This window comes from Miscanthus floridulus, chromosome 8 (genome assembly GCF_019320115.1).
Source record: "Miscanthus floridulus cultivar M001 chromosome 8, ASM1932011v1, whole genome shotgun sequence".
Lineage (NCBI taxonomy): Eukaryota > Viridiplantae > Streptophyta > Magnoliopsida > Poales > Poaceae > Miscanthus > Miscanthus floridulus.
The window spans coordinates 83,500,856-83,645,034 of record NC_089587.1 but is presented as its reverse complement, the minus strand read 5'-3'; the positions used below and the strand labels follow the sequence as shown (position 1 = coordinate 83,645,034).

Here is a 144,179-nt window from a genome sequence, read left to right as displayed (position 1 = left end):
CAGGCCCAACGTAATGTGGTGCCGCTTGTCCTTCTTTGAGAGTTCGAACCACAGCATTATGAACAGTATTGGACAGCACATTGGAATGATTAATCAAAGCATGATTTACTGCAGAATTAACCATCTCTTGAAGTTTACCAGGATTGGAGTCAAAGGTAACCTGCCGAGGCAACAGCAAATCTTGCTTCTGGATGACTTGTCCACTCTTGTTCAAGCTAAACGATCTCAGACAAAGCTGCTTGTATTCTTCTACAGCCTTTTCCATAGCCTGCCTCTGTTCTTCCTTGAGATCTTCTTCTGATACTGCGATAATGTTCCCTGAATCGATCTCGGAATTGAACATATTGATTGATTGGTCCCACTGGGCGTGCCAAAAGATGTGTTGATGCAAAAGTGATCTGCAAACACAAAGGGCTAATACCCGAATCGATATCCAAAGCGTGCCAGTCGATTTGACCTGCTAATCGACAAGGATGAAGATACGAACACTTTGGTCCTGACAACAGCGATACGCCCGGAAGTCACGGCCAAGAGGTGCTCACGCGGAACTCGAGAATCGCCGAAGGTCGCACTGAAGCGATGCAGCTCGCCGAATCAATGAGAACTCGTAAAAAAGGAAAAATATGCAAATTGACGAAGTCGCCGAAAAGTAAGTAGATGCAAATAGGAGTAAAAGTTGGTTTTGATATTGATTGATATATATTTCTATTACATTGCCCCTTACTCCATATTTATACCCTGATCTAAAGAGACACAACCAAACACAACTAGGACACCAATCCCATATCTAAGGAAACACGTGACTCTTACATGAATCATAACCTAACAAATACAGAAAAGGAAATCAACTCCTATCTATTTCCCTGTCCGCCTCAATTACGATGGAAATCTCACCGTCCTCCTTCCCATCGGCATACTCCCTATTTCATCGGTAGTAGTCTTCAAGTCTTCCTTCATCGGCATACTCCCTGTTTCATCGGCAGTAGTCTTCAAGTCTTCCTTCATCGGCATATTCCCTGTTTCATCGGCAGTAGTCTTCAAGCCTCCCTTCATCGGCATCGACAATAACACCTCCAACCTCATCGGCAACGCCCGAGTCCAAATCAACCTTTACATCGACCATCACCAGCTATCGGCAACCATCTTTACAAACTGGCTTTCATTGGCTATCAAAGTATTCAATAACTTTCTCCTTGCCGATTAGTCCACTCCGATTATTTTGACACGTGCAAAAAATGGTGTCAACAAGTCTGACGAGATCCTAACATACAGGTATGTTAAGCCTTGGGTCCAATAGTTCTCGAACAAAGAAGACCCCCCGACCGACCCCTTTAGGATCGCCCAGGGCCTCGGGAGCTATGCCCATTGGGCACGCTCATGCGCACCCTTTGGCAAAGAGATTCGGTCAAGCCTGACTTGACTGTAGCTTCTGCCTAGGGCTCGGGGGCTTCCTCGAGCCTTGGGCTCCCGATCTACCTCACCTTCGGGGCCAGCCCTTGGCTCCCACTTGGCTAACATTGCCAGCCATGGTCTAGGCACAAAGAAGACAAGCCCTGGGCTATCAATGTCTGGGGGCTCCCTTGTGCCGTTCCCTAGGCGTGCCCCTGCCAACTGCTCCTCCGACAGGATCATGTCTAGGGCATGACACAAGAAGACAAAGCTTCCCATGGCCTCTAAGGGCTCGAGGGCTTCTGGGCCCACATGTTAGCCCCTAGAGCCAACCTCCTTTGTCACCAAGAAGACTCCAGAAGGTCTCACCCAGGGAGGCCAATCTAAGCCAACACCATCTAACACGCAGAGTGTCAGAACAGAGTAGCCGAACGATGCCCAGGCTTCTTCAGCTCCAAGACACCTCAATGGTCCATGGCGCGCCGCTGTAAGACCCTCCTAGACTCTGACGCACATAGACCATAGACTAGAACCCCCAAACCACCATGTACCTGACCTATCTCATTATATATGGGATAAGATCGGATCTAGGAGGGGAAGGATCCCAATTCGATCACCAGACACTCCATTCCATTCTATCCACCTCCGCTTTGCAATAAGAGCAAGGCAACCTAGAGAGGGGCACTGAGATCCCCTCCTCCACCACATCTTGTCGTCTCCTTCCTCTTCGATGAGGGGGAGACCCCACTAGTTGTGAGGCAACCTTACGATTAGCACCGAGCTAACCCCCTACCAAATCTTCCTCCTTTACACTCTGTTGTAACCCCCTAGATTTTGGGCGCTCTTGAGTATAAGGATCATCAGTTGTTGGACGTAGGGACCGAATTGGCCTGAACCAGGATAAACCAATGCATCTTCTCTGCATGATTCTTGTGTTCCTGAGTCTACCCGAGCCATAGGAGACCCCGTACTCTGACACTAACTTGAACAACATGCTTGTCGTGGTTTCAACCCTACGATAGCTAGCGCGCCAAGGAGGGGGCAGCGTCAAGTGTGATTCTGGCCTACAGTGGCTGGAGCCACCTGCCTCATCGCCGAAGCAAGCGGTGCCACCCCAGACGGTGGTGTCCACTTCCCCGACGAGTTCTCCGTCGTGACCAGCGCCTTCGCTCTAGACTAGGTCCTCAACTTTGGGAGCCTAGCCTACATTGCTGCCTGCTATGGTGAGCTTTGTCCACTCCACGAGGCTACATTGGTGGCCATCGAGCCCCTGGCACTGCCTCCTTCGCTAGGACTCTTGAGAATGGATCTTGAGGTTCTAGTCCATCAGATCCGGCACAGTCTGGGCCCAAACCCCACCATGTCAGACCACCACTAGATGTTCTACATGCTAGCCAATGTCCACCACCAAATCTCCACTAGTGATGTGCTCCCACCACCTAATCGCTTCCGGTACTACCTCCTAGACCTACCTTTCGAGATACAGAATGCGGCGGCATCCTTTCAGTTGGAGCTAGAGCACCTCATCAGTTGCGAGGAGCCATGGAGGACCATCCTCTCTGGTGCAGTGGGGACCGATGTCCCCTCGCTCTACGCCTTGCTTAAGATTCTCTCGAGGAATGGCCTAGAGTACGAGTCTGAAAACATTAACAATAATGACCCTCCATGCATGTGTTGCCACATCGATGGCAAGGTTCAGCCTAAGGAGGCACCCGGGCTCATGCCGCTAGACCAGAGTCCCCACAGCCATGCGGCCTACCTTCAGGAGAAGGCAGACCGCTTGACCGCTTGGTAGGTGGACTTGGAGGCCACCAAGGCAGAGCTCGAGCATCAAAGGCAGGACTTTGCATGATAGGAAACTGCACACCCTCTCGATGATGATGATGCGCCCACATGGGGGTTCCTAGTGGCCTCTGCTTTCACCACATGGCGTACAACATGGTGGCCACCTCTTGCCACCGCTTGCCACCTAGAAGACATCTCCGACATGCCAAACTCAAAGACCAACGAGCTACTAAACGAGGCCAAGCAATGGACACTGCCTCTTGGCGCCATGCCATGCTCTCCCAGTCATCCCAAACAATGGACACTACTAATGGGGAGCGCTTTGACTCACACCCCATAGGCGGCGACACCTCTGGCAATAGCTCTGACCAAACATGGACCTAGGGTGCCAAGCCTCGGCAGGAGCAGAGGCATGAACTTTCTCCTCGGTGTCCCCCAGCGCGCCACTGGATCGGCGATGACCATGACGTCTGCAACACCATCGAGGCCAGGTGCCATGCTTAGGTGTAGTCCTGTACACCTGAGCGACTGACGGGGGACCCACCCTTGATCACTTTGGCCCCTTGGTGTTTGGGGCAGGGATCTAGGTGGCCCCTTACCCTAGGTGCTTCTGGCCACTGACACACATCTCCAAGTACGATGACGAGACCAACCTAGACCATTGTCTTGAGGACTACCGCCTTGCCATGAAGGCCGAGGGGTTAGACGACAACTTTGCCATCTAGTACTTTCCTTTGCTTCTATCAAGCTCAACCAAAGCTTGGCTCGAGTAGCTCGAGCCCAACATCATCCACGGCTAGGGCGATCTATGTTCAGTCTTCATCGGCCACTTCTAGGGTACCTACACCCACCCTGGGAACTCCTAGGATCTCTGCGACTGTAGGTAGAGGGCTGACGAGTCTCTCTGAGAGTACATTCAATGCTTGTCCAAGAAGCACAATGAGCTCCCAAACATCACCAACACCGACATGATCAACGCCTTTGTCTGTGGCATGACCTGTGAGGTGCTCGTCCATGCGCTCGGCCGCAAGACCCCATGCATGACATGGGAGCTCCTAGACATTACCAGCTAGTATGCCACCAGTGAGGAGGCCATCCAGGCCAACTTCAGTGGGAAAGTGTAACACCCTAGGTGTTTGGCTTCCACAAAATTGCATTTCATTTCATAAACATATGCATCATCCATGTCACCATGCCATTGTCACTGAAACATACATATGCAACATTCGCAAATTCTGTTTGTTTCATACTTGATTGCTTATGAATGGTAGTAGTGCAACATGTGAATGCAACATGGGTTTCTCATACCTTGAAACATGGCAACATGGTAGGAATGTGGCAAGTTAAGCTTGCAACAAAAGTAATGAAACATGTGAAACATGGAATTGCAACAATTGAGTGAATTGATTGTTTTATGCTTCATCACATGTGATCATTAGAAATTGGTATAACAATTGTGTAAAGTGGTTGATCATGGTCTAATACACCTTAACTACACTTAGGGTAATTGTTTGGACATTGTTCATGTAGATCAAAATGACAAAAATGCCCTCAAGTGGAGGTTTGACTTGAATTGACCCTTAGAGTGCCACTGTTTTACTGATTCAAAAGACCAACTTAGAGACTTTGCATGGCTGTGCACTCTTTACCAAAGTTGTAGCTAATTTACCAAAGAACAAAAGTTGTTTTATGACCAACTCATGAAAATGTGTGGAACATGGTCAAACAAGGCCCACAAGTCAAATTTCCCTGCTGATTTCATACTTAGAATTTTTCTTAGTCCTTAAGCTGAGTTACAGTTTCGTGTACCAATGTTTGGGGGCCTGTATCTCCCTAACCAGGCCGAACCAACTCGAGCTCCAATTGAAGAAGTTGTAGAACTCACTTAGGTCTTCGATTTTGTTAACTATACCTTGAACCAGATCACCACCGTTTGGGAGCTACGGATCGTTGGAGTCGCGCTGTCAGTCATCGTCGTTGATCTCTGAATCGGAAATTTCAGAGAACGGTCAGAGTTCGCCGTGGCCGACCGGCGCAGGAGCTGCTCGCCGCGTAGTGCGCATGCTCTGTCAACGCCTCCATGTTGGGCATCCACACTCTAGAAGAAGGCCAGTGCTTGCCCGACGCACTCGCCTGCTCCATTTGCTTCTCTTTCGCCTTCACCGCACGCAGCGCCGAGCCGTAGCCGCTCCTCCATTTCCGACCGAGCATCGCCATTGTCATGCGCGCTTGCCACTGTAAAAACACACCGGCCATCTTGCTCCTAGCCTCACCGTGATCCCCTCTACCTCCTCCACCATTCAGTCGGTCCATTTGAGCCTTGGTAAGGGCGTAATCGCCTTAACTTCCACCGCCGCCATGGCGGGACCTCATCGGAGTTGGCACTCCATGCGGCCAACTGCCACCACAACCTTTCCATCCCTTCTCTCCCTTGCGCTAGCTACTATGTGTGACGCTAAAGCTCATCGAGTAGACCACTAGGGCCGAGACGCCGTCGTCTCGCCGGAGCCGGCCATGCCGTGGCCGTGCGCTGCCATGGTCATCACCACCCCCTTTAACCGTACAATAGCTTCAATTCAGGGCACTGCTAGATGCGCACAGGCGAGGAGAACATCGTAGTACCACTGGACTCGCCGGAGAGGCCACCGGCGACGAGCTACGCCGCCATCCGTTCCTTCTCCCCTGCCTGTCTCTCTGTCGCGTGGGACCCGCGCGTCAGCCGTCGTTCTCAGGCGGGAGTCAACGTGGGCTGCGTCATGTTTGGGCCACGCTTGCGCGTGTTGCATGGGCCGCCGAGTCTGACCAGGCCGGCCCAGCAGTAGAGGAGGGTTTCAAAATTGTTTTGGTTTTATTCTTTTCACAGATTTGTATATATATTCAAAAATATGTATCTCCTAGTTGATAGATTCAAATGATGTGGTTCCAATTTTGTTGAGTTCATGATAATGCCTAGTTTTTATTAAAAATATAACTTATGCCATGTTCTGTTATGAAAAATGGAGTTACTAATTATCTCTTTTAATCATGAAGGAAATAGAAGTAATTATATCTTTTTCTATGTAGCTCCAAATGGCATGAAATTTTTATGGTGTACTACTCATATCATGAATAGCTTGTAGTTAAATTTTCATATATTTTGGACACTGTATGTAGAAGATAGAAAATTCTCTTGTTTGCATGGATGGATCTTGTGTGAATTTTCATAATTTTTCTATAGATCCAGTAAGGGTAAAATTTGGTGTGCTGTTCTTATGCTAGAATGATGCTAGGAAAAATGAGAAATCTATTGCTTGACACTTTTCAATAGGGTTTCCTAATTATGCTAAAAATAGACATGCCACTTGTTATTTTGGATACAGCAAGTTTTGCTTGCCCAATGGCTTTGAAATTTTTATGGTAGCCTATGTGAAGCATGAGATAGCTACTATAATTTTTGTAGATTTTTCTGAATAGTTTTACTATATATTGCTTTAATCACCTAATTAACTAAATAAATTTGAAAAGGATATTAAATAATTTATTTAGAAGTTGGCACTATACTTTCTAATGTTTCTCTGGTATGCAAAACATGTTGGTAAACTTGGTTTGGTCCAATTATGCTTTTGCATCGTCATTAAATAATTAATTTAGTAACCCTATCATTTCTGGACAGATTCTATGTTTGCCTTAATTCGATATGGTTAACGTAAGAATCATGCTTTGATGTTTACAAATGAGTTGTAGAGAATTTCATAAGCTTTCCAGAATGTCCTCATGCAAGTCATTCGAATTTATAGAACTCTGGTTATGATTGAATTAAGGAACTACTTGTTGCATGTAAAACCTTAACTTTGATTTAAGTATGCCTTTACTATTTCTAAGTTTGTGGTAATGTTCCTAGGTGTTAGGCCTTTAACCAAAGATGAGCACCTTTATCTTAGGTTATGCAAGTTAGGTAAGTAGATCTCGTTCTTCAAGTTAAGTGAGATACATGTTTTAAAGTGATTTGAATAGAGCTATTTTAAATCGGTAAACGAGTGTCCAGTGATGTTTCCGTTAAACATTTACTGTGATTCATTCATCATGAACATCATGTCATTCCTTATGCACCCATGATATTTATCTTGTGCATCGACATGCAATAGGTGTACCAGAGGGAGTGACACTGCTGGAATTTGAGGAATTGAGCGAGCAGCAGCAGCCGACACCGAAGGTTCAGGAGGTGCAGCCTTCCGGAGAAGTGCCAGACGAGGTCGCCATTGATTGCCCAGATCACCGTCCGTGCAACTTTGTGAAAGGCAAGCCTCGGAGCATATTAAGCCTCCTAATTTCCGAAATGCAGTTAAAGTATTATTGTTACATATATATATTGTTGCATTAAGTTTAGGTGTTGGATGCAAACACTTGCTGCATTGATTATCCAATCCTTGTCCAGATATTGATACCCTGAATCCTATGTAGCTCAGGTTCGTGTAGTGCTTAGTCCTGCTTAAAAATGGTAGAAGTTAGGTGATTTCCTATCACCTGCGAGATATAGGAATATACACATGGCACGGTTGGCTATATTTGCTATTGTGGAAAAGAACCTATCTTAATCTGAAATGAAGACCGGGCAGAGGCTTGCCGGTTTGTAGTGACTCCGTCTGTGTCGCTTAAGGACTGAATCTTGGAGCCTTTCCTGTTCATGTTGAACACATGCCTCTCTCTTAGTTGGCCATGTCTAAAGACCGACCGCGAAGCCGAGTAGCTCACCTCAGGCTGGGAGTCGATAAGTATAAAGTGCGCCTCGGAAGGGAGCCATAGGCATGAGTCCAAGGGTAGGTAATTTAAAAGTCCTGATCGTCCTGGCAGAAGGATAATCCCTGAGAGTGCTGGCGCTGATCGAACCAGCGAATTTGGTTCCTGAGTTGTTCCAAAGGTGACCCATGGCTACCCTTGCTAAGTATGCTAGGGTGAGAGTTAGGAATACCCCCTCAGCTGAGTTGTAATTCGATTCGAGTCGCCGTCTCTCCCGGTTAGTGAGAACTTGACGGGCTTATCTCCAAAGTAGATACACTAATAACCTAATGGTTTGGAAATGATGATATGATGATGACATCATTATTATACTTGCTATGGTTAATATTGATTGCTCCTAATAAGTGAGTGCTCTAGTACTGGTGCTAATCTAGTGGACCGGTAAATGATGATAAGCTTGATGCTAAGTTTAAATTGGGCACTATATTCATAAGCTCTTTTATGCAACTGAGTCAAGCAAGCCCACCTCATAAGCCTTGCATGACCCTTGGTGTCTTTTATTTCTGGTTTTGCTGGGTAAGTCTAGCTGAGTACCTTCTTGTACTCAGGGTTTATCTCCCACCTGTTGTAGATGACCAGTTCTACTTTGGTTGCTGCAAGTATTGCCTTCTCCCAGCTGGGGATGAAGACTAGACCATTGGGCGTGGTCTCTACTAGTTCTCGTACCTAATGATGCTTTTGTGGGACATGACTGACGTCTAGCAATGTATTTGAAACTATGAAGTTATGTACTAAACTATGTTGCTTCCGCGAATTTGAACTTGGTTTATAATATTTTTATTTGAACTCTGATGGATGTAATCCGAATGCTACTTGTGAAATGTTGTAACAAATGATGTGTTGTGTTGAATCACTATGGTCTTGGTTTGTATGTCGAGAGTTGGTTGAAATCCTTCATGATTTCCGGACTACCGGGATTATGGGAGCTTAAGTACAGGAATTTGATCACTTCGGTGATTGTTTTTGTACTTACGTTCTTATGATTTGGTCGGTTCTGTTACAGAGAGCCATGGCCATCGGCCACCTTAGTGGAGGTAATGGCACCGACGATCCCGCATCATCCTAGCGATGCCATGATAGGTGGAACAAGGGCCGAAAGCTCCACGGGGAGGAGATGATTGCCGTGGCTGACCACACCACCAGACCTTAGCCTCGAGGGCGCGCTGCATGTTCGGAACACTTCGAGAAGGCGCTCGAGTCCCCTTGCCCATTCCACAAGGGGCAAGAGAAGCATCTCCTCAAGGACTCGCTACCATGAAAGGCTACATTCGTAGCACCCTCGGCCAATAGGACAAGGCCTAGAAGCCTACCCTAAAGGCCGGTGACCCAATAGACAGCACCTAGTAGGAAGACAATGAGTTCCTCATGGCCGAGCGCTGCCTCATGATCTTTGGGGGCTCCTAGGCATATGAATCTTGCCGGCAGCGCTACATCATCGAGCAGGAGGTGAACTCTGTCCACACCCTCGCCGCCTCAACGTGGCTCTGGTGGTCCTAGACAGCCATCACCTTCATGACCAACAAGATCATCTCAATCACTTCCTGCATCCAGGGCGCTACCCGCTCATGGTTAGCCCAATCGTGGGCACCACGTGCCTCACCAAGGTGCTGATGGATGGGGGCAGCGGCCTCAACATACTCTACGCTACCACCCTCAACAAGTTGGGCATCCGTTGGAGCAGCCTGCTCCCTAAAAAGGCACTGTTCTATGGGATTATGCTAGGATGGAAGCCATGCCCCTCAGGCGAATCTGGCTCAACGTCACCTTCGGCCAGCCGGACAACTTCCTCAAGGAACCGCTCACCTTCAAGGTCATCGACTTCCTCGACATCTACCATGCCCTCCTCGGTCGACTGTGCTTTGTTAAGTTCATGGTCGTCTCCAACTACACCTACCTAAAGCTCAAGATGCCCGGCCCGAAAGGGGTCATCACCATCGAGGGTAGCTTCAAGCAAGCCTACTGCTACAAGCAAGACTGCTTCGCCCAAGCAACCAAACCCCTTGCCCCCTGCGCTCCTGATGGCTTTGGCCACGATGTAGAAGGGGCACCAGCGGAGGAAGCAACCAAGGCAGCGATAGTGCTCGACTGACCAAGCATTGGCGTGGTGCCCAAGGCTTTTGGTGGCAGCGTTGGCTTGGCTAGCCTGACCATCTTGGCGCTCAGCCCCCTAGAAGGGGCTGACCCGATCGAGGTGAGTTTTGACCTTTCCCGATGAGGGAAGGCAATCACCGAGACATCTGCCTATAAGTGACGCCTCCTGAGCCAAGGCCCACCTACCGACCTCCTTCACCATTCTACTAATATAACAACAAAAACCAAGATAAGTCCCATCCTCCTAACCCTCTTGCTTCACTTGCTTCAGCCATTGTCTCCTTTAACCCGAGCGATCCCACTGGAAGCTCGGTGGCATCACAGGATTGACTACGCTAACCGCCTACTGACCTTTTATGAAAGAGGACTGCTACAGAAGGCCCCCGAGTGAGGCGACGGTAGGATGGACAAAGTGGGAGGAGCAGCGAGAGATCGGAAAGGCACTAACAAAGTGGCCCTGGCCATCGTGTTACCAGCTATGTCCTCTTTCCCCTCTCTTGTGTCCATTCTGTTTTCTTTGTAGCTATCTGCCTATCTCCCGATCCTTCATCATATTGTTCCACCCCACCACATGCCAGTCCAGGGGCCCCTAGAAGGGGCATCACTGAGGGTTCAAGGCTGGCCCACCGGGCTTCAAGGTCGCTCAAAGCAACTAAAAGTGTGAGGGACGTTCGTGAGATGTGCCAACGTGTCTATAGCCGGGGCGCCCAGGAGCGCCCCAAGCGTTTGGATGAATGATGTCCAAGTACTAACTTGAGCCACTCGTGGTGATCCAATGAGGGAGGTAGTGAGCCCTTGAGTGACGATAGATGGGCTCAGGAACTATACGAGTGGTTCGGTCAGGAAGCCAAGGATCTCCCCTCTAGGGGACATGACCAGGGCACAGAACGACTATAAACCTAGGGTTCTCATGGGCTTACCCGCTAGCATCACCGGTGTGGCGATCTTGGCCAACAAGGCCATCATTGTAATAGCCTAGCCCAACAAGGGATCAAGTCTATGAGCACAACTCAAGAGCAAAATGGGATTACACACGAAAGTAATTTCATTTCATTGATTAGGAATGACCTGATTACAATATACAGCGGCAGAGACTGTGATCTAGTGCCGCCTATACAGTGGCAAAGACCGCAGGGTGCACCCGACCTCTAGGTCGAGGCCCTACGACGTGTGTGGCTCAGGTGGAAGGGCCACCCTCGAGGCTCCTCCCCGAGGCCTGAGGTTGGCCCTCCTTCGCCGTCGCTAGGACATTGGGGCAGCGACTGACGTGCCACGATCCCCTCCCCCATTAGAGGGTACAAGGACTCCAGCAACATCGCTAGAGCCCTTACATCTTCTAGGGAAGGGGGACGTGACAGACGCCTCTAGCGTCGCATCATCGCCCATCCTTCGCCGGAGTCATTCCACCCTTGAAGAAGCAATCACCCGATGGATGACACAAAGCTTACTCGGAGGGAAGCATCACACTTCATCGCCACCGCCATTTCCATCAAAGAAGATGGATCTGAGAAGAAGAAGAGAGGGAGGCGGAGGAAGGGATTGAAGATGCCACATCCCCTAGGAGCCTCCCTTTATAGCTAAAGGCGGTGTGCTATGAGCGGCTCTAGGCCCTCCGATCAGCCATCAGCAGCTAGAAAGGACCCTAGGAACTGGCTAGGCATCCCTTCAATCCCTGCAGCATGCCTTATGGTGGTTGCATGATGATGGCCGCACAGTAAAGGCGAAGTCAGGGATGCACTAACAATGAGTCAAGTCCCCGCTCCACTTTCCACCATGCTCACCGCCCACTCCACGCATGCCTCCTCGCAGGACTTGGGGGGATCTGCATACCCTCAGGCCCACCTTCTGCCATCGACGGCCCAGATCCATGTGTGCCAAGCGCCGTGGCTTCTTCTCCACCAGATCTGCTCCACGCAGCCTCGACGTCCCATCTCCCAGACAAGACGGGACAACGCGAGGGTGCACGTCTTAACTCCTCCACCAGACATGATGACCTAGATGCCATCAACCGCCTACACAAGACGTCAGTGGATGGAATGTGCCGAGAAGCCGCTCCTTCTACTGGCAAGGAGGCCCCACAATGTCCTCGGGGGCTGTGTTGGCTCCCCAGACAGAGTAGCCTGACCCCCTGATCGACGAGCGCTCCGGTGGCACATCCTCCAAAAAACCAACCAACCCCTCGAGTTGGGTCAGGAGCAGCTTAGTGGTGGGCCCAACAAGGGCCTATGTCCGAGCCTTAGCGTGCTCCCAGTTCATCGATCTTTGGCTATAGAGGGTTGGCCCTAGAATGCTGGCTTGAGAGGATTGGGACCTATTATCATAGCCCTTAGAAGGGTCTAGAGCTCCAGATGATCAGATGGCCCTAAGGCAGAGCCCAGCGCTCTTGATCACCCAGCCAATGGTAGGCTTTAATTAGAAAGGAGGGTGCCTTGGGGCCTACAGTCGGTGAGTCCTAGACGAGTCCGCTAAGCTCTCACTCAAGTCAAAGACCCATGCAACAAGGACTCATGAAGGGATTAGCACCACCTTTGCTCAGCCTCGACAACCGACCACCATCCATCGCACTAGAGAAGAAGGCCCCAAGCAGGGCACAACACTCTTGCCAGCAGAAGCCATCCCTACCAAGGAGGGTTCGGTCACCAGAAGATCGAATTTAGCCCTCCATCGCCATCATGCCAGGTGAGGTCATGAAGGGCTCCTAGGCTCCTAACGAGATCCTAACTTATAGGTATGTTAAGCCTCGGGTCTAATGGTTCTCGAATGAAGAAGACCCCTCGACCGACCCCTTCAGGATCGCCAGGGGCTCGATGGCTATGACCATCGAGCACGCTCACGTAAACCCTCTGTCAAAGACATTCGACCGAGACTGGCTCAACCGCAGCTTTCACCTAGGGCTCGAGGGCTTCCCCAAGCCTTAGGTTCCTGGTCTACGACACCTCCGGGCCTGGCCCTTGGCTCCTGCCTAGCTAACAATGCCATACAAGGTCTGAGCATAAGAAGACAACCCCTAGTCTACCAATGCCTGGGGGCTCCTTGGCGCCACTCCCTAGGCATGCCCCTGCCAACTGCTCCTCCAATAGGGTCACATCCGGGGTGTGACACAAGAAGACAAAGCTTCCCACGTCCTTTGGGGTCTTAGGGGCTTCTAGGCCCACTTGTCAGCCCCTAGAGCCAACCTCCTTTGCCACCAAGAAGACTCTAGAAGGTCTCACCCAGGGGAAGCTGGTCCAAGCCAACACCGCCTGACATGCAGAGTGTCCCAACAGAGCAGTCGAATGACGCCTAGGCATCTTCAGCTCAAAGACACCTCGACGGTCCATGGCGTGCCGCTACGAAACCCTCCTAGACTCCGGTGCACGTAGACCATAGACTATAACCCCCAAACCGCCATGCCTGACCTATATCATTATATAAGGGATAAGGTTGGACCTAGGAGGGGGAGGTTCCCAATTCGATCACCAGACACTCCATTCCATTCCATCCACCTCCACTCTACACCGAGAGCATGGCAACTCAGGAGAGAGGCACCGAGAGCCCCTCCTCCACCACATCCCATCGTCTCCTTCCTCTCTAAAGAGGGGGAGACTCCATTGGTGGCAAGGCAACCTTAGGATTAGCACCGAGCTAACCTCCTACCAAATCTTCTTCCTTTACACTATATTGTAACCCCCTAGATTTTGAGTGCATTTGAGTATAAGGATCATCAGCTGCTGGACATGGGGACCAAATTGGCCTGAACCAGGATAAACCGTTGCATCTTCTCTACGTGATTCTTGTGTTCCTGAGTCCACCTAGGCCACCGGACACCCCGTACTCTAACACCGACTCGAACAACATGCTTGCCACGGTTTTGACCCCATGACAGAGTCATTAAAATAAACTCTTAGAGCCAATTTCTTGGATCGGCTGTTGACGTTGATCATTGATCCTAATGACACCTTCTTCCCAGATTCTTCTAGAGTAGCATTCACAATCTTCAAACTCCCAATACGCTAGATCAGTAGTTGCCACGCTCACAGAAGTGTCAGCTTAAACAATTTCAATATTATCTCCCTACCATAGGATAAGGCATTAGTGCATTATCGAAGGAATGCAACAATTAGCATGGATATAGTCATGTCCAAAGAGTAGACTATATGTTCCTTTACCATCGATGGTGAAGAAAGTGTTCGGTAGGGTCTTACTCCTGATCATCAATTCAACGTTAAATACCCCATGGTCTTGGATGCGTTACCCTTGAAGTACTTCAACATCATATCAGTTTCTAGCAAATCTCCAGGACCCTTTCCAAGCTTACGAAACTTGGTATAAGGCATCAGATTGACAACAACACCTCCATCGACTAACATCTTAGTCATCGGCTTTTCGTCAATAAACCCTTTCATGTATAAAGCCTTCAAGTGCCGATGCTGAGATGGTTTGTCAAATATAGCTCGTTGGGACTAGAGGGTTAGCTGAGCCACTGCTTCTCCTAAATCTTCTTCATAGGATTCTTCTTGCTCATACTTGGAAGGAGCTCTGAATTCTATAGGTAGGATGAAGACCATATCAATATTAGCCGATGGCTTACCCTTGTCGGTTGTTTGCGTGACACGCCATGTCCGAGGCCTATTGTACTTCTAAGCTTCTAATTTGAACCCTTCTTTTTAGGCTCCTTGTTAGACCTCCTAGACACTATTGGCCCTCTTACCAAACATACTCTTTCTCTTCATCATGACTGGCCCAACTCTGATCATATGCATGCTTGCCTAGCCAATCATGAACTCCTTTATTTTTAATGCGCCGATCTATGTTGTTAGATTGAAAACTCAGATGCTCATGGATGGACCGGTGGTTAGCTTGAGACTGCCTAAATTTTGAATATTGATTACTGCATTCTGAGCAGTTACGTCTCGTAGGCAATTTCAAACCTTCGTTCCAGCGGTGTCGGAATAAAGGAAAATTCTAATGTAACTCTGCTTGTTCTCTTTCATACCTTTCTTCCTCGCAATGACACTCATATTCTTCTTCTTTAAGCCGGCGCTGGAAGTCCTTGTCCTTCTAGCGTTGCCACTTGTTCAATAAGATTCTAGAAGTCACACAAGGACACATAGCACTAGCTCTAGATGTCTCACCTAGCTCATATCAACTATTTCGCTGATCGCGCTGTTTCTTAGTTTCTTCATACTCATTAGCCAATATTTGAACCTTGGGGTCGACTGACCCATCTTTTTTGGCCTTAGCTGACGTCAATACCCTCGTCTTCCATTTAGCTAACTGGAACTCTATCATATGCACCCCTGGGAAAGGATGATTATCTATGTCCATTATCGGTTTCTTAGCTGGCTCAAACTTGATCTTTTATTGCTCGATAGCCTTCTGAATGTGAAAGTAGAAGATTCTACATTCATTGGTCCTGTGGTTGGTAACATTGTGGAACTTGCAGTATTTCTTCCTTTTAAGTTCTTCAGCCAAAGGGATCACATGATTCATAGGCAATCTTAGCTGCTTCTTCTCTAGCAGCAAGTCGAAGATCCTATCGGCTTTATTGACATCAAAGTCATGGGTGTTCTCTATTTTCTTTACCCATGGACAAGATATAGGAGCCTTGCCCCATGTCCATTCAGCGATCATGACTTCTGGTTCATCTCTATCAGATTTTGCATCATAGGGATCAGTCATAGCAGTAGTACCCTTCAAATACTTCTCTTTGTGTAGGGCCCGATGCTGACTCTCAAAGGCAGACACTCTCTGAACTAAATGGGCCAAGCTTTCAAACTCCTAGCCATCAAATTTCTCTCTGATTAATAGAGACATCCCTTGAAGGGCCAATTCAACCAATTGGCCATCAGACAGATTCAACGAGTAGCAACGACTCCTTACTTTTCTAAATCTTTGAATGAACTCAGAGCCTAACTCACTGTTCCTCTACCTCATGCTTGTCAAGTCCGTAATCTTCTTCTCACCTGTCCCACTCTAGAAATATGCATGGAACTTGTTCTCTAGATCGGCCCATCTAGTGATTGAGTTTGGTTCTAGTGACAAAAACCAACTGAAGGCAAGTCTAGACAGGGACAAGGGGAAGAATCTAACTTTATGTGCCTCCTCAATAGATGCTTCTCCAAGCTGAACGCAATAGTGGCTGATATGTTTCATGGTTGTCATCTCATCTACCCCAGTAAATTTGGAGAAATCTGGGACTCTATAGCGTGGTGGGAGTTGCACAATATCATACCAGGCTGGGTATGGGCGCTGGTAAGAGACAACATGTCCTTTAGGCTTCAAACCAAACTAGCTCTGCATTATAGCGGTTATTCTATTGACGAACTCTCCAGCATCCATGCCAGCAACTTCCTGTCTCGGCTGCCCTTGAGCTTGAGCCTGAGAATCTTGTACTTGAGCTTGTTGACTTTGAGCCAGGGGCTGCTGGAGTTGTTGAGCATTATAACTATAATGATTCTGATATCTAGGATGTAGCATGAGGTCGTATGTGCTAGCATCAGAAACTAGATGATACCCTTCTGGATAGTCGATCTGAGCATTGTGAGTCACGTATCCTTGCAACCAACTATTGAAGAAGTTAGGATCAACATTCTTGATGATCCTCTGCATGAATCGAACAATTTTATGGGCCGACTGAGGTGTTTGATAGGAAGTACTTAATTTTCCCTGAGCCAGCCATTGCACAACCTGCTGAGTAGCTGGGGAGGTTGGCTGCTAGACTGAATAAACTTGATTTTGTCAAGTAGGCTACTAATTTGTCTATGTGATAGGGGCACCTGGTGACTACTATGTTGGTGGTTGCCCCTCTATCATCTGAGCTTGCCCCCTTGCCATTGGTAGGGCTTGACCTTGCCCCCCTATTGTTTGTAGGGTTTGATCTTGAGCCTATCCTCCTGGAAGCTGCTATATTGGTGGCTGCTGGAACTGCCCACCATTCGTCTGCTGACTAGAACTAGGTATGTTGCTTCCCACAACCAAAGGATTAAGGCCATTAGAGTATGTTGGCCTAACTTGATCAACTAGCGCTCCAAAGAAGATTTCTTTTAAAACATTACCAATCATGTTGGCCAACACCTTATTGTGGTTTATAAAGGCTTCATGAATAGTCTTGTGGACCAAATGAGCAGTAGTCCTTGCTTCAACATCTTCACTTTGACCATACAGGAGGACGCTTGGCAGGGGAGTCTTCTCGATGACTGAATCGTGCATCCTATTGTGGGACAGCAGGCACTTCTCTCTGAATTCTTCCGCTACCTGCTCAATGAGCGCCTTCTGGTCATCAGGCAGGTCTTCAAGGTTGACCTTGAGGATCGTCTGATTATCCATACCGACGATTGTGGTCCCATCGGGCGTGCCAAGGATGTGTCGACGGTGAAAAGAGATAGGGCCACTAACACACGTAGCAAGCCAAGAGAAATCATGTGGAGTAAATCCCAAGCTCTCTCCGAACTTAAGGTGGAAACCAGACCGGATGGTCGTGACCGAGGGCGTGCTAGTCAATTTGACCCTGTAATTGACTAGGAAAAAATTGATCAGTAATTTAAGGTGGAGCATGCCAGTATTTGTCTAGACAGTTTCAAATATGCGGCTAAGTAGCTGATGAAATAAGGCTATCGACTAGAGAGTCGATATCTAGCATGTTCATGATGTAATGTAAGTAAAATGAGCATATCAACAATTATTATTCACTTAGTTACATGGATCTAACTTAGCTGATGATCATGAAAACATGCGAAAGATGTAAGGATAGGTGTGTAAACATACATGTGAGAGACATACTAGCTTGTAACCATGACAAAAAATAAGTAAAAGCATATAAACAACCAGTACATCCTCAACAAAATAGGTTATCAGCCAAAATAGCTGATTTCAGTGATCTTGTCGTATAGCATACGATCACTCATCCGTTGAATACAAATAAATCTATAAACCACTAGACTCAATCTATTGTACTGTTAACAGGTCGAGTCGTCTAATGCAGCATTGATAGTAGGACCCTAGATCGGAGGCCAGCGGTCGATATATCTACTTATATCGCAAAGGAATCACAAAGGCATGTCATATGCATGGAAGCTCAAGCATCGGCTAAATAGCCGATGGGGACATAGCGGGTGGCTGACGCCATGTTCTTAACAGATAGATCTATTAACCAACAATGTCCGATGAGACACGCTATCAACAGGTCAAGTCAGCTGATGCCGCATTAATAGCGGAGTCATATCGAACACTAGCGATCAATGAATCTATCTCTTAATGGAACACGACTTCAAACACCCGCCATGTATGATCAAGACTGAGATAGATTAGTCATCAAACAGGATCTAACATCAAGAATCAAATTTAATGGTGACGATAACCAGTAGACGATAGATTAAAATAGTAAGATCAATAAATCTCAATCTAGATCGGGCAATTGGTGATATTATGTTAAACAGTAAACTATTTAGCACAATATCAATAACTTTGATTAGTACCAACGTCTACAAGAGATCAGTCATCTATTGCAGCCTTGTAAAGGTTGATACAAATTGATAACTAATCTATACCATGATTTATAAGAGATTAGTCGTCTATTGCAGCCTTACAAATAACAATATAGATTGATAACTAACTTATACCGCGACTAACAAGAGAACAATCGTCTGTTGTAGCCTTGCAAGTAACATTATATGTCTTGAAGGATACTCACAAACAAGCCAGAGGCCAGGTCGTCCGATGCAGCCCTGCTTGCCCAAAGAACTTGTCAAAATTTACTCTACTCCTAGTTCTAAGGGTGACGTGAGCAAAAAAGTAAAGATACTTGTTTGGTTGATCGATGAGAGATGTCTATTACAATAGCCGGGGTCTAATATTTATACCCAAGGCTAGACTGCGAGTCCTAGTCGAACAAGACCGGTTACAAACTTGGAAAAGAAGAAAAAACTTCCTAATTTAAGATAACTTGGACTCCAATCTTTCTCTTCTATGGAACCCGGCGCGTCTTCTTGCTTCATGTCTTGTTAACTCTGCCGATAGGGCCCATTCCCTTGAAATGATGATGTCATCTTATTAGTCACTCTTGCTGGCAATTTGGTTAGCCGATTTGGTTGAATATTTTAGCTTTCCTCGATAATTTTTGTCCTCGGGGTCCCTTTTCCCTTGAACCAAATTTTGGTGTTAACAGTATGGATGTTGCAAAAGTAGGTTAGGATGTTGCATATGTTGCAAGTGTTTCAGACGTATGTTGCTAGCATTCTGTTCCCAGTGTTTTATCTGTTTTTTCAGACGTATATTGCAAGTGTGTTTATTTGAATATTGCATATGTTTCACACATATGTTGCAAGTGTTTTATCTGGATGTTGTGTATGTTTTACAAAGTTTTCAAGTGTTTTTGAGGTATTTCTGCAAGTGTTTAAGACTCATGTTTCAAGTGTTTCATCTGTCTTCAGACATATGTTGCAAGTATTGTATCTAGATGTTTCAAAATTAGATAGGGTGTTGCACCTCCCTCCTCGCCTTATGCTGCCTCGTCTCGGTGTCTCCTCCCTCCTCCGGGTGTCGGCCGGGCATTCGAACCAGAGGCGCAGGTGGCGTTCGGGGCTGGTGACATTCGGGGCATTCGGAGCGGCGCGACCCCCACATGGGGAGCACGAAACGGAGTGTAGGCGCGGGCGTCACTACTGCCATTATTTTTACTAACACTACTATGTTTTTTTTAAATGAAACACCACTAGTAACAATAAGTCATCTGGGCCGCCGGATACCATCCCAACGCGTGCCCTGATAAACAACAAATTTTTATTACACTTCCTGACTTCCATAGTTCCATGTTGCGTGATCCCTTTCCATTTCCGCCACCTGGGCCGAAGGATGAAAACGGTCGAACTTGGTCGAAAAACTCTTCAACCGTTTTCTACTTTTACATTTGAAATACGAAAGCGAAAGCGAAAGCGGACACGAAAACGAACACGAACTTACAGAATATCTAGAATTTCGGAAACGAACCAATTCGAGCGGAATTATGTCGAACACGGTCGGTATACGAAAATTCAATACGAAATACCGACCCACAGTGCATAGCATTAAACAAGTGCACGACCAAATACATAACAAGTTCACAACTAACATGTGCATGATCTAAACATCGATTAAACAGTTTATAACTCTATGAAAAATGGATGTACGACAAAAATGTGTAGAAATGTGAAAATGAAGTGTAAAAATGTGAGCTTCTCGGGTGCTCTCAAGCAACACAAATACTGAGACTTGATTGGGCTAAACATGTAGGGCCCGCTAGCAAATAAAAGATCGACACTGCCTAAAAGATCCATCAGAGCCCAGCCATCCAGCACCATCCCCTCGGTGCTTCCACTTTCTCTGCCGACTCTACTTCTGCCTCGCGTTCGCACACGCTGACCTTCCTCGGACCGACCTCCGCACGGATCGAGTTTCCTCCATCGAGATCAGGTCGTAGGCGACTTCTCCCCCAGCGGCAAACATGGACGCCGGGGTGCGGGCGCGGTTGAGCTCTGCCGGGGCGTGAGCGGGCACCGCCACCGCGGCTGCCGAGGCTACTCGCGATTGCCGGAGCGCCAGTTGGCACGGCTGCCAGGTCACGGGGCCGGATGCGGGGGCACGCGTGAGCATGGCTGCTGGGCTTCGGGCGGGACGGGGGCGAAGGCGAGACCGTGGCGACCAGGGCTCGGCTAGAGGGGGGCAGAGGCACCGACGAGGCTGTCAGCAAGGGCGGGGCGGAGGCGTGGGTGAGGCCACCGGCGAGCTCGCGGCCGCCAGGGCTCGGCTCGTGGCGGGGCCGCTGCCGTCGAGCCAGGCGCTGGCACCGTAGCAGCCGCGAGGGCGCGACTGGCCGAGCAAATGTGCCACGGGGCGCGGGGCACTGGTAGGGCGCCGCCGCCTGGGCATGAGCCACCAGGATAGCGCCGCCGCAGGGGCTCCAGACGCAAGGTCGCAGTCGAAGCCGACGAGGGAAGGAAGAGAGTTGCTGGACCAAATTCGGTTCGAACCGAATTTAGAATACGGAAGACTCTGAATAAAATGTAGAAAAGTAGAAATCGGTCGAACAAAGCCTAAACCGAATTCGATCCGATTTCGAATTTAGTATTCCGTATTTCGAATTCGAATTTAGTATTCCGTATTTTGTCCGAAAATACGAATTCGCTCGGGACAAATGTAGAAAACGATGCGATTCGGTTCGAGATATTTCCTTTCCGTTTTCATCCTTACCTGCGGCCAGCTTGCCTGCCTCGAGCCTCCTCTGCTCTGATCAGGTCAGGCTCCCCAGTCCCCAACCCGTTCCTCAATCTACAATCTCATGTCGTGAAGCATTGCTCGGCTGCTCGCTCAGAGTTTCTGACTTTCTTGGCCTCCCAAGCCACGCGTGTTGCAGGCTTGCATTGCGAGCTAGATTAGAGCAGCTTAATTCTTGTTTTGCTGCATTGGGACATAGATCCAGAGTTCTTGTTGGAGCCGTAGGAATCATAAATCTCCTTAATGTTCTGCTATGTAGCTTTTCCGATTAAAGGCTCAGATAAGGAAGCATTGCGTGTGATTGTGATCTTGCTGTGAACTCTTAGAATGTTTAATTCTTTCTCCTACGTTTGAATTAATGTCTAGTTTCATGCTGAGATTCACGTAGCTGTATTACTGATCCATTCATGTGCTACTCTATACTTCTATAATCTTGGTCAATTTGGTGAGATTTGGTCAGAGATATCCTTTGACTTTTTGCACTTATATATTTGTCTCATGGGTGCTAGGGAAAATCATCACATTAAGTATATTTTGATCCTGTGCTTACACCTACTGATCCAAAATATATACCGCAACAATCCAAGCACCAATGTGCATTCCAAATCATGGAGCAGCTTTATTTCTTGATTCCTGATTAATTCTACTGCTAAATCAAGGTTTCCCATAGCTGAGGTTTTGCATAAAGACTTAAAGTACATATTCTTAATACGTATTGAAATTATCAATATTTTTTGTAATTCTGAAGAACAAAAACCATACTGTCATTTAGGACCAGTAATCACAACTTAGATCTCTCGTAGTTTAACTGGCAACTTCAGTACTTCGTGCCTGATCAGTCCTGACATGTTTTGCTTATGTTGGTGGCAACTAGAAAACTCAAACTGGTATAATTCAGCTTTTCATATTTACAAACAAAAAAAAAATCATGAATTGTCTAATAATGCTCTTCACTGTTATTGCAAGAACACAGAAAGTGGGATCAGAGTCTCAAAGAACAAGTGTAGTGGATATTCCAAGTTTCCAACATGGCTGCCAGTGACCGATTCTACAGGCGTCAGTCAGATAGCAGTAGGATCAGCTCCTTCAGTTAGTTAGTTGTAAGTCAAACTGCTAGTGCTTGCGCCCTATTATCCAGCTGACCCTGGCTTGTAGGCTGGCTTGCAGGAAGTAGTTAGCATCGCTTGGCTAGCAGTGACCAGATCATGTATATGTACCTGTACACTGTCAATGAATGAACTCGAGCATTCTCCTCTCTTACATGGTATCTTCAGTCTAGTCTTGATCCAAATCTCCACCTTCTGCTGCTCCTGGCCATGGCAGTGTCCTCCCGGCTCCAACTCTTCCGCCGGCACCAATCCCTTCGCTGTGGCCAACGACCCTGCTCCTCCCTCAACCTCCACCCTCATGCTGCTCAACATCCGCAGCCACATTCCCGTCACCCTCTCCTCCGACAACAGCAACTTCCGGCAGTGGCGTTCCTTCCTCAAGCTCACGTTCAAGAAATTTGGCCTCGTCAACCACATCGACGGCACGGTTGACGCCACCGCCATGAACAACGATTTGGAGTGGCTCCAGGTCGACGCCAGCATCGTCTCCTGGCTCTACTCCACCGTGTCCAAGGAGATCTGGAACGACGTCAACATGCCGGGCTCCACCGCCTACTCCGTGTGGACGGCAATCACAGGGCAATTCCTCGACAACAGTCTCCAACGCGCCGTCTATGCTCAGCAGGAGTTCCACAGCCTGTTTCAGGGCGACATGAACATCAACGAGTATTGTGGCCATCTCAAACGCCTCACCGACACTCTTTACGACTGCGGCGCCGCCGTCTCTGACCCGGCACTCGTCATCAACACCTTGTGTCGACAGAATATCGTCGACAGTCCTCCGAGGGGTATCCCACGAAGATAGATTGATCGGCAAAGAAGCGTGAGATCAAGAACAAGAAGGCAACAGAGACACACGAGTTAGACAGGTTCAGGCCGTCAGTATGACGTAATACCCTACTCCTGTGGTCTGTTGGTTTGTATTAGCTATCGTATGATATCGCGTGTATGTAGATGTATGTATCATGTCAGCTAGGGGACCCCTACCTCTCCTTATATAGTCTGGAGGGGTAGGGTTACAAGGAAAGTATCATATTTGGTACTATACAATATCTTGTGGTGCACGCCGAGCAGCGCTGTGCACGCCTTGATCTTGTGAGCTGGGCCACCTCTGATGGTGCGGCCCATGTCTTGTCTTGTGAATACCGGGGGCCATACCCCCACAGCTAGTCCCCGAGCCTGACAGTAGGTGATGTAGTCACGTGGTGCCAGGGTCAAAAATAGAAGAACAGCTGAGCAGGCAGCCAGTCCCCAGGCGTAGCCTCGAGATGAGAAAAGCGCACATTCACCGTAAGGTGAAGTGTGCCCACTTAGTCCCCGAGCCTGCTGGAAGATGAAGAATGAATCTTATAGCAGGGTCAAAGAAAAGAAGTCTGAAAGCTTTGCCGATGTGATCCGACATGTGCGTATCAAGACCCCAGATGTGCTGCCCAAGATCAGCACCCTGATCCGAATAGCATGGAGCAGCTTGATAGCACACCAATGGGGCATAGCAACATCCGACCATCAAGGGAGTCCCCAGCATAGCTGGCGACATCCGAGCACCGAGGAGTCCCCGGACGTCCGAGCACCGAGGAGTCCCTGGATGTCCGAGCACCGAGGAGTCCTCGGCGTAGCTAGCGATGTCCGAGCATCGAGGTGTTCCCGGCGTGGCTGACGATTTCACCGAGGAGTCCCTGGCATAGCTTGCGATGTCCGAGCACCGAGGAGTCGCTGGCGGCATTCGAGCACCGAGGAGTCCCCGGCGTCGCTGCCAATGTCCGAGCACCGAGGAGTCCCCGGCGTAGGTGGCGATGTCCGAGCACCGAGGAGTTCCCGGCGTAGCTGGCGATGTCCGAGCACCAAGGAGTCCTCGGCGCCACTGGTGACGTCCGAGCACCGAGGAGTCCCCGGCGTAGCTAGCGATGTCCGCAAGGTGAAGTGGGGTGAAGTATGCCCACTTAGTCCTCTAGCACGAAGAATCTGAGGGCCGAGGAGTAACTGACGTAGCTGGCGATGATGCACGAGCGACGAACAGTCTGGTCAACTGGTCGGCGACAAAGTGAACATTGAGTAGAAGCGATCGGCGAACAGTCTGACCAACTGGTCGGCGACGAAGTCTATGGACCTAGCGTTCCGACCAGTTGATCGGTGGTGAAGTCCAAGCACCAGGTGATCTGATCACCTGGACGATGATCCTACGACACAAATATGTAGAATGGGTAGTACATGATGTAAAAATATATGAACTCTAGAGAAAAATCAACAATGGCGATGAAATAGCGTAAGTAGCTCGGCAAATAGTTGGTGTGAAGATGTATTTAATATAAACCGCCTGAACAGTTAGTGTATAGCTGAGTCTCTAGCCCTAGCTAGCCTGTTAACCATAACATGGAGCGCGGAGCCCATGCACGTGTAGGAGGAACAAGCGTCGCTAAGGAGCCGCTACCGACCACCCATAACGCAGAGGGTAGACGCTCGTGCACGTGTAGGGAGGAGACAGAGACAAGGCCGTCTCTAGAGGTGTTCGAGCATCAACAGGACTGTTTGGGCGTTCGGAAAATCGTTTAGAGAGCAAACATGGAGAAAATAGCTCGGAGAAACATTATGGCGATTAACGAAGATTGGAGAATCTTTAGAAAAATATTAAAGCATGACTTAGCTTTAGACATAACGTCTGGTCGGCGGCGTATGACGCTATCTGGCCGGTGAGAGGATGGATGTCTCCAACCTGGTCGGCGAATCTACCCCTTAGGGCATCTTGGTAAGCGGCAGCGATGTTGGTGAACCCAAATGGTAGGGCCGTAGCCCCTAGAGTTTTTCGAGCAGCCTTCGATAGATCTGGATCAAAGGGTGGTTGGCGCTGAACCAGAATGTCCAGAGCCGATTCGGTGATGGAGAGGCAATAGGCGAGCTTCAGAACAACCTAATCGATCGATGCGATCAGATCATTGTTGTTGATCTGCCTCCTCTGGTAGCGAGGAAGCAGGCGGCGAGTTGTTGATGAAGGCGACCTCAGAGGTGGTTCCGAGATCAGATCTGTAGTCACAGGTGTGGGGGTGATCGGCGTAGAATCGATCTGCACCAGCTCGAGGAGCTCTCTGGCTCCATCAGCATTGACGATACACGAGATCGATCCGACCATGAAGATCTGGCCAGGCTATGGGAGGAATGAAGAGCCTACGGAAAAAGCCATCTTGTTCGACTAGGAAACAACACGCAAGCCCCTACCTAGCGTGCCAACTGTTGACAAAATATCGTCGGTAGTCCTCCGAGGGGTATCCCATGAAGGTAGATTGATCGATAGAGAAGCGTGAGATCAAGAACAAGAAGGCAACAGAGACACACGAGTTAGACAAGTTTAGGCCATCAGTATGACGTAATACCCTACTCCTATGGTCTGTTGGTTTGTATTAGCTATCGTATGATATCACGTGTATGTAGATGTATATATCTTGTCTGCTAGGGGACCCCTACCTCTCCTTATATAGTCTGGAGGGGTAGGGTTACAAGGAAAGTATCCTATTTGGTACTATACAATATCTTGCGGTGCACGCGTTGATCTTGTGGGCTGGGCCACCTCTGATGGTGTGGCCCATGTCTTGTCTTGTGGATACCGAGGGCTATACCCCCACACCTTGCGTGGCTTGAACAACAAGTCCAACCAAGCCATTGCTATTTTGTCCACCATGTCACTACCGCCCACCTTCCTCTACACCAAATCCTATTTGCTACAGGAGGAACATCTCATCCGGCACTCTCTCTAGATGGAGGCACAGATGGCGCTCCTTGCGGCTGCCACCACATCCACTGTGACTAGGCCTATCGCGCCGTCCCCACCTCCACCTCAGGCACACAACACCATTGCCAATGATCGTAGCAAGAAGCGCAAGGCTTCTAATGGTCGCAATCACTAGAACAACTCTAGTGGCCAGAGCGCACCAGTCGGTGGCCACCCTGCGCCACACGCTGACGCGCCGCTGCCACCATGGGCCACGGCCTACAACCCATGGCAAGGCGTTGTTCAGGCAAGGCCCATGAACGCCTGGCTGCCCAGTGTCCTCGGATCACAACCCGGCGTCAACCCTATGCAAACCATGGCGGCACTCTTGACCCCGCCGCCTCCTCACGATCCTGCCCTCTGCACCAGCACCCAGGGTCCCTACCGGCCGGCCTCTACTCTGCACTCAATGGCATGTCCATCAACAACCCCGACGGCAGCGGTGGCAACTAGTTCCTCGACACGGGAGCCACGACACATGTGGTGTCCAATTCCAGTATTCTTAGTTCAGCTCCCAAGCCTACTCACTACTACAGATTGACTTATCACTATCGACACTTTTCACTATCATAGCGATAAAAGTGTTAGTGTGATACTTCCACCGTCAGTTGGACCGATAGGGAGGCCTCCTAAGGAATGAAACCAATAGTGAAACCATCAATGCGGTGATGGTAGTGGGGTTGAATTCCACCGTCATTTGGAACACCGAGCTGACTAGGATAGGCGTTATGGCTGCCGACTCTACATGACCATTTGGTGTACCGGCAGTAGTAAATTTAGCGTATGTTATTTCCCCATTTCCCAACTACCAACAACATAGTTGCATCACCATTACTTTCCTATGGAGTATGCCTCGTCTTCCCTGATGCTTATATTAACTGCCCCTGTCTGCTTCTCCATCTTCAAGGTTGGCCTATTTAAGCCAGGGTTGGATGCGCTTCATGGCAATCCACACACTCCTTCCTTCTTAGATACAGACAAAGCTCTTGAGCCAACCATCTATATTTTTTTCATCGCCATGGCACTCCTTCTCCAACTCCTCCTGCGGCAGCAGCCGTGTTGGGAGAAGGCCTTTAAGATTGGGTACTACCGGCATCAAAGCACAGCGGGGGCTGCTCGATCTAGGTGCTAGTAGAAGTTTTGTGATTAAGGGGGTTCGCTTAGAGACCGGCTGTAAGGATCTTTGCAGCCTTCTCTCAATCTACCCATATAGTAGTTAGCTCTTCACTGTTCAGTGATGACTACCGAAGATTAGCAATTGACGTCTACAACTGATGCTCTAAATGGGCTTAAAGTGATTTGATCTTCACCTCTTCTTCAATACTCATGTAAGAAAAATAAGCGCTCCAGGGTTGTTGATGGTGCAGAAGCTGATTCTAGTTCCAAAAATTCAAGTTCTATACAAACAGAAGCAGAATGTCCTCCAAAGAAGTTACATGCTTCCAAAGCGCAAGTTGAGGTAAATATAAAACTATTGTTTGTAATTTACTATATATTTTAGATTGTGTTTTTATTTTTGGTATGTTTCATAATTTCATATACTTTAGTTATTATTTATGGTCACTATGATAGACCTCATTTTTGCTACCTAGGTTTCACCACTGCTTATTTATAACTATGTCTCTCTCTTTGTAAACTTTTGCAGCTGTGATCAACCAAAATGAAAAGGAGGACCCCCTCGAAGGGACAAGAAACTCAAAGGAAAGGCCATAGTGGTTGAAAAGAGCAAGAAGTCCCAATTGTCAAGGACAACAAGAACGACACTAAGAACAGCACAAGTGGCCAAACATCGTGAGCATGAGGGAGATAGAGGCATTGAGTTTTTTTATTTGCAGGCAGAGGTAGAGAATGAGCAGTACCCCATGGTGACTCCAACCGATGGCATACGACACTCTAGTCGTCGTCGGGCTATTCATATGAATATGAAAGTCATTGGTCCTGAAGGAACTTCCTTGGTTCAGGAGACAGAGAGGCAAAGGCCTAAAGAGTTCCTTGCATCACTTTATTATTGTGTCATGTTCATCTTTTTAGTTGTAGCGTTTTCTTGTCCTCATGATATTAATTGTGTTTATTAGTGGAGATCACTTAACTTGTATTAAGAAATTGGAAACATGACATGTGCGCAATTAGATCAGTGGTACTTGGATGCCCTATGGCTGGCGCTCCACCGTATCCGCCATGTTGGTGACCATACGCCTTCTATGTTTCTTATATTGATATTAATTGTGTTTATTAGTGGAGATGACTTAACTTGTATTAAGAAATTGGAAACATGTGCAAGGGAATCTGAACCGCATCATATTAGAAAGAAGGCAACTTTAATGAGTTTAGAAACGAATAATCATACTTGGCGTATCATTGCATTAAGGAGAATGAAGAGTTTATCATACAAAAAAAGTTTATCATACAAATCCCCGTCATCCAGATATAGTACATATCAACATTGATCTGCATAGAATCTACCACATTGATATGAAGAACCTATCACACTCATAGCAGATCCTACACTCCTCGCTGCAGAACATAGCTCACTCCTCCTAACCTTCCCATCTTGTGCGGATGCTGTAGCCTCCGCCTTCGCACTAATCTCCATCCTGGTGATGCACCGGCATTGCCAGAGGAGGTAGAGGACTAGACTGACCCGACACCAGCCACCCAGTAAAGTCCTCCAACTTGAACATCGCATGTTGGAGGTGCCATGTACATATCTCATTCTTCCATGTCACATTTGCCGCAGGGCCTGCTTCATCACCTTCGACCTTCCTCAACCACCGCCGAACAATGTTGTCGTTGCCAGCACCGCTATTGGACCTGTGGAGCACAAGGGAGAGAACAAATGTAGCAACATCATGGCCTGCTACGGTGGAGCGCTCAAGCATGTTGAGCCGTGGCATGAGCGTAGTGCGGTCTTCCACGAAGACGGTGCGCATCCTAGAGTAGAAGCAGGCCTCCGGGTTGCCAACGCTAGAAAGCATGGCGATGAGCATCTACGAACAGGTTGCCCATAGGCTACCAAGATCTTCCATGGGATCCGCTGTAGCCATAGTGATGCGGCTATCAATCTCAATAGCCATATCCTTCAGGAGCTTCTCCATGGAACGAGGACACACGCGGTGGCTGCAAAAGATGGATCCTCGGGTCAAGGAGCGACGTCATGGTAGAACGGAACACCGGGGACCAGGATCGGAGTAGAGCAAGGTGAGTTCCAAAAAACCCTCTTAGGATTTTATGATCGCTCCATTCTTGAAGGTTCCGCGGCATGGGGATGTCGAACATCTCGGGGAAGTCAATCGTCATCCTCCGTGTGAATCACGTAAACCGTGTATGAAAATACAAAAAAAATTCAGAATGAAACAATCTTTTATCGTACTATCTACAATTACTAGTTAGAGGCACCAACGATGTAAATCGTGTGAACCGCGTAAACCATGTATGTAAACCGTGTGAACCCTCTAATTTTGCGTGTAAATTACCCACCTCTTCCATTACAAAAGATAATTCAAAGCAGTCGATAAGAATAAAATAGTCTAGCTGTTCATCACTTCGTCTCCCCTAAGATCGTGGTTAGCGCTAGAGAGGCCGAGCCGTGTGGTTGAGTCAATTTTCTCCATCCAACTTCCAACACCGTTCCATCACCATTACTTCCGCTGAGAGAAGCGTGCTCCACTAAGATCGTGCGAGACATGGCCTCACCTTAACTCCTGCTCTCGCTCAGTGCAATTGAAGGGAACTCCAATAGGCGCCTATCATGCCCATCCTTCTATAAAAGCAGAGGCTAAGGCAAGGAAGCAAGTACATGATTCCTTTTCGCTCAAACTTCTATCTTCTTCGTCCGATGCTCAGCCTCGACACCCTATCTTTCATATCTCATCTAATGGCGGATTGAGCAACGAAGCGCCCAATGGAAAGGTCATCGGAGGTTGTCCTTGCTCGTCCCTGCTTTTGTGTGATGTTGCGACGAGATGGGGAGGGTAGCTCAGCGGCGCCGCCACCGGAGAGCCAATCCCCGCTTCTGGCTATCTCCAATGACAACGATAGGGGGTGGATGATGTCCTCACATCGGTGGAGCAACTAGACGTGGCCACCTCCGCCCTTCGCGAGGAGAGCCATGAGGCGGACCGGCTGCACCTCTCTGTTGCCGCCACAAAGCGGGAAACAACCACGGTGGAGCTTGCCACCGCCGAGGCCTAGGCGTGCCTCGCTAGTAAGGCATTCGGCTTGATATGATCTTGCTCTTTCACTATGTGTGACATCGTGTCTTCAATTATAGCATTTTCTTGTCTGCTTTTTAGCCGTCCAGGAGCAACCGATCACCACGTAGGGCGACACAGCGGAGGCGATCCGCCTTCGCTAGGTAGCCAAGGACAATGCCTGTGTCTCCTCCTGGATGGTGGCCAAGAGCAACAGGTGCTAGCAGGACCTCCACGTGGCAGTAGGCAACACCATCCGCGTGCTTTCGCCTCCTGCGCCTATGGGGACGACCCTGGTGGACCACCTCCACACCGTGCCACCATGGGTCATGGAGGTGGCCACATACTACATTTGCCTAGGGGCCACTTCAGCCATGGCCCCCACCCAGCTTCGGCTGGGTGAGGACCTGACTGTGGTGGAGCCGGGGTTCCCGGGAGAGACGAGCTATCGATAGTGCCAGAACCTGATCGGTGAGTTCTCCGCCATGGGCGATGGCGTCCTGGCCACGGTGAATGTTGAGGGCATCGTTCGTAACACTCCTCATGAGTAGTTCAATTGTAACATGCCTCTGCATTCTGAATAAAAATGTTCATACTATTAGTAGTTATTACTTTGAGTTCATCTTTGTTGGCTGTGACTTAAACGTTCCATTTGCGCACCTTAGAGTTCATAGACCATTTGACATGTCTGTCATTAGTAGGTGCTAACATCTCCCAATCATCATCACCGGTAGCCTTCACCGCTGCTTTCGTCAATTTCCAAGCTCACGTGTGAGTCCTACGCGTCACTCCCACGCATATTTACAAAGTTTTTCAGAAATTTGCATTCCCACGTCTGATATCATTGCTTACAAAGAATGCTCCCCACCATATCTTTCTCCTTAGTGCTATTGTTCCTCATCACTGCCCCTGCTCCCTAGTGCCAAACTGTGCGATAGCCCCTACTCAGTGGCGTGCAAGCCGCCAATCACCGTCGACAAGCTAGTGCTTCACGCCGATACGCCTCACCAGCAAGTAGACATCACATATCCACCGATGACCAGGGTGGTAGTCATCACCGCCGTCGCCGCTCGAGCTCAATGCCATAACATCCAAAGGCAATGATAATGCTTTAGCACTTCCCTTATGCATTGTTCTTGGATTTTTATTCCCTTCTTCACTCATCTGAGTATGAATGAAGTTTCCATCTGATTATTAATGAGCTCACGAACACATCTCCGCAATCGCTCCTTCTCTGATTTAGGCCACAGCGCCATCGCTTCCATCGTCATCCCCGCTCCACCAGATCCTCGTCAAGATGGAGGAGGAGGCCCCCAACAAGAAGAACAAAGTGCCCATCCTCTCAGACCATGTCTTGGTCCTCATCCTCAGCCGCCTCATCGCTCGCTCCTTGTGTAGCTGCAAGTCTATCTGTCGCTCTTGGAATAGCCTCATCTCAGGATCCGAGTATCGTAAGCAGCTGCCCTAGATTCTCGCCGGATTATTCTACCACAGCTAGAAATGCAAATGCAACTTCACCAGCATCAACGGTGAATACCCCTCCTTGTCCTTCTTGACCTTCCCCATTCAGGATGTCATGATCTCAGATTGCTCCCAGGGCCTCATCCTCTTCTGGTACTCTAGGTTTCGCTATTTTGTCTGCAATCCGGTGACTAAGAAATGGTTACTACTATCGAGTAGCGACCATTCTTGTGGTTCAGCTCGCTTGAGGTTTGATCCGACAGTGTTCTCGCACTTCCATGTGTTTGAATATGGGATCAACGATGATGACTCCTTAGGTGTAAACATCTACTCATTTAAAACTGGAGCATGGATCTTTAAAGAATTTGAATGGGGCGAGGGTATTGTAGTATCCACACATGGGAAATGTGTGTTTGTTAATGGTTTTATGCACATGCTGGAGTTCACCCAGATAGTTGCTATTGATATGGAGGGAAAGACATGGAGAAAAATTTGTAGGCCAACTGGTGATGCAATCTCCATCTATGAAGCTTAGGGTCAGTTGTGTTTATGTACTGCTGATACTTTGAAGAGGTATGAGCCTTCAATCTGGATCCTTAAAGACTGTGGTACTAGTAAATGGACATTGAAGTATAAGGTGACCACACTAGAGCTAATTGGAAAGAAGAATATTGAAATTGGTACCGAGGTTTGTGATGCGGTCTACTGAGTGATTGCAGTTCACCTAGAATGAAATTTGATTTTCCTTTTTGAGGAGGATAAATCACTGCTTGCATATGACATAAACCGCAGTAAAGTTCATGCCCTCCCTACCCGGGTCATTGGCTATCCTATAAGTACCTAGAAACTATTATGTATGAGCAGCGGACCTCACTATCTTCCTTATGTTTCTTTGTTCATGGAGTCATTAGCAGAGCAGTAAAGGTGCATAAGCTGTATTTTATTGTAATTACGTCATACCTTTGTTCAGGTAGGTAATTGTTTTGATTCTATATATAGGCCAATTTGGGCTTCGTAACTAAAGGAATGGTGTGTTGAATATTATTAATTTTGCTACTTTGTGGAGGTGGAGTCTGAGTGTTTTTTAACAATTTTCCTGCATTGGCTAGGAGGACGAAGAGGGGTTCCATGGTACATTGCCTACCAATTCGAAGGATACACTAATTATATTTATTTTTGTCTAGCAAGCAGGAGTGCCACACAGGAGGAGCACAACTAAGTCATTTCATTATGTAAGCCTATAGAGATCAGTACCTTTAGTTTGTAATCTATGTACCGCTTGTGTTAGGACATCAGTTGAGGAAGATATTATGGTAAGCGTCTATTGTTATTGTAAGAACCTGGTTTATGGATGCAATGATTATATCTGTATGCTTTGTGTTCAGTAAGCTATTAAGGGTCGTTTAATGTTTTGTTATCACCACCGCCATTGGTGGTGCACACGTTCAACATCGTCGCTATACGTATTATGCGGCAGGGCTGAAAGTGTATCACCGCCAAATCATTTAGTAACCTGACACCAACTAAACGATCATCAAAGGCGGATCATGGTGCAAGGCGACGATGACCATGACCTTTGTACTAGCGGATCATACGCTGAAGCGACGGTGGTGCTAACCTCTACACAGGCGTCTCGGCCGTCGAACCGACAGCGAACCCGCACCGCTGACAATCGAGTTGAACTACAAGGTGACGGTGTTGGTGGCCACTACACATGCGGTTGATGTGCCCACACGACGATTTTGATATCCTCAACACAGTTGGAGCATTTACCAATGCGACGGTGTTAGTGTACATCTATAGCCGGGTCGTGCTCCAATGCGACTGAAGCAAGGACCTAATCATGGACGGATCATAAGCCAATCGGCGGTGTTAGTGTACATCGCAGTCGGTCCCAGATAGCGATGGTGAAGGCTAAGACCATCACTGTCGACAGCTTACTGCCAAGGCCGAAATTGGACTGCGATATGGGTTACGATGCGGCTGTGAAAGGTACGAGTGTAGTAGTGACTGTTCATTGTCACATTATTGTCGGCAATGGCTAGTTTCTCCGTGTGCACTGCACTGGCACTACCTCCATCCCTACCTCTTCTTCTCACTTGCAACTTCACAATGTTTTAATTGCTCCTCAGCGTGTTAAAAATCTTATTTTAGTGCGTGCTCTAACCCGTGACAATTCTGTTTCTGTTGAATTTGATCCATGGGGCTTCTCAATCAAGGATCTCTGCACTAGGATGTCTCTGCTCCAATGTGATTCATTAGGCCAACTCTACCCACTTTGCCATCACTCCAGTACATTGGCGCACCCTCTGACTGCTGTCCTTGCATAGCACGACAGCTCGCTCTGGTATGCGCGCCTCGCCCATCCTGGTCATGCCACGCTCCAACGTCTGTCGCACTCCATAGGTTTTTCCTGTTCCAAGTCTAGCCGGCATTCATGTGAAGCCTGTCGCCTTGGCAAGCATGTCCGGTTGCCCTTTAGTGAGTCCAATAATATTTCGCAATTTCCCTTTCAGCTACTACATTGTGATGTATGGACTTCACCTATAATGACCAATTCGGGTTTCAAATTCTATCTTGTCATTTTGGATGATTTCTCACATTACGTTTGGACCTTTCCCTTGCGCCACAAATCCGATGTTCTTCCAACTCGCATCGTCTTCCATGCCTTTGTACGCACTCAGTTTTAGGTCCCCATTATGTGTCTCCAAACCGACAATGGCAAAGAGTTCGATAATTCGGCGTCGCGTGCATTCTTCGCCACGCACGGCATTGTTCTTCGCCTCACTTGCCCATACACGTCCCAGCAGAATGGGCGTGCGGAACGCGTTCTCCGCACCCTCAATGATGGCATTCTCTCATTGCTATTTTAGGCATCCATCCCGCCTAGCTTCTGGTCGGACGCGCTTGCAGCATCGACCTATCTGCTCAATCGGCGGCCGTGTCGCCCTCGTAACAACTCGACCCGTTTGAGCTGCTCTTTGGAGCGCCGCCAGGTTACAACCACTTCTGGGTTTTTGGATGCCTTTGTTACCCAAACACTGCCTGTACCGCCCCGCACAAGCTGACCCCGAGATTCACCCGTTGTATCTTCCTTGGCTATCCGCTCGACCAAAAGGGATACAGTGCCACAATCCCGTTACCAAGCGTGTGCTCATCTCACGTCACGTCTATTTCGACGAGACAAGTTTTTTGTTTGCTTAGGTTGACACATCGCCACCGCCTGTGGCTCCTCCATGCTTGTCATGCCTGCCTAACATGGTCCCGCTCCCAGCCGAACCGCGTCAGCCTCAACGTCACGCGCCAGCGGTGCAACTCGGCATACCAGCAACAGACCCTCATTCACCTGAGGTCCCGTTGCCCACTGCTTCAGCTGACGTGACGTCCCCGTAGCTAGCCATGCAGCCTATGGCACCATCATCATCGCCAACCGCGGCCTCGAGCCCCGCGACATCGTCACCAGTGCGCACCTCTGTGATGTCGAGCACTTCATCCTCATCACCTGACCCTCCAGGGACGTCACCCGTGCAACCGCAACGACACCCGATGGTCACGCATGCGCAAGTTGGGATCCGCATGCCCAATCCCAAGTATGCGCACGTCGCCACCACGTCTGCGCCATCGCCACCGCCGACATCTGTTCGCGCCGCTCTTCGTGATCCGGAGTGGCTGGCCGCGATGCAGGCCGAATTCGACGCCTGAAGAGCAACGGCACGTGGACGCTCGTGCCCCGACCCGCACAAGCCAATGTCATCATCGGCAAATGGCTCTTCGAGAACAAGCTCCATCCCGATGGAACACTGGAGCGCCGGAAAGCCAGATGGGTTGTCCGTGGGTTCTCTCAACTCCCCGTCGTCGACTTCCATCAGACGTTTTCACCGGTGGTAAAACCGACGACCATCCGCACAGTACTGCACCTCGCGGCGACAAGACGATGGGGGTGCATCAGCTTGGCGTGAAGAACGTGTTCCTCCATGGCGATCCTGCCGAACGTGTTTATTGTCATCAACCTGCAGGTTTCGTCGACCCAGACTGTCCCGATCATGTCTGCTTGCTCGTCAAGTCCCTCTATGGACTCAAGCAGGCGCCGCGGGCGTGGTTCCAGCGCCTTGGGAACCACCTTCGCAGCATGGGCTTCACCGCGTCCGGCTCCGACAGCTCCTTGTTCATCTACAAGCATGGCGAACAAGCGGCGTATCTCCTTGTGTAAGTTGACGACATTATTCTCACAGCCTTGACGAACACCATTCTGCGCCATGTCATCGACCAACTTCGACAAGCTTTTGCGATCAAGGATCTCGGTGAGCTCCATTTCTTCCTCAGCGTCCAGGTGCGTCACGATGTGACTGGGTTCTTCCTCAACCAGGCCCAGTACACCGAGGACATACTGGAATGCGCAGGAATGGCGAACTGCAAACCTGCATCGACTCCTGTGGAGGCCAAGCCGAAGCTGTCCGCCAACGACGGCAAGCCCATGTCCGACAGCACGTTCTACCTCAGCATCACCGGCGCGCTCCAGTACCTCACCCTCACGCGTCCGGACATCGCCTATGGCATGAACCAGGCGTGCCTCCACATGCACGCCCCGCGCGATGTGCTCTGGAACCTAGTCAAGCGCATCCTCAGATGCCTCCGCGGCTCCATCAACCACGGCATCAAGATCTCGGCTGCTCCATCGACTGCCCTCAAGGTCTACTCCGACGCCGACTGGGCCGGTTGCCCAGACACTCGGCGATCGACGTCCGGCTACTATGTCTTCCTTGGTGACTCCCTCGTGTCATGGTCCTCCAAGCGACAGACTACTGTGTCGCGGTCGAGCGCCGAGGCCGAGTAACGAGCGGTAGCCAACGCCGCCGCGGAGAGCTGCTGGCTCCGAAATCTTCTTCGAGAGCTTCATGTCGTCGTCGACAAAGCAACGGTGATTTACTGTGACAATGTATCTGCGGTATACCTATCTGAAAATCCGGTGCATCATCGACGGACAAAGCATGTGGAGCTTCACATACATTTTGTGTGGGAGAAGGTCGCCCTAGGCCAATTCAAGGTGCTGCAAATACCTGCAAGGCATCAATTTGCAGACATAATGACCAAGGGGCTACCGACGCCATTGTTCAATGAATTCAGAGACAGTTTATGCATTCGATCAACCGAAGCTGCAACTGCGGGGGTGGGGGGGGGGGTCAGCGACCGATTATACAGGCAATCAGGCCCGTCCCATGGGGGAGGGCAGGCAGTGCGACGCCCGGGGGCCCATGGCACTAGGGGCCCATGAGTATACGTATATGTAGTACATGTATTTGGCTCCATACGGTCACGTCCAGTTCAGTCTGTGGCTCTGCGCAGCAACCCTTTCCTATTCGCGACTCCGCGTCAAAGCATGCGTGCTGTTGCGCCGCGGCGGCTGTTCCGGCGTTCCCAAATCCTGAAATCCCGATTTCCGTAATCTGGAATCCCGTGATCCCAGCAGGCGCCCACTAACCCAGCTGCGCTGCAGTCCCTTCATCCCTGTCCCCGACTCTCTGCGGTAAGTGATTTTGATTTCAGTTCATCAGTATTTATTGTTTGTTCGATCTGAAAACTTCAGTTTCTTTTTTACCTTGCAATCCAATACATACAGGCATCAAGCTATAGTGCAGCGAATTGTTGATCTATTAGTTTAATTATTTAATTCATCAAGGAACTTATGGACATGCCACAGGCAACAGACTGCCCATAATTTGTTTTAAATTTTAAGTCATTTCATGGATTTCACCGTTCTTTAAGCTTCCTTGATGTATTGTCGTTTTTTAACAAACTATATTTTACGAGTTAACTCTTATTACCAGTAGTACTATATAGTTCAATCTCGTGATATTAAAATATTAGATTGTCGGGACTTCATTGTCTTGTTTGCCCAAGGGCCCTAGAAATTGTTGGGACGGCCCTGCAGGCAATAGTTAGATAGCAGTAGGATCAGCTCCTTCAGTTAGTTAGTTGTAAGTCAAACTGCTAGTGCTTGCGCCCTATTATCTAGCTGATCCTGGCTTGTAGGCTGGCTTGCAGGAAGTAGTAAGCATCGCTTGGCTAGCAGTGATCGGATCATGTATATGTACCTGTACACTGTCAATGAATGAACTCGAGCATTCTCCTCTCTTACAATGGCGTTCTTCAAACAATCAAACAAGTCATCTTTACAATGGCCGTTCTTGCCATTGTGCTCTCCTCACCAACAATTGCTCATAAGGCCACGAGCCCTGCTCCGCCAGTGCACCATGTTGACCTCGCCAACCTCCTCACTGCATACAGCACATTCCGCACCTTTCAGTTACCTGAGAAAGACCAACGTCATCCAAACCTTCCAGCAGCAGGCGAACAACACTCCCCAAGGACTCGGCCTTCGCCGCACTGAAGAACATGACGCTGGCCATGCTCACCAAGGACCAGCTCAGGTCCCTGCTCCTGTACCACGCACTCCCCAAGTTCTACGACCTGCATGGGCTCGCCATGCTGGGCAAGCGCAACCCGGTGGCCACCTTTGCTGGCTCCCGGTACATGGTCAACCTCACCGAACACTACGGCAACATCCTGGTGAGGTCGGCGTGGACCGATGCCAAGATCGGCAGAGCGTGGTAGCGACGCCCCGGTGGTCGTGTATGAGGTCAAGGTTCTCCTGCCAAAGCAAATCTTTAAGAGCCAACCCAAGTGAAGAGTTCATCGCACCAAAGTCGGTCTTGGAATTGAAAGCAGTGAATCTCTGAAGTAATTTTAGTATATATATAGCCACTGTAAACAGCATATCATTTGCTATCATAAATCAGCTATATGCACATGTGTGAATTTTCAAACAAATTACTCATCTTGAATGTTGAATTACACAATGATGTCTTAGAAGTTAGAACAAGGCATCAAGCAGCGCACGTGATCTTTGTGCTGGTGGTAGCACTGTAATGAAAACGGCAGTTGTGATTGTGACCTGTGACACTTCAAAATTCAGTGCTCCAAGTAGTATCCGCGCGCGTGAGCTTTTTTTTTTTTTACTGAATCGAATCTCAAACTGGAGGAGCTATCCCAAACAGGCCCCTATGCAGCTTTGGCGAGCTGGCCGCAGACTCATGAGCTCTCCGGCCATCTCAATGTAACTCAATGTAAAAATGGTGGTAATGAATTGCACGAAACACTTCAAAATAGTTCCGGTGCAGAACTTCAGGCAGCTATAGCGAGCTGGCCGAGTTCGTGTTTGTGGAAACGTGCGAGAGTTTGGTCTGACCTGTGCTCTGGTGAGATTTTTTTTTATTGAGAATCTGTGACTGGTGAGATGGTAAGCGCGATCAGTCGTCCTTGGTTTTTTATAGGTCGCGCGCTCGTGAGCGGGTCAAACGATTGGCCGTACCTGGAAGGCGCGTTTGGTCCGACGGTTTTTGCAGACGGGTTGCGCTGGGCCGGTGGGTTTTGACGCCTGTAAGATGCCGTGGGCGCGAGTTTGTCCCCTCGCTGGTTGTGTGGCGGTGCTTGGGAACGACGCGAACTTTCATTTGTTTCGGCCCGTTCAGTCGTTGTTTAATCGGTGATGGTTGTCGGTTGCCACTCTAACACCGAAGACTTTTAATAGGTGAGGCCGTTTTCAGTCCTCCACTTATCGGACCTCAGATTCCAAATATAACGAGCTGCAGTACCAAAATGGTATGGAACTACACCAACTTGCGCTGTGATATTGTGCTTCAGAGTTAGCATGGAATTTTTTTTTGAAAGTTCACATATATATATATATATTAAAACATTAGAACCAGAGCACATAGATTTAGGAAATAAATTCCCAATTACATGGTGAAAACCACTGAGCGGCACAAAAGAGAGCTATGCCTACTTTAAGAGACTGCATTCCAAGAGCAGAAGCTAAGCAAGTAAATTTGAATATGTTCTCCAAATTCGAATCTTCCAAAGGTGTCGGAAGGTCTGTTGAATGCCCCATTGGAAAAACGGTGAACACTATCACCGGGCAATGGCGACAAAGACCACCGAGGGCCTCCCTTGTGCATTGTAGCTCTAGAGGTTGGAAGCTGAGTCGAAGATACGAAGTTAGCAACACCGGACTCAGACAAGCACCTCTGCAAAGACGACGAAGCAGAGATTGCATCCAAGGATCGAACATGGAATCCACACTAACAAGGACGACGAGCCTCGAAGAAGCAGCACAACAGATAAGCGCTTTGTATCGCACTGGAGGACATGGTCGACGAAGGGCCAGCGACACTCGGCGTAGGGCTGCACAGGGGTGTCAGGTGGTTGAGGCATATTGACAAACACCTGGTGGGCGCAGACTAGGTAGGCAAGTGCAGTGCCCAGGGATCTGAACCCTAGCCGAGATAAACCACCCACCACACGACAACAACGACCCCGGCACAGCAGAAGGACACGGAAGAGCAGCAGGCCACCAATCCGTAGAGGAAGTGACGTGCTGGCGACAGCTCGCCAGCGGCAGCACCACCCACGTCTGTGATAGAACCGTCCAATTTATACAAGATCAAGTATGGTTGTCCCTGTTTAACACGTTGACGCGCACGTACTTTCACCTATATAAACCCGGTAATCTGTCGAGTGTCACGAAGGACCTCGGTAAATCAACATCATAACCAAGATCACATGATTAAGCAAATACACATCACATAAACAGAGTTGCAGCGAAAATAATATTACAAATGGGTTCATAAATAATAGTACAAGTATGGGTTTCAAAATAAATTAGGGAAACAGCATACCTTTCAAATGTTACATTAATATAAGTTACAAATACATTGCTAGCATAAGTGACATCCTCTGATAAAAGCATATAGATGAGAAATAAATATAGAGTCACCGAACCCACCGGCGGTTAGCTACCCAGCGGAGAACTTCACCTGCAACATGGTGGGATAAACCCTAAGTACTCAAATGTACTCAGCTAGACTTACCCGTCATAAACCAGAAATAAAGTGACACCAAGGAGTATACAAAGCTTCATAGGTGTAGCTAGCTTGACAAAATTTTGTATAAAAGCCACTAGTTGAGCTATACATTTTATAATTCGATAACCAAGTTAATTATAGCTATTCATCTCTAGATTAGCACCTGTACTAGAGCAATCATGTGATTAAGCTCACAAACATTAGTAACCATATCCGGTGTAACATTTTCATATTCATCATAACCATCAAATTCTATCAATTAATGCTACGTTGCCGCTACTCAGTCAAGTTCTCACTATCCGGGAGAGACGGCGACTCGAATCGATTCCAACCAGCTGGGGAGTTATTCCTAACATAAACCCAGACATACATGCGCCAAGATAGTCTTAGGTCACCTTTGGTATAATTCAAGTACAGTCATGGATCCGAGCAACGCCGCACCCTCAGGGATACTACCAGTCTGCCAGGAAGTTCAGGCCCGGCTTATCCTTGGACTCACGCCACTGGCTCCCCGCACATCCTTACTGCCTTCAGTGTGCGCACTTTCACTTACCGGGTCCCGGCCTGAGTTGAGCTATTCGGCTTCGCGGTCGGAACAAGTTATCCGGCCAACTAAGTGATAGGCATGCGTTCAACATGACATGAGGACGTACAGCGAATCGGTCCTTAACCGACACAGACGAGGATAAAAAGGCACCAAGACCTCCATGCCTTGTCGCTTCTCTATCACAATCCCATCTGGTCTCCTTTTATTTATCAGCATATGGTTATTTTCACGATAGCAAATATAGCCAACTGTGCTTTGATATCCACCTATATCTCACGGGTGACAGGAAATTACCCGACTTCTACTGGTCTAAGCATTGCTAAGCATACATTCGATCCTGGACCTACATAGGGTTCAAGTTATATTTCTAGACAAGATAGTTCTATGCATCAAGTGGTTCCAATCAACTCTTATAACCTAATGCATCAAACATAAAGGACTCAAGTGATATTTATAAAAACATAGGAGGCTTAGAATGCTCCGGGGCTTGCCTAGGATCCGACACAAGTCAGTTCAGCTAGCTTGCACCATCTTGGTGACATCTCTGGTCCTAGCACTTGCTTAGTCCTTCCGTCTTCTGGATGGATTCACCAAACTCCGTCTTCGGGTTTGGCTTCATCATCACGTCCTTCACGTGGTGCATCTAGCGTACCTAGATGAGATCCAACAATGCAAGTGCATGAATGCAAATAATGGCAATATGAGATATCTCACATAAAAGTATTCAAGATGAGCACAAGGTTACACCGAACATATATAAGCACTTCACGTTACTTAGTTAAACATCCCATAACCTATCATGCTAGGATAGCAACGAAGGTAGCACCAAGCATGACACAAGTTTCACAAGGTTTTAGGTATATGAACTTAACACCATCAAAGGCATGAGCCACACTTAGCAACATACAAAGCAAAGCAAGGTAAAGCAAACAATTTTTGGTACAAACATAGATTCTGAACAACAGCACCACAGTCACTTGTTTTAATCATACCCAGAGTTCTATGCATGTAAAAAGTGTGATTCAAGACTTTATAAAAAGCTAATGAAATTATCTAAGACTTTGTTATTAACACCAAAAGCTGATTCAACAAATAACAAGGTCAAAATACATCATGAAGCAGAGCTTATACAACTAAGGACAGAAAGCTGATATTAACTTCAGAAATGCATAACTGGAGTTCTAGACATTCAGCAAACATGATTCTTAACTTTATGAAAATCTTATTAAGTTATCTATAACTTTCTCATTATCATTTTAAGATGATTCTACAGATAACAAGGTCAAACAACACCAAGAAGACATCTCCATCTAGATTTGGACAGAAATCTGCCATTCCACTTTGAACAGCTATAACTGGAGTTTTAGACCACAAAAAAGGGTGTTCTGTAACATTTTGGAAAGGCAATACAACTCTCCTATTATCACAAATACATGATTCTATGTTTAATTGAGCCAAACAATACAATCATTCAAATCTGTCCAGAGGACATTCAAAACCTGAAAGCAAGCTTCTAAAATCTATAACTCCTAAACCATCAGGCCTAAAATCATGACATTTTAGAATAAGAAATATAAGGAAATTATCTACAACTTTGGTATTCACCCCATTTATAGAAAACATCATTTGATCCACGAAGTTATCATCACAACAGAAAATGCACATGCAACCATTTCAGAATGTAACAATTTGATGTTTCACTTGTTTTGCTAACAAAGAGCATGCACACATGAGCCATTCAAGAACTTCAACCACCACTAACATACTTAGCAACACTTTATTGAACACCAATCACTCAAAGCATCACCAAATACAATTACAAGCTTTATCTACCATTATACTTTTAGTAATCCTTTCTCCTAATAAACATATATATAATTTTAGTGATATATGAGAACAACTAGTTTGGGGCTGAGATTTTTATGAGTGGTAGATGTTATCAAAACATGGCTACTGTATAAATTTCACATGCTCAGATTTTATAATTTAATTACTATGAAAAAGACAAATTGCTATTGTAAGAAAACATGTAAAAGCAAGATAAATCTAAAAATCATCATTTTCTATAAACATATAGCCATATTATGGTTTCTCAGGTCACAATATCTCCATGCAAGGGCAAGGGAACCACATTTCATATTTTTGCAAATATAAATTATTTATAAACCATTTATCAAGCATTAATCAAGTTAAATCAATAACTCAACCATACTACATCTAATGAACATGAAATTTTTACCATAACACACATATAGCATCAGTAGCCTACCATAAAAAGTTCAGAGCAATTGGAGTACCACAACTTTAGATATGAGAATAACAAGCAAAAGAAGCTAAAATTGCCTATTTACAAGATTAAATCAAAATATTATAAAAATAGTACACAACTAGCATGTTTAACATTTTTATTAGCTATATCATGTCATCACAAGATTAACACAACTAGAACTACCATTTTTGGACTTCTATAACTCAAGATATGCATACGACAACTTAAAAGGATTTTTAAAAGCACTTTGCAAGAATAAATAAAAACAGCAGAAACTTTCCACTAATACATATCATATTATGACTCTACTATATAGATCTACTCTCAAGGATTCCAAAAAGACCTCATTTGCTATTTTACAATTTTTCTACGATTTATTATGATTTTCCAAAGTTTCAGCCATAAAAGAAAAACAAACTTGCACCGAGGACCCCGAACTTCCACAAAAATAAATTCCAGCAAAATAGTCCTTCTAGGCACTATTTAACTGAGCCATAGACTTTGCAGTTAGGCCCTTCCCTTTCATCAAATTCTTGCGCGAGATCCTTGCCGTGAATCAGAGCAGAGGAGGCGCGGGAGCTCGCCAATGCCGGCCGGAGGAGGCTCGTTGGTGGTGATGGAGTGGTAGCGGTGCACCAAGGACTCCACGCACATCCATGGGATAGCTTGGCTTGGCCTGAGGCGGCCCTAGGTGGTGCATCCACAACAGCAATGGCCCGACGGCCGGTGAGGATGGCTCGGGGTCGACCGGCCTTGGCCAGCAGGGATCGATAGTGGCGGGGAGCATTAGGGCGTGCTCACACACCTGAGGTGGGGCGTAGCCCAATCCGAGGCGAGCCAAGGTGGCCGGGTCACATGCACATGTAGTGTGCAGAGGCGCTACTCCGGCGGTAGCAGGCTACAGGTAGCGGCGCTACTGGGAAGGCGACACGGGAGAGGCGGTGCGAGGTGTTGGTGGAGGATTGGCATGTTGAGTGGCTAGAGGGGGCTTCTGTAGAGGAGGAGCAGCAGCTACGCGAGCTCTGTTGCTCGGCCATCCATGGCGAGAGCGAAGGGGAGGAAGAAAGAAGAGAGAGCAAGCTGGAGGAAGGAGAGGCGAGCGCTTGGCCTTTTCATCCACGCGGCACGAGTGCTAGCGAGGTAGTGAACATGCGAGCGAGCGTTCGGGCCACACGACATCGCTCCCCTACGCGCGGTCGGCCATGACAGCTCCAGTTCGAAATCAGCTAAAGAGCTAATAATACCACCTCAAAAATATGACTGAAACTCCATATTCTCCCCTTCATATCTCTCAAATCTATTAGTGATTTGTTCAACCAATTGCACCGTATGATAGAACTACACGAGTACTACAACTTTGATTAAAAGAGTTTGGTCCAAATCAAAATGGTTTGTGAGATATTAATTCTCAAAGTGGGGTACTTGCAAACTATAAACTGAAAAAGTTCAGTCCCAGACTTAGCCGATTTTTGGAACCTAAAAACAGCACTGGATTTGATCTTGGGGTCCCTAATTGGCTAGGTTAGAGGCTGAACCAGGTCTTGGTACTTAAACAAAAGTTGTTCTACTTAATGTAATCTACAACTTTTCTTAAAGGATCTAGGTTTGGTTCAGCTTTGTTTGCAAGATATAAACCTCCAAAGATGATTACTCGAAACTGAGTTCAGACTTAGAACATTCAGGCATTGGCAAAGGAATTCAGTGCCATTAGCTGTTTTTGAAACTACCTTTGAATGTCCAATCGTGCTCCAAAAGTGATGAGACTTGTTTTGTTGTTTTCAACACAAAGTGTACTTCAACTCATATTATGGAATACAGTTGAGTTACCATATGAATTTGAAAGATAAGAATGTCACAACATGTCCACCTGTTGTTGCCGATGAGGGACAGAAAAATCCTAGAGAGACCAAAACAACACTGTATTCAAATTTGAGACCACTATATGAGTCACTTAGAAGTTCAATCAGGTCTTGGTCCAAAAATAAAGTTTGTTCTACTTAAGCAGAACTACAACTTTTATTTAAGGTCCAACTCCATGCAAGCACTCCAAATAGTTGGTCAACACAGGTAAAAACCATATCATGAAAAAGAGAATTTTAGCTATTCCCACACTTAGAAGCATTTTCTTGACATTTGCTCAACATGAACCCTTCATGACTTTTGTTGTAGAGTTCAATTTGAGTCATTTGGGCAAGGTAGCAAGGTTTAGTCAATATCCCATGTTTCCATTCACCTAATGAAGCAATTCAAGAAATATTATAACTTATCATTTCATGCGACTTCTTGATTCCAAACTTCATGAAACTTTTCCACTGATCAAGATGGATGCATGCTGATATAATGTACATGAAACAAGCATGTTTAACATTACTCTTGCGAAATTTTAAAAAGGGTCCACATGTAAGCAAAGGTGTGTTGTCCAAGTTCAAGTTGGGACTCAATTTCATAGATTGGACCACAACACCTTCATCATCACTTCAAAATTATGAATTAGAATCATGATAATTGCTTGACATATCCTACTTAAGTCCAAATACGCTGCTTAACTTATGACTAACACTTGGGGTGTTATGACGTCTGGTCGTGGACACTGTCCCCCATGGTGAGCCAGGCAGGACTTGGCCAAAGGAGGGAGGGAAGGGACTTTATTTTATTTGGGCTCACCTCAGGGCATCGGCAATCGACTGCAGCAGCGATGGGAAGGCCGGTGACGGTGACAATGAGGCCGATGAGCAACAGGGAGGTAGAACTGCGACGAAGCACAATAGCCATACCGGCACAAACTGACATAATACTATAGATCTACAGCTACGAGAGGTGTGGGACCCCTCCCCCTCGGCTCCAGCGAGCTTGCTGGTGACGGAGAAGGAGGGGCCCGGCTGGATTTTAGACGGAGGCGAAGGTGAATTGTAGTAGGGGAGAGGGGAGGGGGCATGGAAATTTTTTATCAAATCTTCCCAGCAGGAACACTACGTCAAAAAGCATTTCTAGGGGCAGTTGTAGACCATTTGTAGGGGCGGTTTACCCAGCCGCCCCTACACAAGGGTCTCTACAAATCATGCATTTGTAGGGGCGGTTCCCAGGCCACCCCTACAAATCGATTTGTAGGGGCGGCTGGTGTTTCCAGCCGCCCCTACAAATTGATTTGTAGGGGCGGCTGTAGTACCAGCCGCCCCTACCAACGGGTATTTGTAGGGGCGGTTCAATCTAGAACCGCCCCTACAATACGTTTTCCCACAAAAAAATCAAATTTTTAATTCAAAATCGCTTTGCCGAACGTCCCACAACCAATGTTCCGAACCACGTTCGTGTTGCTGAACGCCCCGTGACCAGCGTTCGCGTTGCCAAGCACCCCGCGACCGCGACTACAAACATAAGAGTATTCTATAAACTACAATTACAAGTCCAATTCACATGAATATATACAATCCATCATTAAATATACAAATTTCATACACATTGTTATCAACGTCCTAGAGCTAGCCTTTCTGTATCACGAAGGTGTTGGTACTGAGGATTTGTACCTAACTCAGACTCTTGGTCATGGTAGGCGCCTCTGACGTGTATAATCTGGTCCAATATGAAGTTGCAAAGGTCGCCGACGAGCTCTAAGAGTTGGTCATCCTTGTATGGGTCTCTTTTCATTCCTTTCTCTTGTCTCCACTACAAGAAAACAAGTTTCGGTTTAGTATTTCATACCATTTACGAAGTTTTTATACTACGGGTGAAGAGGTTCAAACTTACCCTTAAGGGGTATCTCTTGTAGGCACCGGTGTTACCCATCATAGAACATATATAGTATCCACAATGTACACTCCTAGGCTTCTGCTTGGGGCACTGTGTGTTTTGCATATGAAAATATTTAGTAATGCTTTTGACAGCCATGTAGCGGAGTACTGAAGAAGTAAGTTACACTTACCGCACATAGTGTTTTTATAGCCAGCTTTTCCTTCCTTGCTGGATCATGCCTTCCATGATGATTAGTGACATAGAACCTAAATGCCCTGTTCAAATTATTTTAGCAAATACAACTTGTTAGTATCCAAAAGTGAATGTTACAAGTATGTATACAAACATATAAGCTAATGAGGATTGTCGATATGTATACATCTTGAGAATCGATATGAAGTCTTTATATGTCACCATGTCCTTATCTAATGAATCAAAGACCCATGCCATGCTCCTCCCGACATCGACGGCTATACAAATCCAGTGGTTGCTGCATGGATTTAATCATAGAACTAGATAAGTCCTTTTGCATCGAATGAAATATATCGAACAAAGCTTTAATTATAGAGTTGAGCTTACTCGAAGTTGTATGGTAGCCATATAGCAGAGTGGTGTTGGAGATTTTTGAAAGCCAAGGCAATGTATGCCGCAACCTTAAGGGACTCTTCCCTTAGCTTCGCACTATAGATGCTCTCTTTCTCCCGAAGAGTCTTTGAAGCTGCTAGCTCTTTGGCATCCAGTGTCCACCGTTTTGGGTAATTAAAATTTGTTTGGGCTATAGCTTGAGGGTCTACATACCCGGCTTTCACACTTGGCATTTGTTTGACAATGTGCACTTGCATTCTACAAATCACGGCATGGGTTAGTTACAACAAAATTCAAAGATTACATTCATATCATATCGGGTGGACAAGGACTTACAGGCACCACGTGCGAATTAGATTCATCTCCATTTCTCCCAGGTGAAAGCATGTGTGCATGTCATTGAAGTCAAAGACAATTTTCCCGACTGGGCTTCCAAATGTGCCGGTGGGAAAGCATGCTTGTATGATATCTATGCTCGTTGGGAGAACACGCAAGTACCAATCATGGAACCTTCTCATTCCAAGTGGTAGGCACTGGATGTCCTAGTTTGGTAGGAAGGGCTTGCCTCTTTCATATTTTTTCGGGTAATCCTTTGACCATTCGATGGCATCAATATTTGGATACTGCTTTGCAATTTGGTGGAGTTTGCTACTGACGGCCTCCTCAGAACCCTGTGATGGGACTTTTTTAACTTGGTTTTCAGGCTTGAACTGATCATGGGAATACCACTTAGACACCGATGAGACGTCTTTGATCGGAACATAAACTGGCCTTATGTTGATTGGAATCTTCTTTCAGAGTTCCCATTCAGGCACGTCCTCATCTTCTTGTGCATCACCTTCTTCAGGAGGCACTCATTGTTCATGTATCGGTTGTGCTTGTTGAGAAGACTGTGGCATCTCATGATGCACTTGCCCGGTATGAGCTGGAGAAGGTTGTGGCATCTCATCAGGCACATGCTCGATAGGAGGCGGGGAAGAATGTGGCATCTTAGGAATGTGGGGGTCACAAGATGGTGAAAATATCTCCCCGGCCTCAACAACTTGCTTGATATTTGAGAGAGGGGGAGGCGGCGAAGAAGCAGTCAATATAATGTCCCATTTGTGCCAGAGGATGAATTGCCCCATAACATCTCTGAGTAACACCAGCCCCTCAGGAGTTGCATAGTCTATCCTCCACTGCATGAACTCGGGCTTCACTGTATGCACCTCGACCCTAGTGTATTCTGATGGTATCTTATTATTGTGGTGTAAGCATCGGGAGGATGTGCCACACCCGTTGCCACCTCCATCATAGTGTTCTGTTGGCCACTAAGAAACACCAAGGTGCAACTAGTAGGTTCCCGTATGAGATCGACTGGGGTTGTGGCTGTAGTGGAACCTTGGCTGCTAGGAACTTTTAGAGGGCTGCCAACTAATGCTAGTTCTCCCGATGTCATCACTAATATACGTGGCTCTGTAGATATTCCTTGCTCCTCCAGCGCCTTCGCAACTAGAGCCTTCACTTGGAGCTTAAGACTAGTCTCCCGGTCTCGGCCATGTTTCTTGTACATGTGTTTGTCCTCTTTGAATCCTTGCTTCTAGGTCATCCTTTTCCCTAGCCCCCTGGTGTGGCCTATGTGCTCCTTGTTTCCCAAGCCAAGGCTAAGCTCGTCCCTCTCTCTAGAAGGATTGAATGAGCCCGTCTCTTTGTCTTCAGCATATTTTAGTATCCTTGATACCACCTCTTGGGTCTCCGGCTTATCAAACTTAAGATTACTGTCGGATGGTTCTGTACTCCTCGCATATATCCAGTTCCTTGAGCATACCTTCAAGTTCATCACATCGATATTCCCAGCAGCTGCGGCCTCTTCATCCATCTTCCTAAATTGCTCTTCCTTGGCATAGTAGCCACCGGGGCCTAGATGATGGTGGTGTTTGTTCCTCTTTGCCAGCTCGATGTTATGGGCACTGAGCTCTAATGCCTCCGCTGAAGTCTTCTGAGCCACGAGCTCCTCCCATTGACTAGGAGTTATTTTGCTGAATTCGTTGAAGGGAGTTAACCCCTTTTGGATATACTTCGTGTTGAGCTCCGACCTCCAACATCAAAATGACTCTCCCATCATCCTGATAGCATTTTTTTTACCAATTCGTGCTTACCCTCCGGAAATCTAAAATTAACCTTCAGATGACTATCCCATAGTGCATTCTTTATGTTCTCTGGTACCTCTTTCCAGTTAGGGATTGCTGGGTTCAATTTATCTCTTACTAGGGCCCTGATCGCATTATAGAATCGTCCTCTTAATTCCTTCGGCTCAAGGATCTCCCCTGCTGGCCCAACCTCTGTTATCACATAGCAAGCCTTATCTGGATATAGATTTCCTTTTCTATCCCCTCATTTTCTCTTAGGCTTGGTAGTCATGGTTGTGTCTTGAGTTTGTGGAGCAGAGGCATCATGATCCATCTCTATGGTTGTTGCCTCTGCTCTCCTTTCCTCTACTCCGTCTTGTCCAGCAAGATGTCGTGGATGTCGACGTTGTCTTTTCTGAGTTTTAGGAGGGACCTATATATAGGACAGGTCAAAGTGTTAGCAGAGGTAACACAGCCAAAGCTTTAGCAAAATTTACATGCTAAGGCTTCTTCCCTACCTCCTCGTTTGGGTCAAAATCCTTGTCCAAATCTTCCTCCATTGGCCTCCTTCTTGCTTTAGGTGGGAAAGGATCCTCGGTACTTTCATATCCCTCTTCTGACTCATCATCCTCTTCTTCTTCGCCTTCAGCAGCCTCTCCTTCGGGGCCTTCCTCCTTGTCACACTCCTCTTGAGTAAGCATCACTTCTAGATCCTTTTCTACCTCGTTATCGAACTGTTCCTGAGTAAGCTAGTCCTCTAGTGCTTGCTCCTCAAGGGTTGGCTGCTCATCATGCTCGGGGCATCGAGCTGCACTGTCTATTGTCCGCGACATTATTCCGCGCTTTGTTCTAAAAGATACAAGAAAGTGTGCTTTAGGTACACGAGAAGGTATAAGAAATAAAAAAGGTCTATAAACCAAAGTAGTCCTATAAAACAACAATATAAAAAATGAGAAGTAGCAGTGGTAGAGGCCTCAGAAACATGTCAATCATCATCTGATCTTGAACTTGGAGCATCATGGCATCATAACAGAGAAGAGAGGAGAAGGTAATGTAGGGGCGGCTGCTAATGATGCCAAGTTCCTCACAAGTTCTTGATCATCAGCTCATATTCCATATAATGTATGGACTTGGACAATTTCATCATCGGCAAAACAAAGAGGAGAGGAGAGGAGAGGGGAGATTTGGCAAAAAAAAACCAACAACTGCTTAGCAAACATAGCATAGCAGCTGATGGCAAAAGACAGGACAATGTGAAAACATAGTAAATCACTTACTGCTATAAGCAAAAGGCAGAAATTAGTAGTAGTAGGACAGTAGTAGAAGTAGTAGTAGGAGCAGCAGTAGTAGTAGAAGTAGTAGTAGTAGTAGAAGTAGTAGTACTAGTAGTAGTAGTAGAAGTAGGAGTATGAGTAAGAGGCCTTAGAAATATGTCAATAATCATTTGATCATGATCTTGGAGCATCAAGGCATCGTAACAAATAAGTGCATGAAGGTAAGGTAGATGATGCCTAGTTCCTCACAAGAATTTGATCATCAGCTCATTTCAGATATTATATGGAGATGACAATTTCATCATAGGCAAAAAGGAGAGGAGAGGAGAGGAGGCCAAAAAAAGCAACAGCTGCTTGCCAAAACAAATAGAGCAGCACGAGCTTGACAAAACAAATAGAGCAGCTGCTGCTGCCAAACATAGAGGAGAGGATAAGAAATAAAGTGGAGATGATAGAGCAGCTGCTGCTACCATGCAGGAAGCCGATAGGCAAGTACTATCGGTAAGCCGATAGGCAAGTACTATCGGTAAGCCGATAAGCCAAGTAATTATGCAAATTACCAATAATTATGCAAATAGGTTAGCAAGGCTTTGATCAATACATCTGTAAAAACTTGTGATAGCAGTGTGGAACTAACATTGGCATCTGCTAATGACATTTCCTCTTCAATTTAGTGCTATTAATTAATCATTCTAGGTGCAGTCTAAAAACATGGAAATATATGTGATTGGTAATTGATTTTACTTCCATGTCTCATTCTTTTAACCAGCAAAAAATAATGAAGTCAATTTAATCTGATAGTACCATCCAAGAGCCACATGCACAAGCTAACAGTTTGTCTAGGTTCAGGTTTTCAGTATGTCTCAATTAGGTGGCAATATGTAACCAACTGTAGCTTACCAGTTACTCAAGGCGAGTCAAGAAACTAGCTACAAGTCATCACAACAATAGACCATTATTTGGAATTTGAAATTCTAGAGCACAATACAACCAACACATCAGGTAGTTCACATTCAGAAAATAGCACTAAAATTGAAACTGAAATGAGCACTAAAACTGAACTAAAATGAGCACTAAAAATTAACTAAAATGAGCACCGAAACTTAACTGAAATGAGCACTAACACTTAGTTGAAATGACCACTATCCTATTTTTAGAAATTTAATAGTACTGACACAACACTACAGACACTTAGCATAGTTACTTTCAGTACCAATGCATGAATAGACTTACTAGTGCCCTGTAATGCAGTTCAGAAAACAACACTAGGTAATGCATGAATAGACTAGTACCAATGCAGTTTCACTTCACACTATATAATGCATGAATAGACTATTACCAAAACAGCAATCCAGTTCCCACTAGATAGTGCCGCAGTTCAAAACTAAGTGTAACTGAAACAATCACTCCATCAAAACTAATTATAATTCCATCAGCAATAGATGCTACAAATAATAAAGGCGTGAATTTCAGTCATACTAGTAAAAGATGCAATCAATGTTTCCAAATTCTGTATTGGCAAGTTCTGTAGTGGTTCCATGAGCAATAGCTGCTACAAATAATTTCAACAAATTATGTGTCTCCAATAAGTATAATTTCTCTGTATGACACTATGACTATATCATCATCCCCAAATTAACAGGTGCAATACATCAGCACCATTGCCTACTAACAATGGCAAAGCCCTCTTCAGTACCTTACATGATCGACATAACTAATCCATCAATCCATCATCTGAAAACAAGTACCATCACTATGCAGAAAGTACCATCACTATCTAAGTACCATCAGTTTAGAACAAGTAATGCATAAATTGGCTATCAGGGAATGTCACTAAGTACCACATTGGTTTCTATTGATGAATATTAGCATATAATTTTTAGTGCCCTATAGCACATACCTAGAGAAGAAGCAGGAATGGAGAAGGGGATTGGCGTACCTAGAGGAGACGGAGGCCTTAGCGAGGGAGGTCGAGGACAGATACGGGCGGTGGCGGCTCTCTAGGTCAGAGGAAGAACCCCGCGCGGTGAAGCTGGAACAGCGTGGTAGCAGGCCGAGAGACCTCAAGGACAGAGCCAAGGGACGGAGGTCACAGCGTCGGAGGTCGAGGTCGGAGATGGGGCGGCGGTGGGCCGACCGGCCTTGGCCTCTCAAACCCTAGCCGCCATGGAGATGGAGCGGCACCGTCGTGGCCTAGGGATGTCGAGCTCTGGCCCGAGGGTGAGGAGATCGGGCGCCAGCGTCGGGGCGGCGGCTTCGCGGAGCACGTCCGCGGCGGAAAGGTCAGGGAGGCAGCGGTAGCGAGAAGATTTGGCAGCCTGCCGGCGTTGGTGAAAAGAGTTACGCCTAGGACTTAGCCAAACGTCAGGTCCGGGCGCGCGGCGGCATATATGCTCAGTGCGATTTGCAGGGGCGGCTTAAAACACCGACCGCCCCTACAAATCGATTTGTAGGGGCGGTTCCTGAGTAAGCTGCCCCTACAAATATTTTTCAATTTATTTTAATTAATAATTTTGTAATTTATATATAAAGAACATAATGAAAATTTATATAATACTTTTTTAGTTATTCTATATATAAATAATTTCATGATATATATACAGATATAATTATATATTTTGTTCTTTACAAAAAGAATATTTTAAAATTTTAAAATTTAAAATTTAAAACAACTAAAATAATTCCATCTCCACTAAATGACCTTAAATGAAAATTTTGTAAACATCAAAGTTGTAGAACTCATCAAGATGTACAACTTTTATTTTGGTCATCTTTTTATTTGACTAAATTTGGACAGTTCAAATTTTGAATTTCAATAAATATCAACTTCAAATTAGATTTTGAAACCATAAATGATTTCAACTACAAAAGTCGTGAACATAAAAGTTGTTGAACTCATCACTATCCACATATCACTCATAGTTTGATAAACTATGAGAGACATGTTGATTTGTGAACAATATTTAATATCATTTTGTCAGATGAAGAAATAACCAAAATAAAAGTTTTAGATCTTGATGAGTTATATAACTTTGGTATTCATCACATTTCCTGATCCAGCCGCCCCTACAAATATTTTCTATTTTATATTATTCTATATATTCAGAAATATTTTCTATTTTTTATATCACAAAAACACAAAGTAATATGAAATTTTCTAGTAATAAAGTGGATGTTCAAATAGAGTCATCTGGATGTTGCAAAGGGTAGTCTCACACACATGCATAAAATGTAGTCTCATACACATACAAAAATATGTAGTCTTACATACGACATAAATATATAGTCTCACACGCATGCATAAATGAAGTCTTACAAACACACACTTATACAAACACTCCACGTTCAACAACTAGCTAGCCCGCTGTAATGACTTTCCCTTTGACACATTTTCGTTCCCATGGCATTATGTCTTTGGGGAGGTTCTTTTCCACAACACTGATCTTCTTAGGAAAGTTTGTGAATAGCGGCATCTCATCGTACTTATTGTAAGCTTCAACATCATCCACGCCATCGACTCTAATAATGTGTTGTTTTCCGGAGGCAACCACATGCTTTGTCTTCTTCTTCAGGGGGAGGTTACTTTGTGGGTCAGACATATAGAAAACTTGTGCGACACGTGAAGCGAGCACCCAAGGGCCATCTTGGTAGCCTAGATTCTCGAGGTCCAGGACTCTCAATCCGATCTCGTTCAGTTGGTGTTGTTTGATCCAGCGGCATCGAAACAGGGCCACCGTTATATCCCTTCCATAGTTAAGTTCCCATATCTCTTCAATGATGGCAAAGTATTGGATCTTTCGCCCTAATCCATCGAGAGCCTCTATTCGAATGCCGCTGTTTTGGTTCACATATTTACTATCCTTTGCGTGGGTATAGTACGTGTACCCATTGATGTCATAAGCATTCCAAGATGTCACTTGTCTCGATGGCCCCTCCGCCAACCTACTGATGGTAATAGAGTCTATGGTTTTTTTAGGCGGTATGTTTTGGTCCTTCAACCATGTAGTTAGTCGTTGCTTGTGCTGTTTCATGACCCAATCATCCGAATGGCCATTTCTCTCCGCCATAATGATAGCCAAGTGTTCATTAATATACGGTTGCATCAGTTGTGTACTCTGCAAGACACTGTAATGCGCCCGACTCACCTCTTTGTAATCATGGTCGATGAACACTTTTCTACCACTGGTGCCCTTCCTAGCCAGCCTACCCTTGTGATGAGAATCGGGTTTACCAATCCCTTTCTGTACTTTTAGGTACTCTTGACAGCACTTGATGACTTCTTCAGTACTGTAACCCTCTATCATGCAGCCCTCTAGGTATGCTCGATTATGCACGTATCGACTTAAAACCGACATGAATCGCTCATATGACCACATTCCATGCAAGTAGCAAGGGCCAAGCGCCTATATCTGATGAACCATGTGAATCATGAGATGTGGCATTATATCAAAAAAAGCAGGAGGTAAACACATCTCCAGTTGGTTTTGTATCTCCACCACAAATTCATGTAGGTCACTCAGCTCTTCCTTACCAATCGTCTTCTGTGAGATCTTCGAAAAAAAGTAGCACATGCGGGTGATGGCCAATTTCAAGAACTCTGGCTTTATAGCCCTGATTGCAATAGGTAGAAACACTGTCAGCATCACATGGCAATCGTGAGCCTTGCAGTGTGTTATTGACAAGTCCTTCATCGACACTAGCTTCTTCACATTTGCTAAAAACCCAGTTGGGACTTTGATGCCCCTCAAGAAAGTGCATATAGCTCTCTTCTCGTCTGGTGTTAGGTTGAAGCATGCCGCGGGCAGAGTGTATTTTCCATTAGCCTCAGGTACCGGGTGAAGCTGTGGCATCACGTTTAGCTGCACCATGTCTTTCCATGCTTTCAGACCATCCTTTGACTTGCCTGTGTCCATCAAGGTAGCAATGAGACTCTCAAAGACATTCTTCTGCACGTGCATAGCATCAATGGCATGGGTGACCTCCAAGTCTGGCCAATAAGGCAGATACTAAAAGAAGATCGATTGTTTCTTGAAAGGTACGCCTTCGATAGGGGGTGTGCTTCTATCTCTGTTTGTCCCATCTGGATTCTTCTTTCCATAGACGATGCGTATGTTTTTCACCATTCTATACACATGTTCTCTGTTATGACGTCTCTCCGGAGGGGGTTCAATCTCCGGGACGTTGTCATAAAATCTAAAGAACAATTTGCTACGGTACTTGTGACTTGTCTTTAAGAAGCGTCGGTTCCTTAGGTAAACTATCTTCTTGGATGCATCCAAGTACACCCATGTAGTACCATCCAAGCAAACCAAGCATCCTGTCTTCCCTTTGATCTGTCCAGACAAACCAAACAGCGCGGGGTAATCATTGGTAGTAACAAATATTATTGCTCTACATATGAAGTCCTCCTTTTGAAACGCATCGTACATCTGCTCCCCATGCCTCCATAGCCTCTCCATTTCTTGCATCAAGGGCTCGAGAAACACGTCTATATCAATGCCTGGTTGTTTAGGGCTAGAAATAAGAATAGTGAGGAGAAGGTACTTTCTCTTCTGACACAACTATGTTGGAATGTTGTACATGGTCAAGATCACTGGCCATGTGCTGTGGTTGCTCATCCTCTCATTGAAGGGATTCATTTCATCGGTGCTCAGGCCAAACCGTACATTCCTTGAGTCATCGTTGAATTCTTTGTGCTTCTCATCAAACCTTTGCCACTGACTACAATCAGCCGGGTGTGCAATCTTATCATCATCCACCTTGCGCTCATCATCCCACCATGTCATGAGTGCGGCTTCTTTAGGGTTTAGGAACATACGTCTCAAGTGGTCGGTCACTGGCAGGTACCACATTACCAGGGCAGGAATTCTTCTCTGCTTTGCATCGTTGCCTAATAGAGTGTTCTCTAGGGGCTGAGATTCTTGTACCACCTTTTTTGTACCCTTCTTATTCCTCTTTTTTCCCATGGATGGTTCGTCCCCACCGTAAAGGTCATTGTTCTTGTACCAGCGGGCCCCACACCGGGGACATTTATCCAATGACTTGAATGTTTCGCCACAAAAAAGTATACAGTGGTTGGGGCATGCATGTATTTTTTCAACCCTCATTGTCAATGGACTTATGACCTTCTTCGCTTGGTACGTGTTGGCGGGAACTGAGTTTGGTTGTGGCAGCACCCATGACAGGAGATGCAATAGATCATTGAAACTACAGTCTGACCAACCGTACTTAGCCTTCAGGATGAGCAGCTCAAGCACAAAATGTAGTAATGTCCAATGTGTCGGACAACCCTTTTCAACACCATACACAGTCTCCTTCGATGCTTTTGTCACTCTTTCCAAATTTTCTAGACCTTTCGGGCTATTTAGTAAAATCTCTGGTCCAAGGGTTCAAATCATGTCATCTAAATCATCTTCAACTCCGACACGTGCTCCACCATCATTATTGGCACCACATTCATCGTTACCATTCCAACCACCAGCATCACCACCTTGTTCATTGCCAAACTCAAAATCCATTCGTGCATCAAGCTCTGCTGAATATTGGGACAGGGATTCTATGGTTTCGTTGTCGTATTCCTCCTCATCCTCGTCGTTAACAATAACCGTTTCACCATGATGAATCCACACTGTGTAGTCCTCAACAAATCCTCGCATAATCAAATGTGATCTGATGATAGTCATATCTGTCCATGCCATACGGTTCTTGCAATCTTTACAGGAGCAAATAATTGTATCCTTATTCTCTTTCAATGTCGTTGCATGCTTCGTTGTGGCTTCAATAAATTTATCCACCTCTTCACGGAAACCTACCTTGAACCTTAACGAACCATACATCCAAGAGTTCCTGTACTCCATCTTTTACAACAACAACAAAACAAACATTAAAGGACTACTTATTCAGATATATATAAAAATAAATCAAAGTAATAATTATTTGAGAATAATTGTATATACCTCAGATATATATGAATATAAATATAATATAATTACATGAAGCATACAAACACACCATGGTAGAGAAAAATTAATTAATGGCCCATTTATCCATAAATAATTAAAATACATATTTATTGATTACAATAAACAATTTCAAAGACAACAATTAGCAATAATTATACTTTACCCAATATCTTTCATACAAACCCTAGTCCAATTTTATCAAACATAAATTTACAAAAACGAAATTAATAAAAAAACTAAACCCTAGATCTAGATCACATGCACATAAAAACATCCATAAAACTAACTAATGGTTCACTAAAATCAAGAAACATGGACCAAATAAGGGTATGATCTTGTTCCCCTCCCTAATTTACCCTAGTACATTTAAAAGTTGGGTCTAATTTGCTCATAAATAGCTCAAGCACCATAGAAGAGAGAGAAAAACAAAACTCTAATTACTCACTAACCAACCATTAATACTTCAAAAAAAGTTTGGAATAGCATTTTCTTACCTTCTACAACCTCTCCACCAAAGGATTTGAGACCAAAACCTTTCCCTCTTAGTAGAGCAATTTTTGGAAGGTACCCAAGGCCTCCCCACCTTTTTTCATGGGTTGGAGTGAGTGACCCGAGGAGGAAGAAGGAGCTGCATCTGTTTTATATGGGGGGCATTTGTAGGGGCGGCTGGTGATTGAGCCGCCCCTACAAATCGGTGCTATAAATACGGGGCCATTTGTAGGGGCGACTCAATCACCAGCCGCCCCTACAAATACCATTTCCAGGGGCGGCTGGTGATTGTGCCGCCCCTACAAATCAGACCCCATTTGTAGGGGCGGCTCGTAACACCAGCCGCCCCTGCTGTTCTGTTTGTAGGGGCGGCTGGTGTCTAGGCACCCTAGCACGCCACTGTAGGGGCGGCTCCATCATTAGCCGCCCTTACAAAAAAAATCGAACCGTTGCTAAAAATCGTTTTCTACGTAGTGGAAGGTTGTAACTGAGGTGCTTTGTGTTGCAGCATGCGCGAGAAACATGAAAATTGCACATGCAAAAGTGAGGGCCTTTTGCAGGTGGATACCTTGCACCAGGCCGGTACGGTCCTGAAGATCGAGCGCCACAGGACTATGATCAAGACTTAGCAATATCCTTGAATAGTGTATAGGCATGACAAGCATGATGTTTCACTGATCATGTGTTGACCATTAGCTGCAGCTACTTGGACTTGAGAAACAGTAAAATACTTAGACGTGAGAAACAGTATAAATAGAAACAATAAAAATACTTGGACATGAGAAAATACGTATATATGGAGAGAAAATTTCCTCAGACCTCAGGTTCCAAATATAACGACCTGCAGTACCGAATTGGTTTGAAACTACACCAGGAAATTGTTCTTAACAGTCAGCATGGAAGATTTTGGTCACATCTTCCAAGGAAGCTCGTTGTAAGTGAGGTGCTTTGTGTGTGGGCAGCATATGCGTGAGAAACATGAAAACTGCACATGCACGTTGAACCTTCTTACTCAATCTAATTACATGATTAATTAGAAGATAATGTTAACATAGAAATACCCTACAAAAGGGATGGCCTTTTGCAGAGGGAGCACCAGGGACGGCTTGAACTACAGAAAGATTTGATATTTTGACGAAAGTAGAAACCGACATATATGAAGCGGACTGATGAGATCACATATATGAAGCAGACTGACGAGATCACCAGGGATACCTCGACGACAGCATTATCTCTTCCTCCATGGTGTATTGTCTGCTTGCTTCTTCAGTAGCCTGTCACTACGGGAAACAGGTTCTTTGCCGAGTGCAAACTGCTTTACCGAGTGTCAAAAATCGGGCACTCGGCAAAGACCTTCTTTGCCGAGTGCCGCACTCAGTAAAGAATTGCACTCGGCAAAGAAGGGCACTCGGTAAAGGACTTCTTTGTCGAGTCCCAGACTCTTGGCAAAAGAGCGGCACTCGGCATAGGTTGCCCCGCGTAACGGTGTTCGGCCACGTCCTTCTTTGTCGAGTGCTGTTGTTAGGCACTCGGCAAAGATTTTTTTTTCGGAAAATACTTTGTCGATTGCCCCTGACGAGGTGCTCGGCAAAGTTTCAATATATTTTTTTGAAATGTCTTTGCCGAGTGCCTTATTCTTGGCACTCGGCAAAGACCCCTTTTCCGAGTGCCATGCCCTGGCGCTCGACAATTTTTTTTTTGTTTTTGGCCTCCAAATTTTTTGTGCGGCCCTTTTTAAGTACCAGGAACTCCTCGTTACAATTTGGAGATTTTTTGTGGCTTTTTGATATATTTAGTTACTTTATTTCGTTTACTTGAATTTTTTCGAAAAATATAAATTTGAACTGCACATGGTACGAATAATAGAATTTAATGATTCAAAAAATGATAGTCATATTACTGAGTGTAGTGTGAGGCCGTATCCAGGAACGGGCCCGAAATTTTGGACATCTTGTTCACGAAACATGACCGTGAACTTGGGTGCGAAGTGTTTTTAAATTCTATAAAAAGAAAATAAAGTCCAAAAATTATGAAACTTGTTGAGATGTCGTGATATCGTATGTGGAGGCTATGATAAAAATTTTAGAAGATTTCATGCACGTTGTCCCATACGATGCTTACAAACCAAGACATCTCCATATGTGATATCAGATAAAAATTTCAGAAGATTTCGTGCACGTAGACATCTCCACATGTGATAAAAATTTCAGAAGATTTCGTGCACGTTGTCACGTATGATGCTTACAAACCAAGACATCTCCACATTTCAAAAATTTTGGGGATTTTTATCATAGCCTCCACATCCGATATCACGACATCTCAACAAGTTTCATAATTTTCGAACTTCGTTTTCTTTTTATAGAATTTAAAAACACTTCGCACGCAAGTTCGCGATCATGTTTCGTGAACAAGATGTCCGAAATTTTGGGTCCATTCCTGGATACGGCCTCACACTACACTCAGTAACATAACTATCATTTTTTGAATCATTAAATTCCATTATTCGTACCATGTGCCATTCAAATTTATATTTTTCAAAAAAATTCAAGTAAACGAAATAAAGTAACTAAATATATCAAAAAGCCACAAAAAATCTCCAAATCCTAATGAGAAGTTCCTGGTACTTAAAAAGGTCTGCACAAAAAATTTGGAGGCCAAAAACAAAATAAATTTTGCCGAGCACCGGGGCATGGCACTCGGCAAAGGGGGTCTTTGCCGAGTGCCAAGAATAAGGCGCTCGGCAAAGAGGTTTTTGAATTTTTTTTAGAAATTTCCTCTTTGCCGAGTGCCTTCACAGGGGCACTCGGCAAAGGTATTTAAAAAAAGTAATTTTTTAATTCCTATCTTTGCCGAGTGCCGAATTAGTGGGCACTCGGCAAAGAAATTAAAAAAAATATTGAAACTTTGCCGAGCGCCGTGTCAGGGCCACTCGGCAAAATATTTTCCGAAAAAAAATCTTTGCCGAGTGCAAGATCAGGGACACTTGGCAAATATTTTTTTTAAAAAAAACCTTCTTTGCCGAGTGCCAGGCCAGGTGACACTCGACAAAGAGGCGGTTAAAAAAAATAAAAAAGCCTTTGCCGAGTGCCAGATCTGGGGCACTCGGCAATGGGGGGATTTAACCCCGCCGGCTGGGCCAGCCCACACACCCCGCACACACGCACACACGCACATGCCACCGCCCACGCCCGTGTCGCCTAGCCGCCCGCGCACCCGTGCCGCCGCCCGGCCGCGCCCGCACCGTCGCCAGGCCGCGCTCGCTCCGCCTGGCCACCCGCGCCGCCCGCGCGACCGCTAGCCATCGGGCCACCGCCGACGCCGCGCGCCGCCGCCCTTCCCCACGCCACGCACCGCCCGCCGCAGCCCCTCCCCGCGCTGCGCACCGGCGCCTGCCCCCGCCCCCGCTAGCCCCCGCCCTCACGCCCGCGTGTGGCCGAGCGTGGCCAGCTCGCCCACGCCGGCCCACCAACATCGGTGGGTGGAGGAGGGGAGGAGGAGGAGGAGGAGGGGGAGGAGGTGAGGAGGAGGAGTAGGAGCCGGCCCTACCCTCGGCCGCGCCCCGTGGACCTCCCGCCCCAACGCCGCCCGTGCCCGACCCCGTTCTCGACTCCGGCGGCCCCAACCCCGACCCCGACGCTGCCCGACCCTGACCCCCGGTACTCGTCAGGTATGGCCTCTCTCTTCTTGTTTTTGTGGTAGTGATAGTTGTAGTAGTATTAGTTGTAGTAGTAGTGCTAGTGGTAATAGTAGTATTAGAAGTAGTGGTAGTAGTAGTAGTAGAACTAGTGGTAGTAGTAGTAGCAATAGTGGAAGTAGTAGTAGAAGTAGTGGTACTACTTGGATATATTCTTCTGTATGGATTGATATCCAAACTACAAGGCTTCTGTTGAGACATATGTGCTTGTCGGACATTGTGCCATTGTTTTTTGTAGGTTTTGGAAACCTCACCGTGCAGGGGAGGTTCTGCTGATTTTTTTTAAATGACAGTATTTTGTTCCATTTTTGTAGAGAAGAGCCCGTCGGAGCCGAGTTGGAATTCCCGTCGCTGTGCCGGCCTGCCTGCACCGCGTCGCCTCGCCACTGCACCAACCCGCCATGGCCCCGCTAGCCTGACTCCGCTGCCACCCTAGGTATAACCCCTCTTTCTATATCATGGTCATAGATCGCGTAACCCAGTTAGCCATCTCTCATTCGAAAGAGATATGGTTGGAGGTATGCAGATCTTTGCATATCTATGACCGTATTTGTTTCGGATTATCCATGTTTTTTGGACAGCCCACGGATGCGTAGATGGGATAGTTTCCATGGTCTGCTCCAGTCCGAGATAGAGTTTTGGCATCACCTCCCTGTTGTTCTCTGGATACGCACTCTTCTTTGGCAGGACGTGTATCTAGAGAACAGCGGGGAGGTGCTACCGAAATTCTGTCTTAGATAGGAGTAGAGCATGGAAACTAACCTCATCTACGCATCCGCGGGTGGGATTAGGACCTATCCTCATCTATTAGACAGTAGGAACACCATGTAGATGCAATTGATGGTTACATTACTCGCTGATACATATGTTAGAGGATGGATGACCGTTAGTGGATGTACATGGGCCAGAGAAGTCAGAGTGATTACACCATGGAATGGATGAACAAGACCGATGCTTTCTTGAACAGTGCATTTGGCAAGGCTGCTAAAGGACATTGCCTAGTTTTGTGTCCCTACAACAAATGTGGAAATAGGAGAAGGGTAAACAAGGTGGAAATGGGTAAATATCTTGTGAAGAATGGATTTACGCCAAACTACACCCGGTGGGTCCACCATGGTGAAGCCCATCGTATGAGAGAGGAGGTGGTGAGACCATGGGTGGAGGCTTTTGATGCTGATGCCAGGGTAGCAGACATGTTAGATGACTTTCACCAAGGACAGTTCGATGAGGGACGTGAAAAGAAGGAGATGGAGGTAGCCGCACAGGCGTTCTGCGACATGATGGACTCGGCACAGAAACCCCTTCACGATCGGTCAATGGTGTCTCAACTAGATGCCATTGGATGCTTAATGGGGTTGAAGTCTGAGTTAAACTTGAGTCGAGAAGGCTTCGATAAGATGTTGGCCATGATTGGCACCCTACTTCCGAAGGGCCACATTCTACCAAAGAGCATGTATGAGTCATAGAAACTCCTTCGTGCATTGAAGATGTCGTATGAGCAGATACATGCTTGTCCAAAGGGGTCCGTCCTATTTAGGAAAGAACATGAGTATGCAAAGTTCTATCCAAAGTATAAATCCTCTAGGTACCTAGAGGTAGACTCTGAGATGGCCAGAAGAGGCAACTTACAATCCCCGTGAAAATCCTACGGTACCTTCCGTTCCTACCGAGGATCGAACGGCTATACATGACCGAGGAATCCACGAAACAGATGACATGGCACAAAAATGGCAAATGGTACAATCCTAACAAGATGGTCATCCATCCGATGGTGAAGCTTGGATCCGCTTTAATGACAAACATCATGACAAAGCAGATGAGGCTCATAATGTACGTGTCGCGCTGGCAACAGATGGGTTCAATCCTTATGGAATGATGGTTGCCCCATACACATGTTGGCCCATCTTTGTTATCCCCCTTAATCTCCCCCCGGTGTCTCCTTTCAACGACATAACGTATTCTTGTCGTTGATAATTCCTGGACACCCAGGGAGTAATATCGGTGTGTTCATGGAGCCTATGTTTGATGAATTGGTCCGTCCTTAGGACGAAGGGGTATGGACATACGATCGAGCTACAAAGACAACCTTCAAAATGCACATTTTGTACCACTACTCCCTGCATGACTTCCTAGCGTATGGGATATTCTACGCCTGGTGTGTTCATGGGAAGTTCCCATGCCCAATATGCAAGGAAGGTGTGAGGTTCATTTGGTTGTAGAAGGGTGGCAAGTATTTGTCATTCGACATACCTCGTCAATTCCTCCCTCTTGACCATCCATTCAGACAAGACATCAAGAACTTTACGAAAGGTGTCAAAGTGACAAACCCTGCACCGTGGATGATGACTGGTGCCGAGATTCATGCTTAGATAGATGTTCTCATGCCCAATGAAGAAGGTGGTTTTGTGGGATATGGTGAGCAACATATGTGGACTCATATCTTAGGCATGACGAGGCTCCCCTATTTCGATGACCTTCTTCTACCACATAACATTGATGTAATGCATACTGAAAAGAATGTTGCCGATGCACTTTGGGCAACACTCATGGACACTGAAAAGTCTAAGGACAACCCTAAGGCTAGAGTGGACCTGGCAACGTTGTGCGATAGACCAAATCAAGAGATGCAGCCTCCTAGTCGTGGCAAGACCTGGAGAAGGCCTAAGGCTGATTTTTTCTTGAAAAAGGACCAAAGGAGGGAAGTACTTGAATGGATCCAGACGCTAATGTTCCCTAATGGGTATGCAGCAAATCTAAAGAGGGGAGTGAACTTAGGCACTCTGCGAGTCAACGGGATGAAGAGTTATGACTACCACATATGGATTGAGCGGCTTCTTCTAGTGATGGTTCAAGGCTATGTCCCGGAGCATGTCTGGCAAGTGCTAGTAGAGTTGAGCTACTTATTCCGCCAGCTTTGTGCAAAGGAGCTCTCTCGGACCGTCATTGATGACTTGGAAAAAGTGGCACCTGTGTTGCTCTGTAAGTTGGAGAAGATCTTTCCACCTGGCTGCTTTTTGCCGATGCAGCATTTGATTGTGCACCTCCCATATGAGGCACGGATGGGGGGGCCATGTAGGACCATTGGTGCTATCCAATCAAGAGATGTCTGAAGACTCTTCACAAAAAATGTAGAAATAAATCCAAAATTGAGGCTTCCATTGCAGAGGCATACATTTTAGAGGAGGTGTCGAACTTCACAGAGAAATACTACACTGAGAACCTTCCTAGCGTTTATAATCCACACCCTCGTTACAATGCTGGTGAAAATGAATCGAACCTCAGCCTTTTCCAAGGGCATCTCGAAAGCGCAAGTGCATCGACCACTAAGCAATTGAAAAATGAAGAGTGGCGCAGTATCATGCTATATGTGTTGACCAACCTTGTCGAGGTGTAGCCGTTCATTGGATAAGTTCTGAACGAACTTGTTTCATTTCATCGTATGTCCTTGTTTCTTCGTCCAACCCAATTGTTTCTCATTGGTACAGGGAATTTCTTTATCAATCCTGGCATGGATCAAGGGAACCTACCCCGCAAGAAAATGATACCCTTCTTTCACAGGGTGCGGGACTAGAGAGCCCCGATTTCATTTGTTGGTTCAAACAGAAAGCCCAAACTAATGCGCCTATAAGTGACGAGCTGAGACAGGTTGCAAATGGCTGTGCCGTTAGGGTCAAGTCATTTACTGGTTATGACGTGAATGGATATCGTTTTCACACAGCAAGCTATGAGCAGAGTTGGCCTAATCAAAAAACCACAAACAGCGGAGTTGTTATGCCCGGCACTGATGGACTCGACTATTATGGAAGAATTGAAGAAATCTATGAACTATCATTCTATGGTTCCAAACCTCTTACTCCTGTCATATTCAAATGCCACTAGTTTCATCCTGGAGTAACGAGATGGACCCCTACGCTTGGGCTAGTTGAGATTCGACAGGATTCCGTCTATCTAGGAAAAGATGTCTACATTGTGGCTCAACAGGCCGTCTAAGTTTATTATACGTCATATGCGTGCAAAGACGCCGAGCATCTTAAGGGTTGGTCTATTGTGCACAAGGTATCGCCACACCGTAAACTATCTGTCCCAAACGATGAAGATTACAACTTCAATCCAAACACATATGATGGAGAGTTCTATCAAGAAGAGGGGCTACAAGGGAGGTTTGACATAGACTTAACCGAAGAGATAGGAGTGGAAGTAGACAATAAAAGGGATGATGACGAGGACGCTGGAGACGAGGTGCGAAATCTGAAGGACATACAAATGCTTGAGCGATTACGTTTAGGCAATGACAATGAAGACAACATTCCTCCTTCGGATCGTGTTGATGAGTTGGACGATGTTGATAGTGATGATGAGACCTATGATCCAGCTAATCTCAATCATGAAGATTATTTCTAATACATGTAATACTATGTTTTTTGTAATTATGTTTTGTTCATTTTTGCATATATTTCTAATACATGTATTACTTTGTTTTTTGTAATTATGTTTTGTTTATTTTTGCATCTATTTCTAATTATGTCTTGTTTTTCTTTTTTATTACAGGTGATTGAACAAAGATGGCGGGCGACCGTCATAGGTCCGTGAACTCGATTTACCAAAGACCACGCCGACTGCAGGAGGAGGCGGAGGGGGGCAGTGGAGGGATCGGATAGGAGGAGGAGGCGGACCGCCAGCCATAGGAGGGGGCCATCTCCTCCCATGCCACACGAGGAGGAGGTGGCGCTCGTGGACGAGTCGGACGAGGAGCTAGTTCGATAGACAGACGAGGAGGAGGGGCCACACGACGACGACGAGTGCGAGGCGGCAGGCATGGGTTCCGCTTCCTCTAACTCCTCTTCGAGTGTCTACTTGCGAGGTCCCACGAGCCTCCCACAGGTTCCGCTTCCTCACCAACGCCCAGTGATTCGTCCCGAAGGGCAAAAGTAAGTAACTTTATATGTTATCACCACTACTTCATATGATATGATGAAAAAAAACTAATAATTTTTCTTAATCACTTGTGTAGGAACTGGGTGGTTGTGTCAGGTGGTAGCGCATGGCTAGTCAACGGCATCCTAGGTCTTCTGTGCAGGCAACACTTCCCCAGCATTGTCATGTACGCATTGAAGATGGAGCCAGCCTACTCGTTTGACCACTACACCATCGCCCTCGATGCGGAGTACCCCAACAAGGCGACGTGGGTGAAGGAAGAGTTTTGGGTAAGTCTCACTCGCACAACATTGCTCAATACGTCGCATTCATTGGACTTTTCTTGAAATAATGAATGGATACATCGCTTTTGTATACAGACTTATTACAGATGCGAGGAGGGATTTGAGGCTAGGGTGGAGCAGGTGACTACCAAAGCCTATAAAAAACTCATCACTGACATGCATCACGAGGCGCGCATCCAGGCCATCGTAACCTACTATAGGTCAAAGCTTGGAGAGAGGAAAACCAAGAAAGACGCAAGAGAGATGAAGTGGACTCGGGAGCAGTACCTTGAGGTAAATGAAGAACATCAATATTGATTCATTTTGAGATTAAGTTGGTTTAATTTGATCTTCTTATATGTCCAATACTTGATGACGTGTAGATGATTCCCTGGTGGTGCCAAGCATATTCCGAGTGCTGGGCGATGATGGTGGAGAGGTGGTTCACGAAGGAGTACCCCAAGATGCATAGGGATGCCCGGGACCATCGTTTGTAGATGCAAGGTCCAGCACACCATCAAGGCAGCCACAACCTCGCCGGATACAAATAAGCATGGGTACGCAAATTCATTTATCTATTATGATGCTCAGTTCTGCCTGATTTGTAATCATCGTGCTGTCTTTCTCGCAGTCAGCATCACATAGTGGCTAGGCTTGCTCAGACTTCTAGGCATGGTGTATGGCCCACAAGGGCAAGGCGACGTCTGATGTCTCCTTCAACCTGGAGGACCTGCCCGAGGCATACACGAACCCGAGCATCCACTCCCACATCAGTGAGTACACTGAGGTGGCGAGGTCGCTCCATGGACTAGACCATGATCCGAGCACCCAGGACTTCAATGGAGAGGTCGTCATGAGGGCGGGGCAAGGCAAGAAGCATGGGCAGTTCTGGCTTGGCGACAGCGTCATCGACATGGCCTCTACTCCCTCTCTCTCCCAGATCTGAGCACGGAGCATGAGCGAGAGCCCAGCCATTCGCACACGGCTGACCGCTGCACAGCACCAGGTTGACGCACTCGAGGTTATTCCTATTTTACTCGTCATACATTGATCTTTGCACACCTTAATTAGCTTTGCATTACTGAAACATTGGAGTGAAATATTGCAGGCCCGGCTGGAACAAGAAATGAGGCAACATCAGGAGCTGGAGGCCGGGCACCAGAGGATGGCGGCCCAGCTGGAGGCCGAGCGGGCCGAGCAGGAGGCCGAGCGGGCCGAGCAGGAGGCCGAGCGGGCCGAGCAGGAGGCCGAGCGGGCCGAGCGGTAGGCCTAGGCGTAGAGGCTGACGGACATTACGGAGTTCCTACAAGGGCTTGGGCAACGTGTGGGCTTCTCTCTGCTAGCTGGGCTGTTGGTTCCACCTCCGCCTCCGCGTCCTGCAGCTCCAGCTACTCCTGTGAGTATGAAAGTTTTTTACTTTCGCTTGTGCTTTGCTTGTATGGCCTATACCTTCCTAGATTAGCTATTCAAATAATCTTGTCTCACATGCAATCTTTTCTCCTTTGTGCAGTCTCCATTTGACGGTGGTTCGAATAATCCACCTCATGCACCTCCGAATGATGGAGTTGGGCCTTCACCATAGTCACAGTGGCCGAGATGAGTGCACGTTGTATTTTTTTCATTTGTTGTTCACTTGGTGATGGACTTGTGATGCACTTGTGGACTTTGATGGACTTGTGGATTTATTTAGATGGACTTGAGCACTTATTATTATATATGTGATATATATTGTGATGGATGTGATATGTGCGGATGGATGTGTGGATGGATGAGATATATATGTGATGGATAAGATATATATGTGATGAATGAGATATATATGTGATATATGTTTGTATGAATTTATTTGTCATGATGGAATATAAAAAAAGTTGCCGTTTTGGGTCACTTTGCCGAGTGCCATGGTCACAGCACTCGGCAAAGCTGGAAAAATGGGCGCTCGGAAAACCATTTTTCCAGCTTTGCCGAGTGCCATGACCATGGCACTCGGCAAAGCATTTTTTTTAAAAAAAATTTCAAACTTTGCCGAGTGCCGACCAGAGGGCACTCGGCAAAGAATTTTTCTTTTTAAAAAAAATTCAAACTTTGCCGAGTGCCGGCCAGAGGGCACTCGGCAAAGATTTTTTTTTTAAATCAAAGTTTGTCGAGCGCCGAATAGAGGGCACTCAGCAAAGAATTTTTTTTAAAAAAAAATAAAAATCTTTGCCGAGTGCCTGCTGGGTTGGCACTCGGCAAAGCGACCGTCAACGGGGCCGGCGCCGTGACGGTCGCTTTTCTTTGCCGAGTGCCCCCGGGGCTCTCGGCAAAGCCTTTGTCGAGTGCCTGATAAAAGACACTCGGCAAAGAGGGCTTTGTCGATCAATTTTTTGCCGAGTGCAATTTGGCCTTTGTCGAGTGCCTCAGGCACTCGGTAAAGAACCTGAATCCAGTAGTGTGTTCAATGCACATGTAATGAGCCACAATTCCATCATCGTCGTATCTCCTTCGTGTTGTATGGCATGGAACATGCTTCCTTTTAGCTAATAAATTTTCAAGTGTCATCTCCACATGCCTCATTGTAGGCCTATCATCTCCTTTCATTTTAGTACACAATACAGCTAGTGCAGCTACTTCTTGAACTTCCCCATTTTCCTCCTCCATAGCTTGATGATCCATTATGTCAATGAAGTTCCCTTTCGGTGAGTAATGTGGTGAAATGTGAAACAAGACCACCACAATATTCGGGCATGTGGACAAATGGTTTCTTTCTAGTAAGTAGTTCTATAAGAAGAACACCAAAACTGAACACATTACTCTTGTCAGTAAGCTGTCCAGTGATATAGTACATGGGATCTAAGTAACCAATTGTTCCTTGAACAACAGTAGTCACCCCTGTTTGATCAATGGGTATATATCTGGAGGCTCCAAAGTCCGATACCTTTGCAATTAAACTATCATCGAGAAGTATGTTGGATGATTTGATATCTCTATGAAATATTGGCATTGAAGTGGCCGAGTGTAGATAGGACAATGCTCTAGAAACTTCAAGTGCGATCCTCAGTCGGTCACCCCATGATATTGATAATGGTCCTTCAACATGAAGATGATGATAAAGGGTTCCATTTGAAATGAACTCATAAACTAGTAGTGGAACCTCTTTCTCAAGGCAGCATCCTAAAAACTTGACCACGTTTCTATGGTTCACTTGAGAAAGAATTACAACTTCATTTATGAATTCATCAATTTCTCTTTGTACTACAATCTTCGATTTCTTGATTGCCACTACATGTAGATCCAGATTCCCTTTGAATACAATGCCATGACCACCACAAACCACACAATCTCTATTAAAATTATTTGTAGCTAGCTCTAGCTCTCTTAAGGTAATAATCATCCTTTCACTAATGTTTGCATTTTTTGATATCAATTGTTGCAATAATCATCCTTTAAAAAACATATTTTTCATTTTTAGTTGTCTAATTTTATGCTTTACGAAGGGTCCACTAAGTGCTAGAAGCAAAAGAGTTGTGCCACCTCCAACTCCTACTCCGATGTTTAAACCTGAAAATAGTAACGGTAAGGTATATTCATGAGTTTGGAGTAAACATACATATACGAGGATAAAGAGATTTTGTTTGTCAATGACCACAAGTTAGATTTATACTTAAGGATTAGATGTAAAAAACATGTAAAACTTGTGGAAAATTTTTAATTTTGATGGGCAAATGCATGACTCACCGAGAATTAGATTACGCTGCTTAGCTGGCATGACACATTTATGTTTGTTCATATCATATTCTTTTCCGTGAGAGCACCTTGTACAATTGAAGCCTCCATCAAAATTGTGGCATATCCCATTGCATTTATTTGGAATAGAGCACTCATCGATATCTGTATCAGTAAGAAGGTTGCATGTTGGTAGTGCAAGTAAAATCATGCACATGTTTACTGATATTTCTTTGAAAAAGTAATGTGATGTGTGATCATGTAGAACCACTGGTGGTGCAAGTAGTAGCATGACCTTTCAGAGAGATATAGTAGTATAGAGTTGTAATTTACACCGAGTAAGATGCATGATGTAGTGTTTTTGTTACATTCTAAAGTTAAGATATTCTTAATACTACTGGAGTATCTTTTTTCTTTGAATTATTATGTTAATCCTCACATCAGGTGGCGCCAGCAGCTCCTCCAGCTCCATGACAAGACTGAGGTCCATCCACGCCACGGTAGCACCCTCCTACTCCTGGTGCACAACGACCATAGACCAAAACCCCCCAAACTAACTTATACCTAAACTTCCTCGGTATATAAGGGGAGGGTCGGCTCTCAGAGAGGGGGTGAATCCTAGAAACCCATTCGATAGATTGGACACTCAGAGGCTGATTGGACAAGATAACCACCGGCCGAGAGAGCGTTCCACCGCCGGCAACCCAGCAAGAGTGAGGGCCGATTCCCTTACTCGCTGGGACGAAACCTCACCGCCGACGAGCCATAGGATAGCACCGAGCGATTCCCTACCAAACTCTCATTGTAACCCCCCTCCCCCCCCAATTTCGGTGCTCTTGAACACGAAGAACACCTTACTGCTGGACCTAGGGCCTCGATAGCCCGAAACAGGATAAATCGCCGCGTCTCTCTTGAGTTTTTGAGTACCCGAGCCACCGGAGACCCACACTTCCGACATCCAACAAACAACATGATGGTTGCTATGGTTATGAACTCACGACACATATATATGTTTTATGGTTATCTAAACAATTATTTTATAATAGAATATGTTGATAATTTAGACATAGATTTGAGGGTGTATTTAATTTTTCTAATAATGAGATGAAAAATGAGTAACATAAATTATTGATTATAATATGAGTTCGTGGGTAGTTAGATGAAAGTTTGGTCTATGTTAGATCATGTTTTTTAATGGCATAGGTGGGTAATATAAATACAAAATCATGTGTTACTTTATATGTTTTACACAATACCAGAGGTGGATTATTATTTAGGAAATAGAATAGATCCAATATCTATTATCATCCATGGTGATTAATTAGGTTATAGCAAATTGATGGCCAGATGTTTCTAATTTTTGTGAGATTTCTAGGATCTATCTTTTATTTTTCTATCGGGTCTTGTCACGATTAACAAGCAGGCTCCATTACGGATCTCTAGTTAGATTTTATAGTATTTATATTTTTTCTAGAGTGATGTGTATTTAGTTGAAAATTAATTTTAAGATATATAAACTCTTGTTGCATTGCTTCTGTGGCTTCACAAATCTATCGTTTAGCTTTTAACTTTTAATCGAGTTGTTGCATTTTCACATGATAAGTAGAAATCTTAGTGTTCTTTATCTTTTATGCAAAAAATATTTTTTTATTAAAAAGAACCGAAGTCCTAGTAGTATTGTTTTCCACATGTTAAGTTAAAACTCAACATGCACCCCAGCACTGATATGTTGAATTTGTTATACCACATAATTATATGTGTAGTATTATTTTATATATCATAGATTACTCAAAATTAAATTATTAGTATTGGTATGACATAATGTTTCAGTCAAAATGTAAACTTATTTAAAATAATAACTTATGAAATTTATTATCATGTAATATTAATATAAATTAAAGTGAATTGCCAATGTTTTTTCTATGTGATTTGTTAAGTGAATATTTTTCCATGCTTCATAAGTTATTAAAATAAATATTTATCCTAATCCTTACATGTTTATTTGATATACATGGTGAAAAATAGCATAATAATATATATTAGTATTTACATGTAGATTTGGGAGATATTTTTGTTTAGTTTTTATGTGGCTGAGGTAGATACTAATATATTATAAAGGTAATACTTTATATTATCTATCATATCACAACGACCTATATGGGTAGGTTGAATGCAAATTTAAAAGGTTACTTTGCCTTATCTTTCAAAATGACAAAGGTGGGCAATTTATAAAATCATTTTAGACATATTTTAAATTATCTTTTATGACATGTGTATTTACTATTTAAATACAAAGTTAGAGCATTTTTTTAAATTATCTTTATTATAGTAATAAATCTGGGTAATTTAGATGCAGTATTAAAATATTATTTTGAATTTTATTTTATAACAATAAAGGTGGGTAATTTAGATGCAATATTATGGATATGGCTACTTGTCAGCATCGTTGGCCTATTTGTCGGCATTAGAAAATCCAAAGGGAAATGTGATTGCCTGCTTATTACGACCTCTTATCATGGAACCGTTTCATGTCATCCAAGCTATCTTCCCAAGACAAATACTACCAAGGAACCATGCGTCCTTGACGAAACAAAAGCTGTATCTTCATTCAGAAACCTACCTATGGTTACTCGTGTCTAGGTGGATCATCTTTAGGAGGCCCCATCAATATCATCAAGCAGCGTCTGGCAGGCCCTTTGTCTAGCGATGGGACAAATACATGACCGGGCAACCAATGTTGAAGATGTGGGTAATTTATTTATATACAATATAGGGATTATTTTTAATTATCTTTTATAATGGCACAGGTGGGCAATTTAGATGCAAAATTGGGGTTTACTTTATGTATTTTTCATAATGGCAGAGGTGAGTAAATTTTTTTATATAAATTACAATAAATCTAATGGTTGTTACCCGTGATGATGATGAGTCTACCAAATTAAAGACTAGATATTTCTGATTATTGTGAGATTTTCTAGGATTTATCTTTTTTCTAGCACATCTGGTGAGAATTAACATGGGCTTCCGTCAGGGCCTTTAATTAGTAATAGTAGCACATATGGTGAAAATTAATGTGGTGCCTCCGTCGGGCCTCTAATTAGTAATAGTAAGATAAGGAACTTAGTGAAACCAAGTTTAAGGGAGAAGTATAACCTGTACAACTATTTTTGAGGTATGGATTTCCTTGAAAGCCATCAGAACACTTGCAGCGGTACCCATCACGTGTTTTCCCTTGCATGACATCTATGCAGAAACTGTTGTCACTGATGCATGCATATGTAGCATTATTTAGCCTAGCTTCCTGACAAGTTAAGTTTGCCACAACCCATTTTATTGGTATATCCTCCTGAGAGAAATAAAAATTATCATCCAAGACGTCCCGAGAAGATGCATAGTTGTGACCATCATTGTTAGATATGACTATCCTCTTCATGTTGTTGGAGCTTGTGTCATTCAGCATGTTCGTAACCGTCAGAAGCCCATCATCAAGTGATAAATTGGTCACACGATATTGCGCGTACCCTCGGTAAAGAACAAGAGTTGCATTACTTGTGCAGTTGAGTCGTAGGTTATCATTTGCGAAACAGCCTTCTTCAATCCCAAAAGGAAATGGAATGGTTATGTTCTCATTGGGTGCCTTTGGATTGTAATCTGGTTGATGGTAGACAAAGCAAGGAATTAGGATTATATTAATCCAAGGAAACTAGTAAGGCATCCTTTTGAGATGAAGAGACTAGCCAATTTAGTTTAGCGGCGAAGCCATTTGATATGTGTGGCAATTAATAAATACTGCAAGTGCAGGGATCGACACATTATTTTAGTCTTGTTGAATAAGTAACTCATCAATATAATCCACATGCACGTGTGACAAAATTGGTGGGTGCTTTCATATTGGTAATAATTAATATGAGATAAACAATACAATAAATATAGAAAATGTCTACGCGCCACATAAAAAAAACTACGTCATGCGAAAAAGAAACAGAGATGCACACGAACCTATGCAGCCATCTGCAACATAGGGGTTGCCATCCATTTGACCAGGGCAGAAGCAATTGTAGCCTCCTCGTGATAGTGGTAGATCCTTGCAGATGCTTTCACTATTACATGCACTAGTAGAGAACAGACCTTTGATCCTCGGCCAAAATGGGCTCTAGTCCCGGAATTTTTTGCCCCCGGGACTAGAAATACCTTTAGTCCCGGTTGGTGGCTCCAACCGGGACTAAAGGTCCCTGCCCAACGGCTACTGCGCCAGACAGAGGTGGCAGGGACCTTTAGTCCCGGTTGGAGCCACCAACCGGGACTAAAGGTATACTTTTACTCCCGGTTGGTGGCTCCAACCGGGAGTAAAGGTCTACTCCCGGGCCGTGGCTGCGCCCGGGGTTGGAAAGTTACCTTTAGTCCCGATTGGATCTATCAACCGGGACTAAATGTTCTCCCTTTATAAATCGGCCGTCTCCTCCTTCCTCCCCGAGCCCGAGCTCAGCACATTTTGAAGCTCACTGCAGTAGTGTTCTTGCTTCCTCCCTCCCTCCATTGTTCCTCCATCCATTCTTCGATTCCTCCGTCGATTCTTCAGTTGTAAAGGTTACCAATCTCATACTCTCATTTTTTACCATTTTCTTATACCATTTTATTCACTATATATATTTATGGTTCTTTATTGTGGTTTTTTTTCATTTGTAAGCAATTTGAGCTCAAAATCACTTTAAGCTTGTATATTTACATGAAAGAAGGTTAAAGTATATATAAATATAAAGTTAGAAAATAGTTAGAAAATTATAGCAAATCCTTACTAGTTGAACTTGCGGACCGTGTTCAGGTCGGCGAGGATGTTCTCTGCCGAGCGGTAACGGACGTCAAGGAGGAGCTTTGATTCTACGAGGGAGAGCGATAACGGTCGTGGAAGACCGTGTTCCCTTCCTCGTAGAATCGGAGCTCTTCCTTGACCAAGTACGGTGCCGTCCGGTGGAGAAATCCTCGCCGAGCTGATCACGTAAGCAAGGTCAACTAGTACGGATGGTTATTTATTCACATGTCCCGATATCGTCGTAGTAGTCTGTCAATCACCGTACCTAAACGTAGTATATATAAATAAAAACTTAGAAAATAGTTAGAAAATTATAGAAAATCCGTACTAGTTGAACTTGCGGACCGTGTTCAGCTCGGCAAGCATGTTCTCTGTCGAGCGGTAACGGACATCAAGGAGGAGCTTTGATTATACGAGGGAGAGCGACAACGGTCGTGGGAGACCGTGTTCCCTTCCTCATAGAATCGGAGCTCTTCCTTGACCAAGTACGGTGCTGTCCGGTGGAGAAATGCTCGCCGAGATGATCACGTAAGCAAGGTCAACTAGTACGGATGGTTATTTATTCACACGTCCCGATATCGTCGTAGTAGTCTGTTATGTGTGTACATTCCCATTCTTCTGTTAATTTGCGGAAATATCATATGAATTACTTACCTGCCGCAGTAAAAGACGAGAACACAATGACCATTAAAAATATCATTGTTTAGAGATCTAGATAATTTTATAGTTTGTTAATTTTATTTGTTTATAAAAGAAGAAATTTATAGTGTATTAAAAAATGAGTATAGAGAGTAGATGGCAACTGCTTCCGGGTCCTCGGCCTCTCATGGGTTTCCAAAGCGACTTAGGCCGGGCCTTCCTCTCATTCCATGCGGCAAGTGTCGTGATGAGATGAAGATTGTGATGGAGTACCGAGTGAAGAAGGAGGGTCCCAACAAGGATCGTATCTTCTACAAGTGTCCGGATCGCAATGTGAGTTATTTTATCGTATTTAATGATTATGGTTAGTTTATACCTATTTTCATGATGGTTGTGATTAAAGTTCTAGTTTTTTGTTTTAATTTCAGTGGGATGGCAGTGGACGATGTTCAGGCTTCTACTGGGAGGAAGAGTATGTTGAACTCGTGCAAAAATATCTTGCACAACAGGCAGATACGGCGGCTAATGAGGCAGTGATCCAGTCGAAGAAGCCCAAAGATGTTGCACAATCGGGGGATCTGTCTGTTTTAGTTGAGATTGGTCGCGAAATCCTTGTGCTCCTGAAATATATTTTAGCTTTAGTTCTTTTAGTGGTAGTTGGGATTGTCTACATTGTAGCGATGCTTTCATAAATTTGTATCTTTTGTGGTGGCACGCATGTTGTATAAATAATTAATTATGATCTAGGTTTTAATATGATATTTATGTCATGTATTGCAGATGAGCCGTCATTGGATGTATAATGCTGATCGCCGCTCACAAGAGTTCATTGACGGCGTGCATTCTTTATTACGTGCGGCCGAGACAAACAAACGCGACGGTTTCATGTGCTGCCCATGTGCCATATGTAAGAATACGGTGGAATATCCTTGCTCAAGGACTCTTCATTCACACTTGTTCAAGTCGGGTTTCATGCCAAACTATATTTGTTGGACAAAGCACGGAGAAACCGGTGTTGTAATGGAAGAAGATGAAGAAGAACAATGGGACGACAATGATATTATTCCTGATGGTGCGTGCTTCAATGATACTGCAATGGGAGAAGCTGAAGAAGAGGTAGCCGCAGAAGATGAGCCGGCTGATGATCTTTGTCAGGTCATTCGTGATGCACAAAGAGAATGTGAAAGTGAAAAGGAGAAGATCAAGTTCGAGCGGATGCTAGAAGATCACAAGAAATTGTTGTACCCAACTTGTGATGCAGGGCAGAAAAAGTTGGGAACCACACTAGAATTGCTGCAATGGAAGGCAAAGAATGGTGTATCTGACAAGGGATTTGGAGAGTTACTAAAAATCCAAAAGAAGATGCTTCCGAAGTACAATGAATTGCCCGCCACTACCTACGAAGCAAAACAAGTTGTCTGTCCTATGGGGCTAGAAATAGAGAAGATACATGCATGTCCTAATGACTGCATCCTATACCGTGGCAAAGAGTACGAGAAATTGGATGCATGCCCGGTATGCCATGCGTCGCGGTATAAGATCAGGCGAGATGACCCTGGTGATGTTGAGGGCGAACGTCCACGTAAGAAAATCCCTGCCAAGGTTATGTGGTATGCTCCTATAATACCACGCTTGAAACGTCTGTTCAGAAACAAAGAACATGCAAAATTGTTACGATGGCACAAAGAAGACCGTAAGGTAGACAATATGTTGAGACACCCTGCTGATGGGTCCCAGTGGAGAGCAATCGATAGAGAATTCCCGGAGTTTGCAAATGACGCAAGAAACTTAAGGTTTGCTTTAAGTACAGATGGTATCAATCCTTTTGGAGAGCAGAACAGTAGTCATAGCACTTGGCCTGTTACTCTAAGTATCTACAACATTCCTCCTTGGTTATGCATGAAGCGGAAGTTCATTATGATGCCTGTGCTCATCCAAGGCCCGAAGCAACCTGGCAATGACATCGATGTGTACCTGAGACCACTTATTGATGAACTTCTCATTTTGTGGAATAAAGAAGGTGTACGTGTGTGGGATGAGTACAAACAGGAACACTTTGATCTACGAGCATTGTTGTTCGTAACAATCAATGATTGGCCTGCTCTAAGTAATCTTTCAGGACAGTCAAACAAGGGATATAATGCATGCACACACTGCTTCGGTGATATTAGAGGTGTATTCTTGAAAAAATGTCGAAAGGTCGTGTACCTTGGCCATCGTCGATTTCTTCCTGCAAATCACCCCGTAAGAAAGAAAGGTAAGCATTTTAAAGGGAAAGCAGACCACCTGACCAAGCCTCGCAACCGAACCGGTGAGGATGTACTCGATATGGTCAATGATGTGAAAGTCGTCTTTGGAAAAGGACATGGAAGCCAACCTATTCCGAAAGACGCTAACGGTCACGCACCCATGTGGAAGAAAAAGTCCATATTTTGGGACCTACCCTATTGGCAAGTCCTGGAGGTCCGTAGCTCGATCGACGTGATGCACCTGACGAAGAATCTTTGTGTGAACCTGCTAGGCTTTATGGGTGTGTATGGAAAGCCTAAGGACACATTTGAAGCACGACAGGACCTGCGTTGTTTGAGAGAAAGAGACAACCTGCATCCAGAGAAGACAGATGATGGACGCCATTACTTACGTCCTGCTAGCTACACTCTAAGCAAAGAGGAGAAGGAAATCATGTTTGAATGCTTAAACAACATCAAGGTACCATCTGGATTCTCCTCGAATATAAAGGGTATTATAAATGTGACAGAGAAGAAATTCTGTAACTTAAAGTCCCATGACTGTCACGTTCTCATGACGCAATTACTTCCAGTTGCATTAAGAGGAATTCTACCTCCAAATGTACGTCTAGCCACCGTAAAGCTATGTGCATTCCTCAATGCAATTTCTCAGAAGGCAATTGATCCAACTGATCTAGCTAAACTACAGAATGATGTGGTTCAATGTCTCGTCAGCTTTGAGTTAGTGTTCCCTCCTTCCTTCTTTGATATTATGACACACCTCCTAGTTCACCTAGTCAAGGAGATTTTCACTCTCGGTCCTGTGTTCCTACACAACATGTTCCCCTTAGAGAGATTCATGGGAGTCCTAAAGAAATATGTTCACAACCGTGCTCGCCCAGAAGGAAGCATCGCCAAGGGCTATGGAACAGAAGAGGTCATTGAGTTCTGTGTTGACTTTATTCCCGACCTTGACTCGATTGGTGTTCCTGAATCGAGACATGAGGGGAGACTAAGCGGAAAGGGGACACTAGGGAGGAAAACATATATTGGTACGGATGATGATTATTTCAATAAAGCGCACTACACAGTTCTACAGAACTCCTCTTTGGTAGATCCATATATTGAGACACACAAGGATCTCTTACGATCCGAGTTTCCAGGCAAGACTGAAGCTTGGATTACGCATAAGCACATGGAAACTTTCGGCGGTTGGTTGCGAAAAAAATGTCAAGGTGATGAGAGCATCCATGAGCAACTGTATTTATTGGCTATGCAACCATCATGGCATATCGTCACATACAAAGGGTACGAGATAAATGGGAACATATTCTACACAGTAGCCCAAGATAAAAGGAGTACCAACCAAAACAGTGGTGTCCGCATAGATGCCACAGACCCGAATGGGAATAAGCAGACATATTATGGACGCATAGATGAAATATGGGAACTAGAATATGCACCTACTTTGAAGATCCCATTGTTCAAGTGCCAATGGGTCAAGGTGACCGGAGGCGGAGTAACAGTAGACAACGAGTATGGAATGACAACAGTAGACCTTAGTAATATTGGGTACAAAGACGAACCATTCGTCCTTGCCAAGGATGTGAATCAGGTGTTCTATGTCAATGATATGTCTACCAAACCAAAAAGAGGGAAAAACGATAATGACTCAACCAAAGAGCCAAAGCGCCACATAGTTCTTTCAGGGAAAAGAGTCATCGTGGGAATTGAGGACAAGTCGGACATGTCAGAAGAATATGAAAAGGATGACCGAATTCCGCCCTTCAAAGTGAACAAAGACCCTAGCATCTTGGTAAATGATGAGGACACTCCATGGTTACGAAGCGATCATAACCAAGGGACATACGTAAAGAAGAAGTTCACTGCTGTGCCCACTTGATGATATAGTGATTTAATATAGTGTGTGTTTGAGATATTATGTAATAATTGTGAATTCAGATGTTTATTATGTCATATTTCAAATTAAATCAATGTTTGATTTGGTGGGATTTCTCTCTCAAAAAGGTAAATTAGGATACTGAGTGATGAAAAATTAAAATATTAACGTTAAAATGATGTGAAAACAAATTTCCTGTCCAAAACCAATAATTTTAATAATTTTAATTAAACACTACATTTTTGCATTAACGAAATAATAAATATTAGTTACATTATGTTTTATAATTCTAACAAAAAATAAAAAAAGTTAGGTTATCGATTTTTCCTATGTGCAATAAACAAAAATAAAATTCATATTTTTAACAAAATAATTTTATGCCTTTTATTTAATTTACTATGTATTTAATAAAAACTATTGCATTTCTATTGTATTTAACAAGACTATTGCTTAAAACAGGCGGGAAACGAAACTGCAGGCCACCTTTACTCCCGGGTGGGAAGCCCACCCGGGAGTAAAGGTGGGCTGCAGTTTCGTGGCCCGCCAAAAAAAAGCCTTTACTCCCGGTGCGTGTTACCAACCGGGAGTAAAGGTATACCTTTACTCCCGGTTGGTAACACGCACCGGGAGTAAAGGAACCTTTACTCCCGGTTGGTAATACGCACCGGGAGTAAAGGGTTTTTACTCCCGGTTGGTGGCTGGCACCGGGAGTAATTCTCCTCTGCTATATAACCTCCAGCGCCTGGCAGATCGATCTGCTCGTCTTCTTCCTCGTCGAACACCGCCGCCCGGCCTCTTCTTCGACCTCGCGCCGCGTCGGTTCGCCTTCCGTGACACCGGCGCCGCCGTCTTCTTCCTCGTGCGGCCTCCACCGCGCGCGCCCGTGCCCCTCCTCCGCGCTTGCCCGTGGCCCTCCACCGCGCCCTCCTCCGCGCCCGAGGCCCTCCTCCACCGCGCGTTGCCCCACCGCGCCGGCCCGAGGCCCTCCAGTAGGTACACTGCCGAGCTTCGAGGTGATATATTCGTCGATCTCTTTGTACATTCGTCCGAGCCCTCCACTGCCGAGTTATAGATCACATCGAAAACTACAACTTTGGTGTAAGCCATGTCAACGGTCGAGGTCGATTGAAAATTCCAAATTTTGAATCACAAAATCTATAGAAACTAAAAATGAATATTTGGAACTCTAAATGATTTTAAATAAAAACATATCTTAAGGCAAGTTTTGAATATTTGGAACTCTAAATGACAAGTATAATTAAGGATCACCAATGAAATTATTTTAGAAATTAATTAGATCGATGTAAATCCATGGCTTGTATAATAAACACGCTATATATTATTTGGAAACAACGCTACGAACCATCCGCTAATGATCCAGCCCATCAACCGCCATATATTCATCACTATATGATATGCCATTATTTCAAGATGCAGTTTCAATAGAAGAATTTTTTCTATCTTCATAGATCAATGTTTGTTAACGAAATTTTATCCAAATATATTCATGTAGGGTCTTTTTTTTTGAAGGATTTGTTGTAGGATATATAATGGTCAAATAGGAACTCAATTTTGATACCCAGTTTATAAACTAAGCGTTTTTTAGTTTATCAAAAATATCACATGTTTCTTCATTTGTGAACTTTGAATATACAGATATAATAAATATTAATGTTGCTAAAGTAATATGAGCATTACATATTTTTTTCCGGGAAGACTATCTTCAAACTTTATATCATAGCATCAGAGATCGCCTGTAGAAGAAGAAAATAAATTCTTATCATTTCGGAAATAGTAATGGTTATATGAGCAATAAGACACGTATACTTACATTTCATAATGGCTTATACTTATATTATTAACATAGAATTTTCTCATATGATGAATGACTACATGGTTGATCACATGGTTTCGTCCTTATATACGTCATTTGTATTCATATGCATTTCGTCCATGCGTTTCTATGTATACGGCGGAGCACCGCCGCCCTCGTTCACCCATGTGTACAGACATATATACGGCGGAGTGGAGCACCGCCACTCTTGTCACACCGCCCTTTCTCGTGCCCTAATTCGCCCTAGTACCGACGTAGTTCGTCCTAGTGTGGCGAATTGCGTCCGTGATCGAGGGGCAAGATTTAATAATGCATATTGTTTGTAGATTTTACGCATGTAATAAGCAAAGATTTGACGTACTATATATTGGTTTTGTTTTTTGAAGCTAGATGGCCGACCCGAGAAATATGGATGAGGAGGAGTTGATGATGAATTTGATCAACACTGGCACTCAAGTTGCCGGCGATGATGGTGCTAAAAATAACGTGCAAGAGGATGAAGATGACGGGAGTCAGTACTTAGCTCTTGAACAAAATGAGCAACAACATATTGGCCAAGTATATATTTTTTATTATTAGCTATATATATATATTATCATATGTCTTATGTGTGCTCATGACATTAAAAATAATGTTTATGTTTTGTAGCCCTCTGGATCGACATCAACAACTACAACGAAGAGTAAAAATGTTCGAGGTCCCAAAAAGCCATTGGAGGGTCGCTTCATCATCTCGGAGTTCAATGTGGATACAGGAGAACCGGGGGGGCCGAATAAAATGAAATTTGTGCACCACTGTGGTTACCTTGTACGGGACCGGCTCCCGATTAGTACCCGTGAATGGAAGAAGAAGACCAATGCTCCTCATATCAGTTTTGTCTCCGATCGTGACAAGGCGTTAATTTGGAATGATGTCTTGGTACATTTCACGCTCCAAACAGATGATTATGATGATATAATAGATGGTGATGAATTGAAGGAGCGAGTTAGGGATTGGGCAATGAAGAAGATGGCCACCCAGTTTCAGACTTGGAAGAAACACCTATACACGACGTATGTCAAGAAGAACATAGCACCAGATTTTACTGTCCCAGGCCCGATCTCAAAGCAGAGGCCCTATTGGGATGAGTTTGTACAGTACAAGACTTCAGAAGAGGGTGTGAGTCGGGTGATAAAGAACCAACGTAATGCCCAACAGAAGACATACCACCATACCTTGGGATCAGGTGGCTACCCGACTGCCATTAAGAAGTGGAACAAAATGGAAGCAGACCTTCTTGCCAAGGGTATTAGACCAGAATCACTCGAGTGGGGAGAACGTGCAAAGAATTGGTTTTTCGCTCATGGGGGAACACTAGACCAGGAGACAGGGAAGTGCGTTTATGGCGCAAGACTGCAAGAAGCAGCAGAAAGATTGTTTTATGCTCAGAGAGCTGCTGCTAGTGGTGAGTTCAGGCCCAACAGAGAGAAGGATGAGCTGACATACGCCATCGGGACTATTGAACATGGTGGCCGAACTAGAGGCAAAGGAAGTGTCTCGTGGGAGCATGGATTCCCTCAGGACAGACCTTCCTACAGAAGTCGCCAGAGAAAGAAGGAAGAAGAGGCACACCGGCTCCAGAGGTTGGAGGAAGCGGTGCGTGAAGCACAGGAGCGGGAAAAAAACCTTGAAGCGAGAATGCAGGAGGAAATCAAAAGGCAAGTGCAAATAGCAGTGAGTGCAAGCAAGCAGGCATCAGAGCCAGGAATCAACATTAGCCAATCTGTTCAGTTGAAAAGCAGCTGCGCTTCCACGGAGATACCAAATCAAGGGGACACAGGACTGCGCTTCCCTGTGGATGACGTCACTGAACCTTGTACAACGTGTGAGCTACACATTCCGAAGGAGAATTCCACAATCAAGGTGGCTATCGGTCTTGTTAATCCTATCGACCGAACCAAGACACCAAGGATTCATGGGAATATAATCCAAGAAGGATATGCCACCATCTCGGTAGATAAAGCTGAAAAAGGTTTTAGTGATTTGCCTCTTGACATTCCTGGAGGTGATGGCGAGAAGACTCTAGGAGAAGCGGAGAAGACATTCATTCTATGGCGCAAGCGCTACATCATCATTCCAGGGATGTCGGCTCCACCTCCTTCTGAACTACCTCACCATAGGTACGTGCGGATGAAAACACTACATCATTAATTTGTATTGGCTTAAATAATTAACAATCTGCTCATAATAATATGTCATTCCTTTTTTTGTAGCAGATCCTCCCCCAACCTAAATCCAATTGTTCAATCGCCAGATCATCATAGTGCTCTGTATGATGACATTGTGTTGGAAGACGAGGCTGCATCCACACCCTCTCCAAGGAGGTCTCCAACGCCACAGCCGCCACCTCCAAGGAGGTCTCCAACGCCGCTGCCAACACCTCCAAGGAGGTCTCCAACGCCGCTGCCAACACCTCCAAGGAGGTCTCCAACGCCTCCCCCGCCCCCGCCTACCAAGAAGCCTAGCAAGAGGCCAGCCCCTCAAACGAAGAATCAGTCCCCGCCTGCAAAGAAAGCCACCGTGAAACCAAGGGCTATTCCCAAAATAATATCTGAAGAGAAGGAAGAAGGAACTGATGCATATAAAAAAGACATGTCTAGATTCTATGACAAACTTAAAATGAATCAAGAAGCAAGGAGAAACCCAGAGAAACCGTACTTCTTCGTAGCTCCGGATATTTTAAGAAAAAAGGTGACTTCTTACCAGCATCAACAGCGGGAATCTCGTAAGCCGTCCAAATCAACGTTATCAGACTATGACCGCACTCTCACCAAGTCAATTGAGGCGGCACAGAAAAAGAAGCGGGCAGGGAAAGGAGTTGCCCAACTCGGACAACAAGCGCACCAATCAATCCCCCCGCTAGTTGTTGGTAATGAATATGGTTCGAATTTAGGATTAATGCATCAGGCAAACATACCTCCGGATGTCGATTTGGATCACCTTGGTGAATTTCTTGATGAGACTGGTCTCGACCTTTACCAGATGTTTGGTGATGGAAAAATTGAGAGTGCGGCGGAGGTTGATATTTGGAAGAAAAAATTTGTACTAGGCCAGAGTCTATACAACCCTCAAGCCTTATCTGATCTGAGGACGCAAATGTACCTGCTAAACAAGTGGTACATGCAGGCGTCTACCAGTGGAGACTTCTGCGTTGGTGTCAGAATTAGAGACGAACATTGGTTCCGTGGCGATGATGTTATGTATGTTGACTTTGCAGAATTTCATCAACTATGCCACCTTACCTCTCTGGACAAAGTTATCATTAGCTGCTATTGCCTGTAAGTAATAATTCTTTCGATCTATTATTAAACTCATCATATGTGTGCATATGCATATAAATTATCCTAACAAGTACTATATATATGCAGATTTACAATGACAGAGCTCAGAAAGGAAGGCTGCAATGAAATTGGTTTTGTTGATCCGCATATAGTATTCAAAGACCCAATTACTCCAATGACTAATTGGAAGTCTGAGTCAGAGAGTAACATCATGAACTTCTTAGTGAACCAACGCCACAAGAAGGATATACTCTTTCCCTATAACTTCAAGTGAGTGTTAATCATGTCGATCATAGCCTTAATGGCTCATATGTTGATTCTAGTTAATTAATGAGTGTTATGCGTTATATCCTATAAACACATGCAGCAATCACTGGATATTGATGGACATCGATCTGGTGAAAAGTCACTTGATAATCTATGACTCGATGAGAAAACCACAACAAGACTACCAAGATATGATAGATATTATCCAGAGGTAATTTCGGGATCTCTAGCAACTATATATACACACAAACATGATGATTAACTATATCTGATGACGTGGCAAATTTTTTATTGGGCAGTGTTTGGAAAACCTTTATTGAGAAGCAACACATGGAAAAATGCAAAGCGCCACTGAATGTAATCCCATTGAAAGTAAGTCCCCTGAATCGCATCATCTTTATTAATTAAACATATAGCTTTCACCGGATCACCAGATTGGATGACAAATCTTTTTCTCGTAAAGTGGTGTCTGAGGTAGGAACAGGGGAACAACTACTGTGGTTACTATGTTTGCAAGTTTATCAAGGTGCTCTCCCAAAGAACTCCTACAGAGAGACTCAAAGTACGTTAAAAATACACTATATATTCATTTAATTATTATTATTGATTGTGTTACTATGTCTTTATATATATATATATATGTACATATATTAATTTATTTTCCTTTAATTCAAACCTGTAGACTCGATGGTTGGAGGAAAAGGTCATACGGCAAGACCAAATCAAAGCAATTCAAGAGTCTATAGCCGGATTTTTTAATGAGCAGGTCATCGATTCCAAGGGCGAGTTCTACTTCGACCCAACACTGCCATTGAAGCCAAGCTAGAGGATGAGAAGAAACTTGTTATGTCACAACAACTATAATGCAATCTTTTGTAATATATGCACATGAAATAATATAATGTAAAATACACATATGCATGCATGCATGTAAATATATATATGATGCATGCATATATATATATATATATATATATATATATATATATTTCTATGCTTGAATTGTGTGATTTAATACGTTCATTGTGCTTGAACCGAAACATACTATATGCGCATATAAATGTATAATTAGCAGCGTACAATACGACTTCGAAAACCTATTTTGAAAAGAAAACAAAAAAATGAAAAGAAAAGAAAAAAGAAAAAAACCTTTAGTCCCGGTTCGTATTACCAACCGGGACTAAAGGTGCCGGCCATCGTGGCATGTCAGGAGGCACCTTTAGTCCCGGTTGGTGTTACCCACCGGGACTAAAGGTCCTCCTTTAGTCCCGGTTCCTGACCCGGGACTAAAGGACCCCCCCTTTAGTCCCGGATGCTTGCTCCCGGGTGGGGAACCGGGACTAGAGGGGGTTCCCCACCGGGAGTAAAGCTCGGTTCTCTACCAGTGATGCATATGTTTCCTTATTCTCTTGGGATTGGGCACTTGCGCAGCTTGGTTGGTCCGTGATTGCAATGTCAAGTAACATGTCGTAAACATTGCTTGTATTCACCCAACTTGCGTAAAGATCTATCACGAAGTCATAGGTATACGAAAAGATAACCTTGATACTGGAGGGCGCTTCATCTAACTGTGCAATAGTAGTATTGCGGCGGCAAGTTCGAGAGTAAAGTCTTGCCGGCCGGCCACTTACTGCAAACCAGATGCGGCAGCAGCCTAACCCTCCACAGGCACCATAACCCATGTTTGTCCTCTCCATGATCTCTGTGTTATCTGCGCAAATACTCATGCAAGAACCAATGGGATCTGTCATATTATCAGAGAACATGTAGACGTTGACACCACAACCAACAACATACAAGTAGTTTTCATGATCAATAATAACACCAGTAGGGGCCTCCCAGGACTTGGTGGTGTAAGTGTCCGCACCTAAGCTCATGGTGATGTTGTAGCCAAGAGCAGAAGCATAAGCATGGTTTCTGCCGACGTCTATAAAAATCACCTGAGTCGAGTTGTTTCCCAGGAAGCGCAGCCTGGGGGAACCAGTTGTGGTGTCGCAGGTAAGCTCAAAGCCTTGCCGGAAGCAGCCTGACCCTATCTCCCAAAGGGGTACGAGATTTCGACATCTTGTTTACACTAAAATTTGGGAAGAGGAACACGGGAATTCAAAGCTCCCAAAGATCGTGTCATCAAGGAATCGATTATATAAAAATCGATATCAGCTGATTCAAATGCAACACTGAAATCAGCTCTCTTCAGATGACACCAGCAGATAACGACAGGAAGCTACAGTTGGCGTCGGAACAGAAAGGAAAAGATTAGGATCCAAGTTATCTTAAATTAGGAATATTTTATTCTACACCAAAGATTGTAATGAGTCTTACTTAAGTAGGATTCATGCTTGGGATCCAGTATAAATATTGAACCCCGTCTATTGTAAAGGACATCCAATCAATCAAATACAATTTACCTTTTTTCGGCTCCGGCCAACTCTTAGTAGTAGGAGTAGAGTAGATCTCGGCAAGTTCTTCAGCAAGCAGGGCTGCATCGGTCCAGCCGACCTCCGGCTTGTCTGTAAGTACCGTCATGGCTTATACTTTGGTTTGTACGACTGCATCGATCCGGTCGACCTCCACTGTGAACTCTAGTATAAGCTAGTTATCGACTCTTGTCTAGTTCAAGTACGGCTGCATCGATCCGGTCGACCTCCACTGCTCGAACTAGATTAAGGTTAAGTTATCGACTCTACCTAAGGGTGGCGTCCTTCAGATAGATTCATTAAGTTACCGATATTGCGGATGTTCTTATTGCTATTAGTTTGCAGCAACATCAATCTGCCCAGTCGAGCACTATGTCAGAATAGCACTTCACTGCCTGTTCAAAATACCCCATCACTGCCGGATTTTGAACTGGCACAACCATACCGACAGTGATGAGGGTAAGCTATCACTATCAGTTCCTACAAACCAGCAATGTTCTTCATCTTCACTGCTGGTTCTTTACACAACCGGTAGTGTTCATTTCCATCGACACTGCCAGTTCATAAGACCACCTGGTAGAGTTCAGTTCCAACAACACTGTTGGTTTGTGTTTCAACCGGCAGTGTTGTAGTAAGAATCACTGCCGGTTTGTGACAAGAACCGACAGTGATGGCTAAGCCAACGCTGCCGGTTTGTGGCTCGAGATGGCAGTGCCATCACTACCGGTTTTGTTGCTAACCGACAGTGATGTTTACGACAACACCGCCGGTTTTCTGATAACTGGCAGTGATGTCACGTTCACATTTTATTGTTTTATAATTGATTTTAATTTATATTTTTTCATGAAATCAGGTTTCGCTTTATATACGCTACGTAGACGATAGGTCCATCAATATTAAACATTACAAATGTTATGGTTACAATTCAAATGTTCTTATCTAGATCTCGATCCCTCAAAATAAAAAAGAAATGTTCTTGGACTTCACAGATTGTGCAATGCTTCTCGGACTTCTTACAATAATCTGGCGAGCTGCTCTGGGCCATACTGGTCCTTGTACTTCACGGATTGTGCAATGGAAAATACTCCATCTTTTTCCAATACCTCGGCTAAGATGAATTTTGCCAGCTCTGATTGTAGTTCGATGATCTCCATGTCTAACAGCCTTTCGTGGTTATATTTCTTGCGCTGTCGTTCAAAAAAGATGATATCCAAAGAGGAACAGTAAATCATTTTGGTGAATTATGAACAGACATAAATGAAATGGGGATTATATATACCAACTTATCGGCTTCTTTCGATTTCCTGCCGATGTAGCAAAGCATTGCCCACATTACATAAAACCTGCATACATTGTTTCCCGCCGGCTATTTTAGGTACTTCCCCTCTATTTCAACAACCTTGAATGGGACCTGCGTCCCACCGATGTCTTCTTTGGACACTAAGCAACATTAAAGGGATAAACATTAGAAAGCGGTATGTGTGATTAGAAAATAATATGTTATTAGGATCGCTTACTAATTCAGCACTGCCACTAGTGCATCTAGATGATGAAATAGTTTTTTCTTCGAGTCCCACACCTCGATAAGATTTTTGGCAAGATTAACACAAATTAAGATGAAATGGTTGCTGCAATCATAGAATCCTAATTATCAAATAATCTTAACGAAAAAAGAAGCATAAAATTAAAAGCCGAGAACATATACTTGCAGTTGTAGGCTAAAAGTATGTGGGTTTTGTTTTTCATCATGAATTCATCGAAAACAGCAATCAATCTCTGTTTTAGGTCTTCCACGTCACATCCATAGAGGCCTAGATATGTCCTCTCATTAACTCGCAAGGGGTCCAAGAAGCCTATGTAATCCCATTTGCTTTTTAGAATGCCAAATTTTGCTATACACCTACATAAAATCATGGGAAGTGCTCAAAAGTTAACAATTTGTGTCTTGAGAGAGTAGTTAATTGTAATATCGTGCGTGTAGGGTACTTACATAGTCCATAGCATCAATATTTAAACATCAAGAGAGCGTTTCTGGTATAGCTGGAACAAGCACTCGAACTCGAACTCGACATCGAACTTCTCTTTTTTAGGATAATGGAAAACATGTGGCGAACAGATAATAACCTCAAAACCAAAGTCGTCCGTCTTTGTTGCTTGAGCCATGTAATATTCATGTAACTGGCGCATATATGTTGTCAAATTTTTATACTCATGATCGGGAACCAAAAGATTGCCCCTTTCATACTTTATTGTCGGTGTTCCTGTCCCTTGTACATCATAATAGATGTTCGCGGCCTCTTCCATGGTTAATCCTAGGTTGTCTTCGATGTACTTCTATATGTTCCTTAAATCTTTATTGTGTATTTCTTCATCTCTTGTTGTAGCGTATTTATTCTATGTTTGCCTTTCGAATTTGGACTTCAACAAAAATGAAGGCAGTGAGGCACAGAGATTGAAGAAACTAACACAATCTTCCTTCAAGATGTGTGCTGTAAATTTTTCTTTCATCAAGGTGGTAATGCTGCCACTGAACGGTCTTTTTCTTTTTTGTTTGTCCACTTTGGGAGCATTAGCGACTGAATCCAAGGACCTTTTCTACGACTGCGAGGATGTCCTTGATCTTGTTTTGGGCTGAGGTGGAGGAGGATGACGACGAGAATTCTATTTTCCTAGCACTGATGGAGGAGGAGGAGTTTCTTTTCTCGGGGCTGATGAAGATGGAGTCAGATGAGGAGGAATAGAAGGAGACCTCTGTCTTCTCGGGGGTGATGGCTCCGGATGAGGAGGGGAGTGATCTTTGTTGGGAGATGGTGAGTGATCATTGTGGGTGGGCAAAGACTCACAGTCGTCCTCATCATCAGAGGACAATTGATGGTCAAGCTTAATGAAGCGCTTGCACCAGGCCACTTGAGAGCCCTTGTTTTGACCAAGTTTCGGCCTATCTTCCACTATGGGGTATTCAATGAGTATCTTGTTATACTTCTTATCAAGTATTCTATCAATGGTGACGTGAGCGTACCCCTTTGGAATTGAGCGGCCATTAATTGTCCCGTCTCCCATAGGCCAGGCCTAACCAAGTGCCACCTTGTCCTTTGTCCATTCCTGACGGATGTACAACTTTACATTGACGGGTTCAATGATGCCATCCACCGGATGAGGCACATTCGTCTCTTCTTTGTCAAGCGGGGTCAATCCGCAGCTGCTGTGACCCCTAAACTGTGGGCTAAAGGTAGTAGGAGTAGGGTTTTGTGGTACTCCTGAGCCCTTGGATAGCAAAATTTGCTCGACTCGTGCTTCAATAGTCGCCTCAATCCGTGCTTCCATTCTGTCTTCCATCTCTTTTAGTCGCCTCAAATACTCTGCCTCATGTTCCGCTCTACCCCTCGAGTGGCTTCAGTAAGTGTTAGATTCTTAGGGGAACGCTAGTTTCCAAGGAACAACACCAGTTCCTCTAGTGGGACCACGGTGCTCCTTGGTTCTGAGTGCTTGGGTGAGCACGTATTTCTCCCTATTAGAAGTGCGAGTCCCTTGCCTCACCTCCTCAATTACCTGGGAGATCCTCTAGATGAGTTCGCTCATGGGTTGATTTGTAGATCTAAAGCTCCCATCCTCGGCATGCCGTACATTCCTCCCCATATAGTATATTATGGATCTGGGCTCCTAATGGGCAGTCTCAACCTGAACACCTTCCTCAGCAAGGCGGTCCATCTTTTAAAGTTCTGCTTCAAATTCTAGTATCTTTTTGGCGTAGCCACGAGAGCCAAGATGATGAGGATTTATCGCTTTCTATGAGTTCTCCTTATTCTTCCTGCTCAGTTCTAAGTACTCCTCGGATAACCTATATTCCTTGAAATCCTGCCAGAAGTCCTTCTGCTTGCTAAACTGTACACCATCAAAATCTGGCTCTTTATTTTAGAGGACAAAATTCTTATACAATGTCCCCTTGAAATTCTTGAAGCATGTCCCCATGATTTCTTTTGCTTTTTTCTTGACTAACTCTCTGTCATACTCCATTAGGAAAGTAAAATACTCTGGGATCTTGACATTCCATATGTAATCCTTCTCACTTTCAGGAACCCTCCATGGGTCATCATCTTTCCCAATCCACTTTCTGTACCTAATCAGGATGAAGTCCCTAACAAGTAACCCGAGGATAGTCTTGTATTTGGTCAAAGCTATAGGCGGTGAGAGTGGATCCCCGAATTCATTGAACTCAGTAATGTGCTAGTGTGCATTCCTACCAACAAGAATCTTTAACACGCCTTGCTTGGATCTGGCCTTCCTGCTACCCAAACCCTCTGGCTCCTCGGCCGGCGGAGGCTCCTGCTAGAGACACTAAATAAGCTATGACCCTCTCAATTGATTAGCGTGTGTGGCTACATAGTCACATGATACCAAGTTACCTGGCCATCTTGGTCATTTTGACCTAGATCGAGCAGGCCGGACGGGGTCCATGGCTGCTTGTTCCCACCGTCCTGATTGACACCATCACCGTTTGTCGGATCATGTGGCTCTCCTGTCCCAGCAATATCAGTCGCTTCTTGTTGCCGATCTGTTCTTCGGCGATGGGGTAACAGGCGACGTTGAGTCATGGCTGTGACACGATCGTGGTTAGTTTTGGCTACAGACAACTACTAATAGCATATGTTCATATATATATATACATATATATATATATAATATGTTTAATGCAAAGTCTAATAATAAGTCCACATACAACAAAGTCAAATAATAGCATATGTTCACCTAGAACAAATTCATTGTTTGATTGACCACATACAACAAAGTCCACCTACTGTTCTACGAAACTAAGCCTACATCAACTTCCAAATAAGAAAAGCAATGACCATAGCCATAAATAAAAGCATGACATCTTTCCAAGACCAAGGAGCAATTCTCCTAATCTTCACATCTCCGGCAGGTGGCTTCTCTTCAATCTCTAGTGCCAGCGGATGGCCATGGTTTGCATTCATTGGACCATAGTAAGCCGGTTGCCCATGGTTTGTAAGGTAGGCCGGATGACTATAGTAGGCCCTCAAAGCTTTAGTTTTTATGCTGTATTTTTTGTGCAAATTACCAGGGTAGCGATTAGCAATCTTCCCAGGTTTGATAAATTCCAGGCATGTGACCAACATGCACTATATACCATGCCATGGTTGCCTATACATTTAGGTAAATTAGACATGTGGTAAGTGGTAATAGTAACTCATTGAACTAGGGAAGCTTAAGAGTAAGAACATTGTTCGGCAATACATTGTCGGTATTGCTCATGTGCAAGATGAATAACCAAATTCTTCATTGCTCCCAATAGTAATATTATACCAATTGGTTTATGAATTTTGGAGGAAGCTGAAATTGACTTATATAGTCATATCTTAATAAAATCCACTTATTCAGGTGTCACCTATCTATGTATGTTTTACATTGCCATTAGTATCTAAAAAAACTCTCATTGATGCATTGGTAATCCACACACTGTTATATCGAAATCTACATGAAACATGAGGCTATGGATACCACTTCTCTAATGAAAATTATTTGTAGGTATGTCAATGGGGCTTTTGCTATAAAAGGGTTGATGAACAAATAATAGAAAACCACATCTTCTAGGAAATTAAAAAATCAACTAGATGCATTTTTGGGATGCTAGTGCATATCTGTGCCATTGAAATGTATCATTTCTTCTCCTGACTGACAGAGAGGCGAGAGCACACAAATTTGTACTTGAACATCAAATACGTAGCTATAGTGATGTATCAAGATCACACAATACATCATCATCAGTAATCATCTAAAATCTGCTAAAAAGACAATCTTAGTAAGGATGCTAGAAAGCTCATAAAAAACCAGCAAATGCTCTCCGAAGTCACAAGGCGTCTGAGCCCTAGCCAGACAGCTTAATCTAGTCCTAGACATTTAAAATTGGATGCCTGGGATTCTTGCCTGAACAAACAAACATACCCTAATAGCATCATCAATGTGGGCATACACTATTAACTATCTTAAAAAACTATAATACACATAGGAGTGGATGTATTAGAACTAATTTTTCCTAACACAGTGTATATTTGTCACTTTCTTCTTGTCCCAACCACTTCATGTTATGCCATCTTGTGACTCGGTCACTTTACTCATCCCGTGCTCTTGAGAAAATGCATGCTAAGCCACAACGTATAGCTCCATATGTGTTTCTATGATTTGTCAGGTGAGGAACCGACTTCTTCTGCAAGCTACAATGAGGTGCTACTGTGAAGGTAGGAACTAGGAGGGAGAAGCACTACTATGAGGCGCTAACACCATGGGGCATTTCATCAAACACACAGCGGGCAGTGAGCCACGCACTCACCGTGGGGGAGGGAAAGCAGCTATCCACGCACTCCTAAAGGCCTCGACGGTGGGAGTGCTTCTGAACACACTCACCGGGAAGGAGGAGGGGCATGGGCGGCGTCGTGGACGATGAACGAGGGCACGGATGGCGCGGTGCTCTGGCTTGGGGTGGTGGACAGCGTGGGGCAGTGTTCTGTCATGGGGTGGTGCTCTAGCATGGGGCGGTGGATAGTGTGGGGCGGTGCTCCACCGTGGAGTGGTGCTCTGGTGGCGCGGGGGGAGGGGTTGGCGTAGGGTTGAAATGAATTTGGATAATTTCAACCCGCGCCTCTTTTATACCAGTATCTTATCATTACTGGTTGTAAGTCGAAACCGATAGTGATGGGGGTACATCACTGTTGGGTCACTTCCCAAACTGACAGTGATGGGTGTACATCACTACCGGCTCATTCTCCAAATCGGCAGTGATGTGATTTAGCAGTTAGGTGTTAAGCAGGATAACTTTTCTTTTTTTTTAACTCCTTCGACTGGCTCAACGGTTAACACCCCTCAACCTAGCCCTCGAGACCCATGTTAGAGTCCCAGGCGGCCCATATTTTTTTGTTCAGTTTTATAAATTATTTAATTAATTTGGGAAATAGCTCATCACTGTCGGTTCGCATTATAAACTGACAGTGATGAGGGTATATTGCTGTCGGTTCATTCCCCAAACTGGTAGTGATGTTGTGTAGCACTTTTTTTTTGAAAAATGTAGCATTGTACTATGTTTTTTTTTATATACTAAATAAATAGAAGCATATGTATTCCTATGTCGAAATGGCTTGAAATTTTTTTGGCAAGCTTGTACACCCAAATTTAGACCCCACACAGGATCTGAGGGTTTTTTTATCATTTTTTATTTATTATATTTTTCTCTGTGCCGAATGAGACAAAAGAGGGTGAATTTCATCTTGGACCCAATAGATTTTGTCATCCACCTCCACAAAATTCTGATCCCTAGGGCACATTAGAGCTTGTGTAAAAGTTTGGCACCATTCCAGATTTTTTTGTGGGTAGACTCAGTTCAACCTATAATTAAACGGTGTCGTCGCGCGGAAATTCAATTAAACCTCAAAGAGTAGCAACCATCTTCGGAAAATCCCAAACTTGGTGTTTCCTTCACACGTGGCATGTGCAAGCCTAAGAAAAAGTTTAAGACGAATACAACATCAGAATGCCTATGAACCACAGAAACCTAGATAACCTATGTGTATAGTCATGGTTCGATGAAAAGGCACATGTATCTCTGTGACGCATGTATACTCTGCCTATGTCGAAATGGCTTGAATTTTTTTGGGAAGCATGTACACCCAAATTAAGACCCCACACAGGATCTGAGGTTTTGCTGATCTTTTTTTATTATATTTTTCTCTATGCCAAATGAGACAAAAGAGGTTGAATTTCATCTTGGACCCAATAGATTTTGTAATCCACCTCCACAAAATTCTTATCCCTAGGGCACATTAGAGCCTTTGTAAAAGTTTGGCACCATTCTGGATCTTTTCGTGGGTAGACTCAGTTCAACCTATAATTAAACGGTGTCATCGCGCGGAAATTCAATTAAACCTCAGAAAGTAGCAAACCATCTTCGGAAAATCCCAAACTTGGTGTTTCCTTCACACATGGCACGTGCAAGCCTAAGAAAAAGTTTGAGACGAATACGACATCGAAATGCCTATGAATCATAGAAACCTTGATAACCTATGTGTATAGTCATGGTTTGATGAAAAGGCACATGTATCTCTGTGATGCATGTATACTCTGTCTATGTCGAAATTGCTTGAATTTTTTTTGGCAAGCATGTACACCCAAATTAAGACCCCACACAGGATCTGAGGTTTTTCTGATCATTTTTATTTATTTATTATATTTTTCTCTATGCCAAATGAGACAAAAGAGGGTGAATTTCATCTTGGACCCAATAGATTTTGTCATCCACCTCTACAAAATTCTTATCCCTAGGGTACGTTAGAGCATGTGTAAAAGTTTGACACCATTCTAGATCTTTTCGTGGGTAGACTCAGTTCAACCTATAATTAAACGGTGTCATCGCGCGGAAATTCAATTAAACCTCAAAAAGTAGCAAACCATCTCTGAAAAATCCCAAACTTGGTGTTTCCTTCACACGTGGCACGTGCAATCCTAAGAAAAAGTTTGAGATGAATGCAATATCGGAATGCCTATGAACCATAGAAACTTTGATAACCTATGTGTATAGTCATGGTTCGATGAAAAGGCACATGTACCTCTATGAAGCATGTATACTCCGCCTATGTCGAAATGGCTTAAATTTTTTTTGGCAAGCATGTTGACCCAAATTAAGACCCCACACAGGATTTGAGGTTTTTTTTATCATTTTTTTATTATAATTTTCTCAGTGCCAAATGAGACAAAAGATGGTGAATTTTATCTTGGACCCAATAGATTTTTTCATCCACCTCCACAAAATTCTTATCCCTATGCCACATTAGAGCCTATGTAAAAGTTTGGCACCATTCTGGATCTTTTTGTGGGTAGACTCAGTTCAACCTATAATTAAACGGTGTTGTCACGCAGAAATTCAATTAAACCTCATAAAGTAGCAAACCATCTCTGGAAAATCCCAAACTTGGTGTTTCCTTCACACGTGGCACGTGCAAGCCTAAGAAAAAGTTTGAGATGAATACGATATCGGAATGCCTATGAACCACAGAAACCTTGATAACCTATGTGTATAGTCATGGTTCGATGAAAAGGCACATGTACCTCTGTGAAGCATGTATACTCCGCCTATGTCAAAATGGCTTGAATTTTTTTTGCAAGTTTGTACACCCAAATTAAGACCCCACACAGGATTTGAGGTTTTTCTGATCATTTTTTTATTTATTATATTTTTCTCTATGCCAAATTAGACAAAAGAGGGTGAATTTCATCTTGGACCCAATTGATTTTTTCATCCACCTCCACAAAATTCTTATCCCTAGGGCACATTAGAGCCTATGTAAAAGTTTGACACCATTTTGGATCTTTTTGTGGGTAGATTCAGTTCAACCTATAATTAAATAGTGTCGTCGGGCAGAAATTCAATTAAACCTCAAAAAGTAGCAAACCATCTCCGAAAATCCCAAACTTGGTGTTTCCTTCACACGTGGCACATGCAAGCCTAAGAAAAAGTTTGAGATAAATACGACCCCAGAATGTATATTTCTTTTTGCCCAACAAATGTTACACGAATTACATGCATGATAATAATTAAACACACAAAGTCGTACAAATTAAAATTTGAACCCAATTAAACTACGACCTTGAAAACAACATAATAAACATTAATTACTATCGGAATCACTGCCGGGTTTGATCGGGCCACGCACACTAACATGCCTCTGTAGCCATATATGGTAATTGATGTCACGGATTATGTATTCGCTTATATCGATGAAGTCCAATACCCGTATGAGTGCACTCTCTTGTGCCTCACAATACCGAAAGAATGGTCGGCCATAGATCTAACCTATTGAACGACCACTGCCCCTATTAGTAATCTTTATGTAGTACTGGCGTCCTTCTACAGTGAGCTGGCCGAGGTAACCATTGCAGAAGTCCCAATCGTACCCGAGTTGCTCCGTAGCTTGGTCTAGAATGGCCCACAAGCCACATGCAGCATAGGTAAGGTCCTGGAGCGCAATCTGCATGTGGAGAAAAAGAAAAAAAAATAGAGAATGTTATTACAATAATAAACAACAAATAACTATGACTCAGGTATATATGACCATTTTACCACATCCGCACGGTTGTAGCTCGAAAACCATTCGCTTGCTTGCGGGACGGGGATATCACCAGCATTCAAAGCAAGTGCCTTGAAGTGTGAGAAATCAAGCACATCATAGCAAACACGTCGAAGTGCCTCTAAATAGAGGCGCATGGCACTGAATTGGGCACTTATCATGTCCGGGCTCTATCTTCCTATCTCATGGATATGGTTCTGATGATTTGCACCCCTCAAAGGGATGAAAAAACTGAGTTCACACGTCCATAGCCGACCACTTGCATTAGATGCCCTGTTCTCGACGATGTCCAAGATAGAGAACCAGCTAAGTGTTGTTCGCAGCCAATCTATTGGGGATATAGTCTGCGACATATATGTATGCAACAATGATATTAAACTAATTACACTTATTTGTTAGCATAAAAAAACAAAAGATGTTGGAAAATATTTCATACAATAGCTAGAACAGAGAACCGTGGAATGACCATATTAGGAGCGAATGGCTCATTGCCAGGGTGGAAACCTGGTTCTTATCGTGGTGGAGGTCCGTTGTTCATACCACCTGATCGATAAAATATGAACATAAAATATATGCACAAAAATTCTTCCAAGTAAAATGTGACAACATAATTAAATATAGATCGAATGCAAGGAATAAGAATATATATAAATGTAGAATGCAAAGAAACATGAATATAAATATAGATAGAATATTGGAGAAGACAACATATCAATATCATTGAAAAATGCAGGAGCCATGACCAAATCACGTAGAGAGAGAGAGAGTGGATTTCTTGAGAAGTGAGAGTGTGACAGTTTGTAGGTGGGTGGGATCGATGTATGTGGCCAGCGGTTTATTTTATATAGGGGGCATGGACATCACTGCTGGTTTTTAAGTAGAACCGATAGTGAAAGTTAATATCACTGCCGGTTTGTAAGTAGAACCGACAGTGAAGGTGCATATATGTAAAGGATATATTTATTTAGATAGTATAGTGGGAATGTTTTAACAACAATGATATATTTATTTAGATAGTAATGAAACACATCAAAAAATGATAAAAATATGAGAAATAAATTACATATACGATAACAAAGACCTTACACTATACGATAACAAAGACCTATTTGCATACAGGTCAATGTTACAATGAATGTGTATCAACACATTATAATTTAACCACCTCAGTAGCATTCTTTTAGCACCACAACTAGGGTCAAACAGCAGCACCGAGGTGGTCTATGAGCTATACCGGTTGGAGATGACAAGGTGGCATCAATGAATCTGCCTTGTCTGTACATAGCCTTTTTCCAGATGCGCACCGCAGTGGATGGCTCTGTGAACCTTGTGGCATCTCCAATCTTCGGCGTTGCTCTATCTTCAGTAGCATTCTTCTAGTACCTCTTGTGTGCACCATTTTGGTGGACTACGATGCATAACGATATATGTGGTTTGTTGTGAGAGGAAAATATTGTATCATGGCTGATAAGACCTGGCTGAAACCAACATGCATGAAGAGGCTAGATCCTGGCTAAGGGCCATTTTAAAGGGGCTAGCAGTCGTAGTACATTTTTATTTCTAAACTAAAGTTGTCGGGGTAGGTGGGAGCAGTGTTCCAACTGTTGTTGTCCGTGGGAGCACTGTTGGCATGTGAGGAGCATCTACACATCACTGTCGGTTTTCGTTTAAAAACCGACAGTGAATGGAGCCTTCTATGTCGGTTTGAGCTACTGACTATGATAGAAGCTATCACTGCCGGTTTTAAAACCAAAACCAACAGTGATTTGGTGTAGTAGTTTTTTTTGAAAAATGTAGTAGTTAGGTGTTAAGTAGGACAACTTTTCATTTTCTTTCGAACTCCTTCGACTGGCTCAACGGTTAAGACCCCTCAACCTAGCCCCTAAGACCCATGTTCGAGTCCCAGGCTGCCCAAAAATTTTTTGTTCAATTTTATAAATTATTTAATTAATTTGGGAAATAGCTCATCACTGTCGGTTCTCATTATAAACTGACAGTGATGAGGGTACATCACTGCCGGTTCATTCCCCAAACCGGCAGTGATGTGGTGTAGCAGTTTTTTTGGAAATATAGCAGTTTGGTGTTAAGTATGATAACTTTTCATTTTCTTTCGAGCTCTTACTAGCTCAACGGTTAGGACACCTCAACTTAGCCCCCAAGACCCGTGTTCGAGTCCCAGGCGACCCAAAATTTTTGTTTCAATTTTATAAATTATTAAATGAATTTTCTCTGTGCACCTTCTTTCTCCGTGGCCTTCTTAGTGTTCCTCTTCATCTTGTCTTGATCTGGAGACTAGAATAGTACATGCATCAAGTAAATGGATCACTCAATAGTCAACACACAAGCCACAGGTATTCCCATTCACATCTCCAGGAGCACATACATCAATGATCAATGAAGGTTGGAGCTACTACACCTTTGCTCAATGCCTACTGTGGGCTGGGCTCCTTCGAGTATTGCGAGTAGGGACTACAAACTGGTTTGGGACCAGTGGTGCCGAGGAGCTGTGGATCCCTCACTACTAGTAGTAGCTCGGAAGAGAATGGTCACCCCAATGTCCTTCTATGGGAAGTCTAGACATATATATTTATATTTATATTTAGCTAGTGTTTAAATTCAAATAGTAAAGTTTAGAAATGTTACGTTCGATGTCTAATCGAGTGTTTGAATAGTAATAAGGTTAGTCTCAATGGTAGTTTTAAATAACTTTCATTCTCATTAATTGCTATGATACGTCGGCATATTTGCTGAGTCGGCAGAGTATTAACGAGGAGAGAGGAGATGAGAGTTTCATCAGGATCAAACATCCTTCACGGTTATGTGCATAATGATTACATAGTTAACAATAATCTAACTATCTTTACGTGCATCAACAATGAGGGCCTCATTGTGGTCAAGCCGTACGTAAGTAGGTTCATCACCCTTTTGAAGGATAGGTAGGGGTACGTTCGCCCCCGAATGGAGGCATTTCCTGATAGCCATGTAGTCTTCTTCGTCTGTCACTCCATCAACACCAACAATCTTTCTTTTTCCTTCTAGGACTACTTTTAGCCTTCCTTTTGTCTTGTTGTCCCTTGCATAGAAGACTTGCATAACATCTCTTGCAAGGACGAAGGGGTCATCTCTGTATGCGGTCTTAGTGAGATCAACGGTAGTGGACCCTTCGCTGTCAGTGTTGATTTCCTCAAGCCGGACCCACTGGCAGTGAAAAAGAGCTGCCTTCAATGGACCGTAGGCTAGCTCCCATATCTCTTCTATGAAACCATAGTATGTCGTCTGCACATTGCCGTTTTCATCGTGAGCACCAAAACGAACACCACAATTTTGGTATGTGCTCTTTCCATCTTGCTTTTTTGTGTAAAATATGAATCCATTGATCCCATACCCTTGGTACTTAAGATATGTACTTGAAGGTCCCTTGGCTAAGACATCCAGTTGATTACCCAACTTTATTCCACGCAAGCAACATCGCAACCAGTTGACAAATTTCTCCTTATGTTTTTTATCCAGCCAAGCCTGTGACCTGCTCAGATACAGAGTTTGTAGCGATTGCCTGTGCTCGTCAATGTATGGCATCACACCCTCGGCTTGCTGGAGAATAGTGAACTATGCCTATCTGAAAGAAATAGGGTCGTCTACTATAACAGATTTCTCAACAATCGTTCCTTTGCCACATAGTCTTCCCTCGTGACGAGATTCTAGAACTCCAACCCTTTTGATGTCCAGATAATATGTGAACTCAATGGCCTTCTCCATTGACCATCCTTTAACCATGCCCCCTTCTAGCCTGAATTTGTTCCTAACATACCTCCTAAAAACTTTTATCAATCTTTCGAAAGGGAACATCTGATGTAGGTACATTGGGCCAAGGGCTCTAATTTGGTCAACAAGATGAATGAGCAGATGCAATGAGATATCAAAGTAAGTCGGCAGGAAATGCATCTTAAGCCTAATGAGAGTTTTGGCTATGTCCTGCTGCAGCTGCTCTAGCATGGACACATCAATGACCTTTTTTGAGATTGCGTTGAAGAACAAGCAAAGCTTTATGATTGGGGCGTGAACCTTTGGGGGGAGGATACCACGCAGGGCAACAGGGAGCAGCTGAGTCATAATTACATGACAGCCATGGGCCTTCATAGGGCCATAGTTGAACTTGAGTTCTCTCATGTTCACTAGCCTCTTCGGGTTCGCACAGTAGCCCATCGAGACTTTGAGTTCTTTGAAGAAAGACATAAGCGCACGCTTTTTTTCCTTCTTCAATGTCCATGACGCAACCAGAAGTTTGAACTAGCCATTCTCTAGCTCCACAGGATGCAGCTCCTTCCTGATTCCCAAGTGTTGCATGTCCAGGCGTGTGGCTAGTGAATCCTTCGATGTCCCCTCGGTGTCCATCAAGGTGTTAAGAGTGTTAGCACACACGTTTTTAGTGATGTGCATGGGATCAAGATAGTGGCGTACACTCAGAAATGGCCAGTAAGGTAGTTTCTAGAAAACCAATTTTTTTCTTCCAAACGCTCCCATCAGGCGCTGCTACTGCATTGTCCCCCTTCCCAACGACAACCTCTAGTTTGTTGAGTTCTCAAAGTATCATAGACCTGTCTCGATATTTTGGAGCTAAGCGTTTCTCAATAGTACCGTTGAAATCTTTTCTATTCCTGTGATAAGGGTGATCCTTAGGTAGGAACCTACGGTGTCCCATATAAACTATCTTTGAGTTATTTGATAGATTTACCGCATCGGTGTCGTACAAGCACTCGACACATCCAGTATAGCATTTTGTCTTCTCTCTGGACAACGAACCTCGATCTAGTAGGTCGATGATTGTAGCGATAAGTACTCCCTTGATCGTGACATGTTCCTTTTTGTACTCGTCCCAAACATCCGGCACACCCTTTTCAAACATCTCCACTAGTTCATCGATCACTAGTTCCAGAAACACATCGATGTCATTCCCAGGTTGTCTTGGCCCTTGGATTAGTAGTGGCATTTGGATGTACGACCGCTTCATATAGACCCAAGGTGGAAGGTTGTATATACAAAGCGTCACTGGCAAGGTGTTATGATTACTTCTAACCTGGTCGAAAGGATTCATCCCATCTATGCTCAAAGCAAACCAAAGGTGCCTTACCTCTCCCCTGATGTCCTTATAGAACATAGTATTGACAGTCCTCCAGTCATGCCCATCGGCGGGGTGCCTCATCATTGTATCTTTCTTATGCTCTTCTCATGCCAGCGCAACAACTTGGCTGACTTTGCACATGCAAACAACCTATGCACCCGGGGAGCTATATGGAAATACCAAACGACCTTTACGGGACCTTCTCTGGTCTTGGTACCCTCATCTGACGGCCCTTCCTTGTACCATGGAGCTTCACACTTGGGGCACTTGTCCAGGTCTTTGTATTTTTCTCCATGGTACAATATGCAATCATTGGAACAGGCATGGATTTTTTCAACCTCAAGGCCGATGGGGCAGATCATTTGCTTGGCCAAGTATGTCTTTTCTGGCAACTCATTTTTTCTAGGAGCATTTTCCTTATTATACCTAACAACTGATCAAAGCCTTTATCTCTCAATCCGTTTGTCAATTTGAACTCTAACAGCATGATGTCGGCTTCCAGTTTGCTCATTGGACAATCCCTATACAATGGTGTTTTGCCATCTTGTCTCATTTTCTCTTGCTTTCTTAGCTATCTTTCACTAAGACATCTGGTCTCTACATTACATAGCAGCTGAGAAATGCCATCGTTATCCTCGGTGTTGTCAGCTAGCGTGTTCCTAAACACATTATTAACTGTGGCCATAGGTTCCGTGTTGACACCGGGTTCCTTGTCAGCATCGTGGATGCCTACGTCAGGCATATCCACATCATCATCGTTTTCCTGCAGAACATTCACACCAACCTCGCCATGCATAATCGATATCATATAGTTTGGCATGAACCCCCTGGTAATCAAGTACCATCATATAGACTCAATTTGGCAAAAGTTCCTTTGATTCTTGCAATCTTTGTATGGACAGAAGACAGGATTCCCATTCCTAGCATGGGCTTTGGCATCGATGATAAACTGACTGACGCCATGCATGTACCGCTTGTCTGTTCAGGACAGATGCATCCACTCTCGATCCATCTCTACACAAAAAAAATACTGAGACAGTAATTACAAAGAATTAATAAGAAATCGAGCTTCATGAACAACAATTGTAGCTCGAAAGTACCATTTTTGGAAAACATTATTGTACACTAATTATTGGAAAATTAAAATTGGTAGCCCTAGCCCTGTAAATTGAAAATAGTAGTAAAAAACAATTATTGCACAATATTGAAGAACAACTATTCTACTCTACTTCTAAGAACTAATTATAGCATCACATACTAACAATGATGATCTTGACCATCATGGAATAATTAGCTAGGAATTTAAATATGTTTATAGACACCAACCGTTTAGATGATGGATTCACCACAATTTGAGCCTTGCACAAATATCCAATTGGAAAAGTCTTCTCTAGAATGGAGAAAGAACTAGAATGAGAATCAAGCAATGTAGCCATCAAAACAAAGCTAATTAAGCAATAAAATCAAAGGAGTGGATGTTTGTTACTAACCTTAAAGCAAAAAGATCAAGCTATTCTTCAAAATCCAAGCACTAGCTTCATGGTGAAGAGCAGCCGCAACAATGGAGGGAAGGGCCCAAACGCGTGCCTATGTTCTCAGGATGGAAGAGAGGAGGAAGAAGAGGACGGCTGCAGCCTTTTTGTGCTGTAGGCTTATCACCGTCGGTTCTTGGCTAGAACCAACAGTGATAGAGCCAAATCACTGTCGGTTTGTGGCTTGAACCGGCAGTGATAAGTGGCCGCTAAAACACTACCGGTTCAAGCCACAAACCGGCAGTGATATGGTGCTTCACTGTTGGTTTTAGCCCAGCCCCAATCATTTTCTCATTTTCAAGCTCATAACTGGCAGTGAAGGTACATCACTGTCGGTTCTCACAAATCCGGCACTGATGTTCAAATCTGGCGTAGTGGAGATCGATCTAGATCGGCCTCATATCCTTTTAGTCCGTCGTTTGCTTTATTACAACACGTTGTTTCTTACTCTGAGCGACAGGTTATGTTTCATCGGCCATTCTATTTCGATCTTGATCGTGCATAGTACGCGGTTAAGACATGTATAATCTTTAAGAGGTTTGCTGGCTAGTTAAATCTAGTTTATAGTTCACCATTATGGCTGTAACGATCCGGTCGATCCCCATTGATGGCACTGTAGATTGGAGGATGCTAGTTAGTAGATTTGTTCCTGATTAGGTATGACCTTAGCTGTTTGCTATGCCTACATCGGCTAAATATCCGATCGCCTGTGCGTTAACGCCTACAGTGTGCGTCTATGATTCTGTTAAGCGTGAATAGATCTGTGTACTTTAAGGGTTTGATTCGTTGTTTTTTTCATGGCTGCATCGATCCGGTCGAACCCCACTGTTAGAGATAGCAGGTTAAGTCTGAGGAGTCCATAGGTTCGTTCTTGTGAAATAGTCGATTGTTCACACGCTGTAGCCCCTTTTCATCTAAATCGGCTATTTTAGCCGATTCGCTTGAGCCTTCACGTATAGCATATCTTTCGGAAAGCCTATCGAAGTATAGATGGTTTTATGGATTCTTCGGTTTTAGTTTGTTATTATCATCATAGCTGTCATCGATCTGGTCGAACCTCATTATTGATGATAACAGATTAGATTCAGAACGTTTGTAGGTCCATTTATATTAGATAGTCGATTCATTTGCATGTTATATCCTTTTCTTGATTAGATTCATCGGCTCAATGATTCACACTGGTAATATCCACCTAGCTGATGATCTTATTTACATCTGTGGACATTGTATTTATCAATATAAAATCAATCGCGATACATAAGCTTCACTGTGCTTAAGAGCCGATTTCTGTGCGTATTGGCTATTTAGTTGAGCTGCTCCCGAAGCGGCACACTTGAAACTGTCTGGGCAAAGACCGACATGTTCCACCTTAAATTACTAATAAACTTTCTCTTCTTGTAAATTGCAGGGTCAAATTGATTGGCACGTCTCGGAAGGAATACGCAGGATCGATTATCCCTGCGTTGAAGCCAAGCGGATCTCTAGCTCCATCGAACAGATCTTTCCGACTTGCTGTATGTAGACGCATTTTTCGTGCAGACACATTCCCGTAGTGGGAGGGGCAGTGCGCCAGGGATGCTTTGGTAGGGATACCAAGGAGCCCATTCCCGGTGCCTGCAGCATGGACCTTGGCCGGCGGCGCTCGCGCCGCGGCGGCCAAACACAAGAGCAAAACGCATGTGCGAACCAGTAGCGCTCCGGTGGAGCACATGGTTGTATCAGAGGTCTGTAAGGCTTGTTTAATTAAGCAGATGGAGGTGTCTGTAAGGCTTGTTTACGAGGACAACACAGTTTTATTCTGAGACTAACAATAACTGGCTCTAGAAAAACTTACAAAAATCTCGCGTGCGTTGGGCAAGCAGTCCAGCTAGCGGTAGCTAGTATTAGTGGAAGAACGACCTGGACTTGGAATTTCAGCGCAAGTGTCGCATCTGATGTTACGGTCGTCGCTGGACCAAGAAGACTTGCCGAGGGAGATGCGGAGTACTCCACTATTCCTCCTGTCTTTTTTGTATGTATTAATGGAAACAATGATGTCCTTGCTCTCGGATCTCCATGCCTAAAAATGGGAGAAAAGTCATGAGTTTAGAGTTACTGTTACTAACAGGAAGATTCCTTCATGCAACTATCACAAGATACGTCGTGTCGATTCGCTTAAGACATGTGCTAGAAAGGATAAATTCTACAAATTGTCACAAAAGTTAGAAATGTCTAGCTATTGTTATCGGTGTTGACATGTAAAGTCTTCTCTCGAGTTACCATAAAAGATGCCAGCACCTGAGATGTTTCATACTCTTATATCTATTATTTATAGAAAAATTAATAAACAAAGAAATGTACTAAGAAAGCTATTACGTAAAACCGAGCAACCAGATCACCTTCCATGCACGGCGCCACAACGACGTCGACGTCGGACGCTAATGCGCACGATGAAGTCTCGAAGGAGAGCAGCCGCGGCGGAAGGGAAATCGATGGACTCTTCCTCACGTTTGTAGCGCTCCTGGTATTTCCTATGGGTGATATATATATTTCCTATTGGACGAGAGTATACCAGCTATAACTTATCTCCTACAACTAAAACGAACAAAGCGTGAACACTTTTTGGTGCGACATTCCAACATGGGCCCATACTCCTGCCTGTTGCGTTCCCGTAGCCCTCGCTCTTACACCCATCCCTTGCAACAAAATTCTTCCTTCTAAATTAGTCATGCACAATTATAGCAATACAATTTTCTAAATGAGGACTATATATACGAATGATTGATTATAGACCAATCTCCATTCTTTTCTTTTGGAAGGAAGAAATAATATCTAGGATTATGTGAAACCGAGCAACCAGGTCACCTTCCATGCACTGCGCCACAACAACGTCGACGCCGAACGCTAAGGCGCATGATGAAGTCGCGAAGGAGAGCGGCCGTGGCAGAAGGGAAATCGATGGACTCTTCCTCATGCGTGTAGCGCTCCTAGTATTTCCTAGGGGCTATATATATGTTTCCTATTGGACGAGAGTATACCAGCTATAACTTATCTCCTACAACTAAAAAGAACAAAGCGTGGACACTTTTTGGTGCGACATTCCAACATGGGCCCATACTCCTGCCTGTTGCGTTCCCGCAGCCCTCGCTCCTACACCCATCCCTTGCAACAAATTCCTTCCTTCCAAATTAGTCATGCACAATTATTTCAATACAATTTGCTAAATGAGGACTATATATACGAATGATTGATTATAGACCAATCTCCATTCTTTTCTTTTGGAAGGAAGAAAGAATATCAAGACTTACGTGAAACCAAGCAACTAGATCACCTTCCATGCATGGCGCCACAATGACGTCGACGCCAGACGCTAAGGCGCACGATGAAGTCGCGAAGGAGAGCAGCCGCGGCGGAAGGGAAATCGACGGACTCTTCCTCACGCGTGTAGCGCTCCTGGTATTTCCTAGGGGCTATATATATGTTTCCTATTGGACGAGAGTATACCAGCTATAACTTATCTCCTACAACTAAAAAGAACAAAGCGTTGACACTTTTTGGTGCGACATTCCAATGTGGGCTGCGTTCCCGGAGCCCTCGCTCCTACACCCATCCCTTGCAACAAAATTCTTCCTTTCAAATTAGTCATGCACGATTATAGGAATACAATTTGCTAAATGAGGACTATATATATGAATGATTGATTATAGACCGATCTCCATTCTTTTCTTTTGGAAGGAAGAAAGAATATCAAGGATTACGTAAAACCGAGCAACCAGATCACCTTCCATGCACGACGCCACAATGGTGCATGCAAACATGAATCGTGAATGTGCAATCAAGAAGGAACCATACAACCAATCAAGAAGGAAACTGCCATCATCAAAGACCACACCAACCACAAGCGGCACATTAGCATGGCTCATCAATCTCTTCTCTCATCACGTCTAAAAAGACTAAAAAGTGGACACTGTTTTGGTGCGACAATCCAACGTCGGCTCGTCGGTCTGCCTGCATGCGATCCCATGCTCGTTTTCCCACCCGGCGTCGTCGCCCCCCACAATGGCCCACACGATGCTTCTTCCCTAAAAATGCCACTCCACGCGAGAATCATGTGATCATGTCTCATCATATGCCACTAATAGACGGAAACCTACGACCAAACGGCGTCCACCCGTCGTAAGCCCTTGTGAAAAAAATCTCAAATTGCCTGGCCGAATAGGAAGGAGGGGAAACGGACGTCCATCTAGGCATAATTAATGCTCATGAAAAAAAAATCTCACATCTCCGGCCGACCAAATAGGATGGGAAGAAACGGACGTCCATCCGACATAATTAAGGCTTGCGAAAAAATACATCACTTCTCTTTCCTTAAATCACATTACATGCAAGCCCGGATTTTCATATTCTCTCCTCCTTCTATCTTTCCTGGTAGCGACAACCGCACAAAAGGGAGGCAGACGAGATCAGACGCCATATCCTGCTTCCCCACCCCACCATGAACCATCGTTGCTCTAGCCGTCATCGATCATCATAGTTGATTGATCATCACACAAGCTGCCATTCAGCTCATCCTGCCCGTGGAAGAAAGGAAAGGAACAGCGTTCAGCGGCCAACCGAATAGCTAGCGTGCGTCTCCGCCAGGCCCTCCCCACTGGCTCACTGTTGTCAAAGGATCAGTACGTCTCCACCAGCGTCTTCCACCGCTGTTGCCCTCTTGGTAGGGCAAAGTCCACTATCCTCGTCAGTTTGACAGTTTGGCCACCGCACCCATCGATCTCGACAGTACTAGGCGTAATTGCGCATAACCCCGCCTACCACATCATCACCTAGGTATATATGTCTCCAAAACTTTCATGGTCAATCGTCATGGTTAGTATTCAAGTTCTTCTCTAGCTTTCAAGTGCAATTCCTGTTTGGATGTTCCCTATAGTATTCAAGTTGCTTCTCCCGCTTTCATTTTTTGAGGTCTCCATTTAGGTTCTATGTCATCCAACTAAACAAGCCAGTTAGGAGCAAGTACTGCAATACAAATTTATATTTTTGTTTATGATAATTAATGTTACTTTAGCTTTAAACAATAATTGTTTATATGCAGGGCCATACTTTCATAAACAGGACAGCTGCAGGTGACATATTAAGATCAAGTTTTGTCCTGGCAGTTTGCAATAAGATTGTTTTGATTTCTTCAAAAAATAAAATTGTTTCAATTTTATGCTAAAACTTAAATTATGTTTTAATTGTTCACGCATCATGAAGACGGATTTACAAAAAACAAACGTTCTGAACATCTCTTAAATTACATTTTGATTGTTCATGCATCATGCTTATGTCGACCCTGTGCATGCTGGAGCTTTGGCCAGCAGATGGCAGGGCAGTAGCTATAGGAATTAATATGCTCTATTTAATTATTCTTTGCAATATTATTTGCTTGATCATAAGGCATAAGAGCAGGAGAGCATAACAGTTCTGTTTTAGTTCAGTAGTTGAGTCATCTTGCGAACAGAAGCACAGTGCAATTTATTCATGATTCAAATTCTATGTTTTTGGAGCTTCCTTGAATTTTTGTTCTGATCCACATATAGTTTTCGTGTTGCAGAGGTTGTAGTACAGGAAGCAAGAATGCTGCAATAGTTAGTATTGTTGTGGTGGTTCCCACGGTGTGTAACTGTTTTAGTGTTATTAGTAGTATATATTTAGTTTATGTCCACTTCCTACCAATAAATTAATGAACATACTTAAGAGAGGGTATATCATCATTTCGTTTTCTTTTGGGGAAATATATGTATCATTTTGGTATTCAGATCGAGCAGCGGCGATCCTGCCCTAAATGGCCGCGCCAGGCCGGCGGGTGCAAACTTTGTGGCACTCGTGTCCGCCTAGTAACGCAGCACTCACGCATCCTCCTCTTCGGCATCATCTCCCTCCGTCCTCCACCGCCACAACCGCTGGGAAACGCAAAGGTGCGATCTTAACACCGGATTCGGCTTCCCTCGCTCCCTTGGTCCCCAAAGGCATCACCTTTGCTCTGATATGTGGTTTTGTGTGTTCATGGGTTGCTTGTGATCTCTTCTCTAAGGTGGTCTCTGGGCCGGTTATAGACTTAATGTTGCGGGTCCAAAAGTGGGTCGCTAGGCTATGGTTCGTGCCGCTGTGGAACGCCAAATCTGGAGCCTGGAGGAGAGTGGAGGCCTCCGCGCCTCGTCGATGTTCGGTCAAGGCTATCCATGCAGAATGAGCTGTACTTTGATCAGCTTGATCATAGCAAGTGGTGATTTTGAGTGGTTAATACCTTCTTGCTAGATATATTTTAATCTACCTAGGTAGTGGGGAAATAACAAAGGACACAGGAATACCTCCATATTTTAAGTTTTCCTTTTGCATAATACTATATAAAACTTGACTGTAAACAGGGGCCATCATGGTAGCTTAGGAAGCCGTATGTAGGGATCATCTCCTATTCTAGAGTCACTGAAAAATGTTCAAGTTACAAAAAATTAGAAAGAGATGCTTCTTGATTGACTACACCGTCTATCCCTTCTTCTATATACAACACCGAGTTCTGAAATCTTAATTGCATTGAAATTTTGCTTGCCTCCTGTAACTACTTGTGTTCTAGAAAGGGTGAGTAGCTTTGTTGCAATTTCATGATCTATGACTTCTTAAGTATGATAATCCCATTATAGTATGCTAGAATTATAGCCTGTTCGTTACAAGTCTTTTATATTGAATTAAATAATTGCCTGCATCTCATTGAGTTACTAATGGAACAATGTTCCAAAGCGACAAAGGCATACTAAACTAGATCATAATTCAATACTAGGGGCATATGGTTGAAGGCATGTCATGTTATTATCTAAAATATGAAGAAGGGTGACCTTGGTATTCCAGTCCTGTATGAAGGAAACTGATAATTCATGAAGATGGTTAGTTTTAAAAGGTTGAGGAATCAATTAATCTTGTTATAGTGATATGAACTTTTATGTGCGTATGCACAAATGTATAATACTATAAATGCATACCTTGATGATTGCAAACCATCGATGAGAGTTTTAGCCATGCATAAGATTCAATTTGTAATATTGAACATCATGCCCGCATTATCATTTTTTTAATAATACAACACGTTCATGCTCAAATTATTAAAACATTATTTATCCTGTTGCAACGCACAAAAAGGTCTATACAGTAGAGTTGGTGAGCCTACGATGTTGCACTCTCCGTGAGAGTGTTAATTTCACAAACTTTGCTTTTTAGATTAAATATTACTTTAACGTCGGTATTTAATTTCATAGTATTGTTATATTATCTGCAATACATGTGTTTTTAGTACAAAAGTTATGTTAATTTTACGAACTTTGCTTTTTGGATTAAATGTCACTTTAACGTCGATATTTAATTTCACATTATTGTTATCTTATTGTGCGATCTATGTGTTTTTAGTACAAAATTTTAGTTGTCCTGTAGCAATGCACAGGCATGCTACCTAGAATATCTTTGTTTTGTTTGCAGCGCTTTCATCCGATATTAGTTGCTCCAAGAGCAGACCTTGATTTTTTTAAAGTATGCTCTTTGGATTTTCCTTTGGATATCTTCTTTCCACCTACCGGTGAGTACAATCGCACCAAGTGCAAAACTTATGGATCCAAGGCCACCAGCAAGCCCAATTGCAATCCCTACATCCATTAAATGTGAATGTGAATATTTCATGTTTTTAATTTTGATAGATAAATACATGACTCACTGAGAATTAGATTACGCTGCTTAGCTGACATGACACATTTGTGTTTTCTTGGATCATACTCTTTCCAATGACGGCAACTTGTACAATTGAAGCCTCCATCAAAGTTGTGGCATATTCCATTGCATTTGTTTGGAATAGCGCACTCATCAATATCTGTATCAGTAAGATGGTTATAAAGTTTGGTGATGCAAGTAAAGCATGCATGCATTTATTGTCATTTAAAGAAAAGTAATGGGATGTGTGATCATGTAGAACCGTTGGTGGTGCTTGTCAGACCCTTTATTTGTTGTGATTTGTTGAAAACAATAGTCATTGGATCTGTTCTATTTATAAATAAAATCATCCCCTTTATACGTCATTAACAAATAGTCAATAACCCTACAAATCTATATCTAAGTTATCCGCTTTTGCCCGAAAAATAATATAAAGTAAACCCTAAATTTTCATACAAGTTACCCACCTCTACCATTTTGTAAGATATCATAAATTAACCTTCCACAAATTTGCATCTAATTACCTATATCTTTTATTACATAAAATAAACTAAAATAATGCCTTAAATTCATGTATACATTATCTAAATATGTTTTGTGAAAAGAGATATTGTAACCCCTAATACTCTTCTAAAATATCCATTCCTACCGCTATAGGTATATATAAAATACTACTCTAAATATCCATACATGTTATGTCCCACCATATAGACATGCACAAAGCTATATACAAGCAAACATTTCCACAGTTTAACAAGTACAAAAAAAATATTTCCTTATCAACACAGTGCCACTAATGATGTACTTAAATTATATTAATAATTTACAAAATTAAATTATGTGAGTTGCTACATTAGACAATTCATACATCTCAACTAAAAAATTATGACATATATACATTTATAGTCCAATTGTAAGCATTTGTTATTTGAAAAGGTATACTACTCAACACATAATCCTTAGAAAAAATTCAACATCTTAAGCGTTGAGCAGTAGGCTGAACAATTGTATATGCTATTTGAGCAATAGGCTAAACAATTGTATGCGCTATTGTTGAAGGCACGCCGAACAATTGTATGTATTATTAGAGAAACCTAGAGCATCTCTAGAGGGTCCACTAAACCCAACCCTACCCTAAATGTGAGGGTTGGAAACAAAAAAAGGTCTAGCGGTCCAACTACTCAAGCCCTCAAATCTGAGAGGCCCCCAAATCCCTCCACTCACCCCTTCTCCCTAGGGTCAAGTAGGTTCCCTTACATTTTGTTTTTTGTTTTTTCACCCACCACTATCTACCTGCCCAATTCCCTCTACTCTCTCTACCCAGCCAGGATACTACCATGTGCCTTCTTCCTGACCATTGTCGCCTCGAGGTTGCAATCAAATCTAGCAACCTCAGTCCCTTCTTGACCCTTCCTCCCACCTACTGAGACCTCTCTCATGCATGTCGGTGCCAGGAGCAAATGGCGCATACTCAATGGTCTCAGCAACTATGTCCCATCACAAGCTAGATCTGACCTCTCTCCCTCACTGACATACCCTCTCTAGAAAAATATGATCATTCTCCTTATTTTGTCGTTTTCTATTCATCTCCGGTGATTACCTCCTCTCCCTTCTTGGTCACTCCACCCTGCTAAGCTCGCAACTGGTGTGGCACCTCCACTGATAAAAAAGCAGAGAGGAGGAAAATGTGAAAATAAAAAGGGAAAAAAGAAATGATGAGCCACTGGCAAGCGGCTTCCAGACATCACAAATAAAATGAGCATTGAGATTTAGGATATTATTGGAGTAACAATACAACCAGGCCACCAGAAATCAAGGAAGTCCTCTCTCAGGCAAATAGAGGGCCCAAATATGAAAGGAACATTTTGAATAGAGATACTTAGAAAGTTCAATTTAGAACCTTCAATCCATAATTGAACCAAATATGAAAGGAACATTTTGAATAAAATGGCACAACAATAAGCACTAGAGATTTTGATGAAGGTATGTACTCTGGGTGTCCATACCAACATAATTAGTGTCTAAGCGATTGTCCCCGATGCCTCTAGGTAATTCATTTGGCCAAATGAATTAAGGACTGTGCATTAGAAGCTAAGGGATCTAGGGCTCCTCAGACATCAGCCTGACTAAGGGTCCGAGTGGAACACTATGCGTGTAACACCCCTGGTGTTACGAGCTTGTTTAGCACCGTGATTTAGGCCTAAGTAAAAATTTCTGAAACAAGTTTATCAGGTTTTTAATTTAAAACGTACTTGAGGCGATAAGCGAATCCTGTGTGACTAGTTTCGTGGACTCAAGTAAACGCTCAAGTTAAATCACGCCCGGCATAGAAATATTTATGAATGTTGAACGACAATTCTGGCCAATCGATAGGAAATGGTTCGTTCTATTAGATTAAGCAGGAAAAGCAATGTTTATAAATAAAATAAAATCCATTAATAAATAGAACAATATACATATATATATATAGCTTTTGAATCAAATTTAAATTCGAGCTTTGCTGAAATTTTCCTGTGCCTAGTCATTGTAAATTATCTAAATTAGTAAACCGTTAAAGATATATATATATATATATATTTATATATATATATATATATAGGTATATATATGTTACGATGGTACTCTCAAAAAAAAGAATTAGAAGAAAGGGCAAACGTATACTTGTAGCGATTGACGGTACAAGTTGACCGACTGCTCATCTCTTGCTTGCGAAGCTGGTGATCTGGTCTGAATTTTTTTATTTGATGCACGTGGTTCTTTCCCCCAGTCCTCGCCATGTCTTTTCGCGTTCTGTGCGTGCGCAGGCGCGCAACTGATAGCCACGCTACGCCATATCACTCTGCCACCGTTGTCTCATCAAGCTGATAATCTTGCCGTGCTACCTTCACTGCCTCCGCCTGCCTCGGTCTTGTTTGTCTCTGCGTTGCATGTCCTTGCCTGCCTCTGTGTGTCTGTTTCTCTGCTTGGTACTGCTGCTGTTGTACTGGACGTGCAGATGACCACGCGAGCTGCTTTCCTCCTTTTCTATTTCTGCTGCATCGGTCTTGTCTGCCGTGCCGAACCACTGCTCGCTTTGTCCTCGGCCTTTGCTTTTCCCTCTCTCTCTGCCTTGGTTTCTTGCTGCAGATAAACATACATGAGCTGACACTCGACTGCACGTTCTAGCATTGTCTCAGCGGCCAGCACTTTTTGGCATATATATATACACACACTCACCGCCCTCATGGCGTGTAGGTTGGTAATAGTTGCCTGGTTAAAAGCTTATGGTGCCGCGACGAAACCAAGGGCCCCCTGTGGAACAGCTGCCACATAGTGACGCTGCTTGACACACACCGGTATCAGGGCTATGGACCAAGTACCTTTACCAAGTTACACCACCATACCACTTTTACTATAAATAATTTCCTTGGAAATATTCGGGTGTTCAAACAGGAAATCCACAATGGGTTGATGCAGAAGTGCTCTCTTAAGGTAAACAAGAGGTGGTTTTGGAGGAAGAAAGTCTGACATAGTCTCAGTCTACTTGAAAGACGGATGTGGTCGAGTAAAAGAAAGAAAAAGAAGAGTAGTAAGGAAAGTTAGCCTCAGGTAGTCGGGAGTAATAGAAAAGTCTGAGTGGATGTCATGTCCCAAGCCCTATGCTTAGTTGACCGCGCTACGCATGCTGGGTCATTTCACTGCGTGCCCTGCGAACGCTATCTGTATCGGGCCCTTAGCACCCCGTTCTCACATGGCCGCGGCATTGTGCCATGCTCGCCATCTTTGTGCACTGTGCGTTTCTCCTTTTCCCAGCATCCGGTCGGCTCTCGACTATCATACCTCGTCCCCGTACCGAAACCCCCCCCCCCCATTTCCTTCTTTTTGTGGACACGACCGCCCACACGCCTGCCTCATCGAGCGGACCCCCTCTCATCTCCTTTATTTCCCCCTGCCGTTCACGTGGGAAGCGCACCATGTCTCCGACCTTATCTCCATAGCATGCACCATCTGTGTATCCCATCCCCGCTGCATCCGCTTCCGGTGTGTTGCGCCCTACCTCCATTTGCTTCTATAAAATACCCTTGGTGCTTGTTCTTCTTCTTCATCTCCATTTCCCTCGCATTCGGAGCAGAGCTACGAGATCTAGTCGCCATTGTGAAGCAAGATTTGTCAGTCTAAGGTGATGGTATAATCTTAGAAGAAGGAATAATTTGATCTATCAAAGAAGTTTAGTTCCCTTTGGTTAGTTTGATCTTAGGGTTCCTGATGTTTGACTTCTTAGTCGACTGTTTCTGGATCTGTTGGTGCTACGCCATGTTTTGGATCCTCATTTAAATTCGAGCTTTGCTGAAATTTTACTGTGCCTAGTCATTGTAAATTATCTAAATTAGTAAACCGTTAAAGATATATATATATATATATATATATATATATATATATATATATATAGGTATATATATGTTACGATGGTACTCTCAAAAAAAGAATTAGAAGAAAGGGCAAACGTATACTTGTAGCGATTGATGGTACAAGTTGACCGACTGCTCATCTCTTGCTTGCGAAGCTGGTGATCTGGTCCGAATTTTTTTTATTTGAAGCACGTGGTTCTTTCCCCCAGTCCTCGCCATGTCTTTTCACGTTCTGTGCGCGTGCAGGCGCGCAACTGATAGCCACGCTATGCCATATCACTCTGCTACCGTTGTCTCATCAAGCTGATAATCTTGCCGTGCTACCTTCACTGCCTCCGCCTGCCTCGGTCTTGTTTGTCTCTACGTTGCATGTCCTTGCCTGCCTCTGCGTGTCTATTTCTCTGCTTGGTACTGTTGCTGCTGTACTTGACGTGCAGATGACCACGTGCGCTGCTTTCCTCCTTTTCTATTTCTGCTGCATCGGTCTTGTCTGCCGTGCCGAACCACAGCTTGCTTTGTCCTCGGCCTTTGCTTTTCCCTCTCTCTCTGCCTTGGTTTCTTGCTGCAGATAAACGTACACGAGCTGACACTTGACTGCACATTCTAGCATTGTCTCAGCGGCCAGCACTTTTCGGCATATATATATATACACACACTCACCGCCCTCATGGCATGTAGGTTGGTAATAGTTGCCTGGTTAAAAGCTTATGGTGCCGCGATGGAACCAAAGGCCCCCTGTGGAACAGCTGCCACATGGTGACGCTGCTCGACACGCACTGGTATCGAGGCTATGGACCAAGTACCTTTTCCAAGTTACACCACCATACCACTTTTACTATAAATAATTTCCTTGGAAATATTTGGGTGTTCAAATGGGAAATCCACAACGGGTTGATGCAGAAGTGCTCTCTTAAGGTAAACAAGAGGTGGTTTTGGAGGAAGAAAGTCTGACATAGTCTCAGTCTACTTGAAAGACGGATGTGGTCGAGTAAAAGAAAGAAAAAGAAGAGTAGTAAGGAAAGTTAGCCTCAGGTAGTCGGGAGTAATAGAAAAGTCTAAGTGGATGTCATGTCCCAAGCCCTATGCTTAGTTGACCGCGCTACGCATGCTGGGTCATTTCACTGCGTGCCCTGCGAACGCTATCTGTATCGGGCCCTTAGCACCCCGTTCTCACATGGCCGCGGCATTGTGCCATGCTCGCCATCTTTGTGCACTGTGCGTTTCTCCTTTTCCCAGCATCCGGTCGGCTCTCGACTATCATACCTCGTCCCTGTACCGAACCCCCCCCCCCATTTCCTTCTTTTTGTGGACACGACCGCCCACACGCCTGCCTCATCGAGCGGACCCCCTCTCATCTCCTTTATTTCCCCCTACCGTTCACGCGGGAAGCGCACCACGTCTCCGACCTTATCTCCACAGCATGCACCATTTGTGTTTCCCATCCCCGCTGCATCTGCTTCCGATGTGTTGCGCCCCACCTCCATTTGCTTCTATAAAATACCCTTGGTGCTTTTTCTTCTTCTTCATCTCCATTTCCCTCGCATTCGAAGCAGAGCTACGAGATCCAGTCACCATTGTGAAGCGAGATTTGTCAGTCTAAGGTGATGGTGTAATCTGAGAAGAAGGAATAATTTGATCTATCAAAGAAGTTCAGTTCCCTTTGGTTAGTTTGATCTTAGGGTTCCTGATGTTTGACTTCTCAGTCGACTGTTTCTGGGTCTATTGGTGCTACGCCATGTTTTGGATCCTCATTATCTTATTGTTTCTCCATTGCCCTCGCCTGTCTCGACTTCTAGATTAAGTCTCGGTTGTATTAGGTTGCACTTAACCATGTATCTCTAAATCCCCATGTGGTTTAGTATTCGAAGTCGTGTAACCTTTCGTGTAACCTCTTATCTATGGAATGTAATCGCGTTTCCCCTCCTTTGGTCTTGCTTCGAATCTCGGGACGAGATTCTTTTTAAGGGAGGTTGGTTGTAACACCCCTGGTGTTACGAGCTTGTTTAGCACCGTGATTTAGGCCTAAGTAAATATTTCTGAAACAAGTTTCTCAGGTTTTTAATTTAAAACGTACTTGAGGTGATAAGCGAATCCTGTGTGACTAGTTTCATGGACTCAAGTAAACGCTCAAGTTAAATCACGCTGGGCGTAGAAATATTTATGAATGTTGAATGACAATTCTGGCCAATCGATAGGAAACGGTTCATTCTATTAGATTAAGCAGGAATAGAACGATATACATATATAGCTTTTGAATCAAATTTAAATTCGAGCTTTGCTGAAATTTTTCTATGCCTAGACGTTGTAAATTATCTAAATTAGTAAACCGTTATATATATATATATATATATATATATACACACACGCGTTACGATGGTACTCTAAAACAAAGAATTGGAAGAAAGGGCAAATGTATACTTCTAGCGATTGACGGTACAAGTTGTCCGACTACTCATCTCTTGCTTGCGAAGCTGGTGATCTGGTCCAAATTTTTTTTTATTTGAAGCACGTGGTTCTTTCCCCCAGTCCTCGCCATGTCTTTTTGCGTTCTGTGTGCGCACAGGCGCGCAACTGACGGCCACGCTACGCCTTATCACTCTGCCACCGTTGTCTCATCGAGCTGATAATCTTGCTATGCTACCTTCGCTGCCTCCGCCTGCCTCGGTCTTGTCTATCTCTACGTTGCGTGTCCTTGCCTGCCTCTGCATGTCTGTTTCTCTGCTTGGTACAGCTGCTGCTGTACTGGACGTGCAGATGACCACGTGAGCTGCTTTCCTCCTTTTCTATTTCTGCTGCATCGGTCTTATCTGCCGTGCCGAACCGCTGCTCGCTCTATTCTCGGCCTTTGCTTTTCCCTCTCTCTCTGCCTTGGTTTCTTGCTGCAGATAAACATACATGAGCTAACACTCGACTGCACGTTCTAGCATTGTCTCAGTGGCCAGCACTTTTCAGCATATATATATATATATATATACACACACACACTGTCTGCTTCTGTCGAGCTACTACCACTGCTGTTGTCCGTGCTGCTCGCACGCTTTCTCTTGCTTGGGACAGCGAGTGGTCTTGTCCAATATTTTTTAATGGGAGCATAGCAGTTCGGCAGCGGCTCACCTTTTTTAGCACCTACAGCAGCGAATTTTCACAGCCAGCAGCCGAGCCATTGCAGCTGCAAGCGGCTCTTGTATCTCCCGAGCCTCCATCGCCGGCCCTCGCGAGCACTGCTCCCAGCCACCACGCGCCGCACCGCCGCTCTGCTCCACGGCCTTGCCTCTCCCAAGCCCGCTGTGCCTAGCTGCTCGTCGTGCGCCGTGCCGCAGCGCCGCTCCTCCCTACCATGGCTGCTTGCCTCGGACCACGCACAGCTACAGTGCCGACACGTCTCCTGCCACCGGTGCCCTTTTCTTCCTCGCGTCCGACCGCTTGGCACCCTGGCATCCGCGCTCTGCACCCCGGTGTCCACGCCACCAGTGCTCCCTGCTCCTGCTCGTCCTCCCCGCTCGCTCACTCTCTCTGTTCCTCTGCTAGCCTAATACGCCGGGAAGCTGTTGTCGCGCCGCTCCATCTCCAGGCCACGCATCGCCAGCCAATTCGCCCGCGCTGGACCGTCAGCCCCACAACGCTGGACCACGACCACCATGGCTATGCCCATTGCCATCAGCCCCATTGCGAGCGCTCCTCCTCCTCGCTGAGTCTCCATGGCCACGCTCTCGTCACTCGACCACCGCAGCGCCTCGCGTACATCTGCACCGTGCTCGCGCCCGCCCTGGCTGTCCAGTCAGGCGACTCACCCGCCCATCGCCGATCCTCCCCGCGCGACCGTGCGCGAGCACCGCCCTCTATTCTAGTGCAGGACCGCAGTCGCAACACCTTGCCGGTTCGTCCGTATCCGCCTAACTGCGCCGCGCCCCCGGTCGTGCGTTGGCCCACGGCACCTCAGCGCCTGTGCCATAGCGCCTGGCCACACCGCGGTCCTCGCTGCCCTGTGCACTACGACCCATTGCGGCTCATGCCACAGCACATGACCGGACAGCGATCTGCCGCCACCCCACAGCTCCATGGCCGCTTCCACCGCCACTACCGCACACGCGAGTGCGCCAGGCCGCCGGTGCCAAGGAGTTTGCCTTGCCGCCGATGTGCCTCCTTTGTTTTTGAAGCCGAAGTGAAGGATCTGTGGGCAGGCCATGCTGGGTCGATCGAATGTCATCACGTCGGGCTAGCTTGCTGGACTGTGTGCGCCGTCCGCGTGGGCCGCTAGCCTCCTCTATGGCCACGCACATGCCCCGCCAGCGCCTGGGCCGATCGCCCCGCATTGGGTCGCCGCCTGAACCGTTAGACTGCTCGCGCCAGCGCGTGCCATGGGCCGAACCACACTGCTAGGAAGGCCACCGCGCCTGGGCCGCGTGTGCTCAGACCCCTGCTTTGGGCCGCTGGGCCAAGTAGGTGATCGCTGGTCCCTTTATTTTTCTGAAGCAATTTCTAATTTAGCTTATAAGGCAAATTGGTAAAATCAATACAAATCTGTGTATTTGTCCCTAAATTGTGAAACCAATTTTGTTAGTCTCCTAAAATCATGATCTACCTAGTAGTGTATTTTGTTCACATAGGCTTGGTATGTTTTTAGGGTTGCTCTAATTATTTTAAAATGCTAAATATTGTTAAAAGTAGAACTTATAGGAATCTCTGTGATAAATCGGTAATAGTGTTAGCTCTAAAAATTTTATAGCAAATTACTAATACTATTAGCTGCTCACTGTAATTTTTGTAGCTCTAGAATAATTAGTTTGCTAAATAGATAATGATGTCCTATTGTGAATAAAGATTAAATTGATAGAATAGAATAAGGAGACAACTTGGGTTTATATAACTAAAATCATTGTTGGGAAATAACGCCTTATCTGATAACATGTATATGTAGCCTAAGTACGGTCGTTGTTAGAACTAGCCGTTAACTCGAGAGGCGTACGTTGTATTTTACGAGTCACGATGGCAGTTGATTAATTACATCCTTGCATTGCATCGCATGCATATCATATAGGTACGATGATGGATCAATGGATCGATTGAAGGATAATTGAGAATCCGAAGATGGTTTAAGGGTATTCTCTCCAGGAGATGATGCAATGGGTTTTCTATCCAGTTGATGGTGGATGATCTGAAGATGCAGATACTAACTTTTAATATATATCTTACCCAGGCAAGCCCCGGTGCATAACCCCTATTTTTCTGTAGTTTAAATTATATTTGTGCATTAAGTTTTAAGGAGTTGAATGAAACCCACTTGCATAAATATCCTTATCCTATGAGTCTTACTAGTATGACAGGATCATGTAGAATGCTATGCTACAGGACTCCGGTAGAAGTCAAGTGATTGCCTGCCACTCGTGAGAGGTAGAAAATATATTACTGTATTATTATCACATGGAAAAAATATAAATGGTAGAAAGGAAAAATGGTGACTGGGCATGGATATGGTTTGGGTATTGGTGGGTGTAAGAGGTTGTGTCGCCGTGGACGCGGGGCGTGGCTTGGTTACATTACTTTCCCTATCTGTGTTGATTAAGGACCGGTCGTTGCATAAGCCATCGAGGCAAGTCATAGACTTATTATCCTGAGCACATACTTGGGTATGGGCGCTTGGAAGACTTGTTGCTCTCTTTTTGTGGATCCAACTCTTTTCAGACCGACTGTCAGGGTTTTATTTTGGTGGAGGAGGTCCTTGCACCGCACTGAGTCTGGACTTAGGGGCGAGGACCTGGACACCTAGGACAGGAGAGTGATGGGTTGGTCCTGCTTGTGCCTTGGGTACAAGCGGGGCGTGTGTTTTCGGGGTACCCAGCTGGGGGCATTGATTCGTGAATCGCCGGGTGATTCGGTACGGCTTGTTTCGTGTCTAGCTCCATAGTAAGAACTAAAAGATGAAAGATGGAAAAAAGAAATCTGATTGCTTACCACCTACTTGAAAGTAGCACAGGTGCTTACATAGAATGTTTAGTTAATGAACCAATGCGGCTATAAATAAAAATCAAATATAAGGACGCACGCCTAGTAATGCTTCCTACAAAGGCAATAAAACTACAAGCCAGATAGCCTTGCATATCCTTGGAGTCTTTTCTTTCCTCCTGTCGGGTAAGTCTTATTGAGTACAATTGAGTACTTAGGGTTTTATTCCCCCTGTTGCAGGTGACAGGTGGAGGCTTGAGCTGACCTTTGTGTGTGGATTCCTCCTGGTGGGCTCAGAGAGGATTTCCTTTACGCTACGATCGTAGTTTTTATTTATAAATCTTACTAAATGTTTTTTTACAAATGAAAGTTTTATAATCTATTCTCCTAGTTCACATATCAATGATTCATCATGTCATGAATAGATAATTATTTCCGCTGTATTTCTGATCACATGTTTATATTCCGCTGTTCAATTAAATTATTCATAACTCGGATAATATGATTATATTCTGCTGTTATAATAATAAATATTATACTCTGATGTTGTATTAAAAGGGATGTAAGAAATGGTTAAGAATGATGTAAGCTTTATTCTCTCATTTGTGATCCTGATGGCAAAAATGTGGATTTTTGGGTTCTCCCCAAGGGTGTGCCCGACGGAACCGAGCAATTTGGTGTTCTCCCTTGGGTGCTTAATGTCTAATGGAAGATGAGCACTCCTAGAAGGCATTAGATTAGGTGGTTCTGCCACAATGCGATACTTGAACAAGCTAGGAGCACAAAGGACAAAACCAAAGGATAGAGTTGATGACATCCTTAAAGGGATACAACACCCCTCTCTGCTTGACCTAGTACGGTGTACATTGGGCACAATATCAAATGGTGCAGAGTGTGCAACACACTTGTACAAACCTTGTTGTAACAATCCAAAAAAAATCCATACACCAAAAATACCAACTACAAAATTTTTCTCAAAACTCCCATGTGATGATGAGTGCCATGTATAGAAACCCAACCTAAGAGATGCATTAGGTCTAACCCCAACCCAAGTCAACACATAAGCATGGCATGTCATTTGTTGATTATGATTATTTAATTTCTAACAAATAAATTGATGCATACATTTGTTAACTCAAATTGTGATTTGGATTTTCATTTGTTTTATGTTATGCTTAACAACTCTTTTAAGGAAACACACCATAAAGTAATTACTATTCAAACCAAAGGATAAATGTGTAAACAGAGAAAAGTAATTCTATTTATATATATATAACAGACTACACCTATGTTGATATACAAAATAGCTAAATAAATTCTTGATATATATAAAAGAATGTGGTGGGCCTCATATCTAAAACTCCAATGAATTTGGGATACCCATTTTGAATTCAAATACCCAAACCAAATTTGAATTCAAATCAAGGAAGAAGAAAAAGAAAACAGAAAAAGGAAATGAGGAAGAGGGCCTCGCAGCCGGCTCGGCCTGCTCGACTTCGCGGCCCAGCCAGCCCAACTGTGCCCACCTTGCACTAGTGCGCGCGTACGTGGCCCATGAGCTGGCCCAGCACGCCTCAACCGCCCGTGCGTCTCCCGCTTTCCCTTGCTGCCGCTGCCACACGGGCCTCGCACGTCAGCCACCCCGCCCACAGTGTCGTCTTCTCCACGTCCACGCCGCAACCGCCCACGCGACCGGGAGCCGACAACATTGGCAGGGGCGGGCCAGGGGGTTACGCCCGGGGCATGGGCTTGCTCCCCCATGCGCCGCGGTCACGCAACCCCGCACCACCGTCAGATGCGCCCCGCGTCGCTCCACCGCATGATACCGGACGCCATTATGGGCATGGTGCTCGGCTATAATGCCAGCCCGCATGTCGCTCACGCCCGGCACCTTAGCCTCTCCCTTAGCCACCGCCACCGCTTGGTGGCCTAGCAGCCACACCGCACCGAGAGTAGAGGGCCGGGAAGGAGATCGTGAGAGGAGGATCGGAGCCCCCGCGTGCTGTCGAAGTCGCCGAAGCTGAGGGTGACGCCGTCGTCGTCATCACGGTCGCGGGTCGGCACTGCACGGCTTCTGGAGCTACACGACCGCAACTCGTCACTACACCATCATCCCCTCTTCCACAACACCTACGGTGAGCCCCCGGTTCATCCCCTGCTCACCACTAGACCTTGCTACTCCGGCCATGGCGCTCCATACCGTGAGCGCGAAGGTCAAGGCCATCTCCGGTCTCTAGGAACACAAGCACAGCACACTCATGCGCACACCGCGACCACCTCTGAGCCCTTGGACGCTGTAGACCCCCTCCAAGCCCCACGGACGCCGAAGCAGAGCACTCGCTCACCGTGCTCGCAATGCCGTCGTCGTGGCATGGCCAGCGCTGGCGCACCCGACCACCTCTGAGCACCAGACCACCTCCGAGCACCAGACCACCGGCCTGAGCACCAGACCACCGGCCCGAGCATCAGACCACCGATCAGAGCCGTCGACCACCGTGGCCAGTACCACTGGGAGCACCTGGCGCCTCCCTGACTCGCCCGCCCTATTCGCTGGAGCCACGGGAAACTCACGCGCCTCGCCAAACATGCTCTTGGCCACCACCACAGCCTGACCACACCACACCGACGTGCGCTGCCACGCCAAGCCGCCGACCACCGTGGCCAACACTCTGGAAAGCCCTATCCGCCACCTAGATCCCACCATCGTGTACGCCGAGGCTCAGCAGAGCTCTTCCCCTCCTCAATTGGGCACCAGCGCCTACGGCAAGGCTTGCCAACGAGGCACGCCGCTGGCGGGAGCATGGCCATGGAAGAGATAGAGGAGAAGGGGCGAGTTGAGCAGCGCAGCCCTGCACTCGGTGCATGTGAGCCGAGCCAAGGGAAAAGAAGGTGGACTCGGTCCACCCTAGACCCTGCCTTAGGTCTATGGACCGTGAACATGGGTCCACCGTGAGCCACGCTCACGCCCACAGCCTAGAAATGAAGCCTAGTAAAGGCCCAAGGCCGTGACGTGGTAGCGCCATAGCATGCCACGTGGCGGGCCATGCCCGGCCCAGATCCAACCCTGTCCAGGCCTAGTTTGAACATGGCCCGTATTGACCGAAGACCGGTCAACATTGACCATTGACCTAGCCCCACATGTTAGTGGCACAGACACTCTGGACCCACATGTTAGATGCTGACGTCATGTTGATGTCACGCGGGACCCACACGTCAGAAGCCAACACGGCTAGGGTGACGTCATGATGACGTCATGATGACATCAGCTGCTGATGTCAGCAGCCTAGGCCCCACATGTCACTGACTCTGACCGTTGACCGTTGACTCGATGTTGACTGACGTTGACCTTGACCGGACCCACATGTTAGACGCTGATGTCATGCTGACGTCAGCTGCACCCCACCTGTCAGCTCGAAACCAAGATGATGATGTCATGCTGACGTCATGCTAACGTCAGCATGCCACGTGGACCAGCCACTGCGTGATACGTGTCAGCCCAGGATTAATTCAGCCTTTTTCCATTTTTAGAAATGATTTAAACTTCGGAAATTCATAACTAATTCACACGACCTTGGAAAAATACGAAACCAGGACCAAAATTCATCTAAAATCAAGCTCTACGCAATGAACCCATGTTTGAGTGCATTTGGCTCTTTTGAATTTTCATTGCTTCTTTGTGCTATTCTATAGATGTCGCTAACGCGACTATAATGCGATCGTTTGCAGACTCGGAGGAGAACCAGATAGACGAAGATCGTGAGTACCGTGAGGAGTACGGAGACGACTACACTAAAGGTGCCACATCCCACCCAATCTCATAGCACCTATTACGCATGGCTAATATAGAACTGTTATTGCTTTACTTTACTGCTACAGTCATATTATGATAGGAATTGCATGGTAGTATGCTTTCTGGATGGCCTTTACCTTGACGCAACCTTACCCCTGCTCACCCTGCTATTAGGCTAGACACATGCTTGCTGCTATATTACTTATTACTTCTACTACGCTTGTACTACGTTGATGCATGGTGGAAACTGGTGTTAACTGGACTGTGGGGAGAATGTTGCATGTGTGACTTGGGTGCAGAAGGGTGAGGGTTGTGTCGACCAAGTTGGAGTATACGATGAGCCTGGGGCAAGTCTTTCCATAGGGTGCTACCTGGGCATCCCTGGAAATGGATACCTATGGTGGGTAAATGGTATATGAGGTGGTCCTGGGTGCGAACCTATGATAGGAGGAGCCCAGGATGGAGGTGTTGTGGTGGCACGATAAATGGAAACACTGATGGAGACATTCTGGCTTGGTCATCCCTAAGGACTTACTAGTACTCAGATTCACCGGGAAGCCTTACGTACCACTCGCCCTATATGGTGCGGGACGGCCAGACTACTTGGTAGGATATTGCCACTACTGCTAGGTTGATAGCGGACAGTGTAAGGAGGTATGGGGCGTGGAGGATTTCCCTCACACCCTTCCGAGACTTCATGGAGACCTTGTGGACCCGGCTCGTGACTCATAGTTTCAGCCACCCTAGACTGGACTTGGGGTGTACCAGGGCTGAATGGTAGAGTGGCATTATCCTAGGCTAGCAAGCGGCCGGAATCAGCCCAGTTGATGACAGTCAGCGAGGAAGGTGGATCTTGTGGTTATGTAAAACCTCTACAGAGTGTATGGTTGATCGATCGATACATGTGCCGACTTGTCGGCTATGGACCTTTCCTGGGTTTTGCTTAAACTAGATAGTGAGATGAGTCCTTCTTTTCTTCCCCCGTGAGAGAGTGTCGGTCGTAGCCAGGGGCTACGGGCCTTGAGACAGTGCTGAGAGGGAGTTGGCTTGCCGATTGAGCGATGGTATGGTTATGGTATGGTGATGGTGTGGAGATGGGGTATATCGATCCTAGGATCGAAACCTAGCTCTAGGATGGGAATGGGGTGGAATGTGTGTGGGAATAGTGTTAAAACTTGAATACACTTTTATTCATACCTGATATGCTGAATGCATAGGAAACCCCAGCCTTATAGGTTCCTTTTGACTATTCCAACTTGCATCCAATTTCCCTAAAGCAATGCTCATAGGGTTGGGAGTGGCCAGTACAAATCATACTGATAAATTTTGGCACACAGGTTCTGCTGAGGAATATAGCTCCGAGGAGTTTGACGGATAAGGGGTTCGTGCCTACGCTCAAGTTTGGCAATCTTATCTTCAAGCTGTTCTGAATGAATGCTACTTTTGATTCCGCCAATGTGGCGATGTAATAATTTATGTAATTCCGCACTATTTGTACTCTGATATTATCATTGTATGGATATGATATTCGACTGGAATTTGGGTAATATGATCTACAACGGTCTTATTACACTTCGACGCTGTGAATTTCCCTTCATGGAAATTGGGGTCGCTTCAGTTGGTATCAGAGCCATACTTGACCATAGGATGAAACCCTTAGAAATGGACGATAGAATAGGATGTGGGCAGCCCTTCTTTCGGTTATATACCGACCCTGCATTTACTTTTATGCAAGGCTTATCTAATATTGACCTGCTAGCACCTGTTCCTTAAAACATGCAGATGGCAATGAATGTTGACTGGCTACCTCTAGGACCGCTACCTCTAGACCACACCAAGCTTACCTTTGACCTACATGAGCTCGGGGGTTTTGCACAGACCCTCTGCCAAGTTCTCATCACGTTAGGTGTCCCCGACGAGCTTGTCAAGGTCACCTGCACTAGGAAGGCAGCTCAGGAAGGAGGAATCAAAGGACCAGTCATCACCTCAGTCAAGTTCCTAGTTAGCACTACCTTACCTTCTGTCCCTGCTTTCACCGAGATGACTATAGAGGACACAGTCGAGGAGGGACTACGAGCTATCTCACACAAGGCACTTCATAGAGTGATGAGGGACCACTATGAGCACTTGAAGACGATAGAGTTCCGTCTACTTCCCTAGGCCCTTGACCTCAGCCTTACCCCTAGTGAGCAGAGTTTCGCAGTCGGTAGAGTTATCCTTGCCGAGGAGGACAGACGCCTTCGCATCTCAGCTATCCACCTACTGGAGCAGGACAGGTACATGACCTAGCTGGAGCAGAGGAGACGTCCGGACCAGGCCCTCTAGTGGGAGTACCAGGAGCGAGACTCGCGGAGAGCACAGGAGCGAGCTAGTCTACTGGAGACAGTTGCCAAGCTATAGGATGAACTCAACCATCATGATGAAGTCCACAGAACCGAGGTCGCTGACTTACAGGACAAAGCAGCCGACCTAGGCAACAGGAACTGCTACCTCAACAGCAAGGTATTGGAGTTGCAGAGAGAGTTGGACGACAAGAAGGCCGAGTTCAACCATAGAGGAGACAGAGAGAGATCTAAGGGGATTGATATGCTGAAGATCCAATCCCGAAACAAGACCATGACTCAAGAGCTAGAGGAGTTTAGGAAGAAGGCCGTTCGCAACCAGGGTCACCTGATCGAGGCACTCAGGTAGACCGAGTACCTATAGGACAAGTGTGAGAGGACATGGCAGGCTTGGCAGAAGTCTGACAGGAAGTGCCTCAGGGAGATGAAGGGTATGTGGGATCAGCTACCCAAGGAGATTCGTAGCAAGACGAAGCCTAGGATAGAGGAGTTTGAGTTAGCCCCGACTCGCCTTAACCTAGACACCTGCCCTACCCTACCTAGAGCCAAGCCTACTGAGGAGCTCGCCGAGGCCTTGAAGTACATGTCCCGACTTCACAAGTCTGACGAGGAGATCGAGATCGAGAATAGTCGTATCCCAGTTGCGGTGTACGAGTTAGAGTAGAATGACCCTGCGTGATCATGAGTCATGTCAGTAGCTTCCGTAAATTGTACCCCATGATGTACCCCTTATGAGATGTATTATGAGACATTGTGCGTAGTATGACTCTCGCACGTCTTCAAGTGTAGCTACTAGAGATGATGCTATGTAATAAAACCCATGTAATGAATGATTCGGATCTTATTGCATCTTTATGAATCTTATTGCTTCTTTGTAATGAGTGTTGGATAGTATAAATGTTCTTCTTTAAATCATCAAAATCATGTAATCATATTGAATTATAAGCACTTATGGCACAAACACTAAATTCTCTATGATCCATGTTGCAGATGCCGAACCGTCGATCTAATCGCCTAATGAACCGTGGACGTGCGCCCACCCCTGAACCAGTTGAACCAAATGGGGGACGTGGTGGCAACAACTGTGGTCATGGCCATGGATGTGGAGGGATACCCTTCCACCTAGAGAATACTCTGCCGCCTGAGGAGAACATTCCTCCACCACCACCACCGAACCTAGCAGAAGTGATGGCACAACAGACCCAGCTTCTTGCAGCTCTTGTTGAAGGAGCAAACCGTCGCCAGGGAGGTCAGCAGAATGACTTCCAAAGGAAGCTGGAAGGATTCCTAAAGCTAAGGCCACCTACCTATGATGGCACCAACCCTGACCCGCTTGTAGCCGATGACTGGCTCAAGGAGATGGAGAAGAAGCTTGACCTCACTACTTTCACCGACCATGAGTGTGTTGGAGCAGCCGCACACTAGCTCACAGGTGCAGCACGCGCCTAGTGGGATAGTTTCAGTGATTCCCATGAAGACCCTACCAACATCTCGTGGGAAGAGTTCACCGAAGCATTCACTGAGTATCACATTCCCAAGGGTGTCATGGAGGCCAAAGCTGAGGAGTTCTGCAATATCAAGATGGGAAAGGATAGGGTGACTGAGTACACTACTCGTTTCACCAACCTTCTACGCTATGCACCTTCCTATGTTGTGAACTCTGAGAAGGAGAAGTTGTACTATTACCTCAAGGGGCTTAACCCGCACATCAAGCTGAAGTTTGGCGGTATTGAGAGTAACATGTTGCGTGCTCTAGTGGATCGCTGCATCCAGATTGAGAAGGACCATGCTGAAGCTGGAGAAGAGTATAGGGAGAGGAAGCGTAAGCCTAAGGAGTCTCTCCATGGTCGTGATCGCAAGAGGTTCCGTAGAGATGCACCATCCAGGGAACGCTCTCGCCACAATAGGGATGACAACCCTAGATCGAGTAGGGGTAGTGGAGGCTACACCACCAAATACTTCCGCCCTGCTCAGGATCATTACACTCAAGACTGTTATGCTCAGGACTGCAACACTCAGGATCGTTTCAACCGTCCCCGCTCAGCGAATGAACGCCCAGCACAGAACCGCTCTGCACCAAGCACTGGAAACTGGAAGGCACCTATGCCAACCCCTACAGGCGGTACGCCTTTCACCTGCTTTGCTTGTGGCCAACCAGGTCACAAAGCTGCTGAGTGCCCATAGAACTCAGCTGCTCAGAAGTCTCAGTTCAAGGGAGCTGCCACTCGTGGACGTCTCAACCATCTAGACGCCGAGGAAGCACAGGCTGCCCCTAATGTGGTGTACGGTATGTTTTTAGTTAATGGCAATACTGCATCAGTTCTATTTGACTCTGGAGCAACTTGTTCTTACATATCATCCAAGTTTGCATGAGAACATGACCTGCCTGTAACCCCACGTGAAAAGCCTATCATCACTAGCTCACCCTTAGGAGACCTAAAATGCACCCACATCTGTAAAGGAGTAAGTCTTACCATTGAGGGTCTTATCTTTAAAGCCAACCTAACCCTATTACCTTCCACAAACCTAGATGTCATCTTAGGTATGGATTGGTTAACCATTCACCGAGGTATCATATCATGTTCACCTAGATATGTCCAAGCGACTCACCCATCAGGCCAAGTCATTAGATGTGAACCCCAGTCCAGAAAGTCCACCTCTATCTTGTGTGCCCTTAAAGCCAGTTCAGAATCATAGATAGAGGAGAAGATAGTTCATGATGTGCCAGTAGTCAGAGACTATCCCGATGTATTCCCTAAAGAATTATCGGGTATGCCACCAGACCGTGATGTAGAGTTCATCATTGATCTCTTGCCGGGAACAGGACCCATTGCCAAGAGACCCTATCATATGTCCATTGATGAACTGGCTAAGCTCAAGAAGTAGCTTGATGAGCTCATCTCGAAGGGATATATCAAACCCAGTGCTTCACCCTGGGGATCCCATGTTCTGTTTGTTAAGAAGAAGGATGGCTCAATGAGAATGTGCATTGATTACCGGAACTTGAACACAGTCACCACCAAGAACAAGTACCCCCTACCAAGAATTGATGATCTGCTTGATCAGCTTTGAGGTGCCAAGTATTTCTCCAAAATTGATCTCAGATCCGACTATCATCAGATGAAGATTTGAGAGAGTGACATTCCGAAGACAGCTTTCATGACTAGGTATGGGCAGTTTGAGTTCACTGTGGTATCCTTTGGACTCACGAATGCTCCTGCATACTTCATGAACATGATGAATAAGGTTTTCATGGATGAACTAGATAAGTTCGTGGTGGTATTCATTGATGACATCCTTGTCTATTCATCCACCGCTGAAGAACATGAACATCATCTGAGAATGGTGCTTGAGAAACTAGCCCAACATCGACTCTACGCAAAGTTCAGCAAATGTGAATTTTGGCTACAGAAAGTTGCCTTCTTAGGCCATGTATTATCAGCTAAAGGTGTCATAGTTGACCCAGCCAAGATTGAAGCTGTGAAAGAGTGGGATCAACCTCGTAATGTGACAGAAATCAGAAGTTTCTTGGGATTGGCTGGATATTATCGCCGATTCATTGAGAACTTCTCCAAGATAGCCCGTCCAATGACCAACCTTCTGAAGAAGACTAATGAGTTTGAATGGACGCCCAACTGCGAATGAAGCTTCCAGGAATTGAAACAAAAGCTTACCACAACTCCTGTGCTAGCATTGCCTGATATCAGCAAAGATTTCATGGTCTATTGTGATGCATCCCATCAAGGACTTGGTTGTGTACTGATGCAAGATGGGAGAGTGATAGCATATGCGTCTCGATAGTTGAAAGAAAATGAGAACCATTATCCTACTCATGATCTTGAGTTAGCAGCAGTTGTGCATGCGTTGAAGATCTGGAGGCACTACTTGATAAGCAACAAGTGTGATATCTATACGGATCACAAGAGCTTGAAGTACTTTTTCACTCAGGAAGATCTAAATATGAGGCAACGTCAATGGCTAGAGTTGATCAAGGATTATGACCTAGAAATTCACTATCATTCGGGAAAAGCTAATGTAGTCGCAGATGCTCTTAGTCACAAGAGTTACTGTCACACCTTAATCACTGAATCTGTACCACCTGAGCTCAAGGTAGAGATTGATGATTTTCAACTAGAGATACTACCGCATGGCGTGTTGAATGAGCTCCGCATATAGTACGATCTCACGGATCGCATCTGTCAAGCTCAGAAAGGTTGCGAAGAGACCGAATATCTCCATGGTCTGATGAAACTAGGCTACACGACCAACCACCAAGAAGATGAACAAGGAACCATCTCATTCAAGAACAAAATCTATGTTCCATCTGACCCAGTACTACGAGAGGAAATTCTGTCAGAAGCTCACGATTCCAAGTACTGTATTCACCCTGGAGGTTCAAAGATGTATCAAGACTTGAAGAAACACTTCTGGTGGAAAGGCATGAAGACAGACATTGCAGGACATGTGGCACGTTGTGACACCTGCAATAGAGTCAAGGCTGAACATCAAAGGCCTATAGGTTTGCTAAAGCCTCTTGACGTTCCCAAGTGGAAATGGGAGAGCATGTCCATAGATTTCATAGTTGGATTGCCCTGATCATAGAAAGGCAATGATTCCATCTGGGTGATTATTGACCATTTGACCAAGATTGCTCACTTTGTACTAGTTAAGACCAAGACCAATGCAGAAAATTAGCAGATCTATATGTTGAGCATATTCTCAGACTGCATGGAGCTCCCTCTAGTATTGTATCTGATCATGGCCCTCAGTTTGTGTCTCGATTCTGGGAAGCTCTGCACAAGTCCATTGGAACCAAACTTGATTTCAGTACCGCTTACCACCCATAGACAGATGGACAGATAGAACGAGTAAATCAGATCTGAGAAGACATGCTTCGCGCTAGTGTACTGAATTATGGCTCTGATAGGGAGAAATGCCTACCCTATGTAGAGTTCTCTTACAACAACAGCTACCAAGCCAGTATCAAGATGTCGTCATTTGAAGCTCTGTATGGTAGACCTTGTAAGACACCGTTGATGTGGTCCCAACCAAGAGAAAGATCATTCTTTGACTCCACCAAGATTCAAGATGCCGAAGAAGGAGTTGCTCAAGTGAAGGAGAACTTGAGAATTGCTCAAAGTCGATACAAGAGTTATGCTGACAAAAGGAGAAGAGAACTTGAGTTTAATGTGGGAGACTTTGTCTATCTCAAGGTATCCCCGCTACGTGGAACTGTCAGATTCCATGTGAAAGGAAAGCTTGCCCCTAGATTTGTTGGCCCATACAAGATTTGCAAGAGGATTGGAAAGCTCACCTACAAACTTGAGCTACCCAAGGAATTGATGGGTGTACATCCCGTATTCCATGTCTCACAGTTACGCAAGTGTTTGAGAGTGCCCAATGAAGTAGTTCCAACTAATACACTTGACATTCAAGATACACTTGAGTATAAAGAACATCCTATCAGAATTCTGGGCAGAGATACCAAAGAGACCCGAAGCAAGACTATTCCTATGTGCAAGATCTAATGGAGCAATCACACTAAGAGAGAAGCAACATGGGAGAAAGGGTCTGACCTCCGGCTATGATATCCTTACCTCTTCAAAGAGTACGTTATGCTTTAATCTCGGGGACGAGATTCTGTTAAGGGGGTAGGACTGTAACAATCCAAAAAAAATCCATACACCAAAAACACCAACTACAAAAATTTTCTCAAAACTCCCATGTGATGATGAGTGCCATGTATAGAAACCCAACCTAAGAGATGCATTAGGTCAAACCCCAACCCAAGTCAACACATAAGCATGGCATGTCATTTGTTGATTATGATTATTTAATTTCTAACAAATAAAGTGATGCATACATTTGTTAACTCAAATTGTGATTTGGATTTCTATTTGTTTTATTTTATGCTTAACAACTCTTTTAAGGAAACACACCATAAAGTAATTACTATTCAAACCAAAGGATAAATGTGTAAACAAAGAAAACTAATTCTATTTATATATATATATATATATATAACAGACTACACCTATGTTGATATACAAAATAGCTAAATAAATTCCTAATATATAAAGAATGTGGTGGGCCTCATATCTAAAACTCCAATGAATTTGGTGTACCCATTTTGAATTCAAATACCCAAACCAAATTTGAATTCAAATCAAGGAAGAAGAAAAAGAAAACAGAAAAATGAAATGAGGAAGAGGGCCTCGCAGCCGGCTCGGCCTGCTCGGCTTCATAGCCCAGCCAGCCCAACCACGCCCACCTTGCACCGGCGCGCGCGCGTACGCAGCCCATGAGCTGGCCCAGCATGCCTCAACCGCCCGCGCGTCTCCCCGCTTTCCCTTGCTGCCGTTGCCACATAGGCCCCCGCACGTCAGCCACCCCGTCCATAGTGTCGTCTTCTCCACGTCCACGCCGCAACCGCCCGCGCGACCAGGAGCCGACAACGTTGGCAGGGGCGGGCCAGGGGGTCATGCCCGGGGCATGGGCTTGCTCCCCCATGCGCCGTGGTCATGCAACCCTGCACCACCGTCAGATGTGCCCCACGTCGCTCCACCACACGATACCGGACGCCATTGGGGGCATGGTGCTCGGCTATAAAGCCAGCCCGCACGCCGCTCACGCCCAACGCCTTAGCCTCTCCCTCAGCCACCGCCGCCGCTTGGTGGCCCAGCAGCCGCACCGCACCGAGAGTAGAGGGCTAGGAAGGAGATCGTGAGAGGAGGATCGGAGCCCCCGCGTGCTGTCGAAGTCGCCGGAGCTGAGGGTGATGCCGTCGTCGTCATCACAGTCGCGGGTCGGCACTGCACGGCTTCCAGAGCTACATGGCCACAACTACTCACTGCACCGCCATCCCCTCTGCCACAACACCTATGGTGTGCCCCTGGTTCATCCCTTACTCGCCACTAGACCTTGCTACTCCGGCCATGGCGCTCCATACCATGAGCATGTAGGTCAAGGCCATCTCCGGTCTCTAGGCACACAAGCACAGCACACTCACGCACACACCGCGACTACCTCCGAGCCCTTGGATGCTGTAGACCCCCTCCAAGCCCCATGGACGCCGAAGTAGAGCACTCGCTCGCCGTGCTCACAACGCCGTCGTCGTGGCGTGGCCATCGCTGGCGCACCCGACCACCTCCAAGCACCAGACCACCTCCGAGCACCAGACCACCGGCCTGAGCACCAGACCACTAGCCTGAGCACCAGACCACCGGCTTGAGCACCAGACCACCGGCCCGAGCACCAAACCACCGGTCAGAGCCATCGACCACCGTGGCCAGTACCGCTGGGAGCACCTGGCGCCTCCCTGACTCACCCGTCCTGTTCGCTAGAGCCACGGGAAACTCACACGCCCCGCCAAACACTCTCTTGGCCACCACCACAGCCTGACCACGCCACACTGATGAGCGCCGCCACGCCAAGCCACCGACCACCATGGCTGACGCTCTGGAAAGCACCTGTTCGCCACCTAGATCCCACCACCGTGTACGCCGAGGCTCGGCAGAGCTCTTCCCCTCCTCAATTGGGCACCAACGCCTGCGGCAAGGCTCGCCGACGAGGCACGCCACTGGCGGGAGCATGGCCATGGAAGACATAGAGGAGAAGGGGCGAGTTGAGCAGCGCAGCCCTGCACTCGGTGCACGTGAGCTGAGTCGAGGGAAAAGAAGGTGGACTCGGTCCACCATGGACCCTGCCTTAGGTCTATGGACCATGAACATGGGTCCACCATGAGCTACGCTCACGCCCATAGCCTAGAAACGAAGCCCAGTAAAGGCCCAAGGCCATGATGTGGCAGCGCCACAGCATGCCACATGGCGGGCCAAGCCCGGCCCAGATCTAGCCCTGTCCAGGCCTAGTTTGAACCCAACCCGTATTGACCGAAGACCGGTCAACATTGACCATTGACCTAGACCCACATGTCAGTGGCACAGACACTCTGGACCCACATGTCGGATGCTGACGTCATGCTGACGTCACGCGGGACCCACACGTTAGAAGCCAACACAGTCGGGGTGACATCATGATGACGTCACGATGACATCAGCTGCTGACGTTAGCAGCCCAGGCCCCACATGTCACTGACTCTGACCGTTGACCATTGACTCGCTGTTAACTGACGTTGACCTTGATCGGACCCACATGGCAGACGCTAACGTCATGCTGACATCAACTGGACCCCACCTGTCAGCTCAAAACCGAGACGATGACATCATGCTAACATCATGCTGACATCAGCATGCCACGTGGACCAGCCACTGCATGACACGTGTCAGCCCAGGATTAATTCAGCCTTTTTCCATTTTCAGAAATGATTTAAACTTCAGAAATTCATAACTAATTCACACGACCTCAGAAAAATACAAAACTAGGACCAAAATTCATCTAAAATCAAGCTCTATGCAATGAACCCATGTTTGAGTGCATTTGGCTCTTTTGAATTTTCATTGCTTCTTTGTGCTATTCTATAGATGTCGCTAACGCGACTATAATGTGATCGTTTACAGACTCAGAGGAGAACCAGACAGACAAGGATCGTGAGTACCATGAGGAGTACAGAGACGACTACACTGAAGGTGCCACATCCCACCTAATCTCGTAGCATCTATTACGCATGGCTAATATAGAACTGCTATTGCTTTACTTTACTGCTACAGTCATATTATGATAGGAATTGCATAGTAGTATGCTTTCTGGATGGCCTTTGCCTTGACGCAACCTTACCCCTGCTCACCCTACTATTAGGCTAGACACATGCTTGCTGCTATATTACTTATTACTTCTACTACGCTTGTACTACGTTGATGCGTGGTGGAAACTGGTGTTAACTGGACTGTGGGGAGAATGCTGCATGTGTGACTTGGGTGCGTGAAGGGTGAGGGTTGTGTCGACCAAGTTGGAGTATACGACAAGCCTAGGGCAAGTCTTGCCATAGGGTGCTACCTGGGCATCCCTGGAAATGGATGCCTGTGGTGGGTAAATGGTATATGAGGTGGTCCTGGGTGCAAACCTATGATGGGGGGAGCCTGGGATGGAGGTGCTGTGGTGGCACGATAAATGGAAACACTGATGGAGACATTCTGGCTTGGTCATCCCTAAGGACTTACTAGTACTCAGATTCACCAGGAAGCCTTACATACCACTCGCCCTATATGGTGCGGGACGACCGGACTACTTGGTAGGATATTGCCACTATTGCTAGGTTGATAGCGGACAGTGTAAGGAGGTACGAGGCACGGAGGATTTCCCCCACACCCTTCCGAGACTTCATGGAGACCTTGTGGACCCGGCTCATGACTCACAGTTTCAGCCACCCTAGACTAGACTTGGGGTGTACCAGGGCTGAATGGTAGAGTGGCATTATCCTAGGCTAGCAAGCAGCCGAAATCAGCCCAGTTGACGACGGTCAGCGAGGAAGGCGGATCTTGGGGTTATGTAAAACCTCTGCAGAGTGTATGGTTGATCGATCGATACATGTGCCGACTTGTCGGCTATGGACCTTTCCTGGGTTTCGCTTAAACTAGATAGTGAGATGAGTCCTTATTTTCTTCCCCCATGAGAGAGTGTCGGTCATAGCCAGGGGCTACGGGCCTTGAGATAGCATCGAGAGGGAGTTGGCCTGCCGATTGAGCGATGGTATGGTTATGGTATGGTGATGGTGTGGAGATGGGGTATATCGATCCCAGGATCGAAACCTAGCTCTGGGATGGGAATGGGGTGGAATGTGTGTGGGAATGGTGTTAAAACTTGAATACACTTTTATTAATACCTGATATGCTGAATGCATAGGAAACCCCAGCCTTATAGGTTTCTTTTAACTATATCCAACTTGCATCCAATTTCCCCAAAGTAATGCTCATAGGGTTGGGAGTGGCTAGTACAAATCGTACTAATAAATTTTGGCACACAGGTTCTGCTGAGGAGTATAGCTCCAAGGAGTTTGACGGATAAGGGGTTCGTGCCTACGCTCAAGTTTGGCGATCTTATCTTTAAGCTGTTTTGAATGAATGCTACTTTTGATTCCGCCAATGCGGTGATGTAATAATTTATGTAATTCCGCACTATTTGTACTCTAATATTATCGTTATATGGATGTGATATTCGACTGGAATTTGGGTAATATGATCTACAACGGTCTTATTACACTTCGTCGATGTGAATTTCCCTTCGCGGAAATTGGGTTCGCTTCACTTGTCGCCACCCACCTAACCTCTATGGGGAAAATACTATGCCTATTTGTTGAATCCAACAAAACAACCATGGACATCTTCCATACGGGCTGATAAAGGAAAATAGCCCCCAATTGTTCTGCTTGTCAAGAAGAACATCACCCAGAACACAAGTCAGACGAGTGACACATGGGGCCACTAGTCCAATAAGACCGCACCAAGCATGGGGAGATCACTACCAACTCACTGTACATGTAAACCACAACCCCTTGACTATATAAAGGGTGTTGGGGAGCCCAACCAGAGGCAATGAGGAGCAATCCACATAGGTTACACACATCCTCTTGTAACACATCCCTACCTACTACAAAAATTATTTTGGGAGACTAGCCTCTTGATTATTTCACCCACTTGCCCTCCTTGAACTGCATGCCTACACCAAGACACGTGACAATAAAGTTTAGAAATATCCACTACCAAGAGTTTTGTTGCATGGGTAGTCAGATATAGACGAAGCTGAAGATAGGTGTTTCTTCATGGAGGCTGTAAACAAATCTGTTCATGATGCTATATTGAACCATAATACAATTTTCTTGAACACATTCCACAACACCATGAAAGAGGTGTTTCATGGATATCCAATTGATCAGGTTGGACTGGTTTACTACAATATTCCACATCTATCGACTCAGGGGACTAATCAAGCCAGTACTATCCATCAAGAAGCAGCACCAGCTGGTAATGGTGATGTCTAGGCAGTTCAGAGTTCATTTGAGGAAGTTCAAGGTGCTATTGCTAATCAGATACAGTATAATCCTAGATCGTTAGTACAGCATGTGCAGTAGCTGATGGGGCAAGTTCAGAATCAAATGGTCAATTTTGGCACATCAGGCCAGATATCGTCGTCGGCTAAAAAAATAGCACCATCTATTCAAAGGATTCATAGAGATACAGATCCTAGCATCTACAACCAGAGACTTCAAGCAGCAAACCAGCAAATGACCCAGCAGATAGAGATTCCACAAGGGTATCATTATGGCACATATTACAATGCCCTTCACATGATGCCAAATTAGGGGTATCAAGGTACTCAAAATTTTAATCCACCGATTGGTCAGCAATTGCAGAGAAATCCAAATTCAAATGCTGACGAGTTGTTGCTTAGAGTGACCGAGATGATGAAGAATTAGTTCTGTCTGAAGCCAAAAGGCCAGACCTTCTCGTACAAATGCCCATATCTAGAGTGGTATGATTTGGTCACTCTTCCTACAAATTATAGGCTCCTAGAGTTTGCTAAGTTGACTGGCTAGGATAGCACAAGCACAATAGAATATGTCAGTCGGTATCTTACATAGCTGGGCGAAGCATCCATTGAAGAGGCCCATCGAGTTTGTTTCTTCTCCTTGTCGCTGTCAGGACCCACCTTCACTTGGTTTTCATCGCTGCTAGTTAACTCCATTGCTAATTAGGCTGACCTAGAGAAGAAGTTTCATACATATTTTTAAACTGGCATAGGAGAAAAGAAAATTACCGATTTGATGACTATAAGGCAGAGAACTAATGAATCGGGCACCGAGTTTCTTCAGAGGTTCTGAGAGACTAGGAATTTGTGCTTCTCATTGAACTTGACCGATGATCAGCTAGCTACTTTGGCCATTCAAGGAATGTTGCCAACGTGGAGAGAGAAGCTGCTGGGATAAGAGTTTGACAATTTAGGTTAGTTGGCTCAACGAGTGGCAGCGCTCAATAGCCAATTCCAGAATATACACAGAGATACCCATTTCCAGAAGAGTGCCGCAATTGCCAAAACCTATAATCCATATTTAGTTGATGACGACTATAAAGACGATGAAGAAGAAGAGGTTGTCGTGGCTGAATAGAATTGGGATAAGAAGACGGTAATGGTGCCAAATCCTTGGGGAAGAGAAGTCAAAGAGAGCTATGATTTCGACGTCACAAAATCAGACAAGCTCTTTGATTTCATGCTTGAGAAGGGACATATCAAGTTGCCTGACAATCATGTTATGTTGCCTCCCGATTAGTTGAAGAATAAGAAGTTCTACAAATTTCACAACGCTACTTCTCATTCTACTAATGAGTGCAGAGTTTTCTGGCAACATAGACAGAGGGCTATTCAGCAAGGGAGGCTCAAATTTGATACACCTCAAACGATGAAAGCTGATGATAATCCTTTCCCAAGAGATCAGAACATGGTCGATGCTAGGCTGCTCAAAGGAAAGACTAAGGTCCTGACATCAACCAGAGCAAGAGAAACTAGAACAGTCGATCCTAAGATGCAAATATCGGCTGATGAATATAGAGAGATTAGAAGGCATCGTGACCAACAGAAGAGCTGATATGAGTAGGGAGAGACGTCAAAGGATGGGGCGACAAGGCTGCATGTTACATCTTGAATTTTGTTGAATAAATGGCAGCGGCAGAAGGAAAAGGATTATCAGCATTGGTTAGAAGAGCAAGAATACCAGCGTCAACAAGAGAAAGAGAGGTATGAAAGAAAGCAAGCTGAATCACATTGGAATTGTCCTTTTTTAGACATTGTTGGAAGAAAGGTTTGAAATTGCCTACTAGAAATAATTGCCCAGAGTGTAGTGAGCAATATTGGGAGTTTGGGCAATCTCAAGCCAACCGCCGGTCTATCCATGGTCAAGAAGAGTATCATCATGATAGTATGGATCGGCGCTTAAAAAATAGAAGTGTTCATGATCGGCTTGGGAAGCGAGTTGTTGATCAAAACTAGGCTGATTATGAAGAAGAAAGTAATGAGGAAGAGTATGTTTGGCAGGAAGGCCAATGGTGTCCAGGAGGGTTGACAAGAACCCAGAAAAGAAAGGTGCAAGGCCTAAGGAACAGAGAGCTAGAACAGACTCAGGCATCTGGTAGACCTCAAGTGTGGCGTGCTAAACAGACAGTCGATAGGGGTCAGCCATCAGCTAATATTCAAATGGCTTTTCTATTACCATCAAAATTTAGAGCTCCAGCAGACCAAGAAGTTTATTTAGATTTTGATGAATTAGAGTACGAGGAGATAGTCGCTAAGTTGATAGTGATACAATAGGCTATATTCGATAAGCCAGTCAAGCATCGGCACTTAAAGGCTTTATATGAAAAAGGTTTTGTCGATGGGAAGTCGATGAGCAAAATGTCGGTGGATGGAGGTGCTTCTATCAATCTTATGCCTTATACTACTTTTCGCAAGCTTGGCAAGGGGCCAAGAGATTTGATTGAAACTGACATGATGCTTAAAGATTTTGGAGGTAATGCATCTAAGACCAGGGGGCAATGAACGTCGAATTGACAATCGAAAGTAAAACTTTGCTCCCCACATTCTTCATCATTGATGGAAAAGGGTCATATAGTTTACTCCATGGTCATGACTGGTGTTGAGACTTGTGATCTCAGACAGTGAGGAAGTGGTAGGGGCCTCCGCTCGATGAGTGTAGTAATCGGGCGGAAGCTTTGGAAGGGCTGGCACGGCAAGTGTGCGTGTAAGGGAGTGACGCGTAATGCTGTGGTTTCATTAATACATTCACCAACCTTCTTGTACTGTTACAAGTGTCCCCTATTTATAGGGCTCAACTATCGCCTTTGCGGTGTTTACAACAGTGCCCCTCAACTGCTACAGTACATTCTAGGAATATTCCTCTACTTGCTCTTCGTCTCGGGGGTAATCTTGCCACGCCGCCACCAGATATTGGGCCTGTGTGACCAACCGGCCCAGTGAACCTCAGGATTCGTTGATGGGCCTTTGGCCCTCTGCCGTCGTTCTCTGCCCTGTCTAGCCCCAGGGTTTGGCGATCAACCCTCAGGCCCCCGCCTGCGGTCTCCACCTCAGGTATGCCGAAAGCCACCGACCTCCGATGCCCGGTTCAGTCGTGCTCCTGCTTGGGCCTCCGCCCATATGAGTAGAGGCTGAATCGGAGTGCCAGCGCCATCCATGAGCGCCTTCCTTTGCTTACCTGCACACACATATTAGACGTTGGCATTTGATTAGCCTATCAGTGGGGCGGCCTCCGCCCTCTTCGCCCAGAGGTGCCTGCGCGCCTAACGGGCAGAGGCTGCGCCGAGGTTGCACGCAGCGTCCTGCGAGCATAGCCTGAGAAACTGTCATCTTTCTAGGGTTAGGGTCTAGAGGCATGGTGTCTGGGCCTTCGCTTAGGTGATTGATCGAAGACATCTCTGCGAACTGCTAATCGCGTAGGTCTCCGCTACTCTCAGAGGCAGTGTTACAACAGTTCCCCCCTTTTGAGACCACGGTCCGCCTGAGCATGTTGTGAGCTCAAAGTGCCTTAAGCGAGGACGTCCGCGGGGGCGGAGACTGCACGTGGTCATGTCTCCAA

General features: G+C 45.1%; 1 protein-coding gene and 2 pseudogenes across 1 annotated transcript; 2 read left to right on the top strand and 1 right to left on the bottom strand.

Annotated features, from left to right (window-relative positions):
- The first annotated feature begins 22,677 nt into the window (after positions 1–22,677).
- Positions 22,678–27,790, top strand: LOC136469499 (uncharacterized; annotated as a pseudogene).
- Positions 27,791–36,192: 8,402 nt separating this feature from the next.
- On the top strand, positions 36,193–36,624 carry LOC136469498 (uncharacterized mitochondrial protein AtMg00810-like). Its single transcript, XM_066467670.1, has one exon. The coding sequence runs from the start codon at positions 36,193–36,195 to the stop codon at positions 36,622–36,624; it is 432 nt and encodes a 143-aa protein (XP_066323767.1).
- A 13,691-nt stretch (positions 36,625–50,315) lies between these two features.
- On the bottom strand, positions 50,316–108,420 carry LOC136469497 (wall-associated receptor kinase-like 10; annotated as a pseudogene).
- Between the last annotated feature and the right edge of the window lie 35,759 nt (positions 108,421–144,179).

What these genes read in the sequence shown, in the direction of transcription:
- LOC136469498 (XM_066467670.1), top strand. Translation starts at nt 36,193, where the DNA reads ATGGCGAACTGCAAACCTGCATCGACTCCTGTGGAGGCCAAGCCGAAG.